This window comes from Cyanistes caeruleus, chromosome 1 (assembly GCF_971803275.1).
Source record: "Cyanistes caeruleus chromosome 1, bCyaCae1.hap1.1, whole genome shotgun sequence".
Lineage (NCBI taxonomy): Eukaryota > Metazoa > Chordata > Aves > Passeriformes > Paridae > Cyanistes > Cyanistes caeruleus.
The window spans coordinates 87,567,852-87,712,030 of NC_141701.1; the positions used below are offsets into that span (position 1 = coordinate 87,567,852).

The 144,179-nt window shown below is 37.0% G+C and overlaps 1 protein-coding gene and 1 long non-coding RNA gene across 7 annotated transcripts; one reads left to right on the forward strand and one right to left on the reverse strand.

Annotated features, from left to right (window-relative positions):
* Positions 1-4,315: 4,315 nt before the first annotated feature.
* On the forward strand, positions 4,316-8,621 carry LOC111943157 (uncharacterized). 2 transcript variants are annotated; one of them, XR_015290310.1, is made up of 5 exons: positions 4,316-4,721; positions 4,817-4,927; positions 5,269-5,370; positions 6,436-6,505; positions 7,008-8,621. It is a non-coding gene; the product is annotated as an uncharacterized LOC111943157 (long non-coding RNA). The 2 variants fall into 2 exon arrangements; XR_015290308.1 differs by lacking the exon at positions 4,817-4,927 and having other exon boundaries at positions 4,341-4,721.
* Positions 8,622-24,068: 15,447 nt separating this feature from the next.
* On the reverse strand, positions 24,069-62,436 carry SLC35B3 (solute carrier family 35 member B3). 5 transcript variants are annotated; one of them, XM_086901433.1, is made up of 12 exons: positions 62,332-62,422; positions 59,607-59,885; positions 58,229-58,350; positions 56,228-56,382; positions 54,667-54,774; positions 52,503-52,600; positions 49,718-49,810; positions 49,189-49,300; positions 46,166-46,235; positions 29,390-29,481; positions 26,832-26,927; positions 24,069-25,949 (listed from the first exon to the last, which is right to left on the reverse strand). In XM_086901433.1, the coding sequence occupies exons 2-12, from the start codon at positions 59,805-59,807 to the stop codon at positions 25,915-25,917; spliced, it is 1,182 nt and encodes a 393-aa protein (XP_086757559.1). In that variant the 5' UTR covers positions 59,808-59,885; positions 62,332-62,422; the 3' UTR covers positions 24,069-25,914. The 5 variants fall into 5 exon arrangements, with proteins under 5 accessions (XP_086757559.1, XP_086757537.1, XP_086757575.1 ...); XM_086901411.1 differs by having other exon boundaries at positions 25,039-25,169; XM_086901449.1 differs by lacking the exon at positions 58,229-58,350 and having other exon boundaries at positions 25,039-25,169; positions 62,332-62,428.
* Between the last annotated feature and the right edge of the window lie 81,743 nt (positions 62,437-144,179).

A 144,179-nucleotide genomic window follows, 5' to 3' on the forward strand; every position in this document is an offset into this window, starting at 1 on the left:
CAACACAAAAATTGAAGGGAAATCTAATAATTAGCCTATTACAGGATAGTCAATCATTTAACTACTGAAAATCAGGGGAGACATATTCTAATCTCATTTCACTTGAGAAATCCTGTTACCTTTATTGGCAGAATTTGTGCCACTGATGGGAAATCTCTCATTCTGACTTCAAGAGCAGTTGTTCTCTGGTGGCCTGATTCATTAAGTTAATGGGACACTTTCTCTTGAGTCCTCTGAGAATAAGATCTGTTCACTGATAAATCTCAGTAGTTTCAAAAGTTCATCTAATCAAAGGTGATCTGAATGTCTTCCATCCAATTACTGTGCCAAAGACAATCAGTTTCATAATACTTCCAGATACTGCTCTTTCAGCTGGGCCCATCAAGCCAGGAAAACCTGTTCCTTGTACTTTGCTGTACACCTGTATCATTGCCTATAGCTCCTGAAAACCCAGAGAGAAAAAGGGAAGGATGGGGGGGAAGGGGAAGAGTGGAACAGTCTCTGTTATGCCTGCACAAAGAAGTAGGATTAAGAGTTTATGAAAGAGTCAGAATCTGATGTCATTATGTTTAAACCAGTACAGTAATTCCAGGATTTTGAACCACAAAGTGCGTAATCCCTTCCTGTGAATATTCCATCTTCTCTTCCATGGCATTTTTGTCCCAGGCACTGGTCTGGTGCTTCTTTGTCACTTTTTCCTCACATTTTTACCTTCCTATCCTTCACGTCCACTTTTTTTTCCTAAATAACTAATATATGGAATTTATTCCAAACAGGTTCTTCTGGTTGTTAATTTTTTCCTATTATCAGGGATGCTTTCTCTTTTGTGCACTTACACTACCCATGACTGCCACATCTAGACAGCTACACATGTCTGAGGCACCCTCTCCTGATTGCAAAAAATGTCAAAGTGATCTTTGCTTGTAATACATAATAATTCATTGTCCTTACATTCCAAACTATGACCAAGATGCTATGTTTTGGTATAACTTTTATGATGTTTAATATACTTACATGATATCCAGGAAAGGTCTTGCAATAAAAGAAGTAATCCCCATTTCACCAATGCACATTCAATCAGGAAATCCCACCTGCTTTGTACTTCCCTAGCATTGGTGATTAGATTATGTTAATGGCAGTGTAGGGGAGAATAGGTTAGCTGAAAGAGATATAAAAGCAATCTCACTGTTTGTAGGAACCCAATGCAGACTTCATGGTTCCTTGTCATGCTGCTTCAGATTGCTTGTCTTTATCTGCAGCAGTGGGCAGCTCTGATTTTCTCAAGAGGCACTGGAAACTAGGCAGCACACATTGGAAATGAGTGTTGCACAAAAACTAAGGGAAGTTTTGCTAGCCAAATTTGGCTGTTCTGATTGCAAAATGTTGGTGGGTGTGAAGAAGGCTTTACAAAAGATGGGTTAAAAAACCACCATACTGTACTAGTCTTCTTCAGCACTGACTGACTGCTAATCTTTCCCATTTCAGTGCATATGATGGAGATGAGAGATGAAACAGCTAAACTACTCTCAGTTACAATGGGTGACCTCACTGGGGTCATGTGTTTGGTCTGAGTAATTGCCTACGTGTTAACAAGACCTGCATTTAAAGGAAGAGAGAACAAAAGGGGTAAATTGCCAAAAATTATCTGCCTATACTATCCATTCTTACTAGGGACCAACTAGAGCAAATGTTCCTAATTCCATCAAGGGCATTTCTTCCATTTAATGAGCACATAGGAAAGAGAGGCATTGTTCAAGTACAAGGGTTCAGTTTGCAGCAAGCCACAAATCACATTTCATTTATCAGGCCTACAGATGACAGGATATCATCAAATCCCCTGAGAGTCATATTCATTAAAAAGAAATCTTAAGTAATTACAACAATTAATTGACTTGAAACAGTTTCGGGTGGAGAAGGTTTACATAATTCATTTGCCAGACAAAACAAGCCTTATGAAGTCAGGGCAACATATTATTTAGAAGCATCCTCCCCTTCCTGTCATCTTGAAAAACACAGGATAGCACCAAACACCTGAAGACAACTGAAATGGGTGAACAAACAAACAAAAGACAGGAAAAGAACCTGAACTTTTATCAGTTTATTGCAGGGATAATGTTTCACAGACCTGCTCAGATTATTACTAGAAACTGGAGAATAAAACATTTCTCCTTGTTTATTCTAAAAAGTCAGAGGATTTCTAAGTATTAATTATGTAATACGAAAATTTGAAAACTGGGCAAACTAAATCACTTCACACAACCTCTGTACAATGCAAACATTGTGTGTGTCTAGTTGCAAATTTATCCTGAAGCTTCCTCCTGGTTGTGAAATGTGCAAACTTACTTTGCTGCTTCCTCATGACTGATTCTGAACTCCTAGATATCAGAATGCCATTCTCATGCCCATGCTATGAATAAAAAGAAGTATTCTTCAGATGAAATCTACTATGCTATCCAATATTTTCTTGTGTCCCCTAACCAGCCTGTTTCCCAGTTTTACTTCTTGCTTTATATTAATTTTACACAGAGGCTTTTCTGTCCCATGTGTGTTTAGTCTCTAATACAGTATGGTATTAATCCATGAGTAGGACTTCTAGGCATTACAGCAAGCAGACATAGTACTGAAATTTCCACAGCATATCCAACTTCTTGAGATAAGTTCTTTAAGTTCTTAGACTGGTTTTAAACATGTAACTATTTCTATTGGTGGCCCCGGTTGGTCTCCACTTCTCTGCACATACATACCAATATCTTTGGGGAAATAAAGAAAAAGAATAGTCATGGTCCACAAAAAGTATTTGCCAGAATAACGGTCACACAAAAACAAATGCCAGAAATACTCTGGGATATTTATGAAAGCTTTTAGATTCAATATGTAGGCATACAATTCATTTATCATACAGCTTCACTTGAAGAATAAGGCAAATATTATTATAAGACTTTAAAAATAGTTTCCTATTTAACTAAGAAAAATTTGCAGCTCTACCTAAAAATAAGGTAATGCTCAATTCAAATGATTAGTGGTATGCAGTGTCAGTGAGCGAGTTGACAAAACTCAGTGCCAGTATTTGACAAGGAACAATGCCATCTTTACAAAATTGACAGTTAAAGATAGTTTCTCTTCATGAGTTTCTGGCCTCTACTATCTGCCTGCTATATCCAGTCACTAACAAAGATTCCTGTCTCATTTCAAAGTTCACCCTATGATGTCTCTGGCAATGAAAAAAATAAAAATTAATCCTTCTAGTAATGCCATACAGTGGGATAATGACTTTCCCATATTTTCTGGCTATCTATAATTTCAAAAGATTAATATCAGATATATTCTAATTTCTAGATATTCTGATTATTTCCAACTCATTGCCTTCCTTTGAAGAATTTGAGCTGCCTGCCATGGTAGAAAGGCCCACACATTTATGAGTTTTAATATGGTATCTTTTCCAATGTACAAACACATAATCCTAAAACCCCTGTTTTATGTGAATTCCATCCCTCTGATAAAATGCAAGAAGGGCAAGTAATTTTGTTTTCCTTAACTTGTTAATCAGTCTATATCCATCAAAAATAAGGTAACATAGAAGGGTTACATTTGCCTCAAATTTCTACATGCTTTGGAGGTTTAATTTGCAATTCACAAAGACTGAGTATGACATTGGTTTTACTGACACAACCGGAGCGTTTTCTATACAAGCATTGTGTTTTCCTCTGATTCTGACCATAGCAGACAGTGTGAAAAAAGGATAGAACATATAAAAGCACTGTACATGTTATTTTATAAAGGACTGAGGCAACCAACTCATCACAAGTAAGACATCATGACTGCAGCGATGATTAATGAGATGCTATGTACAAGTAGAAAACAGTATTTTCTGCCTAAGCATAGAATCAGAACATCCTGCAATTTTTTCATTGCACATGTGCTGGAGCCTACATAGCAGAAGGGATGCATTCAAGTAGCACAGATAATCCACACACCAAATTTCAGAACATTACAAATGTAGACAACATAAAGAAAAATACTACTAAACTGTCGATTAGGCAAGCAAGCAAAGTAAAAACCTTACCAACACAAGAAAACCAGAACTTGACGGCTGATTGCAGATCATGACCAGAGCCGGGGCTGCTCCTGCCACAGTTCCCACCAAGGCAGGTCCCACTGAGAATGCCATGGTGTATCTCAGCACAGGCCATGTCCTGGCAGATCCTGAGCTTTTGCCTGCCAGAACCTACTTAAAAAAAGAAACTGCCCTCTGCCCTTAAACTGTCTCATCTTGGGAGTCTAAATCCAGATACTCCTTGGAGGGGAGAAAAGGCTCAGTAGTTGTGTGTCCCGCTGACCCCGGGCCTGTGACTCTGAGAGACACCTCCACGTTGAGCACCCACCTAAGGGGGCTGCTACATTCCTCACAGGTCCCTGGGAGCCGCCTCTCCCTCGGGCACCTGCGGGAGCAGGAGTGTGTCTCAGGGAGATGTGTCTGCCCCCGGGATATTCCCCCTCACAGATTTGTTTGCCCAGGGCAGCCACAGTAGCCATGGCATTACCCTGCAAGGCCTGGCGGGGCCGACCAGGCAGTGCCACCGAAGCTCTAAGGGGGCTGTGATGGAGATCGAATCCTGCCTGCACCAGTGCCAGAAGAAGAGAACCACAGCACTGCACAACCCTCCTGTCATTTTTTTTTTTTTTTTTTTTTACCTTTTCTTGCTAAGAAACAATTTATCAAGGTGAGTTTAAGCCCCAAGCCCCCTGATACTTTGACTTCTCACCCTGTCCTTACTCCTCTGAGAACCACCTCATGCTGCTGCTGGTTCCCCTGCAGGCCTCCACTGCTGGTACTGACAAGATTCATGGCAGCAGCAGGATTTGGGCTTAGGTGGTGGGACAGGGCTCTTCCTCACAGCCACCGCCATGCTCTGCTCCTCATAAATAGGTATGGGGACCTATGGGGGCAGGCTGCAGATCTCTGATGAGGGGAGCTTCTTTCCAGCACCTTCTCACAGCTCCCACCATCACAGCCACACAGGCCTGTTATACATTTCCTTGTGAGCCTGAGAAAAATTTGAGAGTGAGGCTGTGAGGAAATTAATGGACTAAATGTCCCTTTATTACAGTCTTAGTTTATTCAAATTTCTGTTTTGGGGTTTGTTTTTGTTTGTTTTTTATGTTGTTTTTCCCTCTCAAATTTCTCTCCAAAGCCCAAGGTAAAAGGATCGTTGTTAAAGACCTATACTGATTTTTTAATATGTGCTTTGCTTTGTTTTACGAAATAAGGAGGCAGTGTCCTAACTGGTGTGATCCAGCCTCTACAGTCACACAGGTGCAGATCAAATGAAGCCCAGAGCAGCAAAGGCCTTTGCTTTGTCTAATTGGCTGGTAAGTGTTCATCTACACTGTCTATGAAAGGGATAAAATGCATTTTGTTTCTGTATAATTGTGTTCATCAGGTACTGTTTGACCTCAAGAGACATAGCCTTACATAACCTTCCCTACTTCTTTTTCTTCTCAATTTTTTTAAGACATTCACAAATTAAAATGAAGAAAACCAGAACAGCACATCTTTGGAGGCTTCAGTTTTAAAACAGAACAAAAGAGAAAAAAGATCTTGGAACAGAAAATATATTTATTTTTACTGAGAAAACTCAACGTCAGCAACCATTCTAGAAGGTTTACGGAAAAACACAGCAGTTCTAGACTGTGGGTTCAGAAGTAGTTTAATTCTCACTGAAAGTGTGTGGGGAAAATTCCTCCCTTGTTGAGGAGACAAAGAGGTTTAAGGAATATATGTAAGTCAAAGAACACAGAAAATCAAAGTAATACAAAAAGAGAAAAAGGACTACTTGGTGTAATTCACCTTTGCCAAGTATAACCCTGACAGAAAGGGCAGTTTTTCAAATGGTGTAAATCATTATCACTTTGTTGACATCAGTAAAGTTGCTCTGTAAGGGCATATGACCCTCTTGGTATTTCTCAAGGCACAGGAATAATAACTAAAAATGTAGAAAATTACCTAGAGTTATTCACATTTTTAATATTGTGCTTCATAAATCCGAAATCCATGAACTCAAGACGCGATTTTAATTGAATCTATCGGGTTTGCATTGCCGTGTTCAAGCTAAGCATGAGTCTACAGCCATGTTACAAACCCTAAAAAAATAGTGATTGCAATGGAATTGCTGACAGATCCTTAACCATAGTGGTGCTAGGGAGTCACTATAATATTGTAAATAAGGTGAATAGGCTCTTCTTATCTCATTTCACAGCTGAGCAGTGTATTGCCAGATAAATCAAATCAGGGTAAACGGTTTCATCTAATAAACTGGGTCAACATATAATGTATTTTTCGGGTTTGCACTTTCATTGATTCTCATTTGATTTAAGAAGAGATATTTCAGTTTGTGTTTACAACATTTTAAAATATCTCTTTTGCCCCTTCTCTAGAGAACAAGCAAACAAGAGAGAGACTATGCAAGCTGGTAGCATCACAATAATGTCAAGTTTTCTGTTTTCTGTAAGTTCTGCTTTCCATTTTTATGCATCTGGGAGAGAGTGGGGGTAGGGAATGAGGGAGTTACTATCTCATATCTGCATTTTCTCAATAATGTTTTAGTGATGTTTGCTAATGTATCATTCATTAACCATCAGGCACTATAAAAAACATAATCTATCTCACAAAGTGGACATTATTATCGCATTAAATCATTTCACAATATACCTGAACGGTTCCACATGAGGGGCCTGGCCTGACTGAGCTCAAATGCCTTGGGGGCAAACTCTTCAGTAGTAATGAGATACGAGGTCTGTCTGTGATGAATATGATATTACTCGTGTCAGTGGCTGTGGACTGCACCCAGAATATTTCTTTTTACAGGTTTTTTGTTTTTTTGTTTTTTTTTTTCCCTATTGCAAAGGAACTCAGGCAAAGCACTATTAACCCAGTAAATGAAGCTCTAAAGATCACAGAGTGTGCCCATTAGTCGACAAGATTGTGACTAATCCAATTTTTCTTGCAGGGAGCAATTCTAATGCTTCTGTAACATCTGGGGATGGCACGGCCTGCATTACTGATGAAGCTGGATATTTTTTCTTCTACCTTTTTCTTCATCGAAGAACAATTATTGCACTTGCATATTTCACTGCTTCTGCCCCCTCCCACACATTTTCCTCCTGACTACTTCTGTCCTGATGACCTCTTTGAAGACGGTTAAAATAATATTCCAGGCTGACAGAAGAACCAGAAAGGGAGATTGTGATTGAGGCTAAAAACGATACCCCTTGTGTTTATTGGAGTGTGGGCAGAAAATGTGCTTGTTCAATGAAGAAAAAAAAAAAAATTAGGTTCCCTTAAAAGAAGAAGAAAAAGGACCTAGAACACTTTGTTATTAGTCACCACTAATGGCATGCTGTCTTAAATTGTCCCAGAATTGAAAGAGAATGTCATCTTGCTTCTACTTACTCTGATAAAATAATTGTCTATTACTCTTTGTGTGACAGCATTAAACACCAGAAATAGTGAAATCCTGCTTTTCTGATTTTTTTATTGCCAATTATGGAATTTTATTCTAATATACAGTGCCACTGAGGACAGGCTGGGTCAATTTCATTTAGATATAACCTCAAAGAATGCTTTACAATAATAAAAACCTATTGAATTCTGATGACTAACATATATAGATTTTAAAGGTTGATTTTTCTGTGTTCAGAAATCTTCACCTGTTCAAAGAAGCAAAATATGTTAAATACCAGGAGAGTCCTGTTCTTATGGGTAGGATAGAAGAGGAAGGATGGATTAGGGTCAGTTTGCTTTATTTGCAGAGTTGCAACATGGGGAAGAAATTCAGGGATGGAAAATAAGTCAGGGAATTCTTCACCTAACTTCTTAGATCTCTGACAAAAGTTATTGTTCTCAAAGATCAGCTGCAAGCCTGTGAATTTATATTCAGTGGTTATATTCACTGTTTCATGCTCAATATCTCTTGTGTATCTCCTCTGCAAAACTATTTTGGGTATTACTGGGTTACTGAGAATTAAAAAGTTTGTCCAACATTAAGAGCAGCTGAGCTAGAACTATACCTCTCTCAACAGCTGCTATTCCATTTTTATTATTTTATTCCAGTGTCTCACACTCTGGCTGTATCTCTGCAGGAAATATTGTCTCTTCAGTGTATCACAGGTAGTCCAGATTCTGGAAACAGAAACACATTTTTCACCACATATTTCTTCTTCTAACTGAAACCGGAATCCAGAGTTGTATGTGAACAAGAAAGATAGATATAAAGTTTCAGACTATGGCTTTTCTTCTCTAGAGTCACAGGGTGTGATGAGGACTCTGTCAACTGTCAGTAACAATTCTGCTGTGGCTCACAGCATGAAATATCTGGAGAATATCACCAAATGATTTGAACAAGACTCCTTGAAGAGGTGGTGCTAATGAACATGAGGAGAGTCATAAAGGGAGCAAGAGACTAAGACCAGCATTTGCTAATATTTGTGACAGTGTAAATGTAGCAAACAGAAAAGGGTAGAAGATTTGAAGGTATGCTAACCATCTAGATGTCTGTGCCATTAAATAGAAATTGATGTTAATTTAGAGAAATAGAATAAAGTTGGAGATGCAAACAATCACAGAGAAAGTCAAAGAATCAGATGTGGGAGTAGTTCTTATATAGAATGGTCAAGACAAAGGAAAGGTTCAAGGCATGAAATATCTTTGATGCTATCAGTCCAGCTGAAATGCTAAAACCTGGCAATGCAGACAGTGGCTTTCATCAGGAGGAAATGGAGAGAAAAGCAACACAAAAAGGAAATGCCATTACTGCCTTTAGGAAGCTGTAGTTTAGTTTCACAGAGAAAAGTCATGTTTAATTTGAGGCACTATTTATCATTCAACAAGAAAGCAAACCATGAAGTCTGCAGTGTTTTGTTATGCAGTTAAGAAAGAATGTAGAAAAAATATGCATTTTGTTACAAATCCTCCTGTCAGGGTTTAGCCTAAGTAAATTACATATATTTTGAACTCTTCTTTAATTACCTGTGTAGTCTGGAAAATCTGTTTCTCTGGTTTGAGATTACAGGGAGGTTTAAAATAGGTACTGCTGAGATGCATGCATTATGTATAACCAAAACCAATAGCTGAAGTTAGAGAGTGAAGCCCTCCAAGTCCACTCCAAGCCAGCAACAAAACTTCTCTTGGACCCACTGAGCCAAGATTTCACAGGCAGATTAATTTTGGCATTTGTCAATATGTCCATCTAATTCTGGTGCTCTTGGATGTTCTCAGAAACAACCAAAAGAGAACTCACCCGCTGGTGTCAGGGGATGATATGCAGAATCAGGATATTGCTGTGCCACTGTCCAGAACAGATTAGCCAGGAGCTTGGCCGAACGTGTCTCACACGCCTTTCCTGACAGATGTATGCAGGTAGTATTGAAAAGGAGTCTGCAAGACAAGGAGCACTTGTGCTTGTGACTGAAGTGATTAAGTATGCAGGTGTTTGTTGGATTAGGCTTTTAAAGCGGATCTTGCCTAACGGCCATAACCGTTATGCATGTAATTCATGAATCAAGTGGAATTAGTTGATATATGATAATGTTGCAACACTGGCAGAAGAGAGGTACTTATTTTTGCCTTTGAAGCGATAATAAACACCATAAATTCTGATGTCAACTTTAGCTATTATTATCTCAGCAATTTAATTTTATTTAAATTGGGTTTTTTTGGTTTTTTGTTTGCTGGTTTTTTTTTGTTTGTTTTTTTTTGGTGTTTTGTTTTTTGGGGTTTTTTTTGTTTTTTTTGTTTGGTTTTTTTTTTGTTGGTTATTTGTCAAAAGCTACCTTTGACTTTCTTTGGAATAGCCAAATCTGGTAAGCTGTCAGCTGGCTTGTGTGAGGCCACAGCAAAACTGCCGTTGACTTCAATGGTATCAGGTTTTCACTCACAGCTTTCAGCATGGTTTGAACTGACATGCAAATCCAAATTCAGCTATAAGATGACAGAAATAGGATTTTTTCAGCCTACAGATTGCTAAACTGCCTGAAGCATGCTACTGTCTTACATACATGTCTATAAAAACACTTTGAGAACCTTTGCTGTGCAAGGTAATTCCAGCAGTGACAGAATCAGAGAATAGTCCAATAGTCCTTACAGAAAGTGTGTATTACAATATATGTAATTGAAAATCAAAGCCTTAAAAGCTGCTTTGGTGGTGGATCATCAGAACTTGACCAATGGTACAAGTCAAGAATTGTGAAGTTTATTTTTTCCTCTGCTGTTTATCATCACAATTTAGAATTGATACCTGGTACACTTTTGCTGTATCAAAACCTTTTGAGTTTTCTTTCTTAAATTCCAAGAGAACTGCTGCAATTCACTTTAATATTGACTTCTAATTTTACATTTTGCATGTCCAAGTCTAGAAATACTTTCTTGATAATTAAATTGGCAGTAACTGCAGCCACTGCAGGGTCCTGAACAGAACCTAAAGGGTCAGTGCACTACTAATTATGCTTAGACATTAAACCAGTAGTTATTGAATTGTAGCAATTTTATCACTGGAGAATGTTATTTTAATGCTTCTAAAAAAGCCACAAGTATGTGGGGATAAACTGTGTCTCAGCTATCGAAGTACAAGAGTATTCCTAAAGATGGTTCTTGGGCAAACTTGGTAGCACAGAGCTGGGAATAAAAGCTGGGCAGCACTAAGGCTAAATAGCTCCTCTTCCACCATGTATTTTAAGTAACATTTTTCAGGTGATGCTGCTAGGGCACTCACCCAGGCATAAAGTGATGCACAGGCAATAGGAACTTCTCAGGCTTTTTTGAATTAACCTGGTAACAGTGTAGCTACACTTATTGCTACAGGTAAGTGGGTGTGAAGAATCGCTGTGATTTAGCAGCATAAAGGAATCTATTTCAGAAGCTACTCTTAAGAATAAGCACAAAACGAGGATATTTCCCACTTAACTTCAGTGGAAACAGTTTTTTTCTTCCCCTGAAAAAAAGACACACTGTATTTTGTTAGTTAATATTGAAAAAGGCACTTCACTTCTGTTAGAGGCATTGGAAGTTGGAACAGGAGTCACAGGACAGTGAGAAGAGGGGAATATTTAGGGAGAGCGTTATCCAGAGTTACAGGCAAATGGCTTTTCAGATGTTATGGCATTCAGTATAAAGCAGCAACCCACTTGAAAATAATCATAAAGGAATGATCACAACAGGTATGTAAGAGGAAAGCAGTCAAACTTATGGGATGCAGTTGTGGTAAAACAATGGAAGCTTCATCCCTTTGTTCAGGGATAACTACAGTTCGCTCAGTGTCATCTCGAAAAATGATTGAGTGAAGTTTGTGCCTGATTCTGACAGGGCTAATGGGAAAAAAGGCAAGCAACATATTTTTAAATGATAATGCAGTAAACGGAAGTGGATCTGCTCATGTAGTAATGCTCTATTAATTAAGATCATCAGGAGGCATGAGGAAGGAGAAAAAGAAGAGACGGAAATGTTTAAAAAAATTATTCAAGATATTATTTATGAGCTCTATTTCTAGGACTGCAGCTAGTGTGGTACCTCTCTCAAAAATAAATGATGGAGACTGATTCTGCATAATGGGACAATTTACAAATAGAAATGGAAGAAATGTTTATAATTTTGACCTTAGTGACTCCAGTAAGATCAGTCCTTTGCTGGTTTAATATTGTTTCACAGTTTGTGCTGTTAAATCAAAAGGTTATCTATAATACATCTGGTACTATTAATGCAAAGAATCAGGGGTATTCAACAGACATTTATTCATTATTAATATAGATAATAAAGGATCATTTATGAGGTTACAGATGAGATTTTTATCATCAAAAGCTTAAAAAGGGAAATGTATTTTTGCTCTAGGACAGAGATGAAAGGAGTCAGTAATGGGAAATATAAGAGTCAACATGAAACTGTCAAATTCATTCTTTTCCTGAAGACAACTAGGACTTTATGGCAATGAATGAAAAACAAAATAAAACTAAATGTTTTTGCTGTAAAATTGCTTTATTGACAGGGAGGGGCTTTCAGTAGCAATGTGGTTTGTTATGTTTTTCCTCCTTTAGCAAGACAGTTGCAATGTTTTTCCCCCATACAGCTCAGCTTTCCAGTGCCTCCTTGGAAGACCTAAACTGGGAAAACGTATCTGTGTCTCAAGAGCTTTTGGAAGATGTTTGAAATTGAACTTGACAATAGTGTAAGTCGCAGCTCTAAGGCCTCTTCATTGTTGGGTGCAAACATCTCACTCGTATGTTTTGTGGTGTAGGTGTGTAAATCTGTGCCATTAGGTGGCACAGCTGCAGTGAGTAGTAGAAGGATATGCACATGTGAAACAGGAGTAACAAGAGAAAAATATAAATTTTTTTTGCTGTCTTGTAGTTGCTGGTGTTACAGAGGTAGAACAACCCCCTTGTGCTACTGAGGAGGCTTATGAAGTGACAGAACTTGATTCATTGAGCTGGTGGAGATTTCTTAATATCACAGGACTCATAACATTTGTGGAGACTGCCCCCTGCATTCCCAAGGCTGCAGTTGCCTAGTGAGGCATTGCCTGTATGAATGGCGAATGCCGGGATATTCAGAGTTAAGGCTAAAACTCTCTCCTCGTTTCACCTATCAGGCTTATCTAGGGCAGTTTCTTGAATCAGCTTCTAGGGTTCTCAGAACATTCAATTATCTTGTTTCCCATATGATCTGCAATACCCAAGGGTCGATTTGGAATCTGATGAAGTTGTTTCTGATCTGAGGGTATGGACTGACCAGTCTGCTTGAGATGACCTCAAATCCTCACTAGAAACAGCAGCAATAAAATAGAAATAGTTGCACTGGAAAATTAATTTCATTACTTAGATACTTTGCATTGTCTAGAGTGAACAATTCTGAAAATCCTCATTTGCAATCCTCTTTTCCCTTGTTTGCTTAGACCTTTTTCATGCCAGAAAAAAAAAAAAAAGTCTGCATTACCCTTGATATTTGTGGGATCTTAGAGAAATTGTGTAGCCTTTTCTCAATCAAGGAGATGAACCTTGGCAGGCATTGTAGAAATGAACAAATCTGAGTTATGTGACCCAAAGTGTTTTGTTTGTTTGTTTTTAAGTTTCTTCCTTTTTGCTCATAATCTCACTGAAAAAAAATAAAATTCCAAGGGTGTGGAAAACCAGCTCTTTTTGAAGCTTGATCCAATAGAGAAAAACCCACATCATCATTATCTGGATGTGAAAACTGGATCCACTTTCCCCTTCCTCCAAACCAAATAGGGTTTGAATGTTTTAGACTTGAAACTGTGAATAATGCTTGAGTATAAAATAAATATTTTATAAGCAAACAAATAAATTTTCCTCAAAGTTGGAGACGGGAGAATAATCTCTATGTGAGCTTGAGAACTCAGAATCTTCATCAGTTGTCAGAATTTGTTGCAACATGAGGTATCACAGGGGGTCAATGAGAAATGGAGCAAAACACAATGGGATTTTCCTTGTCAAGCTTTCTTTTAGTTGGCATTCCAGTCTCTAACTCAAGCACAATGACAGGTAAACCCTGACTAATCTAGCAGAACCTTTCCAGTTACCTCCCCAGTTTCCTTTTCAGCCTTCTATAGATATTACTGTTACCACAATGAGTTAGCAAGATTTGATTTGCATGTGTCTCACTCAGCTGCCTTCCCACAAAATCCACTGAACTGTTACTCATCTGAGTTACTGGAAAAGCAGCTGTAGAGTGACCACACCTCAGGCTCTGATGTGGGATTTTTACACAACTTGTAAAACTTTGTAAGATTGGTCTTCCTTGAATATGAAACAAAAGGACTGCGAACAAACATTTGGCTGCAGGACATCCCTGGTATTCCAGATGAGTTTTATCCATCAGTTTAGATAGAAAATGAAGCATTTTGAATAACAAGTTAATTTAGACAGTTCATCAAATTTTATAAGTTCCTTCTCCTTTTTCACCTCAGGAATCTATTAATATATTACAGAAAGGCATTATTAGTCCCAGGTGCAGCATATTCTGTCAAGGAACAGCTACTTATCTAATTTAAAAGATCACCTGATCAGCATCTGTAGTCACTCCTGGATGCTGATGGAGACCTGTGAACATGCACTGATGGCCTCCAAGCTGCAGAAGCCATGAGAAGGCATCTGACAGACAAAGCAAAGCAGCTGGCAAGTTTGAAAACAATGTGGGCTAACAATGTGGCCAGGTTTTACCTGGGCAATGTGCTCGCTGTATTTCAGTCACAAGACTAAATCCTACATGACATGCAATACAGATGCCAAGGTCTTTTCTATCAAAGGAGCTTAAAATTCATGAGAAGCAATCAGAAAGACTTTATATGTGTAGAAGGTGAGGAGAAAGTGATTGATACATCAGGCAAATACATACCTGCCCAAGTCATTAACATGAGGGAGGGAGAAAGGATACCATGGTTCACAGAGAAAATGAAGTTTATAGAAATATCTCTGAAAGCATTCAGCTAATTAAAGGCCTGACACAGGAAAGTATTACTCACATGAATAGTCAAAATGGTAATCAAACCACCACTGTAAGGACAACTCATGAGTAAAGGTTTGCTGTCAAGACCTGAGTGAAACAAATGCATGAGAAGCCTACACTGATGATTAAATCCTGTGCTTGTTAAAATATAATAATTCCTGTGACAGGGAAGAGATTTGATTAGTGTGCTTGGACAGGAAGGCATTATTATGGAGGAGTGATTTATAGTATAGAGAGGTGCAAAATTTGCAGATTTTTTTGTACGTGTTCAAACACAATCCAAAGGTATTCTTTTTCACAAAGTAAGGCCTTGTGCAGTTAAAAGCATTACTTGATTTTAGTGAAGTGGACAGATATTTCTAGTGGTTTCTAGTAAAAAAATATACCTTTCTAATTTGTAAATGTTGGGTTGGTGGTTTGATTGATTTATTTTCCATATTAAACAAAGTTCAGAAGTACTTTGCTCTTGAATAACTGAGACTTTGTGCAGATAGGTGGCATAAGATCTGTGTCAGAGCTACTTCTTGTGCTGTAGTTTATGAGAAATAATAGTACCTGGTAATTGAGTGTACATTTCATGAAAAAGTCAAATATAGCCCACTTAAATCACTGGGAATCTTTCTGCTGGTGTGGTACACTTTTCTCCAAGTCAGCAGGTCTACTAGATCTTCAGAGAGTATTTTTCTTACACATTTAAATGCAAATTAACAAGGGTCTACTCTGTTATGGGGTCACTGAGAAAAATAAATAGTTTCTGTGACTGGCTTTAGAATGCTCCCATGGTCTGGGCAGCACCTCACATTTTCAGCTAATATAAATTTACATGCTTCCATAGCCTTGGATGCATCTGTGATGGTTAATGTTAGATGAGGCTCAGGGGCTGCTGTCTTCTTGGAAACTGGCCTCCAATTAATTCTTCCAGTGAGACAATAACTTTTTCCCAGTGCTCTCATTCCATGCCTCTTCACCAACAACAAATATAAAACCTTTGTCTAGGGGTCTGGTGGCCCTGGGACACTATTTGGAAGTAAAAATATTGAACACGTTCCTACAATTACCCATGAGACTGCATCTTGAGAATGGTGTTCAGTTTTGGTCTTCCCACTATAATGAGAAAAAGGACCTTGTCATACTGACATGAGTTCAGTGCAGAGCCAGACAGGTGGCTGGAGGTGGAAACACAGGATATATGAGGGGTGGCTGAAGAGTTCACTAGGTGATTCCACTTGGAAAGAGGCAGTTTTAGGTGAGATTTTATTTCTGTCTTCTACCATCCAAGAAAGTATAAGGATAGTTCATACTTAAAGGATGATGGGCAGTGGGACCAAACTGCAATAAGAAAATGCTTTTTAGATATTAGGAAACAAATTTTCACAGTGAGAGCAGTTAAATATTGGAACACATTGCCAGAGAGGCTGCACACTCCTCATCTTTGGTGATATTCCAAGCTTGGCAGGCCAAGTCTCTGAGCACCTAGTTGGACCTGCTTTGTGCTGGGGTTAAGCCATTCTACCACATTTGTCCTTTCTAGTCTAAATTATTCTATGGTTCTGTGTAAGTCTTTTTAATCTCACAAACAGAGATTTATTACAACTGAAATACCACTTCCATATATTATCATGCATTAGAAGAACATGATATGTTCATCTCTGGGTTTTCACTAGACTCTAGTTCTGTTGGTACAGAATGAAAGTTAAAACCATAGACAGGTTTGTTCATCTTCCAATACAACAGCTATTGGGTTTTAAAGGAATAAGAACAAATTCAAAACAAAGGAAAGAGGGTTTTTCATAGGAAGGAAAGTACCTTTCAGTACTATGGAAGCTTCAGCTTCATATGGAGTCCAGGAGTGGACAGGCTCATCGAGGAGAAATCTGGTGATGATGTCACAAACAGAAGACTCCAGAAGTCCCAGAGTTGCAAATTTTCAGAAAACTGAAGTATTTTCAAGGCTACTATTGTTTCATACTTTATTCTTATACTTTTCATTATGCATTTATCTACTATTTATCGCCATCAGAAAAAAGGTATTGGATGAGATGATCTTTTGATCTGACTTAATATAGCTGTTCTTTTGGTCTTTTCTCCTTTTCTGGTATGTTGAGATAATTTTTTTTTTCTTCTCCCCTGGAGCTCTTGGCTAAAGAATGCCCAGCCCTCTGGGAGCAGTGCACGTGCACCTTGCTCATTGCATGGGGCTGCTTAATGCAGTCAGGCTCTTCAGAGACTTCAGCTGTCAAAATCTTTCCAGTTCTTGACAGCAGACTTCACAGAGGGTTTATAGAGATTTGAGATTTGATCAAATTTGTGCTAAAGGCATATATCTAGTATGTTCTTCCCACTTTCTAACTTTTGCACTAGAGCATAAAATGTGGGGCATATAATCAACGAGTAACTGAAAGATTCTTTTATTAGAACCAGAAAACCACATTTTCTCTCAAAAATATTTAGCCCTTTTTGCTTTGAAACTATTAGCGAGACATAGATTCTTGCCCTGAAAAATGATTTCACTACAATTACCTAATTAATTAAATGAAAAAAGGCGATGAGCAGATGAAAACTACGGTCTCATACTGAAAGGTGTTGGAGAGGCTTAATATCATATATTACATATACCAATACTTTGAGTTATGTTGGTTTCTAAACCATACAAATTAGTCTGGACTTCCAGGCCTCACAGTGTATAGAACAATGCAGTTTAAATCCCATTTAGTTTAGCTAACAAGATGCAGGACTGGGGTGAAGAAGCTACAGACTGAAAACAAAATAAAATAAGGAGAAGAGACTTATAGGCTTGTGCTCTTCATGACCATCCAATACCTTGAATCGTGTTCAGCTTCAGATTCATCAGGTAGGCTTACAGAGAGTTACTCTCATGTTAATTCAATGTAATGGTTTCTGGGGGCTGAGTTAAGGGAAGAAGAGGAGACCTCATGAACCCTGTGAAGCCATTTTTGGGGACTACATGCTCATGAGGGATTGGACACTTTGCAGGCTACCCAGAGCCAGCAAACACAAACCACTTTTGCTATACAGAATCCCAGGTCTGGCCAGCCAGCCCACAACCCACAGGTTCACAGCTCCCCAGCCTGCTGACCAGGCACCTGGAGGTGGAGCAACAGCGTGATGCAGCTAGGAGAGCCACACTACATGACAGTGCCATAGGAAACCAGGCATTGTCACAGCTGCAGATTGTGAAACTTCTTACTGCTCACATACCTCAGCGGAGTCCTGTAGTCTAGGGTTAAGTCCCCATCTCTTTGGGAGGGATTCTGAGTTTATAACATGTAAGAAGGCTAGCAATGAATTTTTTCTAGTCCTTCTCTTTGTAGTGCCAGCCTAGTTTTTGGTGGGCACTATTTCTTAATGGGTATTAATGGAATGTAAGTCCCATTATGGTTATGATTTCATGTGAGGCCAGAAATGCAAGTAAACTAGCGACTACATGATGCAAGTGATATTTTCTGGGTAGTTGAGAAGAGGGCAAATAAATATCCAGATCTGATATAATTTATTCAAATGTTATTCACTGGAAAATATCTCTTGGTGTGCAGTCACTATATCCTAATCTAGCCTATTTCTTGTGAAATGCTGTTAAAAAAAATGATGGTTCAATCAGGTTCATGTAGGCAAACAGGTGTCAGAACCCAGTGCAGTTATAAACTGTTTATAACAGAAAATAAAATCAGCTATGTGGAGAAAAAACTTAAAAATCTTATTTTAACTGTTTGCTTGTTTGTTTGTTTTTTAATTTATTTTTCTTTATCCTGATATGAGATAAAACGAGAACTTGTTTTGTAAAATACAGTAGTATCCTACTGAGGTATATACAAAATTAAGGGAAAACCAGTCTTTCAGTTAATTGAGTTCTCTTTTCCTTCTAACTCTGGATCTCAGTTTCCAATTTCAAAGAAGCTCATTTTGGTTCACAAACCAAATGGAATTTGGACATTATATCACACTGGACTAAGCCTTTGTGACAAAGAGGTATCAAAGCTCAGTGAAGTGAGAGGTATGTTAAAACTGGTATATCCAACATATCCATGTGCATTCCTGAGCTATATGTCTATATATTTTTATTACTAATACTAATAAAGGCAGGGCACGGGTGCAATAGGCCTTAGTTTCTGTCTTTGGGGACTTTCATCTTTAATATAGTCTCTTAAAAATACATGCATTGCTACATTTTTCATTACCCTTAATTTTTTCATCAATCACGTTAATTTATACAGGGGGCACTTAATAATAGCTAATTAACACTTATGACTTTTTAAATTAAAAGACCTTTGGAGAGATTACTGCTGATTGCGAAAAGGTTTTTGTTCCTCCCATTAAAAAGAGAAAGAAAGAGAGACTGAAGATCTGGCTTGGGCACATGAGGGGAACTTCTCTCTTGCTCAACTGATCAGACAACAGATGAAAACAGCAAAAGCCTGTGCAAAGGCAATACTGCTATTAGCCAGCACTTCTGAAAGGTGCCTTTATTTTAACTGATTATTAAGCAGCATATATATATTATTCAGAGTGACCTTTAAATAGCTGAAAATTAAATTATAATTTACTGGGGAGATATGTAAACCTATGTAGCTATTATTACAAAAAAAACCCCATGATGTCATGCAATGTCCTGAAAATATACTTTTATTATTATCAAATGAAGAGAGAAAAAGCATTAAATTTTGACAGTGAGAAGGCTCTCAAGGATTTAAATAATATTTTTAATAACCCCCCTGTTATTACAGTGAGAAATAGACCATGTTTAGTTTTTGACTGCAATCATTTTTGGATATATCAGGGAGCTGTTGGGATTCACACCACTTTCCTTCTCTAGTAATGACAGTATGATTCCTTCCTTTTAATAAACAAATGTGTCCCTCAAAATTGAGCATATATGCTAAACACTTCCAGTGTTCTCTTAATCTTAATGATCTGGCCATAAAGCTTTGTTTTAAAGCATCAGTGAGGGCCTTTTTTCTTTTTTGTGGTTGCTATTGTCATTGTTATAATAACTATTACTACAATAACAGTGATATTTTTATGATGATGAAGATGATGATGATAATATCCCACCAATTCGTGTCTCCATTCCCGGACAGAGACCTCAGAAATACTCTGTGTTTGGATCATCTGTAAGATTCTACCTCAATTTGGTGATGACAGGAGGGAATCCAGTCTAGAAGGACAATATTCCATCCCTGAGGTAACCTCTGACCAACTCCCTTGCAGTGGGCTCCCTTCAGCTGCCCAGAGCCTGAGGGAAGGCTGTCTAACACGCACAGTGCTTCCTCCTACATTCACCCTTGGTCACAAAGCTTTTACTATTTACAGGTGAGCGTATCTGTCTGCCAGTAGCAACTACTGTTTTATGAATATCTTCTAGATAAGAAAAAATGTGGCTGATGCAGTATAAAAAGACCAACATCATCCCTGTTTGGGAGTTTCACTCATTTTTTTAGGCACAGAGGAAAAAGTGCCACCTTGGTGGTGGCAGCACTCTGTAGGCCACATCTCACAGTAAGGCCTGTGTTTCACATAATCTGCCTATTGTGCATTTAAATCACATGGGATGGTTTGCTGCTTCATCTCAGACACAATAAAAATTGAAGCCAACTGAAATGACCTCAGTTGCTCCTTGTAAGGCTTCCCCTCCGGAACCTTCACCATTTTTGTAGCCTTCCTTTGGACCCTCTCTAATTGCTTTATATCTTTCTTATATTGTGGCACCCAGAGCTGCCCCCAGCACTGGAGGTGAGGCTGCCCCAGCTCAGAGCAGAGCAGGACAATCCCTTCCCTTGCCCAGCTGGCCATGCTGTGCCTGATGTCCCCCAGGACAGGGCTGTCCCTCCTGGCTGCCAGGGCACTGCTGGCTCGTGTTCAACTTGCCATCGACCAGGACCTCCAGGTCCCTTCCCATGGGGCTGCTTTCCAACTTCTCATTCCCCACTCTGTCAATATGTTCAGGGCTGCCCCATCCCAGATGCAGAATCTGTCACCTTCCCTCATGGAATTTCATATAGCTGGGGATTGCCCAGTCCTCTGATTTGTTGAGGGGTCTTAGCAGGACCTCTCTGCCCTTGAGGAAGTTGGTAGCTCCTCCAGTTTAATGTTATCTGCAATCTTAGTTAGTATCAAAGTTATCTGCAATCAAAGTTAGTATTTCTTCAAGTCCTGCATCCAAGTTGTTTATAAAGACATTGAAGAGCACAGGCTGAGGATGGAGCACTGCAGAACCCCACTAGGGACCGTGCTACACAAGGTGAAGTCTCAGCTCTCTCACAGCTCCAAACTGGAGAAAGGAGACAGGGGTGCCAGGTCAGAAGATTGCACTCCTGTTCTCCCCTTTCAGTCAAGATTTTCTTCAGTAAAACATTACTGAGTCACCAAAAAAAACCATGGGAAAATTATTCTCGGATGCCAAGACAGTCTTAGAGCTGGGGCAGCAGGAGTCAGCAGCAGTGTTAGCAGAGGCAACACATACCAGCCTAGCTGAGCAATGGGACTTGAAGTGTGGTGGGGGCATTTGCTCACTTCTCACCCAAGGAAGGATTCCTGTATCAGGAATCAAAGCAATGTAACAGAAGAAACTCCTGCAAGTGGATAGCAAGGCAATGCAGCACGGCTCAGAAATTGCCTAATATTTCAATGAACTGGAGCAGGATTTACATATAAACGATATCAAACAAACATATTCTCCATAATGCTTTGCCAGTAACCACCTCAACATTATTCATTTTGATATCATTCCACGCTGTGAAAACATGTATGAGCCAGAAGAGTTTTACTGTGTTCTACAGGGTAGAAAAAACAATTATAAATAAAACCAAAAAGAAAATAGTCATTATTATATATTGGCAATTTACTTGATAATGGCCCACATAGTTTCAACCAACATCCCTTATGTCAGAATTTCATGCCACAAGTGCCCTCACAGTTTAAAATAGAACTGCTGTGGTATGCTCTGTTGAATCGTCAAATAACTAATTAAATAATAATTAAAAAGGAATTTGAAACAACTAAACTTCAATTTACAATGATTTGCAATTGAAAACTGAGACTTTTAAACCTCTCAGGCTGTTTAATTCACATTTCCAGAAGGTTCCTGATTTTTTCTCTCCCTACAAACAGCCAAATATTTTTGCATCATTACCAGTAAGAGCATCAGTGATTCATACTTACTTTACTCTCTCAGAAAGCCTCAAATGCTTTGCAAATTGAAGTGCATGAGGTTCTGATCCTGAATATAACAACAGGCAGTGGAAACATTGTATGTCAAGATCAGGAAGAGGGACATATGTTTAATCTCTTGATTCTTTGCTGAGAGAAAGGTTATAGCAATTCTTAACACAACTTGAGACAACAAAAATTCAAGGGAAGATGGAATTCATGGTAATTGGTAGTGTGCTCTCAGAGAATGGATTTTTTTTGCCTATACTATCTTCATAAGTAAAGAGCAGAGACACTTTACCAACTAATTAATTTCTCTACTTATCTGTTCAACAATTTAAAATCATCATCCATTGTTTTTTATGACAGCAATAGACATGGCGAAACCCCTGGTGGATTTCATTAAGTCTCTGGCAAATCTTCCCTTTTTGGGATTAAATCTCTTCCTTGTCTCTTTTTGGGAAGTGGGTGGACATTTAAGGTTTACAGTGGGTAGACAGTTATGCTTCAGGGGCTTAAACTACGTGTATGGCTCAAAGTGGAGTTTCTCAGAAGGCTTGGCTGTTTTCCCTAGAGATTTCACATCTGTTTGATCTCTACTGGAAGACTACGCACTGTGAGATCCCCTTAACTGAAGATGTCCCCAGCATTTATATGCTGCTTCTGGGACTCTGTGAACTGCCTTGTCCCCAGGAGGCACTGCTATCATGGCAGTGCATAAATCAGAACTGGAACTTTGATGTAAATGGGGCTGAATCCATTAATTGCTTTAAAAGTCTTTGTGATTTGCATCGTCCCAGAGGACATGCAGTTATAGTGATTCAAAGATCATACCACGCTTTGATGTTGCCAGGGCTGGATTCATTATTGCCTGAAATTGTAAGAACAAAGCTTTACATGGACACTGGAAATTAGCTGGGAGCCAGTGCGAGGATGAGATCCGTGCTATTTCCTTCTGCAGCTTAATGGGCCTTGGAAGATCCCAGCACTTTCTTGGTACAAGGGAGTTTAGTTTCTTTGGATTGCTGTCAGCCTGGTTTGTGAAGTGTCATGAAGGATATATTATGAAGAATAACAGCCTGTGCACGAGTCTGCCTTATTGCAGACATGAGTCTCTCTGAACACCTTTCAGTTGCAGATCACCTTTCAGATCTGTGCTTAGAGTCTCCAAAAGCTGTAAAGATATCTTTGCTCACAGATAGATCCCTGAACTCCAGAGTTCAAGTCCCATTGATCAGATATTTCACTCAGACTTCAGAGCCCAAAGTTATAGTGTATGTGCATATTTTAGTTTAGCTCTGCGTACCAGAAGAACAAGTCTATTACTTTCCCAGGATGAAGTTAATTTGTTTTACTGTGTAGAAAGCTAACACACATGTAAGAAAGAAATAAGATTAATTTTTGTAGACTGCACAAAAATAATTTTAAAATATACACATAGAATGGAAAGATGGGCAACAAAATAAGAGTAATAAAATCAGTAATAATAATAAAAATAGTAATTAGCAATTATTTTCAATTTTCCAGACAGGGCAAGGAAGAGTTAAAACAGTTTGTACCAATTATTGACTACAAGATCTGCAAATGATTGCATAAAATTTCCAAAATATGCCTGCAAGCTTCTATTATTGATGTTGTGCCCCAGGACATGCACATATGGATTTAATTGTCTAAAGTGTTTTATTAATTAAATTGCTATGATTTACCTCTCCCATGTTAGCATTTACAGTTTATGAAACAGCTCGTAATTAGGAAATGACTATACTGATGTTGCTTGTTTACTTTGCAAGCAATACATAATAGTGCCACATTCCTCTTTTTAAACCCACCCTCCCAGGCTACCTTTTTTTCTAGCCCGATTAATAGGCAACCGCTGCTGGTGCGTTAAATTGCTTTTTGGATAGGTTTAGGGGTGGAGATAACTGCCAAGGCTACTGCTGCTGTTGGAGTGCACAGCAGCATCCTTTTTCCTGGACTGGAAGCTTCATACAGAGCTCAGTAAAGCTCTAATGTTGGTCTGTTTTGGATCTGTCCCAACAAACAAAAATTAGTCTTTTTTCCCCCCTAAATACAGTATCATGTTGATTGTAGAACATCCAGAATACTCTAACCAGACACATACTGTTTGATTCTCAGAGACAAGGTTTTGTGTTTTCTTTATTAACTCTCAGAAAGATTTTCTAAAATACTCATGAATAATTGCCCTGAAGTTGTACAATTGAATTTATCCAAATGAAAGAGAGGTTGTAAGTTTAATGTGGAAGAATATTTGCAAATGAGTAGATCAAAGGTGCATCAAAAGGTTACTTAGCAGATGAAATGGATAATCCATCTCTGTCTGAAAGTTACTATCATTAAATTTATAATTAAATTCTATAGTCTCAAATTTTGCACATTTTTTTTGTTTATTTGGAGAATGCAGACACCATATAAATGACCCATAAGCATATATGGAGGAAGAGAGAGAAGAATGGAGTGTTATTATAGCAGGCAGTTAGACTTGATTATTGTTGTGAGTCCCTTCCAAATGAAATTTCTATTCTCTTCTAGTCTAGTCTAGTCTAGTCTAGTTTAGTCTAGTCTATGTGTTAAGACCAGAATGGAAGAGAATTATCTCTTGAGCAAAATTTGCCACAAAATGTCACTTGCTCATTTATATAAATATTTCTACTCTGTTTCCATTCTCCTATTCTTCACATTGGGGTAAGAACTTATATAGGCATGGCCTCTTGTGCTCCCATAAATACCAAAATTCTTTTACAATTCCTTTACAATCCTTGTTGATGCCAAACAACTCAGTACTCCGCTCTCACCAGCCTCCTACTGAGTTCAGGGAGAGTAGGGATAGGCACAATGCAATTGATGGCATTAATTCAACTCAAATGTATGCTGGCTCATTTGTCATGCAAGCTAAAACCCACATGCATCTTTGGTTTAAAGTTGCATTTATAAAAAGATATTTTGCAAAGGAAAGAAGATATGAGGGACGAGAAACAAGACTTGAGCTCTTCATATAAAAGCTGGTGCTTTCCTCTGAAAGTGAATTTAACCCTTCATATAAAACAAAATTCTTGCCCTGCTTAAAATTTCATGTTATTAGTCTAGCAGTGCAGTAGGTATCTGGGTAGTGTTACAGCTTGGATTCCCTTGCCAATGTAAATGTTTAATAGAGGCCTTTCAGCAGACACCAGAGGATAAAGTGATCCTTCAACTAGCTGCTGTCATTGTTCTTAGCAGCCCTGGACTGATTTAGTGGTTTTGGTAAAACATGAGGTTTTCTTAGAAATTTTTGCTTCCCCTGGTGGCTTATTGAGCCTTTGGTGTGTAATGAATTATATTTCAAAGTGGTACATTAATAAAGGAGCTTTTGTGAGAGATCATTAAGTTGGATTTACTGATACCATTGTCTCGACTTTGATTCTGTTTGATGAATGAGTGAGGTCATGTTCATCTTCAGTTGGGCTAATGTTAGCTTCTTCTACCTTCTTTGCTAGCTCTGTAATAAGAATGGAAAATTTCTGTGATAAAGCAGTGGACTAGAAGAGAGTAAAAATCAGATAAAAAGGGAGTTTTCAGGTGGAGCCTTATTTAATGTCTCTCATATAATGTCTCAAAATCTTCATCAAAGTAAGTTTTTCTAAGTCTTATGAAGCCTGCTAGGCAGGCAACATCTTTGAAAACATCATGCTCATTTTAAGTGCAAAAAACCTGAGAATGCTGATCAAAATACCACTGTTCCCTTAGAGGCAAACTCCCATGTGACACAGATATTCTTTATTCCAGGCCAAGTTTTTCAAACATTAACAAATTAGTCTCATGCTGGTTTACTCTTGTAAGTACACTATTACTCTTACTGGTACATTCACAGCTCAGGAAATAGCGATTTCATAGGAGTCAAGATAGATCTTCATGCATTAAACCATTGGCAGAAAAATAGAAAGCCTAATCTTTTTCTGCCATTTCCAGAGTTGTAGTGGACTAAGAATATGGACATAGCCTAGACTTATCTATCCTTAGGAAATGTAACATTGATGATTGCAGGAGTACCCAAGCCACACTGATTCAGCGTTATCTGTTTGGGCCCTTATTTCTCTTTGATTGATGGAGAGTGACAGGAAAGTGATTTGGGTGAGAAGCCTGATCTCAGTCTAGATTATTGCTGTAGAGCCCAGGAGAACTCTCCTGTGTACTGAGCTGGGTAAAGGCCATGTTCTGTGTCAGCTTCTCACTCCATGTGGAAATCAGCCGTGCACATCTACTTGGTACTCCGGTTTTCCTAAGGAAAAACACATGAATGAAAGACAAAAAATCCCATCCCATCCCACAGGGGTCCTTACCTGTAGCCACTACTGCTTCTTGGAGGAATCTCTCTTTTCCCACCCACTGCCAAGAAAGCCTACAAAGATATACTGGAAAGCTCAGCTTCCTGCTCTTGGAGCGGCAAAGTTTGCTTTCCCCACGGCTGGGAAGCTTTGAGTAGACCGTGCCTAAACCATGTCACAGGCTGTTCTCTTTGTGCATGCTAATACACAGAGTCACCTCCTTTGCCATCACGTACATGCTTCAGGCATCCCACACCTTCACAAGGTGATTTCATTAGGATTCCAATTAAAAACCTGCGAAGAAATATCTCTGTTGCTCTTTTCCCTGTAAATATTGTAACTTGGGCTTGCTGCTGGAATTTCAAAGCCTGTATCTGTGCAATTAAAGTGCCAATTAACTGCTTTTCAGTTTCATTTTCTCATTCACTTCTGGGTAAACTCCCTTACTATAGCTAATAATAAAAATGAACTAATCAGAAAAAAAATAAGGGAAGAAATGCATGAAATCCTCAAAGATATGATCTAACCTTTATGGGACTCAGAAAACCACTTAGTACCAGCACTTGTTATAATGTTTAGCTCCATGAGGGCAGCAGCGGTATACCTACTACCACAATGTTTTTGCCTCTTTAGAATATTAATTGATTGAATTTAAAATGGCAACATCAGTGTCAGCATGACATCTTGAAATCCCTGCCACGATTTTCAGTGTGTGTATAGAGAATTTCTGGCTGGAGCAGCATGTGGACAGCCTCTGGCTGGTGCAGAGCTCTGCTTGATCTCTGTGCTTGGCTGCTGGAAGCCCTAAAGTGTTTTCCTCTTATGGAACAACTCACCTTTGCTATAATGGCCAATGTAGCAATCAAGAAGCACTGGATATGGGTAATGCTGCTGTGTGCTCGTGCACCCTGTTGAAGTTGTTTGCTTCTCAGCTAAGAATGACAGAGGAAAATGAATGTAATATGTTTTAACAGAAGACTGTTTTTAAAGGCATACACACATATCTTGCCACCAAACAGATTTTTTTTTCAACAATAAAATGTCATTCCTAACTGAGGGCTTGGTACAAGGCCCTGGTACAAAGCTTTGTACTTGGTACAAAGCTTGGTACAAGAGAATCAAGGAGAGTGGTTTCTGCTTACTTCTTTAAGCTATGGATAAAGCCCTTCAAGCAAATCTTTTTTTCTCTCATCCACACCTCAGGTAATCGACATGTAGAATCCCTGATCCAAAAAAGTATTTTGTAAATTGTGCTTTGTAAGAAATAAGCAGCAGGAATTTTTCCTATGCCTTGTCACATCTAAAATATACCTGAAGTTGTGAAGTACTGCATATTACTGTGGCCATAAATGTAAAAAGATCTCATCTGTTCATATGCAGGGCTAATGTTCAGAAATGCTCATCTTGCACATAAGGACCAAACTACATAGCCAGAGCTATGAGATCAGTCCTCAGATGACAACAGTTGTAGCAGTCCTCTGGTGGCATTAGGGCAGGATATGATGGCTGTGGATCCACCCCATGGCTTCTAGTGGCCATGACCTCATTATTCCATATTGACTATGGTCTCTTTTCTAAACCACAGATAAAGGTTGTCATTTCAGGTGTCCAGAAACAGAAGCTAAACCCTTTTTTTTGAGCCTTCACTTGAAAATTTGGCCTCACGTATGCCTCTGCCAAGTAGCTGTGAATAAATGTTACAGTAACAGGAGGATTCCAATACAAGTGGAAGCCACACTTGGCACCCAGGAAAAGAGAAATCGATGTCATTTTCCTCTTCCTTTTTATTTCCTGCAACAAATTCATTGGTCTCAAGTGACATATTTTATGATGGCCTTTTTTTATTAAGCACTAAGCAAAATCTATATTTCTCCAGAGCACTAAGGGGCCACCAGTGTGAATCTGTCATTAACATGCTAAAGAGTTCTGCTCCAAGAATAGTGTGACCTGTTCGTTTGTATGTTAATAGAGCTCGTGTCTAGAAAGATTGGAAGGCAGTCTTCCACCAGGCACAGGCTGCTCCTGAGAACAATGGACAGGGCTTCTGTGAAATAACAACAATAATAATATACTCAGTATCTTTCCCCCTCTATAGCACCTTTCATTCAAACAACTCCAAGCACCCTGAAAATTAATTAGGCCTGACAGCAGTTCTGGTACTTGGCATTCCCAGCAATCTGTTGTGGGATCTGAGACAGTGTCGGTGGAAAGAGAGTGAGATTTGCCCTAAACTCCAGGAGAAGTCAATGAGAGAACTGTGGATGGAAACTGTAGTCCCCATTCATACTTCCCTGAAGTCAGACTACAAGGCAACTTTGTCTATACAGTGCAAAGAACACAGGGAGTTTAGAAGATGGAGAAAGGAATTTCTCTGAAATAAAATATCCATATCAGTTATTAATTTTCAGTCTGGGTTCCTGGAATCAGCTTCTGTATAAACACATAAATAAAAGTACCCTGATTTTCAGTGACACTGAGCACGCACAGCTAGATCTCAGTTTAAGTCTGGCCATCTCAGTATGAATTTAAACTTCTTGTTGAAAGCATCTGGGATTCAAACTGGTGACAATTCAGCATCACAGGTAATGGAGACTGGGTGTTTTCTTGATGTACAACTGATCTGCCTGTTTGTGTTGTGGTAAAGGTGCAATGTCTGTGTTAGAATAATAGAACCATCTCAGAGGACCAGGTTATGCTGCAAAGACATTTGGCTGACAAGCAGAACCACTCATGAGAGCTCCAGGCCCTGTGCAGCTTCAGTGGCATCACCTGAGTGGTGCAGGAGTGGAAAAAGTCGGTGGAAACGCTGGAAACTTTTCCTCATACCAACCCAGGAACCCAAATCCTTCTATAAATACAAATTCATCCCCATTTCATGCAGTTACCTCTCTCCTGTAGCTTATCCCTTGTAGTATTTAAATGGATATATAAGTGCACTCCTATCAGCAATATTAAATACTTTTGAAATAAACTCTAAAGATCACTATAGAGAATGGAAAAGGTTCTCTCTGCTTCTTACCCCAATTTTTTTGTCACATAGATAGAATTAAGGAGAAGGATCAAATCAACTGCTCTTCCTCACTGGGTCCAGATTTAAAAATATGCCTCCTCAGGAAAGCTGTGAATTGCACATTCCCAGCTCAGTACTTGCTCTAGGCAGTTTTTTGTGTCACACAAACAGTGTAAATGGGCTGACTGAAATTTAGTAGGGCAGAGCAGCAAAGTTCAAAATTCGCTTTGTCCCCAGACTTGCATGTTTTGCGACTCAAGATATCCATGATTTTCCTTATTCATCTTTCATGGGGACTGATAAACAGAACAAAGTAAGTGCTTCTGTGTAGCAGATAAGATTTTATATTTAATCAGAGGGAGATTGTGTGTCTCAGCTCTGTACCTGTGCTCATTGGTGCACTTGCTGTTGTGTTGACAGTGGATGCAGAGCAGACCACGAAACCAGCAGCACCTTTGCCCTGAAGAGCATTTAATCTGAGAGACAAGGAGGAACAAGTCATACATATAATTACTTTGCCATAGGAATAAGGCAGTTTCGTCTGGCCGATTACAAGGACATTGAAATGAAGAATTTAGGGGGAAAAAGTAATTGCTTTACTGAAATAATGGTAGGTACCTGGGAAGAGATGCATAAAAAAGACTAAAAATTATTCATTAGGCAGGAATCAGAAGAGACCTCAAACACACACTAAGGATTTTCTTGCTGCATTCAGATGAAGCCAAAAGTTGGCACTATATAATTACAAGATTTTTTTTTTTTTTCCAGTTCAGGTGGAAAGTGTCAAAAACTGATGCATAATCTGCACTTCTGGCTCTCATCCATGAGATGAGGTCTAGCCACATTGTTTAGAAATTCTTCCTGTTTTTCTTCAAGGATTTCCTATTTTATGCTAAGGATTAATGTTGTCTGTCACTCAACAATATATCAAATGACCTAATTTACACAGCAGGGTAAATGTTAGACAATGATCAGAAATACCACTTAATAAAATAACAGTAGAGTCTAATAACAGGGGGTTTTATTAAAAAAAAAAGGAACACTGGGTAATTTTCAATTGATTCCTTTTCAGGTTGGAATTAATTGAAGTTTACCTGAATTCAAGGAGGTAAAATCAACCAAATCATACTCTGTCTGTGGGAGTTGAAATCCATGATATCTAACAACAAAGGAAAGTTTTGAAAACCCAAGAGATGTGAAAGAAAAAAGAAGCATAATGATTAAAAAAAAAAGCAAAAAAGAAAAACCAAGCAGGACCAAAGAGACCCAGAGTAAGAAAACTGTGAGAGAACACAACATTTTGAAGAGGGCTTTTTGTAAATGAATTTTTTTGGGTGCATCTTTACTTCCATACATGTTCACATCTTACACAGTTCATTCAAGCTAATTGAACCTAGAACATTTTTAAAGGTTATTTTGCTAATTACTATATTCAGAGCTTCCCCATCAGCCATGCAAGGCTATGCCACTTTAGGCCATTTTCTATATCTCAGCCTACTGGTAAAACTAGCAATAAAATTTACTTAACTGATGGAGTCATATCAAAACCAGCAATATACTGCTAATTGCAACAATCCAATTTAGAAGTGACAAATCAGCTAAGGAAAAGTCAGCATCAGCACATGATAGCATTTATGACCTTCTTCCAAAGGGCAACGACAGAGCATTTTGGTGAAAGAATTAATGTGAGTTAGATTAGGGTTACAAGTTTCTCTGGGAATTACCTGTCAGCTAGAAGTAGAAGAAATGACGTCTATTTTACTAAAGTCCAGAGATGTAAATTTTGTTGCAGGTTGTGTGGAACTGTTTCCCTTGGTATTTTTTAACTTGAGAAACAATATTTTTTACATTTTTACATTATTTAAAAAGCATACAATTATGTAGCCAGGTTCCCACCTTGTTTAAAAGGGCAAAACCCCTCCAAAAGCTCCTGCATGAGCTCCAGTCTCAAAGGGTGACACAAGAGCACAGTATGCGGGGTGGAAAAAATAAATGAAAAAACAGAGAATGTTTAACATTCAGAATATGTCCACAGCTGATAATTTATTGGAACTCATCTGTAACAAGGTCTGGCACTGATTTATAAGTTGATTTGAAAAATAAATAAAAGTGATAGAAACCTGCGTTTGGTTTTAATGATAGACTGTTGCAGCATGAAAAGTAAGGATATGAAACATTGCAAGGAAATTAGATATTATGCCCTGAAGACAACTGCAGCTATCAGCCCATTAATTGTTAGATATTTATTATTAAAAATTTCTTTTCATGAGTGACTGCAGAATATTTGCACTCTTAAAGTTGTTGAGTTCTGACATGAACGAAACATATGAAACTCATTTTTTCTTCCCTCCCTGTGTGTCCGTCTGCATGTGTTTGTGGAGCTGTGACCCAAGAATGTGATGAATCTTTCCTGCACAAACCAAGCACACAAGTGCTGCTTCTGAATTGAGACCAAATGGAATAATGAATACTGGGAAATTTGCTACTGTTCTGAATTTCAGTAGCAAGGGGCCTGGCAGTGCCTGGAAAAAAGTCTCTCTGAAAGTAGAGAGGGCCCAACTATGTTTCCAGTGGGACGAACAGCATCTCCCAAAAGCTCTGACAATAAGCATGGATAGTGTGTCATCATCTCCTGTGTGTTTCCAGAGCTGAAGCAATCATACACCAAGTGCTGCAGAAAGGAGGAGACAGGTAATGAGTCAAAACCAGCAGTGTATATTTAAAAAGTCAAAAAGAAGTAGAGTATCTTTTTAAAAAGCCCTCTAAAGCCCTTTGCAAACTGAAGCATTATATCATGCCCTAAAAAAATCCAATGAAATTAAACTCTGAAACAAACTGAGTTAATGGAAAGGCAAGACTTTCTAACACATCATCCTGCTTCTCCAGTGCCACCTTAGAAAACAGCCAGCTCTGATGGCATTGTGACAAAGCAGTACCTAAGGAAAAGAGCATGCACAGGACTCCAGATGTGCCTCCCACGAGGCTCAGAGAGGTGTGTGAGTGCTGATTGCCACACTGACCTGCTGAGTGACCGTGGGTGCTGACCTGCCCATAGGAATACAGATATTATCATGCCCTTTTGTTAAAAGCATTTTGAGGACAACTGAGGAAAATGGGAAAGGCACAGGGAGAGAAAAATATAATGTTCTATTATTACGTGTTTGTTAGATTGTGTTAACATCTATACTCACAAAACATTGCCGAAATACATAAAGTCCCTATTTCAATCTGCCTATAATTTACCTCAGAATTTGCTATGAATTATTAACAGCTGCTATAATAATAAAGTATGATAATAATGTGACCATAGAAGCTTAATAGAGGAAGACAGGATTTAAAATCCTTGTTACTTAGACTGTCTGAGCAAACCATGGTGAGCTCATGTCTCTCTCACTGGGAAGCAATACATGCCTCCTTGTTCCCCTTTTCCCTTCAAGGTTGTATAAACTGTTTATCTCAATTTCTCCATCCTCGTTTCACTTAGAAAACTCTCTCTAAAGTTTCATGCTCTACACAATGGGACTTCCAAAAGCCTAGAATGTGAATGTGTTCAATTCACGGTAAAAGGTATCTGGTACTTCACCCTTGGGATATGAACATTTCTTTCTCCATAATGATATATAACTTACAGTCTACATTACTGTTCTTTCCTTGTTGATATTTCTGAGTTGTTTCTAATGAAGATAAAATCAGGGAGGCCAATACTTCTTCAGAACATGGATTTAAAAACAGAGGAACATATTACACAGTGCAAAAAAAGACAGGCAGCTATTAAAGAAGATTCACAGTTATAGGCAAATATATTAACAGTGGGGTTAGCTCTTGAAATGAAAATTTATAACATGCCTTAACCTAATCCCTCATTAAGATAATTTATTCCCACCCTCAAGGTCTCACATCACAGCTAGCACTAGGCAAATAATTAGTAACAAACAATTCATTTGATCAATTTCAACTCCTCTTTTAAAATGAATTGTCAGCCAGTGCAGTACGATTTTCTCAAATATATTTATAATTCAACATTATTTTCCATTTTTTGTGATGTATTTGTAGCCCTGGTGTTTATCCAGGAGGAGTTGGGTGCTTGATGATAGCTAGTCAAGGCATTTTGAATTTTACTTTCTGAACACTCATGCTTTCAAAATTCAAATATTATTTCCCCTAAATAAAGTCGAATACATGAACCTTTTAATCCAAAACTCACAGATTACAATGGGAGTCCTTTGCTCTGAGGTCACATTGCCCAAAAGACTCACAGCTCCCTTTGTAGCAAGGTGAGAGGAAGACCTATTTCTGTTCTGCTGCTGAGGGAGCAACCTGGCATAGTGAAGGTTGCAAGCCTATGTGCTAATTAAGGTAGCCTTAGGAAGTTACTGCATCAGAAGCATTTCCTGATGAAACTCCATCAAGTATCCAAACACTTGCTGAAGTACTGACTATGCTTCTTGCTCATCTGCCCTTCTGCCTGCTGTGGAGAAACCTGTGGGAGTCTAGTTACTAAACGTGGCATCCAGAGGACTGAAAGGCTGTGAAATGAATTGGGGTCTCTGACACAGCCCTATCTGGGCCACCACAACAGCCCTGGAAGGTATTTTCAAACTACATTTTTTCATGTTATATCAGTCAGAATGAGAGCAGCTATCAAGCTAATGAAATTCTCACATCTCTGTCAGCTGATGGGAATAAAGCCAGGCTGTACAGTTCCCTAAAACAGCAGCATAAGGCCACTGACTGTAAGTGCAACCTATAAAATAGAGGAAGAGCAATACAGAGGTTATGGTACAAAGGCACCGGGCTGGGATGCAGCAGGTCCACATTAGAGTCACTATCTCTTCTTTTCCTCTGAAATGGGGAGAAACAGCTTGTCATTTTTTTCAGGTGTGGCTGTCTATATGTTGGCTTGGCTTGCTTCCCATGACAAAGGGGACTTTGCATCACAGGGCTATTTGCATGGCAGAGCTGGGCATGTGTTACCCCAACACAAATAGCCAAAGCTACGTGGATCAAATAATCTCCCTAAGACAAATACTGGAAATCCAGAAATTCAATTAAAGTTACACTTATGAAACTATGGAGAACAAAGCAGGGAACATATATAAAGCCCTCAGCCCCACCTCAGCCTGCATAGACGTGAAGCTGTAACTACTCAGTGACAGACAGGCATTTTAGATCTTCAAATTAAGGACTTTTAAAACAATGCTATACGTTTTTCCTTCAGTGTTTTATCCTTTGCATGCCTGGATGCAAAGGACAGAAAAGGTGTGGGGTCTTTGGGGTAGGAGGGTGGGTAGAGGTAAAGTGACAAACTAGGCTGTTCTGGTTGGGGATAGTTATAGCCTTCCCAAAAAAATTATATTCTGTGCATTTACGTTATCAAAATGTGAACTTAATTTAGCTCAAGACTCCTTAGGATAAACTATTAAAAACCTGTTACATTAATGCCAATTAAGAAACTCTACTAAGTACTAGCACTCAATATTCTTAATGAAGGAACCATTAAAAAATAAATCCTGTACACTCACACAGACCTCTACTTAAAAAAAAAAAAAATAGAGCAAAATCAAAGGAAAACAAGTACACATTTTGACATTTTTTCCCCATTTATGTGCTGTTTTAGAGGACTTTCAGAGTGACAAGATATTGAAAGGACAGATAGAACAAAACCCCAGTACTTCTCCACACTGAGAATGCACTCTGGACCTCCTGGGTAAACTGCCTCCCCAGCCTTATTTTGGAGAAATAACAGAAATGTGAAGATCAGACTCCCAGGTGCTGATGCTCCAACTACAATGCTAGTGAAATATAAAGAATAAAACTGGAAAGAATAATTTGGGCTGATTCTATTTTGTCCTGTAACACTGGTAAGATACAATGCACCTTTAATATAAAACCTACATAGAAGATCTAATTCTTTTCTTTCACTTCTCTCCTAGCTACAAAACAGCCCAAGTAAATTATGTTCCACAGTGTGGTGGGAAGTGCCCATTGTTTCATCCTCTTATTTAAACCTCCTCTGAACTTGTATCATTACAGCCTTCTCAGGAAAAAGGGACTGAAAGAGACTCCAGGAGCCAAGATGACTGGTGTGGTAGCTCGATTACTGGACAAAGGTCTACTCCAGCACTTAACTAAAAATGTAACACCTTAGATCAAACATTACTTCCAGTAAGAGTGAACTGTTCTTCCTTAGCTTTTGTTTTTCCTACCACCAAAATATTCCCAACACTTTCCCTAAGGATGAAATTTGTTCTCAGCCCAAGCCAAATCATGCACACGATTACTCCAGTTTGGCTGTTGAGTTTGAAGGAGTTTAAACTTCTGGACAGCCCCGGGGAGGAGCTGGTTGTTCTCATTTTATGGTAATCTGTATGTTTTTGCTTTTCTTCAAGCCTCAATTTTTATTCACAGTTCTTTTTAAAATCCTTAATTGTTGTTCATTATTCTGCAAAACCCCACTAATTTCACGCATATTAAACATAGGAGCTCATACAAGTGTGCTGTCCTCCATTTACAAGCCAAAGTCTCAAATACTTTCTTCTTCATCAGGAAAGAAGCCTTTTTGGCAGAAGAACCAACTCCTCTGTTTCAACAGAGGGTCCCAAAGATATGAGATTCTGTTCTCTTCTGAAATGTAAGTAGAAGTTAAAGTCTTGCATTGAAATGACAATAGATCTGCAGTCCATGCTGCTCATATGTGTCAACAGGCTTTATGGTACACTGTACAATGCATGCATTCAACAAAATTTGAACAAATTTGCAGTTGAAGCACTTCTTGCAAACTAACAATACAGATTTTCACAGATAGCTGTGGGGAAACAGGGAGTTGTGTCTGATCAGAACTTTATTAATACATTGTTTAAAAAATCATATGCAGTAGTGCCAGATACAGACTCCTGAGCAACAAATACAAGTAAATCACTTGGTTTGCTTTTGGATACCAGAATTCCAGAGGCAAAGAGATGAAATTAAGTAAGACTCATAAATGTCAGTTATTTCACTGTCAAAACAAATCCACATTTGACTATACAGTAGTTAAGAGAGTCAGGATGTAGCTCATACTTTAACAGAAATTAAATTACACCTGATGGAAAAATGTGTTGATTTTATTTATCAGTAGGATAACAGGTATAAATTCACACTTAATATTAACTGGTTTAGCAGAGAGGGGAAATGTTCATCCCTACAGCAGTGGGCAACTCACAGGCTACTGGTACTGCTGTTTTCATAGCTGGACATTAATAGACCACAAGCAGTGGGGCTTTGCTGTGATTTTTCACCATTTTTTCTGCTAAAGAGGCTGCTGAGGTTATGAGGTTATGAGGCTACACATGCATTCAAGGAAGTATTGGCTGCATCCCCCTGCCAGCTCCCAGATTTTCTCCAGCTTTTTGCAAAATGTCACAGGTACATGAAAGCTGCTGCAAGGTATGGGAGAATGTAATCTTATACCATCAGCTATTCCACATTGACCTCCTATGTGCTCAATACATATGAGATAATTTAAGGGTTTTTTCCACTGAGAAGTGTGCACACATGGACAGCTCCTACTGTATTCTCCAGTTATGACAAAATGAAATGGGTAAGGGGAGAAGAGCAAATATGGAGATAAAGCCACAAGCAATCCAGTGCGGGTTGCACCTCTGACTGAAATAAAACAACGTTCTTCCAAAGGCTTATGTCCCCATGTAGCTACCTCAGCTCTTTTTCTGTTGCTGCCTTACAACATCAAAAGGCAGAAAAATTAAGCTTTTTGTGAAAAATAACAGAGGTAATGGATGTACTGCCAGGCCTTCCTGCTGTGGCAGTTTGGAAAGGATGATGCACTATGCACCATCTTATTTGCTGTTGTGATGAATTTTGGACATGTACCATTATTTACTACATGATGCTGAGAAAATAATACAGGTTACCAATTCTCTTGAAGAGAGATTGCAGTAATAGAAATTAACATGGACAAGAAGAGATACAGATAGTTTTTACTATGAGTCTCAATAAATAAACTAAACAGAGGATAAAAGCCTAATATTGAAAACTACTTATAAATAATCCCCTGCACCATAAAATTCTAATTAGGAAAATAAATTGAAAAGAATCAATCTGAACTCCCTAAACTGTGCAAAACACAAGTACCCGCATTTTCAAAAAAACCCCACATTTTAACACTCTGAGTCATTATCAGATAGAGAACAGTTAATCTGATCAAACAACCAGCTCCAGAAGAAGTCTAACATATTGAATAAATTGCACAATGAATCATATACAGCCCCTTCAGCCACCTGTGTACCTACCAAATATGGTTCAGTCATTTTGAGTTTTGCACAGATATTCTCAGTTTTGAAGGACCTGCAGCAAAGATGACTGAAGAAGCCATCCTTTTTCCAGCCACAGTGTCTCAGCATACCTACATCAAGCAAGACACACATTTAAGATTAATCTGTCATCACAGTGGATCTCCACAGACAGGAAGAGAAGCTTTGCACAGACAGAGGAAGTCTGATGCTCTTCTGTGGTGGTTGAATTTGGTACATTCAGAACAGTAAAGTAATAAAGGCTCACCAGTATTTAAAATGTCTTCAATTCCTTTGAAAAATCCCTGTCCTGAGCCTTAGTTTGATTACCAAAATCTGCTTTGTTTTTGTTGCATCCAATATCATAAAATGTAAAAGTAGGACGGCAAGAATTAATGCTATTGTTCTCCAATACATCTTGATTTTCACTCCTTTCCTTATTTCTTATTTCCTTATTTGCACCACAGTGCAAAGTGCAGAAATATAATCTGGTAAAAGATATCACATTGCACCTTTCTGATACACAGCTACACCTGTTCTCCATACAAATTTAGCTCTCAGTAGGAAGAAAGCTAGCTCTCTTCACTAGTGACATTTTTACTGAGAAGCCAAACTATGTATCATTTGTACACAGCCTGTGCTTCAACTTCTTGGAAAAAAACCTGAGCTCTTATCTATCCAAGAATAGATTCTATTGAAGCTGTGTTTTGATGCAAAATTTACAAAGTCTAAGATGGTCGATTCAAGCAGCCTTTACGTATGTGCCTGGGGATCCAAAAGCTTCCAGCAATAAGTGGTCTCATACCTGGCAAGCATGCAAGCATGATAGCTTAATCTCAGGCTGCTTTAATCCCAGGAAAGATGAAGTCTGCAAGCCAAGCTTGTACAGACGGGCATGAGTGATTAAGGATAAGGAGTCCAGGGAAACCAGGTGAGACTCATAGTCTAAAGGATTAACTACCTTTAAATCAATTCTTATCTACAAAATTACACAGAAATATTTTTCTTTTACATATTTCCCAACAGCAAGAATGCAGTCTTCGTTTGAAGAGGCCAAGCAGTCACTCAGTTTTTGTTTATTAGATGCACAGGATAGTGTAAACTAGGTATACAGCACTACCAGCTGTTAGCTTGAACTGATTGTTAAGGGCAATTTTAGTGTATTTCTCACTAAAAAGATTTTCCAGTACCAATATTTGAATAGTACATAAAATAATCCTAACTTAAGGCTAAATCAACAAAAGATTAAAGGCATGTTAAAGCCTAAAAAGATTAAATTCTGCTTGTCGCTGCCTGCAGCCTATATGAACTCTTCTTTATGCATTAAAGCCTTCCAGGGGCCTCAAATCATCTTTGAGAACAGAGAATAGTTTGGTTTGGAAGGGACCTTTAAAGGTCACCTGGTCTAACCCTTTGCAATGAGCAGGAACACCTGCAATTATATCAGGTGCTTTAGAGTCCCGTCCAACATAACCCTGAATGTTTCCAGGGATGTGGAATTGACTGCATCTCTGGGCAGCTGTTCCACTGGTTTGCCACTCTTGTAAACAGTTAATCCCTTATACCCAACCTAAATCTACCCTCTTTTAGTTTGAAACCATTACCCTATCACAACAGCCCCTGATAAAGAGCTAGTCCATGTTTCTTGCAGACCCCGTTATGTAGTGGACTTCTGCACAGATCTGCTCACATTAATGCTTGCTGCTACAGAACTGCATTTAATGGAGTTTATAATCAGACTCTGAACAAGTGGGAGAGCATCTCCCACAGCTGTCCATGTTCATGCAAAATGCTGACAAGGAGGTAGCAAGCAGTGTAGCAACACTTCCAGCATATCTGCAGATCAGGTGCTGCACTAGAGCAGCAAACAGCGTTGCAAGATCTAAATGTGGAAAATAAAAAGCAATTTTGAACTCCTTCTGTATTGACAGTATCAAGTTCATATATAGGTGTCTTGCATTTGCTCTCAGAGCCCCATACTCTTGTTTTGTACTGAGCAGCTGTTATCAAATGAAAGTGTCTCTCTTCTCACGGGATTGTGGTCAAAAGTACTCCCTGTTCAGCCAGAACCACACTATCAGGTGTTTTCAGCATGGCTTTGCCAGCTCCAGCAGTTACTGTAGCCAACTCAGAGATATTCGTTTTAAGCATATTTATTAACAATTTGTAAACAAGAGAGAAAGTGGAAGACAGACAAAGACAGCAAAATTAAAGATCACAGAGTGACTGAGGTTGGAAGGTGCCTTTGGACATCATATGGACATCCCCTGCTCAAAGCAAAGTCACCCACAGCCAGCTGCCCAGGACCATATCCAGTTTTTGTATATATCAGTGATGGAGACTTATCAACTTCTCTGTGCAATCTTTGCCAGTGCTCAATCACCTTGACAGTAAGAAAGTATTTCCTCCATTCAGAAGGAACCTCCTGTGTTTCAGTGTGTGCCCACTGCCTCAGTGCTTCACTGGGCTCACAGAAAAAAGCCTGGCTCCCCCATTTTTGTGCCCTCCCTTCATGGCACAATTGATGGAATTCCCCCCAGCCTTCTCTTCTCCAGGATGAAAAATCCTAGCTCTCTCAGCCTTTCCTCGCAGGAGAGATGGTCGAGTCCTTCATCATCTTCATGTCATTTTGCTGGACTCTCTCCTCTAGCTCCCATTTCCCTCTTGTGCTGGAGAGCCCAAAACTGGGCACAGCACTACAGGATGAAAAGTACAAAGCAAAACTTTACACTTAAAACATAAGTAATAGAAATAAAAAATATTAAAAAAAAAAAAAGAGGAAGCATGAAACTGAGAAATCTAACAAAGAAAACATCGAAATAACCTAGAGAAAAGCAATACATTACTAACACACCTCAAGAAAACAGCACAATAGCACAATCCAGGTGTAGAGAAGTGTTAAGTCAGCATTGTATTCTGACTATTTGTGCATGAATGTTCTTTATTGCAATAGTCTTTGCTTCTCTACAAGCAAAGCAATACAGACCCGACAAGGCATCACGATGCTTAATTCCTCATGTGATGACAATTCCTCACAGTTTTCCCATGGCAGCAGATTTTAACTAGTAGCAAGGTGAACAAGTCACCTTAAAGTGAAGGATATTATGTTTTTCCTAAAACTGCTACTGTGTCTAGCTTGCTTCCACAGCAGCGCTCACAGAAAACAGAACAAATCAACAAGAAAATAACATTGCAAAAAAAGCTGCAAATAAAATGCAGAAAAGCTATTTTATGGCTGTCTTATTCTCCCTTTAAATTATACTTGTACAGAACAAGGAACAGAAATGACTTAACATCTCTAATGCTTAAAAGAAAACTGGGCTTATATTGCTACCATTTAATTTAAAATACAGATGGGCTCTGCTGGACTTGGGGCACAAAATAAGTGAGGGTATTAACATCTATTCCTTGCTCATCACAGGCTTACCAAGGCAACTTTGGGCAAGATACCATTTATGCTACATCTCTGAAATGGAGATAGGGCTTTTCTGCCTTATAGGCAAGACTGAAATTAATCTCTATAAACTGTCTGAACAGTCAGGAGTTTTATATTAAATATTAAAATTAATATAAAGGCTTTTAAACAGGTAAAATGTAAAAGAAAACCCCTTCCACCAATAAATTCTGAGCTATTAACTAAACCATATATAAAATCCCTCCATAAAAAAGTATTAATCCATTTAATTATTTCCTTAACTTGTGAAGTTTACTTATTATTTCCTGCCCTCCAGAGTATAGATGCAATTTTATATCTCTTTTCAGAACAGTAAACAACTCAAAAAGTTTCCATGATTGAACAAGCTGCAGTCAAACGTGAGAGAGGGGCTTGTTTGTGCCTGGAAGCATGGGAGGCAGAAAGAAAAGAAACAATTAAGACACACCAGGTTAGTGAGGAAGGCACTTATTAAAGAAAAAAAAGAGGATTTTAAATAATTTATTTCCTCTTCCTCTCATTCTCACAGGCAGGAAAGGGAGAAGAGAGATTTTCTTGGAAGATGGAATGAGGTCAAGGAGTTAACTCTCATGTGCACTCATCAAGACCTTTCTAAAAATAATAAGTATGAAAGATTTTTTTCATGGAGAAAATAGGATTTAAAATAATCATCCAGATGGTTATAAATGATATGACAGAAAATCTGGAATGTGACCAACTGCAAAAGTGTAATGTAAGCCCTTAAATGCAGGAATACAAACCTGAAACAATCCACAGTGCATAAACAGAGCATGTTGAAAAAGGAGTTCACATCCAAAAGCAAGACAAGTAGGAATGTCATAAAGCCCAAGCTTAGCTTAAAATGTTTGGTAAGTTCAAAGCACAGGAGTGGTAAAACAAGATTAAAAAAACCCAAAACAACAGTTTAATGCAGGATCAGAAAACACTGTAGGTTTGGAGGGCAGGGCACACACAGGTACATGTGTAATTAGTTCTGATGATACTGATGTACTGAAATACAGAAGCAATCCACTGCACATTCAATTACTTCATTACTGAAGTGTGCCAGACAAATGCAAAAATGTGATATGAAAGCAACTGCAAACACATGCTGATTTAGGAAAACAGAGCTCCCTCAGCTTTCCAAAGCTGAGGCAGAAGCAGGTATCACAGAGGTAGATTGCTGACATCAAAGACGATCCTGGTCAAACTTAAATTTTACTGAGAATTTCAATGCTGTTATAACTGATTTCTACATCATAGATTTTTTTTTTTTATATATATATATATAGAAGAAAAAGATGTGTAGCACAAGAATAAGAAGCAACCAATTCACATTATTATTATATTTAGACAACAAATTTTCTGGTGAGAGAATTGAATGTTTTTTGCCTATAGTTTCACCATGCCTACTGTAGAAGCCCAGGAGACAGTAAGTATAAAATGCAATAGTTAGTATGACCAACCTTCAACATTGGGAGGGGTTAACTGACATCCCATTATAAGTGCTCTTACACAAAAAATAAATAATTTACAGCCAATTTGTGGACAAGCCCTTATTCATATTTCATAGACAACACAAAACCAACACACAAATTACAGTACAGAAGACTCAATCCCAAAATTTTGTAGTAAGGACACCTGCAGCTTTGTAAGGTTTTCTAAACTTGCATGCACTATGAAGCTTATTAAAAAGACCCGGCAACCCCACAAAGAGCAGCTCACTGAAATTAAGGTTTTCTTAATGAAGGCATGAAACTGCACAGACCATGATGTGTGGCAAATTACTCTCACTTGTGTGTGCATTTTCTTTAACACAGATATTGTTGATTGGCAAGTACTAGACTCACACCTATGAAAATAAAGAGCTGACTCTTAAATCTATGCTATTAACAATAAACCTACAATATCCATTTGTATATAAAAATAATTTTAAGGTACACCAGTAAAACAAAACATACACTTCTACAGTTAAGAAAATTTTTAAAAAAATAAATCAAAACTTCCCCTAACAATAACTCATTAACTCAGTCCTGTATACAATAAAGAATAAATTAAAAGGTGAATTATTGTGATTACTATTCTCTCCAAATAGAGAGACAATAGAGACAAAGCTGGATTATATAAACAGTTCTGAAACATACATACTACATTTGAATTCTAGTCAGAAACTTTGTGAGTGAGTTCTCATCTATTTAAATAAAACAGATGCCAAATGAAATATATTTACTATGACTTTCTGCATATATTGTAGTTTTCACATAATTTCTTTTCCTGAAGGTTAATAAAGTTTTTCAACAGGCAGAGTTTACAGATGGCAGAACTAGGACTGTAAAATTATCTAAACCTCGCTGGAAAGACCAACTTAATTTAGTGAAAAGAATGCAAGGGAATGTATGAGTTGATAAATATAACAGGGAAAGAAGTGTATCAATCCCCTTGACTTGATCAAATGCTCTCTTACACCAAATTTGAAATTGGAATGCTTTATCATATTTTACCATAAAACTTTGGCTGCAACATGGACAGCCATGGCAGGCCATCTGTCTCTTTTAAGGTGTATCTGTTCATCAAATTCTCACCTCTCTACCTCATCCAGGACACAACTGATAATGCAGCAGCTGGGAATGTAGAAGCCAAAACTGTCCCATGCAATGAATTCTCCCAACCTGGCAACAGTGGGTTTGTATGTTGAGAGGCTTTGCTGACACCCCAGAGAAGTGTCAGCACTGGGAACAATGGAGTGATGTCAGCACAGCTCTTCTCTTGTTCATCCCATCATGCTCAGACACTGTTATTCCATGCTCTGTTCCATAACACACTTAATATGGCAGATGTGAGCTACCAAATTAATAAGAAAATTTTTAAGGCACATTTTGTGTCTGTGCTTTGATTACAAGTTCCTTTGAACAGCAATTCTTCTTAAGTGTCTGAAAAACATTCTGTACATCTTGAATATTTTCATCAGCTAGTATTTTAGACACAAGGCCATCCTGTGAGATATTTAAATTCCTTGTATGTTCTTTCTGACTATATATTTCTATTATCCAATTAATTTTTGTCTAAGTTGAAAGAACACACACCAAGATGCATCTAAGGAACACAACAAAAAAACCATGACCACATAAGAACAATGATTTATAAGATGATTAGTATTTTTAAAGTGCTGTTAAATATATAAAATGAAAGAGATGGCAAGCAATTCAAAAGCAAGTTGACTGTGAAAGAAAGAGATAAATGGACTTAGTCTTCCTAAATTCACGATGAAAAAGACAGACTGGTAGCACATTGTCTCCTCCTGTCACTGAAGAAAGAAAATTGTAATCTGTACCCTAATCCTCTTAACTTCATCAGAAGACCACACAGACTAACACAATACATATTCCAATCACATTAGCTGATGCTGTTATTATTTACTCCAATATTGAAATTGAAGAATTTTGATTTAATGATAAAAATTTAAGGAGAACTCCCATGTCTCTTTATACCACTATGATAGAGAGGGCCATAGGCTGCTAAAAATTCTGTATTTCACTACAGATTAAGAATATAACAGTTTCTTACACCACTCAATCTCACCCCATTCAGCCCTAAAAGCCCATTTTCCCCTAGCAAAATCATGAGTGTTGACTGCACAAACTCAGACTCAGTTTTGTAACTTGCAAGCAATACCCAAAAAGTAACACTAGGATTTCCATAAAAATTTCAATTATTACAACAAATATCAAGTTCTGTGATGATCTAAACAATAACTTAAAAAAACCCCAACATTTTTATTTAAAATGTGCAAGAGTGACAACATACCGTATTCTAAATTTTCCACCGTTAAATTCACAATTTGGTCAATCAGTTGGTGATTAATACAGTATTACATTTAAATTACCCCACCTAGACAATTAACACAGAACCATTAATCTCAGATCAGTCAAGTGGCCAATATTATTAAAATGCCCAAACTAGTCTTCTACTGTGTCCCACTTGAGTGCAGCTTCTCAGCAGTTTGCCAGGAGCTGCTGTCCTTCATTGCCGATAAAACCGTCTGACAGTGGCCTACAACATCATTTGTGATGAATTCAAGTGCTCTGAAGAAAGGGCTCACAAAAGTGTGCATTTATAGAAATCTGCAAGCAGACAATATGCCTTCAGCTCCTTTGGTTTCAATAACATTCCCTTTGGAAAGTGAATCAGTTGAAGACTTTTCCAATAAAATAGTAAGTCAAAGTCTAGACAAGGCATGAACCACTGTCTATACAGTTTGTGACAACGTCCTTGATTTTCTTTCTTCCACACTTTTTTTCCAAAGACCAAGCAGTGAAGGCAGTTTGATTTTTTCCATATTCTTACTGTAAACATTAAGAAATATACCAAGGACAACCAGTAAGCCTGACCACACGTACCTAGAGGGGATGCAGAGGAGGGGAAAAATGTTACCATTAGCACTTTATCTGTAGCAATTACATACTAATATTTGTGGATTAAACAAACCTTACATTAAGAAGAGTTGAAGAAAAAAAACCCAAAAATCAGTGGGTTCTGAGACAGAATTTCCCTGAATCTTTATTATTATTATCCTTCCACCCTTTTCTTTTCCTGTCCTGGCTGGAGAGCTTATTAAAATGCATTTATAAGTTAAATAATAACTAAACAGTATCTGTTCTTTCTCACGTGAATAAAACAATCCTGAAGGGTTTTAGTATGTTTTTCCTTCCTATGGTTATGAGAGCTATACTGTCTGTTACTGGTCCAAAACGTTTTCTCACTCAATGCCTTATATCCATACTTCCCAAAGTAGGCACATTTTTGTTTCAGCTCTCCATTCTTTTAAGCCTCAATATTTTTAGCTGAGGTAAATTCCATTTGGGATTTGCATGCAAGCTTTTTTATAAATCAATTTGTATATAGAAATAAAATAGAATTTTTTGTTGTTTCAAACCTGGAGTAACTAAAATCAAAGTGGCAACTTAGCTGCATTTTTCAATGTAAGCTCTTTCTTAAAATTTAAAACAAGGGAATAAACCCAAGCCCAAACATTTGGCAATTTCATGTATCAAGATAACACAGTTATTTAAAAGGGCTAGTTAAGAATTCAAATCTGAGCTTATAAAAGCAGGAACAATACCATAATGGAGAAAATCCCTTCCTTTAGCCAAAATTTCCACTAAGAGAAAGTACCCAAATAATTTATTATGTATCATATGTTTTTCTTAAAATTTCTTTGTTGTCTTCCAGACCTTTAGAAAAATGTAAGTTCTTTTCTCTAGCATGATTAGCATCAACAAGCCAGTCAATATTTACAGTAGATCACCAATATTTGTAGAAGATATGAAAAGACAAGCACTGAACCCTGAATATGATTAGTGTTGTTATATTTCCATGATGGAGAACATAATTTTTTTTTATAAAATACTTCGCAATCCACTAAAAGCTATGAATACTTACTGTAACGTGAATGGCTTTGCAAAGAACAAAAAAGAAAGCACAATGGTCATTGCTTTTCTTCCTGTTGTTACTGCAGAGGAAAACAAGTATTAACCTATTTAAGAATTCAGTTACAACAAAAGAACATAACAAAGGCTTAGCAGGTAACCTCATAAAATGTCTCACTAAAATGATGATCACACCCTTGGTGCAAACACAGACTGCAGATGCACCAGCGCAGAGCAAAACAGCACTGGAACCATGTGATTTTTTGTAAACAACTGTGTCTGTAGTGCCATCTCATCACACTACCTTCAGCAAGGAAATTTCCAGAAAAAGACGATTTAATACCTTCATGCTAATGAATCCACAGTCTCTGAGAGCACCATGCAAGTAACTGATGATATAAACTCACCTGTTAAAGCTTGGATGTAGACCAAAGACCAAAGGTTAAATATCTTGCCATTTCCACCTCATGTTATTATAACTCCATGGTGTTTGGGGCTCTATTTGTGCTCTTTTTGGGCTCTATGAGCGGAATGAGATGATCCTCTCATCATTCTTTTGAAGTTACAAAAAATTTCCCTAACATTGCAGGGAATTACAGTTTTGTTTAGAAGCCTAAGAGACCAAGGATGTCTGACTTCAATGACTGGATTAGGAAGTTTTCCTCAAAACCACTAAGAGACATTCTTCTGCATGTGATCTGCTCACTAAAAAGAATCAAAGTAGTAAGCAAGTGGAGAACACAATCCTGTTTCCAAAATAGAGACAAACTCTTTGGTTGTTGTGAAATTAACTATAGCTCCAACAATTATTTGAACAATTTCAATGTTCTCTGCAATGAACAAGGATAAAGCATTACTAGGAAATTGTGTACCAGGAAACCTATGTAGTTTATTGCTGAAACAAAATCAATAAATGAGCGAAAGTTGTAGAAGATGTTTAAAAACAAAGTAAGAATGCAGCCAGGCACACAAGTTTAGTTATGGAGGCTAAGGGCCTGAGGTGATGTTATTCTATATGATGGCACAGGGCTCTCACTTGAGAAAGACCCCAGTACACGGTTTAGTAGGTCTGCACCTAAAGAATATATTTTTTTATTATCAGAAAATATTTTGCTTATCATGAAGTTCCTTTTACAATACCATACTGGAAGGTCATGTTTGTGTAACTACATCCAAATTAGTCTTACACTTGTCTTTGCAACACACTGGCAAAACTACACTACTGATGTATTTTCACGGAGTGTTGGCGAGAAAAACAAGTTCCATTCTTCCCAACTCTACCCCATAAACAAATATTCACTTAAGAGTGTTTTATAGGAGAAGAAACAGCCTTCACCACTGCTTCATCTGCCCCAACTTCAACTTTTTAGTAATAATTTTCTTTTTACATTTTGAGAAATTTATGCACATCAAATAAAATGATTTTCTATTTCATGAAAAATTAAAGGAGAATGAAAAAGAAAATTGAGTTTTAATTAGAAAACAGTTTACAGATGAATAATTTAAAAAATGGTTAAATTACTTCAGTTTTTCTAATTACAATTATTCCTGTTCTTTCAAATCAGTTATTAATTAAAATATTTATGTAACCATTTCCTTCTAAATTAAGTGCCTTTTCTTCTTTTTCCCAATTAAGTCTGATAATTTCTCATTCTGCTAATAGAAATACAATTTTCATTAAACTCTTTCACCCCACTCCCCTCAAGAAGGGGGAGGGTGGATGGGGGAGGTAGGAGGGACAGTAATGAATGTGGTGTTCTTCCAAGGCACAATAAACATTTTCATATTGCTATAGGCAAGACAGAAAGGGCTGAAGTGTTAGGATTGTCAAGGTCAGGCATAAGAAAACCTGGGAAAGGTTTACTATTCTAGGGCATTTTTAAACTTTTTATTTTTTAATACAGTGAGACTTTTTTTTTTTTAAAAAGAGGTATTTTAATGCATGAAACAACCCTCTCCTCTGGGTCAATTTCCAGTCAGGAGAGCTACTGAACTTGGTTAAAAGCAAATACAAAGCTGATATGCTGCAGAGGAAATAACTGATAGGAAATCAGAGCATGCAACCCTCAGGTTGGAGAACAATGATGTATTTTCCCCTCCACTACTGTGAATGAAGTAGAGCATCAACTGACAGAAAGCAGGGTGATCTTTTAGGGGAAGAAGAAAGGAAAGTAGCTACATGACATTTTGCTACACCTTCCCCCCTACCAGGCCCTTGTGACTAACGCTTGTTCTTTCATGTGCTTAGAAACAATGTCACTGCCTATTATGGCTTTCTAGAACATCTTTACTTTCTCTTTTACATTTTAAATGATGCACATCTTTTTGTTTCTGTATTTTCCTATGAAGACAGCCTGAGAGACTCAACCTGGGATTGTTCAACCTGGAGAAAAGAAGGCTCTGGGGAGACCATATAGCACCTCACAGTACCTAAAGTGGGCCTTCATGAGAGCTGGAGAGGAACTCTTTACAAGGGAAGGTAGTGACAGGACAAGGGAGAATGGCTTTAAACTGAAATAGGATTGCTTTAGATTAGATACTAGGAAGAAACTCTTTACTGTCAGAGTGGTGAGACACAAATTGTCCAGAGAAGCTGTGTTTGCCTTATCCCTGAAAGTGTTCAAAGCCAGGTTGGATGGAGCTTTTGAGCAAAGTGGTCTAGTGGAAAATGTCCTTGTGCATAGCAGGGGAGTTGGAACTAGATGGTCTTTGAAGTTCATTCCAACACAAGTGATTCTGTGATTCAGTTTCAACTTCTCCATTTAGAACAGTGTTTGTTTCTGCACTAAACATATCACAGACTATATGCAAAAGTTTACTTAACAGGCTCTTCATGGTTTAAACTGTGTCACAAAAAGAATCAGGAAGCTCTCAAACACATTGTACCATGTGAAGATCCATGCTACACAAATCAGTCAGCATAAAGAACAGAAAAAAAGGCAGAGTAAGGACAATTCTCAAAAGCTCTGTCCTAAACAATAGAATAGGATTACTTTGTCTTTATACAAAGGCAGTAAAAATATAATTTGTTCATACCTGTTACAGCGAGAAGGGCACCAAAGATTTTAATCAAAGCTAGAACAAAGGATATGCCAAAATACCCAGTCAGGGAGAAAAGGAATGCATAACCATAAGTCTGAACTGGATGCTGCAACAATAAAAAAAGCCGGTTAGGAAAATGTAAAATAAACCCTGAGGTATTGCAAAATGACATAAAACTACAGACTTTAATCAACTGCTTGAGCAATAATAAGCTGTTCAACAATGCATTCATGCAAAAATCCTTATTTAATTTTAGTTAAATAATGGAAAAATAATAATGAAATTATAAGCTCATAAGTCTGGTCCTGTGATTTTGTTGCTTTTTAAAACATTACCGTATCTTATACATCAAAGACTGGAAAAACTTGCTTACTGTATGAATAATACAAGTAATACAAACATTAACCTGTTTACATGATGAAAACAAAACTTTAGAGAGAGAAGTGATGAGATTTTCAAAATCATACAGAGCAAGGTTTTCCAGTGAGGTTCTTCAAAGAAAAAGGGAAATCTTTACACCTACCTTTGAGCAAAATGTTACTGCAGGGCTTAATCCACTAGTGCATGTTAATCCAAATAAAATATACACAAAACCTATTGAATAGGAATACAAAACCTAGAATAGTGTAAGAAAAAATAATTACTAGGTGATACTATTCAAAAGGACAAAATCAAATGCTTTCAGATGCTTGGCCCTATTAATATGCTCAGCTTCTCAGAGCTGAATTTGCAGCATTTGGTGACACCTTTACTAGCATTTGTGTAATAGCTGATGTACAGTGAAAAGTCAACAGTAAGTGTTAGACATATTCTTCCTACCTACAACAACATAAAAGAAGTCTGGAAAGCTAGTCAGTTAATAATATCCTGAGGTCAGTGTCAACCACGGTAAATCCTCCAAGTTCAGGATTTCACAGCCTAAATAAAACTTCCCACAACTGTGCAATTTAATAGTCTGAAGAACACATTACACATACATCATTTTCTGCTACTTATCCAGCAGAGTGAAGAACTGTACTACATTAAATGTGCAAAGGGTAGCACAAAATCACCATGGACTGCCAGAAGAGTCATGTAAGCTTCACCTGTGTCACTTTAGTTCACATGCATTGCACACATGCATGATGGTTATGGCATACAGGATTTTCAAATATGACCAGCTCAGTGCTCAGAACACTCAGGAAACAGGTAAGCTCTCTATTTTGTCTGCACCCTTGCTCAATTCATAGCTGCACTGAGCAACAAAACAACCTCCATCTATCCTTTCCCATGCTGAGTCAACAGAAGTAGAAACTGGAACTGTCCATTGATCCATCCATCCATCCATCCATCCATTGGGAGGCATTCAGCTGTTGGGACAACATTTAGTAGCCTTTTCTTGTGAAAAAGGGAATGAGTTAACGGAACTATTCTACACAATACTGCCTTGGACATCCTGATCTACTGCGCTTTCAAAACTCCATGTCTGATTATAATATCTCAGTTTTTGGGAAAAGTCTATTAAAAATTGATAGCAATTCCAGGAGACAACAGAACACTTATCACTGCTCTAGAATAAAGAAGGAAGAATACACATTTAAAGAGCAGACCTGCTTTCAAACACTTAAAAACTGATGACCTAATCCTCAGAGTTTTTCTTGACACTGTTTATACACACAAAAGTCAGTCCCTAGTTCATCACTTGCCTCTGCATGCAGCTTGTCTCCCTAAGTACCCAAGGACTTCACTTTTCACAACCAGGAATAAGCACCACATTTCTCTTTCCTTGTTAGGCAGTGTAATATATGTCACTTCTACCTTCCAGAACAGTGGTTACTATTTCAGCCACAAGACATCTTTCCCCTTCTCACAATTGCTTAAATTCAGGGCAATTTCCAAATTTGACAGAATAAGAGAGACTCTGTGGATAACAGGATCCTTTATTTTTCAATTTTCTTTCCAGTTCACTGTCCATTAAACATGATCACCAATTCAGATTCAATTTTCACTCACAGTCTCAAATATATAAAATTATTGCCAAAATTCTGCTTGAACTTCTGCACCAAATTCTCTGAACAAAATCCTGAAGCGTAATGTCTAAATCATAAACAAACAAAACCTTTATGCTCTAAACCAGTACACTCATCCTCTGCAAGGAGTATACAGCATGAGGACCAACATTTGTCAGACTAATGCAGAATAAAAAGCAAAGTCCTGGAGATAGCAGGAGTTTTGTAGGTAACGCAGCAACAACTGTCACACACAAAGTGGGCAAGGAAACAGCTACAGATTGCACTTTAGTTTGGATTTTGGAAATGACAGCTATAGAAACCTGCACTAGTTCCTCATTAGCTAAATCTCTGCCCCCAGCAGCAGTCAACAGAAAGTCAACCAAAAAAGGTACAAGAATGAAAACAAGAATACAGAATACAGTGACACTTTAAGGTATATAGTCTTTCACTTTCCAGACACTTGTAGCTCAAACTTCTTGAGCCTTCCTAAATTATTTCTATCTTTAAACAAAGGTTCCTTCTAACTTTTTCTCTATTTATGAAGCTATTCTCATGCAAAACTAGATTTTTCTAGTTAAATGTCAAATACATGCCAAATACAGAAAATAAATTTTAGTAACTTTTTATCTGTGGTGTATTCATATCATGCCTTTTACAGTAAAAAAAATTACTGGTATTTACTCAACTTTAAGAGAAAAATATACCAAATTCAAATAAGTTTTGTCTTAAAAGAAAAATAACCTCAGACCATATGGACAGATAATCCACATTCCAAGTAAGTATATTAAAAATACTGAGCAAGACATTTTCAAAATTATGTATTTCATGGAATCAGGAACAAAAATATTCACCCAGAGTTTTAAAGATTTCAAAAGATTTTAAAAAAACTGCCTCCCAAGTGCTACAACACTCTAGAATATGAAGTATATCATGTAAGAAAAGCAACATGTTCCATGTAACACATGCTCAGCTATACCAGAAGAACAGTGTGTATTTTTCAGAGATTAAGTGCATGATCGTACCAAAAACACTACATTGATCTCAGGCCTGCAGGGTAGACAAAGGAACTGTTGATATAAATGAGTGCTTCTGTAGCTGCAAGTATACATTTGAAGTTGTACACAGAAAGCAGCACCCTTGAAAGATTAAAAAAATGAAATAGAAAAATCAGCAGAAGTCCTTAGACAAATAGAAAACCCCAAGAACAGTACACCAAGAGCTTTTCCTTTCATAAGCAGGAGAAAAGTCCCATGCTTTGTCAATGTAGGCCTTGCCTATGATAAAATGTTATTTTAAAATTGCAAATAGGGTATTTACCATTTCTGAATTAGAACCATTGTGCAACTTCATAGCTTTTTCCTGTACATTTCCTATAACTGCATCTGCACAGAGGGCAAGGGATATTAGGACCACACCTATTAAAACAAACAAACAAAAACCTCTTCAGAATATTCATGAGCAAAATAGTGGCAAAAAGTCCAAGGAACATAAAAATAATAACCACCCCTCCCCTCTAACGTATTCTAACCATCAGCAAAAATATTTCATGACACACTTGCAAAGCAGTGCCTACCTCCACTCTCCCTCCACCAATTAACCCCTGAGCACTGTGTGTGTCTCTAAGCTTGATGGGAACATCTGGACATTGCTATAAAGAAGACAGCTGTAGTTTTTGTAGGAACAAGAGTGACAGAGTATCAGTTGCAGTTAGTTAATGAAGATAAATAACCAGAGAAAATACTTTCTTTGAGTAGTTAATCCCACATTATTTTTTTTCCTGACAAAGGCAAATAAAAATGTTAGATGTAAAGGTACAACAAATGCAAGAGGACTCACAGTAGAAATATTTGGTTACTGAAACATTAATTTTTAAAAAAACCTACTGTTCAGGGATGGTTTTAGGTTACCGTTTATGCTCACAATGAAGTCGCTACACAGTCGCTACTGTAAGCATCTTCCTGATAACAAAAAACTGATAACTCTAGTCATGTCAGTCACAGCTCATTTCCCAACCTACAAACTTTCATGACTGTTGTATTTAATGATGGACACAGGTTGAAATACCACTTTTCCTAAGTATACAACACTACAGAAGATACTTATCATCAAAATGCAAATCAAAACCTGCTCTAGTTTTGGCTCCTTAAAGGATTGTGTCAGGGAAGAAACTAGAAAACTAGAAACAAGCAATGTTTTACTTTCTTAATCCTATGTTCTTAGAGTCAGAGGTGGAAGATTTAACATTTTTAAGGCTCATGAAGTTTTGGGTGGTATTTTCTTGGCAAGGACTTCTAAACCAGTGTTTTTACATTTCCTTACCATGGCTAGACTTTCCAGGTCTCTTCATCATTCAAAATTATCAGGTAGTGGAAAAGACATGGTAACATGAATAATATTGGTAATGCCAAAAATATAGATATCTCATCATCATGGATTCATTCTCTGGTCCAAAGATACCATAACCGCTCCAGCTCACCAATTTCACTCTGTAAAGTGATGGATGCATGTCTCCATGGGCATTATCCATCATGATTCATGTTCCAGCTATGCTTAATGGCCCAGGCACACCACTGGACAAATGCATGGTTCAGCACTGGATTGAGATGGAAAGGTTACCTGGAACCTGAAGCATCAGTGCACATAGAGAGTGCATGTGGGGACAAGAAAAATGTTATTCTTATGCCCATTACACAGTTTGGAGTATGAGAATTGTTCCACTCATTGCAGCAATGCTGAGCAGAATCAGCAGCAGCATCAGCAGCAGCAAAGCCATGGATGAGACCAGCAGTGTTGTATTGGATGTAAAGCGTGAGTAAAAACAATTGGAAAAACTGGACTTAAATTAGTTCTGAAAGAAATCTGCATGGAGACAGTTCTACAAAAATCATTGGAATGAACTCAGGAATTTAGTTATCCTTTGTCATTTGAGAAAGAAATTCAACTAAATTTTTAAACCTAAGCAGGTTAAAATTCTTGCTTTGCTTCTGATTTTAGACAGGATTAAAAGGTTAAAATGTGAGAACTCCACCTAAAAACTACAGCAGATCTGACTAAGATCATCAATTAATATAAAGTAAATGGTTCTGAAATGGAAAAATACTTAAAGATTTAACTAGAAAAGACAATCTTCTTAAGTTTTAAAAGGTTCCAACTGAATTTTTGAATATTTATATATTTTATAAAATATATAAATATATAAATATATATTTTTTAAATTTTTTGAATATTTATTTTAATATATATGTACTGGGGTAAGTCTTTCTTGCGAATACATGAGACATTTCAACCAAAAGGGCGCAGTTACAGTTTAAATAAATGTCTTTTCTGCCACAGAGTTCTGCTAGAGCAGATCTACAGTGAAACTTGCATTTTCAGTAGGATATCTGAAGGCACTCCAGCAATAGCTCTGAACTTCTATGCAATGTTTATTGTAGGGAAAAACAAGCATTTTCTTAAACTCTAAAATATAATATGTCTTTACCTGTCAAGTTGAAGTTTGGTGCAACTGTGCTGTCAGCTAAAGTAAACCATATTAATCCAAGGCTCATACATAGGGCAGCAGACACGTCTACAATATTATAACGTTTTCCTACAAAATAAAAAATACAAAGCAAGAATGGACTGTTAATACTATCAGAATTTCATGTTTATCCTGTTTAATAGACTAGAAGGCAAAGGAAACATTGTTCCAATGTCATTCTTCTACTTAAACAGAAGACTTAATGCTCTGGTCTTTCACAACCGGACTTAGTTTCCTCTACAACAGAAATTCCAACCACAGGGGAGGACCCTAATGGGGAATATCTGATTCTTGTGATCAGCTTTGGTTTGATTCCACAGTTACAGCACCAACACAAAGCACATCCTCCCTGACAAAGGATTCTCTTAGCAACTTCAGGACAGCTTAGATGTTTTTTAATACTTTTCCCTCATACAAGACATTTTGGCTGCCTTTACTGATCAGAAAGAAGTCATTTCCAAACACTAACAGATAACTTTGGTACTCTGAGAGCCCTACATTGTCTTACAGTTTTGGAGAGATGGATTGTGGAGGGGAATGGAAAAAAAAAATAAGGGCATGAAAAAGCAGGTGCCAGTAGATCTTGTTCCAAATAACATTCTTTGCTCAGAAGCTGAACTTTGAACATAAACTTCCAAGGGAACTTTGCTGAACTGAATTTTTTTAACAATAATATTAAAAAAAAAAACAGCTTCTGAGCCTACAACACTATTACAACACAAAAAACAAATCACAGAGCTATAGGGAAATACCAGTCACTTTGCATTAAAATGATAAAAAATTACTCTTAATAAAAGGTAAATACTGTGTAGGCATGTACATATGTAAAGTTGAAATCTGAAAATTCAGCTGTTTTTCAACTGGAAGGCCAGAATTACCTCCAGAAACAGAAATACAGCATTCTAGATTTTGTTCCATAATACTTGTCCATGTGGAGTTTTACTGACTAAATTTTTGTGTATCGAACACAAACTTTTATAACATACTTAAGTCTCCCAAATCCAGAGACACTGATGTATATTTATTCACATAACTATAACCTTTATCTGCTTTTCTCCATATTCCATTTTCTTTTCTTGGAATATACACTGTGACTTCAGGACTAGCCAAAGATATGCAAAATCAGGTGTATTTCTGATTAAACATTCAATTCAAAATTTAGGAATTATTCTTTTCAAACAAGAGTAGGGATTTTCTTCACAATTCATGGTTGGATTTTTTTTTTTTTCCATTTCAATACTGAAATTGTTTAATTTATGAAGTGAAAACAAACTTACACTTAAAATTAAGAAAGCTTGCGTAAAAATGAAGTTTTGCAAGTGACCTGTAGAATGTTTTCCCCCACATTCTCTGTTGATCTAATTATATTTGTACATTTTTTTTCGGAAGATGCTTCAGAATTTCTCATGTTCCCTCCTAAAGGAAAAATTCTACCAGCAGAATTAATTAAAGTACAGGATTCCATCTATGACTGCCTCCCAAGGAAACAATTTTTAAAAAATCACCATAGATTAACACTTACCTTGTATAAAAACCCCACCTATCATAACTGGAATCAGCTTACAGCACTTGAAGATGACTTGAGTAGGGTAATTCAGATATCCTAAAGAGGTATTTGACAAACCCATAGTTCCCACTGTCAAAAATGCAATTATCATGTAGGTTTTGCCAGGAATTCTACAAAATATAAACATACAAATCTTGGTATTACAGACTCATCTAGAGGAGCTTAAGCTCAGGAAGTTCAGGTAAATAAATACTTTTGTAATACAACCTCAACATCTTTCTCACTGAATTTCACTCAATAGAAATTTAAAAATGAACATAAATGTCTGATTTCATATTTCATTTCTTTCAATTACTGCAAATAAAAAGCACAAATACAAGACAATAAAAACTTTATGACCCATGAAGTATTCACATAGTAATTCTTTAACTGCCTTCTGAGAAGGTATGTTATTTACACTAGAATCAAGACAATGGTTTCAGGTTATTTGTCAAAAGAAAAACAGAATATTGGCATACCGAGATAACCTGGGTCTTAGTTCTGTCACAGGTCACTGTGACAGTTTAGTTGGTGGAGTTTTCATGTGAAACTTGGTATTTTCAAAACGAAGAAAGTTGAAAAAAGTACCACTGTTTATGAAACTCAACAAAACTAAGAGAGCAGTGATTCAGGTACCATGAACAGAGGGGTTTGTTGAACATTTTCAGACATTTGGTTCACAATTTGATGAAATTATCACCTCATAACAGATGACCAAACAGTTACTTTTGTGCTCACTTTGTGATTTTTTTACAGTTATTGCTGTGCATATGTTCAGCCATTTTTCACAGAACCATGCCAAGAACATAAGGAGCTGTCTTGCTGCAACCCTGTAACTCATTATGTGATGTACACATACTCTGAGGCATGCATGAAAAATTTAAAATTGAAGAAATATATATTTCTGCATATCTACAAGAAGATGCCTAGGTTATAGAAAATAAAATATATTTCAGATCTACATTTCCAACACAACTTAGTTGTAGAGTCATGCTCTGTAAGCATTATTAACTGCTAATAAAACCCCATAAATACTAGTAACCTAAAAGGTAACTGTGTCATATTATCTGCTGTATCTCAAAAAGTCAGATAATTTGAAATATAAGCTGTCAGTGTTTAAAATAAAAGGAATAATTTATCAAAGTTATGTTGTTTGGTTAAAAAATAATTTTATAATCTAAAACCAGTATATGCAAAATCATTCAGTGCTGACTGCAGGTAAGGAAAACTAGTTATGTTCAGCTAGAATATAAGGCAACTTTAGAATTCAAGTATGCCATGATAGCCTGTATTCAAATTTCCAGTGCCTCAATAAACACTTTGCAGAGGCATGGATAGGAGGCTACAGAATGGCTACACTGAGTCAGAAAATATCCCATTTCCATGGGATTCAAGACATCAAAAATCTCCTTGGTCAACTGCAGTGAAAACAAAGAACAGTCTTGTGGCAGAGCGTTATGAGTGCTGTCTTAAATGAAAATTACAACACTTCAGCACATCCTTTGAAGCAAACCCACTCAGCAACACAGCAAGCAGAAAGCAGACCTCTGACACTCTCCAAGATGCAGAGCATATTACAGGAACCTCTTGGTGAGGAGATGCCAGTATTTGAGGAAAACATATTCACTGACAGATGGCTTCAAGTGCTGGGAAGTGCATTGGCTCTATTCTAGATGTGATAATCCCAAGCAACACATATATGAGTCAGTCTCTATCAGCCACCTGAAGGATACAGTATGTTCTGTAAGTGGGACAGTGACAGCAGAGTCAACAAAACTACTTACAGGTCTGAAATCCAAATGGTTGCTTCTAAAATATTCTCTAACATTATCCAGCAAATTCACTTTCTTTTATCTACAGAACTGCTAGCAATGCCTCACAGTACTCACATTCAAAAAACATAAGTTAAATTTACCATAAGTACTGAATACTTTTAATTTCATGGACAGTGGGTAAAATGCTTGGAAAAACACATACCTTCTTCTTTTGTCCTGAATCAACTGCAATTCTATTAGTCCAAAAATGGAATAAAATCCAAATTGCACTAAAGTGAGGTACCAACCAAAAGGTTTAAAACCTTCCACTGAAAATATCAATTCCTACAAAAACAAAAACCCACCAAAGTCATGTACATATTAAATGGACAAAGAAATCAACAGACCTTTTTCCTTCATGTACATGCAAATCTAGCCTTTGCAGATGCTGGTTATTAACTAGATTTATCTGCCATACGTAAATTGCAAAGTATTGAAAAAGAAAAGACAATTTAGGTTCTCCAAAATAAACAAGAAAATTTACTGCTGTAAATACATTAAAATTAATGGATCAATTAATTAGGGGAATACATTTGATCCATTAGTAATTATCTCATATTACAGATGGCTTCCTGCCTGCTTTTTTGCTGCTTTTTGGTTCATTTACTTCAGTAGATTATTTTTATTCAGATTTTATAAATATCTCAGGATAAATTTAATACAAATTTTCTCTAACAAACATGCTTACTGACAATTTTCAGCTCTTAGGAATGCACACCTAATATTCTGAGTGCCTACATTAAATAGCACTCGTGAATTCATAAATTTGTATGCTGTAGGAATATTTTAAACCAGAGAAATTTGTTACTGAAAAATAACATACACTGCATAAAGACTTATGTATATCTTATGTGTATCAGTTATAAAAAGAAAAGGCTACCTAATACTTGCTTTTTTGAGATTCTGCTTTTAATTACTGATCACGTTCTCTTTTTTGAAGTAACTTTATGTTAACAAACTTCTCAGCTACTTTTGAAAACTGCATTAGAAACTTGATTTTTAACTATCAAGTTTTTTAATCACTGCTTTACTGAGAATACTCAGTGAATTTAAAAATAATTTAAAAAGGGGAACAGAAATGTAGCTGCTCAAGATAAGAGAGAAAAGATTAGCAGAATGGTAAATGTTTAACTAAAATGGCATAAACATTATGCTTCTTTTTAACAAACTACCACAGTACATGTTTTAGCTCTTTTCTGATAGCACAGAGTAAAATAAGATGACTGTGAGTGTACAGTACTCATGGAACTTAGGGAGATCTAAAGGTTTCAGCATCAATGAAGACTATGGTGTATCTTGCAAACAGAAGTAAAAGATTAAATTATGAAAGTCCAAGCAATCTAAACTTTACAGGCACATGAACCATAATGGAAACTTAGATTTTATATTACTTGCTTTTCTTGAATACTGAAAGGCTGACTTTGTAATAAATATCTACTTTAAACATCTATACATATTAAAATACACGCTATATTATTATGCTATTGAAAAAGAAAAGGGGTAGGAGGAATTGGCCTAAGACACAATTTCATAATATTTACCTGTAAATAGCCATAGATTAGATAAAACATAAAAACTCCAGAAACACAGATGAAGAATTGAGTAGGTTTGCTAAATTTGCTGAGATTCATGCCAAGAACTACTACATCATCTACTGATTTGATATGAGGAGACATAGCTTGAGATTTGGAAGGTACACTGATGGAAATGTATTTTCTTGATGAAGTGAATTTCAGATCCATGGTTCCTGGTTCGCTGCATTCGGGGCTGTTGTTGTCTTCTGCCTGCTTTTCTCCTTCTGTGTGTTTTCTGTCTGAAAGCTGAAAGAAATGCTAAATTAGATGGGATATAACATACAGACTTCCAACAACAACAGTAAATGAATGTGACATTTATAAGGAAAATGTAAAGGTTTTGGGGTTTTGTTGAATTGTTTTTATTCACAAATTTTACTTATCTTTTCTGATGTCCAAAGTTAACATCAGTTACCTTTGTTAACACCAAAGTTAACACCAGAGGCCATCAAAGCTTTATGAAAGCAGTTTTGCTTCATTCTTGCACTCCACATAGCAAACAAACCAACCAATCAACCCCAAAACATCAACAACAGAAAACCAGTTTGAGTTTCTCAACAGCTCTAACTGGTCCTATCATGTACTCACAGGACTGACTGCTTGGGAGAGAAGTGATCTCCATGACCAACTGACAGTGAAAGAACTGATATTGAAGCACTGTGGTCCTGCCTCCTTTCCTTCAACTTCTCAGCAAAAGTCCAAGACAAGTCCACAATATGGGAAACCTTGCTAAAAACTACAGATTTGAGCCTATGACCAGCTACAAGCATGGAAGTAGAAGCTTACCCCTCATCCTCTATCATTAGTGGCTCAAGAGTCCAAAAACTGGGAGTTTTAGTGATTGATGAGAGAGCTTGCACAGCATCAAGGCCTCTTCTCTTTCTTCCTCTGCCCACCCCTGCAGCGAACATCCCGAGGTTTGGACAGCAGGCTGGGAGGGGGCACAGCCTGACAGATGACCTGAACTAACCAGAGATATTCCATAAAGTGCCATGGACATCATGGACAAAAAGTGAGAGGAGGGGGTTCAGGGAGGCCAGCCAGCTTTTGCTCAGGAACTGGCTGGACATTGATCTACATTGATCTGGACATTGATTTGGGAGGAGTAATCATCTTTACATCACCGGTTTTGGTTTGCTTCTCTTTCTTCATTTTTTTTGTTCAGTTCTTAAAAAATATTTATCTCAACCCATATATTTTTTTTTTTTTACTCTTCCTCTCACCCCATCCTTCTGGGGGTAGTGAGGAATGTGAGCAAGTGGCTTTGTAGTGCTGAGCTGCCTACTGGCATTAAATCACACAATTAACATAATCTTTGATTTTCAACTATTCCTATTAAAAATATTTCCTCAGGAACACCATCAGATTTTACAGTCTCTCCACTTAATTCTTTTGCAGATTACCGGGTCTGTCATGAAAGCAGTAAGAAATACTTATCACTCCAGACACACCCCCATCCATAAAACTATGATACATGGTAATTCTTTCTCTACATCCTTCAGGAAAATTATGTAACCATTAAAGAAACTGTAAATGTATGTATATACTTGAAACAGTCTCCACCAATTTCATTAGCAACAGTGACAGAACTCTTCTGAAATTCACTGACTTCTCAAACTGATATTTTTCTAAGTATGAAAACGGTTATTCCTCCTCCTCTCATCAAAATCCCTCAAGCAATTAATTCACATCTTGAACAATCATACAACAATCTGTTTTATGAAGAGTTGAGAGCTGTCCTAATTTGTGTAAAATACCAATTTCCCTCTTTTCTTTCTCCTCCTAATGTGTAAAAGTGTAAACAGATTCCTTAGATCACAGACTTCATGTTTTTTCCCCTTTAAAAAAGTCCCTTGGAGATCAGTACTTCACCCTCGCACACAAAATAGTGATTATTACACGAAGGAGAAACAAATGAGAAAGTGAGTAGAAATGAAAAATTTCTTCGGCCTCCAAAAAGCTAACAATTTGTAGTAAGCGTGGAATAAGCATCATGAAGGAGCTCGAGCCTTGGTTGGCCAAGTTTTTTTAACACTGAAGAACATCTGTTAAACCCATAATTTTGGCAGAAACAAAAAAGCGTCTTAGTAGGTTCAGAAAAACTGCTCGCCTGAGACACACAAGGCAAAGCCCCACGTTGCCTTTGGCCGTGATCCTCCGGAGACTATGCCAGAAATGCTTGGTGGCAGGACAGCAGCTGGCACCACAACCGGGATGTGCCAGGTGACTGGGACGCCAAAGTCCATCTGACGGGAACCTGAGCAGATACTTTGCTTGACGCTACCTGCGTCCTGCTCCGGAGGCAAAAGAGGCTAGGGGATAGGGTCCAGCGTGATCCCTGAGGCTTCCTGCCTGCCCACTCCCCTGCGCCGGGAGCGATCCCTTCCCGAGTGCCTGCCAGCTGTCCCGGGCAGGGCTGGCACAGGCCGTTCCCACGGCAAAGGGAACGCCTCGCTGCCCACGGGCCCCGCGGGACGCCGCCTCCTCGGGCCGGCCGAAACCCTCCCGACACTCAGTGCCAGCCTCCTCCCGCTCCACATCCTGCCCCCGGCGCCCCTCACCGTCGCGCCCATGGCCCCCCGATGCCGGGCGACGCTTCGCAGGAAGCGACCCCGCCTCCTCCCCTCTCGCCCCCCGTCCCTGAGCGAGGGAGGGAGGGAGGGAGGAGGGGGAAGCGGCCCCGCCCCCGTACCTGTCCGGCGGGCGAGGAGGGGCACGGCGGCTCCGGCCGGCCGCCCCCCGCCAGCGCGTCCCGCCCGCCCGCCGGGATGGCTGCCTCCTGCGGGCCCGCGCCGGCGGAAGTGGCGGCCGGGAGGCGCCAGGGGTCGGCGCGAGCAGCGAGCGCATCGACACAGCGCCGCTAGCTCGCTCGTTCTCTCGGCGTTCCGCTACCCCGCCTGAGGCGGGCGGGGACGGCGCCCTCCACCTCACGCGCGCTGTGGGCGGGGCCTCAGTGCCAGGGACCGCCCACCGCGCCTGAGGGGCGGGACGGGGGCCCGACCCCTCGTTCCCGGCTCCCAGCGGCCGCTCCCCGCTCCCGGCTGCCACAGACGGCTGCCGAGGGCTTCCCCACGTGTCTCTGGGGGACACCGCGGAGATCACAGAATCACAGAATCGTTAGGGTTGGTAGGGACCTCTGGAGATCCAGTCCAACCCCCTTGACAAGTCAGGGTCACCTGGAGCAGGTGATACGGGAACACGTCCAGGAGGGTTTGGAATGCCTCCAAAGAGGGAAACTCCACGACCTCCCTGGGCAGCCTGTTCCAGTGCTCTGCCACCCTCAGAGTAAAAAAGTTCTTCCTCGTGCTGAGGTGGAACTTCTGTTACAGTTTATGGCCACTGCTTCTCCTCTCTCCGAGCACCACTGAAAGAGTCTGGCACCATCCTCTTTGGCATCTGCCTTTGACACATTTACATGCATTGATGAGATCCCCTCTCACTTCTCTTCAGACTAAACAGGCCCAACTCCCTCAGTCTCTTTTCAAAAGAAGCTCCATACCCCAAACCACCTTTGTGTCTCTCCATTGGAACCTCTCCAGGAGCTCCTTGTCTTTCCTGTACCGAGGAGCCCAGAAGTGGACACAGCACTCCGGATGTGGCTTCACCAGGGCCGAGCAGAGGGGCAGGGTCACCTCCCTCCGCCTGCTGGCCACACTCTCCCCGATGATAGTACCTTTGGTCCTGCTGGCAGGGCAATAACTCCGCTGTGTCCCGCCCCCCAGAGAGCAGCCGGGACGTGGGGAAGGAGCCCAGGGTGGCAGGAGCATGGAGATGGGCTCCTGCTTGGGCTCCCTGCAGCTGCCGGGAGTGACAAGGACACCCGTGGGGGTGCCACGTCGCCTCCCAGGTGCGCTTCGGTCAGGGGCTGCGGTAGCTTCCCAGCGACTGGGACTGCCTTAATGCCCTGGAAAAGCACCCCGGAGCTGACGAGCATATTTCACACCACGGTGATATCAAGAGTGTTTGGAATCCTGCAGAAGTTCTTTTTCGAGGTTTTGTTGATGCTGTGCTGTTCTGATGTGAACAATGAATCACCCACACAAAGCTGCTGCTTTCATTAAAAAAAAAAAAAAAGAAAGAAAAAAAAAAAGAGAGAGACAAAAAATACGTTTAGAGAGAGATATTCTTGTGATCATTCCACGTGGGGCTGAAGGAAGGAAAAAATAAAAGTATTTAATAATGACAAGCAAAAAGGTAAATGAGAGCAATAACAGCAGAATGCATAGAGCATAATGACCAAAGGAATCAGGTAAAGAACTTAGAAGAAAGGTAGCTAAAGGCATTTTGGGCAAAATGTGCAAATTAGATGTAGCTTGAAAATACATAAAATCCAGTTATTATTCATATCAGTCTATAAAATGGCTGTGCTGTGTTTTCTGTAATTATGTGCAGAGGTATTTGACATTATACATAATCACTACAGGACAATAGATATATATTTAAGAAATTCAAGCTTTTATGTTTACAGTGTTTTAAAAGTTTGGTTATTTTTTTACCTTATCCAATGTTAGTGTAGTAAATCAGTGTGTATTATAGATAGCAGCAACAAATGCTCCAGCATTTAACATCATATTTTTTAAGGGTATTTAGTAAGTGACAAACACCAAAAAGAAAATATGCTCTACATGATTACTTAAAAACAAATAAATAAACAAAAAATTTGAACCCCCTAAAACCTTTTAGCAACTAGCTATTTCTGAGAAATGGGATTAGTGATTATTGAGAAAAATACTTGCAGCCACTCTGTGAAGTTCCAGTGCGTCTTGGTTTTCCTTGAGTTTCCTTTACCTGATTGAGGGATTTCACATTTAGCAAAAAACTGTGCTTTTTTTGCAACAGTATGGATGGTGCTTTTCACCATCTCTGTGAAAGAAGTAACTACTCCAGTAACTCGAATAAATATATTCAAGCTTGCATATGATCAGCTGGGATTTTCTAGTTTCCTGTAAATAAATTCTCTAGATATGTCAGCTGTAATAAACTTTACTGTTACAGATGTAGGTGGAGTGATTACACAGGAAGTTCCACCTGAACATGAGGAAGAAGTTATTTTCTGTGTGTGTGGCTGAGCTCTGGGACAGATTGACCAGAGAGGCTGTGGATTCTCCCTCACTGGAGATATTCAGGATTCTCCTTCACTGGAGGTATTCAAAAGCCATCTGGACACAATCCTGAGTAATGTGCTCAAAGGGGTCCTGCTTGAACAGAGTGATTTGACTAGAAGACCACCAATGGTCCCTTCTATTCTTATCCATTCTGTGCTTCTCTGAGTGTGCTTTACTGACTCAGTGGAAGCAGGTAGATAGCAGGAAAAATCAAACTGCACCACTAAATTAGACTGATTAAATGTAACTGGGTGGAAGGAACCTGGGTATGTGAGGCTCTTGATTAGGAAGAGTGTTAAGGAGAAACACACTGGCAGATGTGATCTGATATTCCCTAATATCGGCGACTTGTTGATATCCTACTTTATTCTTTTTTAAATTCAGAAATGTAGAAATTAGGCTGCTTGATTTTGGGAGGTCTCCTGCCTGTTGTTAAGAGTATATATTTTGCTGTTTGCAACGTATTTTTTTTTTCTGTTATCCATATTTCATCATTTCAACTGGAAGGTGGCATGTGTGCTGGAGAATGTTCTCTTTAAATAAAGCAGAAGAGTAAATGATGAGTAGGATGTTTATTATTGATCTCACAGATGCTTTTGCAGTCTGCAATATGAACACGTATGGATTACTGGTAAAGCTAGAAAGCAAATTACATTTTCTTTTATCGTTTGTAAAAATGAAGTTAGGGCTTATGAAAGGTACTGGATTCAGGCTCTGGGGACATAACTTCTCTGTTTATCCAGGAAATAGATGTTGTACATCACAAGCAGAGGCAGTGGAAGTATTAAAGATCTCAAAGTTCTCACACTCCCTTTCTGTACTTCTCCTTCTTGACCTACTCAAGGTACCAATAGGAAAGTTTAGTCTGTGCACAAACTTAATCCTAATATTTTATTTTTTTCCTTCTGGAAGGTACACGATAATGCTGTTGGCTGTAGTTTTATTAACAAGAGCTTTTGTCCACTACAGTCTAATTTAGAAATGTCAGCTCCATAATAGGCTTTGTTGCCTTTGTTGTCTAGCCTAGATTGTTTTCACTCCAGTTCAATATGAGCAATTCTAATTTTTCTGCAGTGAAATTGTACCCCTGTACCCACTTCCCATACATCAGGTACAGAATTAATCAGAACAAAGGTGTTAGGCACTTCTTATCTGTGAAGGGAACACAAATATGAAATATTTATAATAGGTGCATATCTTGCATTTTGTCAGTGGGCTTTGGACTGTACTATCTTTGTGGCATAATGTGTGTTGCTATTAAGAATTTTAAGGAGTAAAATATATTTCCTGTGTGTGGCAAAATTATCAAATAATACAGGTATGTTTCCCCATGAAATGTACATAGGTATACCAGGAGTGACACAAGTATCCATGAACAATTTCGCTGGGGCTACAAATAAAATGAAGCTAATGAAGCAGAACAATGTTTCTGTTTTCTATATTTCAGCATGAAAGACAAATTAATACCTCTTTAAAATGCTTGAATCCACCTCTCAGAGGTGTGTGTTATTTGGATAAATGTTTTTAGACTCTTCTATGTTGACTAAAAAAGGGCATAAGCCAATGAGGATGCATTTTGTGAATCTTGATACAGCTATAGCCGATGTCATGTACCGGTTTATCATCTTTAGCAGAAATGGTGGGGAATTACATGCAAAGTGACCAATTTTTCTGTGAATTTTGTTTTAGGATTTTCGTTTGAGAGAAATATTACACAAAAGCATTTTGGTTATATGAAAATGTGTTTTGGCTGTTGTAACTGCTCATCTGCTGAGTTAGTGGGAGTTAGGTAAGCCTAGAAGCTTGACTGTCAGAAAAAGCAGCTGTTTACCTCTGTAGCATAGGGAAAAGGAGGAAGACAATACTGCTGACAGATATAATGATATTTCTGATAATTTAATACAGTAAAAGTTTTTCTGCCAACTTTGTACAGGTTTTGATTGCTGTTACTCTGAGATGCAGTAGAATGCAAACAAAATGAGACACACACAGAAGAAAGACTCAATAGGCTATTTGCTAGGAATATTTTTAAAATTAGAAATAAGTGCCCATCTTTTCCTTCCTGATTTGCCCTAAACTAGGACACCATCAAAACTGAGGATGGCTAGTTATGTATCACAATATCAGTGCAATTAAAAATACATATGTTTTAATATATATATGTTATTAAAATGTTTATGCTGTTTAGGCTTCTGTAATAAATGTTTTCTGAATACTTTCCTATAATTTTCTTTACACAAATTCCAGCTGCAATGATTTTTCTTAGCCTAATTTTAAAAACCTTTTCTAATGTATTTCTTGTACCTAGTGCATTTTACTGCCTCAGAACCTAAATGTGGCTTTAACAGTAACAAAGAGCTCTATGATTATAGAATACGGACTTGAAATGTGTGATACATCACTTCATATTCAAGGGAAAGCTATTGTATCTAGAATTATAATGTTAAATTAAGGTTCTGCCTTCTGACATTACAAAGTACTGTAATACTGATTTTTAAATTTTTAAATTGCACTTAAAACATGAAACGCAGGACCAGACAGATAATCTATCAAGTGTTGATAACAGTCTAGGTACAACTTCATTATTTCTATCTCGTCACTGGTGCATATAAATGCTAGTACTTAGAAATGCAAACAGTAACCAATATGCTCAGAGACAGTGGATGTCCAGATGACTTTTCTACAACTTATTTGGAATAACAATGTAGTGATTTTTGCAATCATAACTGGTTGATATCAGAAAAATTGTGGTTAAACCAGGATGCATTCAAATAGTTTTATACTTTGTGACTGGAGGTGGTTAAAGTAATGTTAACCAGTCAGTTTAGGTCACAAGCAGCCTTCTTTGAAATAGCTCCTTTTTATTCATACACGGTTGTGAATGGGCTTATGACTTGGTATTGACAGCATTACACTGATGACACTCCAGAGCATGGGAGTAAAAGTGGTCTCACTTGTGCCTTCAGGTCTTGTATTATGCTGGGCACAACAGCAGAATAAGTACTAGTGAGGCAGGTTGAGTGATAGAGTGTTTTCTACAAAAAAAAAAATCTCACCATCCCATTGCATTATTTTTGCAATAATTTAGGGCCTTCTAGACTGTAAATAATAGAGTATGTTGTGACTGTGCAAAGTTTGAATTCAGGCCCTGCTTCTGAGAAGTGAAGGTGTGATGGATGTATTTTCTTGAAGTATAAGGTTTGGAAGGTTTGCTGAGTAAAGAGAAAGCTGTTTATATGTCCTGGAGGTATGTAATGTGTTTTGATGAGTGTTGAGAGATACCTGGGTGTGAGAAGTAACCTAAGAACAATTAGGTCAGATCAAAGGTCTGTTTAGTCATTCTCTGTGATGGAGCTTAGAGAACTGAGGATATGTTAAATAGTCCCTCTTTCAGCATGGACCCCTGGCTTGTGCTAGTAATTTGTGTGGAGGTTGTGTGTAGATTGTTTAATGGCCTCTAGTAGACATTTCCTCCTACACTTAGTCTATTGCTTTGAAGCCAATTAAATTTTTGGCCTCTGTAATATTCAGTTAGGAAGCTTTAATGGATTATCAGCCTGGATCTATCTAGGAGTCAGCAGCACTGTGAAGGTCATGGAATTGATAAGTTAAGTTTACTACAGAATAGTTTGTGTTGGAAAAGACCTTAAAGATCATCTAGTTCCAATCACCCTACTGTGTCAGGATCACCTATCTACTTGACCAGGTTGTTCCAAGCCCCATACAGTTTGGTCTTGAATGCTTCCAGGCATAGGGCATCCACAGCTTCTCTGGGAAATATGTTCCAGTGCCTCATCATAAGCACACTAAAGAATTTCTTCCTAATATCTGATGTAAACCTACCCTCCTTCAGTTTAAAGCCATGTCCCCTTGTCCTGTCCCTACATGTCCTTGCAGAAAGTTTCTCTCCAGCTCTCCTGCAGGCCCCTTTTGGGTACTGGAAGGCTGCCCTAAAGCCTCTCCAGAGATTTCTCTTCTCCAGGCTGAACAAACTTAGCGCTCTCATCCTGTCCTCATAGGAGAGGTGCTCCAGCCCCCTGATAATCTTCATGACCCTCCTCTGGACTTTCTCCAACAGATTCATGTCCTGCTTATGATGTGGACCCCAGAGCCCGGACACAGAACGCCAGGTGAGGTTATACAAGACTGGAGTACAGGGTCAGAATCACCTCCCTTGACCTACTGGTCACACTTTTCACATAGCCCAGGTTACAGTTGGCTTTCTGAACAACCTGCTGAGGGTATGCTCAATCCCACTGTCCATATCACTGATGAAAATGTAAAACAGTAACAGGCCCAACACTGACCCTTGAGGAATGCCCTTCATCACTGGTCCCTACTTGGATGTTGAACCATTGACTGCAATTGATGGAGTGCAACCATCCCTCCAATTCCTTATCCATTAAGCAGTCCACCCATAAAAAATTATCTCTCTCCATTTTAGAGACAATGGCATAATGTGGGACAACCTCAGATGCTTTGCACAAACCCAGGCAGATGGCTTCGATCACTTTTCCCGCATTCATCACCACTGTAACCCCGTTATAGAAGGTTATTGAAGCCATGTTGGCTGTCATGAATCCCCTCGTTATTTTCCACATGGCTTAGCATAGTTTCCAGGAGGATATGCTCTATGATCTTGGGTACAGAGGTGAGACTGACTGGCTTGTATGTCCTCAGGTCTTCCCTACCCACCCCTCTCGCCCCATTTTGATAATGGGGTTTATATTCCCCTTTTCCAGTAAGTGTGATCATCATCATACTGCTATAGCTCCTTAAATATGATTCACAAGGGCTCTTCCATCATTATACATATGCATTATATTATATTATATTTCCAGGTACATAAACTTGGCAGGTGGTGTTTGGCAAGAAGGGTATGTTCCTGGAAAACAAAGCAAACAGGTTTTTTGGTGTCAAGTGGATACTGGAAAGGAAAGATTGATATTTCTCAGAAGAAAAGGAGAATGTGAGGGTCTATTTTATACTTGTGATTGGTAGCTTTAGGGAGAGAATAAGTTGGACAAGCTTGGCTGGAGAATGACACTTTTAGATAGGCATAAAAATATTTTATATTCAATTGAAATTAATTTGAAACAAAGCTCCCGAGTTTCCAAAGTTCATTCTTCATTACATCTTAATTCCTCTTAAAAGAGGATTGAAGTAATTTTTATACTACATTGGTTTCTTCTTCTGAATTAGTTTATAAGTTAATAATTGGTGTCAAAGAAGTCTGTGTACTTTGCTGATGTGCTAGAAAATAAAATCAGCTGGGAATTAGTCACAATTGAAGTTAAAAGCAATATACTGTATTTATTACTAAAGACGCGGTGTAATAAATAATGGATTGTATTCTCAAATTTTCTGAGGGCAAGATTGCAAAAAACCTCTGTAGCATAATGTAATCTGAAGTACCTAACATGTTATGCATGGGAAGGTATTGAAATGAATTTTCACATCACTTGTTTTGTACTCATGGGTGTTTTAATGATATTTTATAGTGTCCTAGTAGTATCTTTCAAAACTAAAGCAGCATTCCTCTGAAGTAGTTTTGTCACTACTTTATTTGCATCAGAACTGGTATGCTACAAGATACGATGATACGCTCACACTTAAATGGACCCCAGTGTCTAAGGTAAGAAGGGAATGTAGATCTCCCTCTTGTGTTAACTCTTCCTGGTGTTTTACATGGGTTGGGAACTTGTCCTCTGTGTGCTGAACCATTTTAATAGTAAATTCTGTTAAGGTACCCTAATCTCTACCCTGCAGTTATCTGAGAATGGATCCATATGACACACTACAGCAAAGAATGACCAGTTAAACTGTTTGCAATTGAGTCTATTTCTCCCTGACCCAAATCAGCATAAAATCACACCTTCTGTGTGTGAAAAGACTGCACAGAAATTACCAGAGTAGTCACAGAGCTGACTTTGACAGAAGACAAAGATATCTTCTTGTCATTGGATATATTCTCTTTTGTACTGGCATGTTCCAGGTAGGGCTTTCTCTGGTCCTTTTGGTAAGAAATGTCATTCAGTTTCTGCAAAATTCAAGTGATCAAAGCTGTCAAAGCCAGAACACTTCTGTAAGTGCCAGCTTCACCCTTTGTCATATTCTTTGCTAAAAAGTTCCATTTTGGGTTGGTTTGTATAATTTAGTGTGATTGGGAATGTTTTCTGTTACAGATGTTCTAGAAGACCTCTAAATATTTTCTTTACATCATATTTTACTTTTATAAATAACAATTTAAAAAAAATTAAAAATTACATAATAAGTATCTTGTTTGCCCATTAGTAGTAATGTCTCCTAATTATGCTTGAATCTTTTTTATTACTATGATAACATCTATATTCTTACAGCAAGATGGAGCTCTAGTTGTGGTCAAATTTGCATAAACTTACAGCAAATAATCCTCTCTAACCAGGGGAGTTCATAATATGGCATAATTTAGGAAAAAAATGGAAATATATAAGAAGTCATATGATGCACATTCCATTTGGTGCAGTGCACCTTCTGCATGACCACTTTTTATTTGGGCATCTCTTGCTGGGCCTGGAGACAATGCAAGGTTAACTGGGACTCCATTGTCTTGTCAAAGCTTGACATTTGCCTTATTGGTGTTCTGTTGGTTTCTTTTTATTAGGATTAAGTATACTGATAACTTTTATTTTTGCTTTTTAAAGCATTGGCTTTTCAAAATAGGGTAAGATATGATGTATCCAAAGCCTATCTAAAATGTTTGAACAGAATAATATTTTTTGCAATAATAAATGCAGCTGACAAATATAAATTGATGTCTAGAAAGTTAAATGCAATGCCCTGAGATTTTTCTTGTGTCTTATGTGGCTTCATTGCCTTCATAAAAAATCTACATTGATGCATTCAACATCTAACTAAACATGCCCAAATCTGTGCTCAACTCATTACACAAACATTCAGGACAAGATAGTGTAAGAAGTGTTTTAAGTTCTAGATAATATCAAGGAATTGGAAAAAAACATACTAGAGACCAAAATATTTTTGATATAATTTTAATTAAATTTTGAATTTTATGTAATTTTATTCAGGTTCTATTTTAAAATTTTATTTCCATATTTTTAATAGAAACTAAGTTAATCCTGTAGGTATTAAACAATTATACAGCACTACATTTCTTTGAGTATTTATTGTGTTATCATAGGTACTTAATTTTTATTTCATTTTTATTAACAATCCATGCACTAAATAAAAGGGAGAAGTCTACTGATTTCACATGAAATTGCTAATTCCACAGTCTGTGAGTAACCATTACACCATGAAGCAAATAATATAATTTTTTTTTATTCTTCTATGAAAAATATTACTTTTTTTTTTTTCTTGGAAAAGCACCATTATTTTTTCTCCTCTTTTTTTTCCTGTAAATAATAATTGCAATAAAATGGCATATAATCTCCAAATATGCTGAAAGGTCAGACCATTTACTGCTATAGTAGAGATGTAAAAATAAACTAGTTTTGCTTTACTGAGTAAACAACCAAAAATATGTTGATTATGAATATGTAAGTGTCATTTATATCTGGGGTGGCTGACTTTTTCCCATCTGTCAAATCTACACAGATTAAGAGTCTGATGTAAATGTCAATATGAATCCAAGTATGACAGCTCTATTTATTTCTAAACATGATGTACACTGTGGTGCCTGTTTCTATAACCAAGTGTGCCTGAAAATTAAGTGTGTCATAAGCATTCATTTAAAGAAACAGCCTACAGTCTGCTAAAGACATCATATAAAGAAAAATATCTTTTTCAAGAAGGGAATTTGTTACTTGACTATTTTAATGTGAATTGTTTCTTCTTTGCAGCATGTCTACTATGTCTTTGGAAGCCAACCTGATTACCCCATATCATAAAAATTTAGTACCTTTCTACTGCAGTAGTTACTGGGTTATTGTTCATTTTGAAGGTATAATCAAGTCCATAAATTGCTAACTCTGCTGCTGAACTTAGGCCAATAATCTAAAGTCTTTTTTTCCCTATGGTCCATCTTGCAAGCTTTTTTCCTTTGCTAAGCAGTTTAAACTGATATTTACAAATAAGTGAAGCGGCATTATAACATGCATATTATTTTCAGTTTAATACAGTTATATTCTGATTGCTTGGATATGTTGAAGGTAGCGTATTTTTGCAATTTTTTTTCCCTTTTCCTGAACCTACACAGCATTATTATTTGGGGTTATCTGGCCAATTCAGCCAAAGCCTTCAGCATGTTCTTTATAGACCCAAATCACATTGCAACACGGCTAGGTTGCAGTGTTCTTGGGCTCCATTAATTATATTGTTTAGTGATACCTGGAGCAGTAGCATTATTAATGGTGTGTGAGAAAGATGAAAATTACTTGGGGCACAAAAGCTGGTGGCAGAAAATCCTTCTGGAAGCAAGAATCAGCAGGGTTCACTGTAAAGGAGTAAAGGTAGTGTTAAACAATTTTTGTTTAGGTAGAAACTAGTGGCCGTTAGTTCCTGTGTACCCACTGCATTTAATTTTGAAGATTAATCAATTCTTTTGAAGAAAGAGAAAAATTAATTTTCTAGGTTCGTTAACATAAAACTCTTCTTTTAATGGTAATGTCAATGGCAAATACTTTGACTTTTAAAATTGGTTAGAATTATTCTATTTGTTTGTGTGAGCAATAATCTCAATCAACCATTCCGAAAACATGTTATGCTACAGTTGTATTAGAGGAGAACCTGGTTGTTAGAAAAATTCATTTCATGGTCCTTTGCTTGTAAGATATTACACTTCAACTATCTTAAAGGCCATTTCCTATGAGAAGTATCTATAACTGTGCTAGTTTGAAACCTGATAGTTTGGAACCTCCCTATCAGGAACCTTTTGATAGTTCACTCACCAGAACAACTTTCCAGGGCTCCCTAACCAGGATCATTTTTTGGCTGTGGTGTCTGGACATCTTTCAGTGACTCATCCAAAACATCTATCTATAGTTTCTTAGACTGAAGCAAAGTTCCTTTGTGTAATTTTCAGTGGGATTCTTTAGTCTCTTAATGTTCAGTGTTTTACATGCTAGAGTGTCCACATAGGTGTTTTAAGTTGCTTGACTACAAAACTAACATCTATTCAGCTCAGTTCAAAGTGAGTGTAGTGGTAGGCATGACCTTAAACATTGAACACAGATGTTTCATGACTCACACCATCCACTTTCAACATTTTCTATTACAGAAGAATGAAAACCATTTTGTTTGCTTGTTTCCTGAAGTGAAAAGTCATCTGCATAGATATGTGGCCTTTTAGTCTAACCCTTTATCTGTAATACTTTAATCTAGTACAGTGTCTGATAATTTCTGATGCTAAAGTCTCACAAGTAGCCTTGCAATACCATGCTGTTTTTATTCCAGCTCCTGTTTGTAGGTGAGAAAACGGAAGGAGTGAGGGAAGCATTTATAACGCAGTGGGCAGTAATACTTGTACTGTTAGAGCTCATTAATTCCTTTCACAGCCCAGTGATCATTGTCCCAGAATGCTCCAGCTTTAAGGACAGTTTGACTTTACTTTGCCATTTAAAATGTAGACTGATTCTTATAATATTACTTTTTTAACCTGTTGTTGAAGACAGGCATATTTGTCTTTGTTCTCAAAATTTTGCTGGCTCAGTGCATTTGTCACTTTTTAAAAAAAAATTACTCATACATATATGTTTCTATTCTGTGATTTATTTAAGAAATATTTGTGCATGTAGCACAGTTATGGAAAATGTTTATTTCAACCTGATTTTAGTTGGAGTTAGTCAGGAACAGTAAGGCTTCTCTGATCATAAATGTGAATGGTACTATTGTATAAGTAAATTTTCCTCTTAATTTGTGCCCATTTCATTACTGGAAAATGAAGCCCATGGATTAAGTAATGAATTTTAAGGAATTAAAATGCAACTAAATTACTAGAAAAGCTTTTCATGGAGATTTCAATTTCTGCAATGCTTGTTGAGGAGTAAAGTTTCCCACCATTCTGGAAGAGTCTGAAACTATGATCTTAGGTCTTGCTACATTTGTGGCCATGTACTCCATCGCTATTAGGCTCAGCAAATGTTGGTGAGTTTAATATCCTTTGGCAAAACTATTTTTCATTTCAAGCAATTGGGTAATCAGTGTGAGGTTACTAAAAATGATGAGGTGTTTTCACGTACTACTGAACTGAAAGTCAAAAAACACATAGTTTTCCCTGCCACACACAATACTTGGCAGTCTGTGCCTGGACTTCTACTAGATTTAATTTTGCTGTACTTGAGGCTTGCTTGGTGCTTCCTGCTGCTCTGCAGACCTGGAGAAAGACTTTTTCATTCATCTGTTTTGTTGCAAAAATGTAGGGTTTTTTGTGGTTTTCTTTTGTTTTTGTTTTTGTTTTTTTTTAAAGTGAAAATGCTTTTTAATCTGCTCAGTGAGGCACAGCTTGATTCCATATTTTCTTGGGTAATAGATTTGGGTGAATTATTTGTTCTTCAGAGCTGGAAGTGACTAACCTAATTTCAGCTATGAATGTATGCTCCAGTATTTTTTTCTCACTTAGTTGCTTTGACTTTTTGAACAGAACTGTTGCTTTGGCTGTTTGAACAGAAGGGAAAGGGAGATTATAGAAGTATTTTCCATGCCCTGGAGAGATGTGCCTAGAGGCAGCTTTTCTATAGTTTCTTGTGATAAGCGGATATAATAATGACAGACAACAAGGTATTTTGCTGTATGTTTGTCATGAACATATAAGAGTGAGGACAATCTTGATGGAGCAGAGAAGAGTAACTCAATGGTTGTATTCATAATGTAATCTGTTATATAAGCATGTCCAAAGCTTTCCAAACCCATTCAAGTCCTGCTGTTGTTGATCTGCTGAATAGATTTTGAGGAAGAGAATGCATTCACAATGAGTGGGAACTATTTTGTTTATTACTCTTATTTTTTATATCCCTTTCTAATGGTAATAAATCCTCTGCATAAGTACAAATACACTGTTTCACAAAAGCTTGTCTAAGAAGTAATATTTGCAGAAATGTCAGTTGCAATCTTTGTTTTCTTCATGTCAGTTTGATAAAGGAAAGAATAGCCTGCACTAGTATTTACTCTAGGCCCTCTGAAATAGAAATACAACAGTAGTTCTTAATGAACTATCTTAGTTAAACTAAAACTGTGTTCAGATGCTGAGAGACAGAAGCACTAGGGGCTGGAGTGAGGGGATTTGCCAGTGGAGAACAACCACCAGCTGTAATACCCCAGGACGGTGACTGAACATGAGCTATCATGGGAGATGGCTTACACCACAAGTCCTATGCCTTTTCTCTCATGGCAATGGATCACTAAGAAACATACTCTTTTTTGGCAAATTCTGTTGGCAGTAACAAGGAGACTTTGCATTCTTACATTTCTCAACCTGGCTTTGGTTGCTGGATGAACTACAGTATGCAGAATGGATGATAACTAAAATTTCCTCACAAAGTAAGAATTCTTGGAAACCAATAGTATATTTTAAAATATTTGTTAAACTTGCATATTGATTCTGTAATTCTGCCTACTTCTAATGGTCAGAATAAAAATTTGGAAGACCTTCCCCAGAAGATGCTTTTCTAGTGCTTGCTTTATATAGTGATGCTGCAACTAGATGTTCTTAAGTCTCACTGCACAGTTATATATTCTGCTTTGAGGTAATGGTGAACAATCCTTTCATGAGGAAGGCAGCCTTAGGAATAGAAACATACTTTTAAACATGCAAAACATCAGGTGTGAGCCCACTCTTCATGTCCTTTATCTAGAGTTTTGGGTCACTATAGATATGTGTGTCCATCCAAGATTTTTCTCATACTAGACTTCATTGGTGTCACATCTCGTTGTGAGTTTTGTATATGCAAGAGGTTTGGGCTGAGAAGACATCATTTCCATAATGAGTGGCTGAAGGAAAATTTTTACCTTGTGTAAGAATAGGAAAAAACTTTCTATGCTCCTACAGAGCAGAAGTGTACTTTATGGCTTTCACAGCCTCTTGCTTCACTGACATGTTACTAAAGATATTTTGGTCAAAGCAACCTTGTTAAACTTGGTATGGATTATTTCCTCCTTGGTGGAGTCCTCTCATACGGTTGTCTCAATTCCAACAGTACAAATTTCTGTAGCTTGTTATTTACTGGAAATGCCAGCATTGATTCATAGGGATTTGACACCAAAGAAATCAGATTAAACTGTATAGTGTGATATAAACATATGTATAAATGTAACATGGTATATAAGTCTTTCATGCCTTTTTGAGTATTAATTGCTCCAGAAGACTGTTCCTGTTCTATCACAAGGGTAAAAACAGAAAACATTTTAGAAATTAATGCTTGTGGTTAGCCAGCACCAGGACCCTAAGAACTTTGAAAGTATGAATAAATGTATTCCAATTACTGACTAATGCAGGTAATGGGTTTATGGTACTTAGAGGGCTGGATCTGTTCCCTGACAGCCTGCAGACATTAGGGGCCCCTCATGACCAGCCTGCAATGTAGGCATTATGGAGTGATTTTTACTTTACTGCCTTTTCCATCAGATCATCCCCTTTCTTTCACACACAAGGTTAATTCACTTCTTGATCACATTATTTCCTCACTGCTCTTTGACAATATAAAAATTCTGAGTGGACAGCTCAATCCCTCTTCCATCTCAGATTTGATTGTTATGGTATTGCCTGGCGTCCCTCAGAGGCCTCCAGCAGCCTTTGCTGCACTTTATGACACTTAAATGGCTGGGCTACAATTTCTCCATCTATTCACGAAATGCTGTTAATAACTCATTTTCAAAGAGGCCCTTCTTTATGTCTTGGCATTAAAGGATTTTTTATTAGGTGCCAGGATAGGTGACACACAGCCCCAGTAACCAAAGAGTTAATTAATCTGTTGAAATTTATTGCCTTTTATACTGCACTCAGTGTGACAGTCCCTAAGAGAAACAGATACTATATTTACAACCGAGCTGAAATATTCAGTAATATAGTCTGCATACCGACCCACTCCATCAGTGTATGCCTTTTGCTGGAGTACCCATTAATCAACTAAGATGGATTTGTGTAATCTGTCTTCTTTCTTATTCTGAGATTCCAATAAATATTGAAATAATAATTTATTGATTACTCTGCAATATAAATGTGTAGTAAAGCCACCCAAGATATTTGCATACTAATGCATTTCAAAGCTCTTGGCATTCTGTAGGTATGAGGAAGAGAGAGATTCTAACAGGGGTTCGGATGGAATTCCTCTGGAATGTAGAACACTAAATTCTGTGTTAGCAGGATGTGGTGGTCCTCTAAGGTCATTTTTGAGATTTTATGTTGAAGGAAAAACCTAACTTGTATTACTGGCCTTTCATTTGGGTGACAATAAACACAGGAGTGTTTGTTTTGTTTTGCAAACTAAACTTTTTCAATTCCTTTCAAGTGGGGTGTTTATCAGAAGATTCTGGCTTTGTTCTCTCTAAAAATAAAAGTCTGGGCTGCCCACTATATTGAAGTCCTGCTGTAAAGGATGTGTGTGCCTGTAATATGCATGACTCATTGTGGTAGATTATTTGATGCAGCTCTCCTGAGAGTTGAAATAAAGAAGGTTCTGTCAAGGGAGGGATTATGACAGCTTCTGGCATAAATTAGAGAATTTATGTGGAGTGCTGTAATTCATTGCAGCCTTTCTTCAGCAGTGGGATGCAATATACTGTATATCTGCCGTAGCACTGAGATCCAAGATTTTCACACACCTAATCCTGGTCTGTACTAGGGCCTGGCATGGACTATAAGGCAGTTTTGTTTACTCTGTGCTGCCTTCCTGTGGTAATTTCTCCCTACCTCCTTCTGAATTACTCATTTTTCTTGTTTATCACATTAGCAGTGGTTAATCCAAGCAGCTCTGCTTAACTTTTGAAATATTATGTCTAAGTAGAACAGTTTGCATTAATTTGCAGAGCAAATCTCTTTGTTTATGACCTTGTATGGTACATAGCATTAAACAGGATTCAAACTATTGTAAATTTTAATTTTGTTTTCAAAAAAAACCCTGTTGCATAAAAAAGGTAAGGCTGGACAATCTACTTGGAATATCACCAGAGGAATATTGAAAGATCCTTTTGAGGTAGTAACAACGTCCCTCTTTATACTTTGTCTTCTCTTCCTAATTTCTTTAGGACTATGACAGCTAGAAGCCACCTTGCAGTAGACAGTGAGATTCTGGTGTTTTTGCCAGGGAATGCTGCAAGAGAAAAGCTGAGCAAGGTTTTTTGATCTCTTGGAGATGTACTCTTTTATCAACTTCAAATAGAATGTTTGTCTTTACTTCATAAAGGCTTCTCCCATTGCCAACAATGGAGAAATGATTAGGTAGAAATGATTTTCCTCGCTATCATTTAGAAAAAGCAGATAATTGTGCTTTTTTTGCGAATGCCTCTAAGTATCTTTTTCCTTAAGGAGAACCAGTGAGTATACCTGATGACTTGCACTTCACTTTCTAGCACAGACTAAACTTGTTCTAAAGTTTTGGTGGCCTGTTTAGGAGACTCTGCTGTCTCAAACACTGAGAAAGATCAATTTTCAAGAATGAACAAAAATGCATCCCTCTAGAAAGTAGCTTTCTTAATAAGAGATTACTTACAATTATCTGTGTGACTGTTGTGGTATATGAGATATTTAGTTCTGCTTAACTCTTATGCTACTAATTCAATAATATGAATTATTGAATTCATGTGTATATGGATAATCACTGTGTGAGGCTTTCAATGTAACTGTTGATCTGTAGAGTAAATATGTCCATTTTGCCCTGAAGAATCAAATGTAAAATTTAATTGATGCTTATCTTTTCTAAATTCTAAATAAGTTACTGAGACAGGAATGTTTGTGGGTTTTTGCATATGAAGAACTTTAACCTGCTTCTGGGTACTCTGCTTTTCTACTTTGGTACTGACTGGTATTATCTATTTTATATTATCTATCTACAGCATATTCTCACTCATGAAAACCATGATCATGATCATGAGTGGAGTTTTGGGGGATAATATTTTTCCTTGAATAGTTCAGGAGCCCTTAGTTCAATTCAATCACAAGTGGTTTATGCAGCACATTTCAAGTCTCCATAACAATTTTTCATAGTTTTGGGTAACTGCTTCTGATCACAATAACTGAAGTATAGAAAAATTGTAGTGCACAGGATTTGTTTTCTAGTGTCTTGCTGATAAGGTTAACCAGATGGTGAAGTATAATCATCTAAGCAGTACCATAGATCATCACACACACAAAAAAAATATACAAAGAGGATGATAAATTTTCTGTTAGTTTTATTTGTACATGAATCAAAAAAGACTCAAAACTTATAGAAACCAACCTTTTGAAACTAAAGAAAGCCAATGCCATTAGTTTCTGTACTTCTCTCTATAATACAACATTCTAAACATGTCTAAACCTGTTGGTTGCCCTTTTTTTCTTCAATGAAATTTCATTTATTGTGAATTTTATATCAGTTTTCAGGAATGTGTATTTTCTTTGAAAATTCTTGACATTAAGTATCTTAATAGCAAAAACAAAGGGTTAAAAATAAACAACTTAGTATGGGATTTTTTATGCCGTGTTGCTTTAAGTTATCTGAAGTCAGCTTTGTAGGAAGGTCACAGGATTAGGCTCCTTTCCACCATGATTTGGCTGTTAACTCAAAATTGTGTTAACAATAATAATGTTACAAGTATGCAAATTTGGTGAGGTTTTTTGAGGTTTTTTTCCCTATTTGATCCCTATTCTCAGGAGCAGCAACTTCTAGTGATATCAAACATACTAGAAATGGTTTTAGGGTATCTGGTGAGATTTTGCCTTTTGAGTATTAAATTATCAGTTGTTTCTTTAGTCAATAGCATTCCCCAGGATAGTCTGGTGATTACATGGGCTTGATATAAAAATGATTGCGGCACATAGCATTGCAAGATGCACATCACTCAGTAACTGTGCTTCTTCAGCCACAAATTAAGTTGTATTGAGACTGACTGTACTGATTGGATATGAAAGACTTCAGGTGTCATGAGATATGTTGCTGCTTCTGCTCAGTGTAGTGGGAATTTTGGTTCATTGAAACCCTTTTTGAAATGCAAGATCAGTTCTGGTATCACATACATTTAATTATGTTAAGTATTGTGGGAGTGGGCTTTGCAAGCCTTTCAGGGGTGTACAAATTTGGGTTTTGTGGTGAGTTTGCATGTGAATTATAACACAGTGACTGCTGTTTCAGTGAAAACGATGAACAAAATGAATGAAAACAAACTATAGCAAAGTACTGCTTGTGGGAGAAGTTATCTGAATTGGCTGTTAGGAATGTCCTAGGGTTTGACTGGAAGAGAGGAGTTGGAAAGAGGACTGCTGTAGGGGTAGATGTGAAAATCATGTGGCAATTTATTGTCTTCCATTGAAAGTATTGATTGATATACTACTGTGTCATGATAGTCTGTCATGTAGGAGGAGACCCATTGTTTCAATTTCATGTCTGCTTGTATTTCTGGAAATACTTCTCTAGTTTTATGCAGAACTTTTGTCATTGTTGTTCGTACTCAGATTAAAAATATTATACTTTTTAAGTTCAGAAGTTTATACATTCTCTATTGTTTTCAGCTGTTACTGTGTATTATTCAACTCGGGTGTGAAGAACTATTTTCTAACCTACTATTTTTGCAGAAAATTTATTATTTCTATTTCCAGATGTGTCCCTATATGGGACATTTTTATTTTTATTTACTTTTAGAGAAATTGCAGTGTAGTAAGAATTGTTGTGGGTGAGTGAACCCATCATTTAGGAACTGAAACAGCATATATGTTTTAAAGCGAGAATACTCAGGAAAAAGCTGTTCAGTGGCTTAAAGGTGATTTCTGTTTCACTCTGCTTCAATGATTTTATAAAAAATCTGAAAGAAATAAAGTTCATATATATGTCTGTCTTTACTGTTATGCCTGTTATGATGTGATTAACACAGATTGTGATATTTCTTTCATTGAGAATGGTGTTTCTTTAAATTGAAAGTCACTGGGACCATATACATCTGTGGTGTAAGGAAGTGTTACACCATCCAAAGTCAATGGCAGTTGTGCCCTTATATGCCAGGCCTGTCTATGGCCTCTGTCTCCTTAGCCATACTGTATTAATATCATTTGGATATTCCCAGAGGTTATTTTCTCTTACAAACTACATATTATGGTTGGCAACTTGTGACAGGTGAGTTCTGGTTCCCATATGTCATATGCAAGACTGCAGGAAAACACATCCATGTTCTCCACATCAAACTGCCAAAATGTCAACAGTCACCTCTCAGTGCAAAGACCCTCAGAAATACAAAATAAAAGTGCTTGGCATCATCCCTTGTAAATGCAGGCCTGTCTGAGAAGCTGTCTGTAGAGATAGACCTGTCAGTCTCTGTGGAGTCTCATGTGTGAGGGAACACGACACAATGCTGCGCAGCTTGAGCACTGCACTTTCCTCCTGTGGAGTGACGCATCTGACAGCAAGGCCGGCCGGCCAAAAAGCTGAATGACTCTCAAGGTGCCTCTGTCATTGGCTGCTGGCTTTTATTAAGCCACCTTCTAAAGGAGTAAAATTAAAACTGGGCAATGAATCCCAGAACCATTGGAAACTCTGATTTGGAAGGGACCCACAAGGATTGGTGAATACAACTCTTAAATTTCTCCACAGATTAGGTTTGCCTCTTTAAAATTTTTTAAAGCTTTGATGCATGCATCTGAGCTGTTTTTTTCTGGGCTTTATTCAAGACAAAAACTTTGTAAGTTTGTGTTAAGTAGAGTTATATTAGATCTCTTTCGGAAAAAAACCTTAATCTGTGTGGTAGCTGATCTCTTTATCTTACCCAACTCTGAGCTTCTTTTTTTTGTTAAGTTTCTCCATGGTTGCTACTAATTATGAGTGCTTTATATAACATTACATTTAGAAAGCCAAACTGAAAGACAATAAGATAATATGTGTAATATTTAATTTAAATCTGTTTTGAAAGAAATTAAAATAATAGAATCAAGTTGCAGTCTATATTCATACTGTCAAGAATTAAAAATTAAGTTATACCAAACTCTAGCATCCATAAATTTTACAGAAGGAACAACTCTCATTTACAAGTCAGAGCAAAAACTAATAGTATTATCTAGAGGTCTGATTTTTAGGAGTTCTGGTTTTGGGTCTGTTTATTTGATTGTTTTTCTTTTTTAATACATAATTTCATTTATTCTTAAAAATTATAAGAAACTGCCATATGTAATGTGCATTTTGAGTCTTCTACTATAGAGCTCTGCTTCAAACAACTCTGAAATTGTCACATACTGAAGACTGGCATTTACTTTGTTGAAAAACAAGTAAAAAAATAGAAATACGGCTTGAGGGTGGCATGTGAAAACTTCAGATTGCACACATATGAACCGTTATCTTTTGGATTTGTTCTTATTTTAATAATATTTATAAAATTCCATATTTATTTGGGCAAATGACAATGTCAAATTTAATAAATTCTGGCTGACTATTTTTCCTCCACCAAGAAAATCTTAGAAACAAGGTACAGAAGGCTATAAACCACCTGATACTTTATATAATATTCTTATAGATATGGAGATTGAAAAATTTGGGATTTAGTTTTGACCATACTTAGTCTTGCTATTTATCACTTTCTTGACTTTATATTTTTTGTCAAATAAATGCTTTATTTAATGCTTGTTATCACTGAAGCTGGAGAAAGTTTTCTTAAGTTCCTCTTTGTTCAGCTGGGCTTTGTGTGTGGGGAAAGATTGTATGTCATCTACTAATGTTAGCATTGCTAATGTGAGTGTTGGGGGATTTAAGATTCAGTAAGCAAATCATCTGAGACAAAAGAAATTTACAAAAGCTTGTTTTAATATTCAAAACATTCTGTTTGTCTGTGCTCTATAAAAATGTTCTCTGTCATTCTCTTATACAACAATAGCAAGCAAGGAAGTCAAGCTTGCAGAAAAAGTAAACTAGCATTTTATTTATGGAGCTTTTCTATAATGTTGTATTTTGAAGAGCTTGCCATTATACAAATATTTTGATGCTGTATCAAAGCATATGTTGAAGGAAAACCTTTTAATATCAGGTCATTCTACCATTAACATTCATTGTAATTCAGTGCAAAAAATCCATAAAAGTAAGGATCATTTAAGCCCCATTTTGGCCCATAACATAAATTTCACCAGCAAAATATTTTTTCTTTCTAATGTTTCTGAATATTTTACAACTTTTTGAATGAAAATTAATTTTATTTTTATAAAATTAGTGATTGACTTGAACTTCCAGGACAATATCTTTAGAGGAAGCCAAGTCATTTTTATTTTTTCCTTCTGACTTTATTTTCGTCCAAGGGAAAGAAATAGTAATGCTATTGTTCATATGGAGGCACACATATGGAGTACTTTAATAATCCATAACCAGTTCTAACTAAACTAACTTTTATATAATTTGCTGATATAAAGCTGTTTTCGTTTGCCAATAAATTGGAAGAAATGCCTTTCTCTTGACTTTGAATGTGTGACCATCCTCTTAGGCATTAACTTTCTCCAAAGTTCAGCATGGATAAGGCAGTGTAACAACTCCAGAGAAAATCTGAGTTGCAAGAAAGTAACTAAACTCAGACTGCACCAGACAGGGAAGGTAAAATGGCAGATGGTGGTGAGACAGATGAGCTGGATTTAGATAAAAGTTGCAGGGATTCATGATGAAAACTGATAACATGCAAAAATAGCAAAAAAATGTACTTGGCAGATGGGAGATCAGCACCATCAAAGAGTAACAGAGTAACCAACCTTTCTCCACCAAGCTGATGCCTGCCTGTCTGGAAAATACTAATTTTTACTGAGTGAATGGTGACAATATTAATGCTTAGTGTAGTAACTCATTTGTCCTTGCTGCCTTTTTGGTGTGTGGTAGCCAATAAATGAAATTTACACTCCTGAGTTGCATGTGAACTATACCTGAGCAAAGTGATGCAGAGAGAAATAAAAAGGCAAATTAGTAGCTTCTGTCCTTAAAGTGAAACTCATTCTTACTCCTTCCTTGCCTGCCTTCTCCCAGAAAGAAGCTCTGCCCTTATCCATGTTGTGCACTGAGAGCAAGCCTTGTGCTGTGTTGCACCACAGCTGAAGTCTGGGAATGGTCTTGGAGATTGTTTCTTGGTATGGCATGAAGCCATAGTGGACAACACACAGCAGCCACCTATTAATAGGGTTGGGTTTTTTAATCACAGGTTCTTATGGAACTCTTTCAGTGACAACTTAATTTTTCATGTTATGTTCACACAAGACTGCACCTTGTTCAAAATCATCCTTTTCTCTATCCATGTCGTTTCTTTCTGGTTCTCTGTGCAATGCGGCAGAACCAGAACTGCGTGTTTTGTTTGCTTTTACCTGTGTTGGTTTTGTTGCTGTTTTAATACTAAGATATGATTAACTTTCTATGATTTTCCCTGAACAAAAAATAGTAGGATAAAAACCAGAGGTAATAGTCTCAGTGTCTGAATAATAAAAGAAGCAAAGCAAGCTAAGGAAAAATGAGAGTTATTAAAAGGAATCAGAATTATGTGGCCACATCAGCTTGGTGGAGGGAGAAAGGATCTTTTTATGAAGAAATTTATAAATTTGAGTTCCTCCTAAAATCTAGCAGAGCAGAAGTCTTAAAGTACAAGAAGAGAGAATAAATAATTTTTCATGTTCTCCGCTGTTTACCATCATTAACCAGGTAACTCCTTTGGCTTCAGTGACAAGTGCTGCACAGTGAAACTTATCTGTTGTTTATTTTTTAGCAGATAAGGCTGATATGATTTACAGTGAATGAGAAGCTGAAAGTCTCCTAGAAGAGTCAATATAATGTCCCACAAAAGCATCAGTTTGGAAAGCACATTGTTTCATCTCCAAAACTTAGTGTTGGCTTTTGTCAGGAATGTATTGCAGTAATTGGGACTGTGAAAAAAAAATTTTGATTTCTTGGAATTTCTCCAGGGTGCAATTCAAAAAGAGGAATTAACATGGGAGAAATGGTGCTTAGAAACAAGTGGATGGTGATTGAAGTAGGCAAATAGGTGAACTTCATCTGCTTTTAACAAACTAACATGGAGCAGCAAATATACTGTTCTATGCCAATCGTTATCTCCCTGTGCATTTCAGTAGAAGTATCATCCCCAAGTTCTGCATTATATGTTAAACCTTTAGAATCAGAATAAAACTTTGAGCTTGTGGAAGCAGTGTTCTTCCCATTTTCCCTTCTTTTCATAGGAATTAACTAGGAAGTTTTTGTTGCTGCTTTTCAGTAATTTCTTTCTTGTTTCTTTGTCTACTCTTTAGCTGGACTTTTGTAAATGTACTTTTGCCTCATGGATGAGGTAAAAAATAGTTTCTGAACATATGAGACCGGATATTTATGCATTAAACTTTGAAATTATGTTATCAATGACAATCATTTTTACTGATTGCCCAAGGACTTGCTCTTTCATTTCAGTGTGGTATTGCCTGATTTCTTGGTACAAATTCTTTTTTTTTCTTATTTACCTTGTTTAAAAAAACCATAATATATTCTCTTGAATTAGCACTGGCACTGTTAGGGTTGTACTTTGGTTTTTGGGTGTGATATATTGAAAGGAGATATTCTGATTTGGGGCCTTTCTTTAAAAAAATATCCCTCTTAAGTTTGCATTGTCATAAATACCAACAGGATTTAGGATTTAGGACTGAAGCATTGTTGGAAATTAAAATGTTAGCCAGGGCCAGATGAGGAATGATTTTTTTACTTTTTATTTTTTTTAATATACTATTAAATTAACTTTCAGTTTAGTTTAACTGTTTTGTTGGGTTCTTTTTTTTTAGTTTCATTGTTTTCAAGAATGCATATTTGTTATGTGATTAATGAGTTGGATGCATGATTCTGAGATCTGTGCTAATACTGAGTTATTCAAAACCAGGTATTAGTAGTAGGTATTAGTAAGGTAATCTGTACATGAAGTACCAGATGGCAGATATAATACAATCTTTATTAAAGCTTTTTGTGAAAATTTGTCTTGTCTCAGGACTAATTTTTGAAAATATATGATAAAAATATTTAGATGAATTTGTTTTAAACTAAAATTAGACTGATATATAAAATTTAAATTCTACAAATTATTTGATTTCAATTAAAAAATTGAAATCAGAGTTTCTTTTTCTCCAGCTTTGGCCAGAAGAGGGAACCATCTCACTGCATCAGCCACTTCTGTAATGGCACTTAAAAACTTTTTTTGCTTTTGTTTTTATTCCTGCATTGCAACTAAATGCAAATCTAAGACTGCTGAACCATCTCAGGACTCATTCAGAATTATAATGATATTTCTTTACCTTAGGATTTATTAACACTTTAAAATCACAGTGAGCATATTGTGTTCTGCATTTACAACCTGGGGGGGAAAAAGAGGAAAGAAGTTGCTTAATGCAGACTTGCTAGTTTGATTGCTTTGCCTGTTAAGAGCATACATCTACGTTGTTTATGCACCATTAAAATAATATCATTTTAAATAGTAATGTCTTAGAGAAGTACAGAAAATTGAAAAGAAAAACAAAGGTGATTATGAGGATTTGAGTAATCCAGGGGGTGTATTAGTGAAAGTTTTTTTACACAACTATTCCACACATCCAGAGGATTTCTAGATTGCAGAGAATGTAAAGTACTCAGGAGTGACTGATACAGTTAGGGGTTTTAAGCCTGGAATGTTGCTGCCAGAAACACGTAATTCCTCCTCACTGCATAGAAACCTCCCAGTAGATAATTGCAGACACTAGGTTTCATTGATTGGAAGGAGCAAGAATTGTGTTTTTCCTCAGCACACAAACATTATTTCAAAAATATGTTGTAATCTCATTTACTTTGCTTGGATTTTGGCACTGGAGACCTCTGTCCAGCTCCTGCAATTGTTATGAGACTGGCAGGCAGAAAAACACCAGGTATAATTCTCAGGCATCCTTCAGCTGCCTGACACTGTTATAACTCCTTTTCTGAAAGTAGATGAGAGGAGGGAAAATAAATTCGCAGGTCTGATTTCCTCAGTTGGGAAAGGATGTAACTTTCAGGTAGGCATAGGGATAAAATATTGTTTCCTTACTCTTTTTCCCAACAGCCCAAGAGCTGTGCAAAGTAGTTTTGGCATCTGGGAAGCGAAACATACCATGGTGGAGTATTTTGCAAGCTTTCTATCCTTAATCCGTAACATAAGTAATGCTAGTGCCTAAATACCAAGGTAACTCTGTTAAAAAAATTATCAGTCAGCTTTGAACTGGTCTTTACTTGTTGAGTTTCATTGTGTTGCTGAGATTACTCACTTGTCAGGATGCCACTTTGGTCTGACATGAGTTGCAGAAGCCCTTGTACTTTGTGCCCTCAGGACAGCAAGGCTTTGCGTATTGGATGACACTGGAATGCATTAATGTGTTATGTCAAGGTATCATTTGCTTTTAGTTTTGTTTTTGGGCTTCTGTTTACTAGTTTGGCTCAATGAATATAAAATTGCTGGTAATGGTAAGAGGTAATCAACACTCAAATACATAATTTGACTCATATTCTCTTTCTTAGGGTCAGTGGCTCTGAACTTAAAACAAATAGAGAGGATTGCTGGCTGATGAAATCTTACCATTGCATTAATTGCATCAAAAGATCTCATATTCTGTGAATAAGTATTTTTTTGGACTGAAGTTTTGTCATTCAATTTCAGATATTATTCATAGTATGCCAAAATTATCAAACTTATTTTTAGAGAAATTTAATTTTCTGTTTGTAGTGACTAGATCTCCCATGTATATTTGCTGAAGTCAGCTGGAGTTGTAATACCTCACATTCAGGGGAATAAAACCACTCTGAGGTTTTTAAACATGAGTGTAGAAGTGTTGCTTTAAGCACCTAGTCGTAAAAAAGTAAAACGTACTGATAGACATAACATTAAAATGTGACATAGAAACACTCTTAGGAGCACCATCCACTTTAAAAAAAATGGAGTTAAGAAAAGATTATGACCAACTAAAAATGCTGTACTGAGCATAAGTGGGAGAAGATTTAATTGGCCAATATGTACATTTCCTAGGGCACATGATTAATTGTAGTGGAAATGTTCAATTGCTTGTAATTTTGCAGAAAATTCCCTCCTGGGCTCTGAAACTTTGCATGCTTAGTCATAGCTTAATAGCACTTTCTTAGAAAGTTCAGCTAATTGTTTTTAGTATGGGAATAAAAACAGTTTTGGGGGACTTGGCTAAAAATGGTTCAAGCTGACAATAAAAACTTTAGATTTACATGAGACTAGTAGAGATCAAAATTAAGTTTATCTTGCTTGGGTGATTTTTTAAAATTGATTTTGGCTGAAAGAAATTGATGTCTTTTGATGTAATTTTTGGGAGAAAGAAGCATAATAAATATATTTGTATAAACACACAGTCTGTGCTGTGAAGGTTTGTAGCTCCAGTGACTTCTCACAGCATTAAAATGGCATATGTTCGACTGAGCACTGAAATATGCACTCACTGTCCCATAGAAAAATTTGAAATATTTAGAATATCCTTATTTAAGCAGTATAAGCATGTAGCATTCACAAGATGTTCCTTACTTCAAGAAAATCTTGGGAAGTTTTGCTTGAAAAAAGTTGCTGACTAGAGCAGCACACCTTGTGTGCAATAGGTAGGTTGTTGAAATGTTCAAATGATGGTATTTGTTTATGAGAATACCCTGATGGTGACCTTGCATTGAAGTATGGCCTCTGTCTGTCCTTTCAGTGACCTATGCTCCATTTTCAGTTTATATGGCACTGGAATTAAAGTTGTGGTTATTTCATGATCAATCTTATTTTGTCATTGTTTTCTTTAGCTGGAATTCTGCATATTTAACAAACATTCCTTTCTAGAATTTCTTTGTCACAGAACTACTCAGTCTTCTAAAAAGTATTAGGATTTATGTGTGTGATTTTGAGAATACTGATCAATCTGAGATGTATGTTAGCATGTTATATTTGGATTTTGCAGGATATTTTCAGCACCTAAATTGAAATGTTTCTAGTCTTTGAATGCCGTGTTTAATAAATATTTTTTACTCTTCCATTACAGTTATAACACTTTGCAACATTTTATGTTGTGAATTAAAGTAGATTTTTTTAAAATAAGTTGAGTACTTTTAATGCTGAACTGATCTTTTCTAAGGAGGAAATGATGAAACTAGAGAGCATGATAGTATGTAGAAGTCCCTCTATTTGTGGTGTATTATATCAGTTTATTATTTGGTATTATCTAATTCTTTCTCAGAGAGTATGCCCATATGGAATAACTTATTATCTGCTTTGGAAGTTTTCACAGTAATTTTGCTACTACTTAGTTAAAAATTACCTTGGATGAAGCTAGTTTCTTTTATTTTTTTTGGTGCTCCTGTGGTTACCAAAGGCAAGTTTCATCATGTCTCCTGCATCTCTAGTTAATGGAATAGAGCATTTTGCTCTAAATGCCTGTAATTGTAGTTGTTAAATACACATACGGTATAGTTAGTTTTCTATTTCTCTTTCATGGTTGTAGAACTCTAGTTCCTATACTTTTATTGGGCATTTTTGCAAGTTTAGGTAATGGAAGATTTAGAGTTAGAGTTGTCAGTATTTATTGGAGGAGTTAAAAGAGGCTGGATTTGCACAGAGTTTAGGGATGGAGAGAGTAACTGTGATCCCGGTGGGGGTTATTTTACCTCTCTTTTCAAGCTGCTTTTTTCCCAAGTGGTGAGCTGTAGAATAAATTTTGAGCCCATGAGATGTCTTGATTCATGAAGCTTCTGTAACCATCACTTCCCTTCACCATCTTGTTTGTGCCTCTGCAGCACATTTAGCCATAAATACTCAGAACCACACTGGCTTGAAATAATATTTGCTTAGGTTCTGAAAGTGCAGAAAATATTCTTCACCTGTAGCTAGCATTTGTAGAAGTAAAATATTATATATTTTGGCTTAATTTTTTTCTAAACTTTGCAAAAGTGGTTTTGCTGGTTAGAAAGAAGACTCAACACCTAGATGTAAAGCTGTGTACACTCCGCTTCATCTGGTTTTAAATGGCTATTAAAAGTGTCATTAGAACAAAACAAACTTCTTCCCTCATAGAATGCTTGTTATATACTAACTGCTACTGAGAATGGAATAAATATAGAAGAAAAAAAGAGCTAGTGAACCAGAGTATTTATGGTCATGTGAGTTCTGCTTTTCTGCTCAAAATAAGAAACAGTGACTAATAATGGAATTGGAAACTAACATGCATAAGCAGTTATGCAATATGCAGATGTATGATTTACATGCTTGAACATAGTATTTGCTTCCCTTTCTGTGATACTAATTAATGTTAGAGTGGCTAACTTTTTTTTTATTATTATTACAAGCCAGAAATCCAGCAAAACACGTTCAGAAAGACTCACTATTTTGTGAGCTCTGCTTCTTGTGTGCCTGCTCCTATAGATCTTCAGTGTGATTTTTCACAGGAGGTGAATGATCTCAGCTGGGGTTGAGCTTAGAGCTGTGGGTACTGATTACCTTTCAAAATTATGCTTTGGGAGTCCCAAAATGAGAATCCAGATACTGAATTACTCAAATTTAGCAAATAGTTTTAAATGCATAGACTGTGATATCTGTCTTTTAGTTCCTTCATTTACAAGGAGGCAGAACAGCAATTCCCCTGTCTCATTAGGGTGTTAAAAGGTTTAGCTGAAAGTCTCAAGGATACTTTGAAAAATACTTTGATGAACATCATTAAAGAACAATTTAATATAGCCAGAATCAGTTGGAACCTGCTTGCGGGTGACAGAGAATGAGGGTCTTCTTCCTCTTCTGTGTAAGAGGTAGCAGTTTTGCTAGCTCTGAGGAGAATGGGAATGTGTAATAATGTGCGTCAATCCAGATGCCCATTATTGCCACTGAATGAGGGGAAATCTCTGCAATGATTTCTGGATTGCTTCCCCTCTTCCTTGGAGACACCATTATCTCCAATTACTCTGTATAACAAACTCATCATATAGCTTGTATATTCTTTATTAATTTACATTAGGACTGGGTGAAAGAAAGTATTGACCACAGTCTAAACTTCCTTAAGACCTTAGGGGGGAAGTCATCTTGTCTTTAGAATACAGAGAAGAATGATGAACCCGATCCTGCAACGTCTGCTCTTAGTCAATGCAAAGAAATGGGCATTTAGGACATGATTCATTTTGACCATCTTAGATAAGCGATAGGTTAAACGTAGAACTGCCACTGCTGGGGTCATGAGCAGGCATCTACCATCTGAATGTCTGAAGGTAGAAAAGATGCACCCTGTCATTGCTTTCTGGACAACCCCAGAGGCTGACCACTGGAGAGTTGCCAGATTCACACACCTCAGCTGGGCTCAGGTACAACATGAATGTCACCTCAGACTGACTCATCCATCCGCGAGAGGAGAACTATGCTTGTTCAGAGAATGTCAAAGCCAAGCCCAGAATGGTTTAATGTGTTTGGCTAGTTAACTGGTTGTCTGGGAAGTTATTTCAGCTTAAGTGTTTTTACTGGAGCACCATTGTTCTGTCTGCCTACAGCTTGCACTGGCTTTAGACCACTTTGCTTTACCTTCATATTTATAAGCCAGTAGTTGCGTATCAAAATCTAGAGTCACTTGAAAACTTTCAGCAGCTTTCAACGTGGGCTCTGATCTCTCTCATGGCTTGAGACTATCAAAGAAGAACAGGATTCAGTCTGTGGCAATATTGTTAAGACATACACTAAGAAAAATGCATTAATTTTTGTCTACTAAATAAAATTGCCTACTGAATGTGTTTGGACTTCATTTAATCTTTTTATTTTTTCATTGTTTGACTTAAGAAAACCCACTCACTTGAACTACTAAAAAATCAGCGGAAGAAAGTAAAAATGAAAAAGAGAAAACCATAGGAAGAACTGTTCATTGGACTCCAATATGAGCTTTTCTCCAAAGGTAGGCTCCTAATCAGAGTTTCTGTGAAAATATCCTAACAGTGTGAAAGTTGCCTGAAAGGGCCTTTTATTTAAAAGCTTTTTGTTTAGTACTGAATTAAAAAACAAACAGTCAAACAAACTGTGAGCTCTTCTGAGAAACATATATGTGAACATGTAGTCTCCATGGGTGCTGCTCCAGCATGTACTTGAGAAGATGCCTCTCAAAATGATGCCTGTCATTGAACTAATGGAACAAGTTATTAAAGATATGATACTAAGGTTTTATTTTTCATGTTGTCTTTTAGAAGTAGTCCAGCTAATATCAGTCAGTGTTGTGAGACACTATCCAATATTGTATCCCGCTTGTCTACTTAAGGGCTAGACCCTGCTGCCTTTTTCTGCCCTGCCAGGAATGTGCAGCTGATGGAAGCTGCTGCTCATGACAAGGTGATAGCGGTATTTTCTACCTCAGCAGAAATCTGTTCCTATAAAAGGCACCACGTCCCACACAAAGTCCCTTTTATTTTGATGCAAACATCTTCGAATATGTTGTTATTTAGTGTCACAGAGAAAGAGAGAATCTGGAACCCTTGAAGGGTAAAATAAAAGTAATTTTGATAAATCAGATGAGACTTGATGACAATGAGCTGTGAAAGGCAAAGATAACAGTTAAATGTTTAAATTAAATCAAAAGAGAGAAGTAAAAAGTTTGAAATCATAAAGAATTTTTTTTCACTCCTCTGATACCTTATGTTGAATAGCCAGATCATTTTATTATTGAAAATACTGTGGCAGTAATCTTTTATTGCTTGCAGTATAGGCCTACAGCATTAAGTTAGTATAAAATTACATATAGTTTAATATATTTGTACAACACCTTTAAACAAGCTTCTCTAGGCAGGAAGGCTATCCGTCTTATAAATCTATTATTTCATTGTACATCTCGATAGCCTAGCATTGCTTCTAGCCATGTTTAAGCATTAAATAGTGCATTATTATTTCACATAAATCAACCAGAGATGTGTGAATTCATAAATTTTGCATTTGCACAGACAGTATTTTAAACGTTTTATGGCTTCGTGGGAACTTGGTATAAAAGCCTGTACACAAATCAGTGCCCAAGAAATTTAAGCAAAATTTAATATTGCTATTGCTAGTTTTCAAAGTCATTGCTTGCATATTTTTGAAATGTTTTAACAGGGTCTAAAAATAAAAAAAAAACAAAACAAAATCAAAACCTGAAAACAGGGTGTTCAGTCAGATTTTGCTGGATAGCTCCTTTTCTGCAGTGAAGTAGATGATTATTTTTTTCTGATGTTTGCTCTGTTTGTTCTGATGTTTGCTCTGGTATAATTTGTGTTATTTTTTCTGCTTTATTTGTACGTTGTTTAATGCTCTAACCTTTTGCTGCTTCTTGTCTTTCATCTCAATTCTTCTAGGCCCATAAACTGTAAAGAATCATGCACAAGCTTGATGTTTTATAGAAACTTCACTGATGGAAACTCTAAATATGTATGTGAGGTTTCTCAGGTTTGGGTTACTTTGAATAAAACCTTGAAAATACCTTCTCAAGAGATCTTATTTTCAGAGAATATGTAAATATTCTGCTGCTAAAAAGTATAATGTCAAGAAAGAGAAAACCAGGAAAAACTACTTATCAGGTATTACACCATTATATCACATGATAATGTAGCTTTATGTTTTACAGAGAATAAACAAGAACATTGGGGCAAGATGTCCACAAAAAAGCTGAATTGTTGCTTCTAGTATCTACTGGGTGCCCCATGTCAAGTTTTCAAAATTTGACAATTGTTTTATTTATTCATAGTTAAACTTTGTGAATTGTCTACTGCTGTACAATTGCAAGGCAATTCAGTACCCCTTTCCTTTACAGCTGGGAATCAAAGTCAGGGAAGTTGGAAGTTAGAATGTGTGTTCCCATACCCATTCTGCCATAGGAATTTTACTTTACTTCTTCTGGACAGCCCAAAGAACACCAGGAACTATTTTGTAGGGAATTAAGGCCAGCTGTGTTGGATCTCAAAATGAATGGAGATGGAAGGAACACGGGGAATTACTCACAGTTCTTTTGCACTTTGTGGAGAAATATGGATCTCTGATTCTGCCATTCAGCCTCTTTCTCTTCACCCTTGTATGAAGAAACCTCAGCTCCAGACAGCGCATCAGTGAGCTGAATTAAGTTCTGAGTATTTTACTTGCAGGTTGCACAGATAATTTGTTGCAGGGACAGCAATGGAATCTGAATTTAGTATAACTGAATTCTGTTGTCTCTTCCTTAACACTATCCCATGTCAAGTGAATGGCAATTTTGCCATAAAATTTAATGGTGATAGAGTAAAATCTCATTATTATCTTTTGTGTCTATGCGGAAATTATATTTAATTATTTAACTAAAACCTAAACTAAAAACTTCAAAAACTAAAAAACTTTTAAAAACTAAAAACGTTTTGACTTTTTGTTGTTTTGCTTGTTTTCTTTTGCACTTTGTTCTTCTTTATGGCTTAGAATTCTTCGTATTCTTTGCAAATTATAATTGAGGTAGAAATGCCTATGCATATTTAAATCATACTCTCATGCACTTAAACATTCTCAGCTTCAGTCATTTTAGCTGTGGTTAAAAATATGGGTAGTTTTTCTCTTACCAGTCTACAATACTTTTTGTTTTACTTTCCCACAAATAAGTGTCTGAAGGGAATTTAATCAAATGTTAAAATATTTCAACATTAGGTGAAGACTTAGGATGGAAAATTCTACCCCAAAAAATAGATTATTAGAGAGCATGTTTTTTGGTTTTTGTTGTGGCAGCCATAACTGAATAGCTGGTAGAATATTGACTTATCTTGGAGCTACATATACAGTACAGAATTAGGTTTCTACAGGATGGAGCTCATAGGGAAAATTTGGTACAGATTCTGCTCTTGGATAACTCTGGGCAACTCTTCTGTGTTTTACTGATTAAATGGGCAATAAGAGTGACAAAGAGAAAACCTTGCTCCAACATTTTATCTGGTCTGCATAATTTGGGAAATAGTAATTTTTATTTGTGATACCAACAAAAAATGTCAGGCATGACTCCTAGAAATACTTTCTCTTGAGCTGTTGCACTTTTCACTTTTTCCCAGGTGGTGTGGGGCTGCTGGTGAGGAGAGAAGGAAAAAAATCATCTGCATACATGGGTTTTAATAGCACTGACTTTACCCATAAGTAAAAGAATGTAATATCTGTGTGGGTGGCACACTGAGAACCTACCTGAATGTGAAAGAGTGGATCAAAGTAGGAAGTTCTAAAACTTCCTAGTTGGAAATTTGGAAATTCACATTGGTTGGGAAGAGGGATTGTGAAAGGTGTTCTGAAATTTACTGTTGAAAATGATAACACTTCCCACAAACAAAAATTTTGAAAGGTTTGTTCACTGCATTAAAGTGTTATCGTTTTTGTAACCTCTTTCTTTTTATTTTTTAAATTTTGTGTTTCAATGGATGTACTGAAGAGGATCTGTGCCTATCTGACATATATATTATTAAATCCTTTTCTTCAGTGCTTGGAATTCTAAGGAGCCAAGATATACTGAACAGAAGAACACAGTTCATAGTTTTGTCATGCACAAGCGTAAATACATTAACTCTGTTTCACCAGCAGTTCTGAGGAAGAGAACACTACCTCAGCTCATAGAAAAAGCTTGGATTTGGAAGCCATATAGCTGGCTTTTATCTGAGTGAATAGTCCCCTGCTAGGCATGGGTTAACTGGTGTGAAACAGTATTGCTGTCTGGAGAACTGGATTTTCCAGTAAATTTGGTGTTAATGGAAAATATTCTATATGCAAGAAAGATGAAAAAAAATTGAAAATTAAACTTTCCAATTTTTAGTGTTTAAATTTCTGCTAAGAATAAGATTTATTTTTTTATCTTGGAGGATACAGATGCAAATTACTTGTCAATATTTCTGGAAAAAGGAATATTTTTTTCTTATTTCAAACAAGCATTATTTTAAATGTTTAAATGGGGAAATGAAAGTGTATAAGTGACAAGTTTCATAGAGAAGAGAGTTCTGGAGTTTTTATTGAGGAGGAAATATATGAGCAGCTGAACATTTGAGTAGTGATTTCAGAAAAACTTATTACCCCTTGCCACAGAAAGATTCTCTGTCTTTCTGCAATAGAAAGAAGAGGAATTCATTTGAGGTACAGTGCTGGACTGCAGAGCCATCTGTGTCTTGGGGTGCATGAGAAACCCTGGCACTGTTTTCTACTCTAGCAGCAGCTATAATTATATTAACATAAAGAGATTTGCCTTGGTGCAAAAATGGGGCAGTGATGCGAAGAGTAAGGATGTCTCACCTAGGTTGCCATCTTACACTGATATTGTGCTGCAGTGAAAAATTACTCCAAGTGCAGAGTCCCAACAAATCAAGTCCCTGTTGTTTTTGAAGGAAAGGCATTTTTTGTGTTACTGTTCATTACTGGGCAAGAAAAACAAAGAAGTCCAAGACCAAGATTAATGATATCAGCAGATCATTGTCTAAAGATTAATCTTTTTAAAATGATGAGAAAGGCATAGACACAGTGAGCCTCTAGCTGCCTACAGCTACAAAGAGTAATAATAAACATTACTATGGCAGGGCTGGCTCTGGAATACTAACAGAAGCGTAGCTAGTTATCATCAGTAAACACTAATGGTAGCTTCGTGTTGTTTTTTGGCTACTGATGACTGTTTAAAATGGTGTGGCTTTTCCCTTCTCCTTCCTAAAGCAACAACTGTGTACTTTCTTTCAATGTCTATCTATTTAATATTCATTTGTTTGGAAAAATTTCTCTCTTTCATGGTATTGTCAGTGCACCTCTTTCTCTTACAAAAACTTCTACCTTATTGCCTGGGTCTAAAACTATCAGAAATTATAAAAAAAAGGTTCATTATAGAAATTACATTTGCCCTGTAAACCCAGGAGACATTGTCTTTCTGTTAGCTACCCTGTAACTAATCCTTAGTGTAGAAATGTATATTTCTGTACATGCCTGCTGTTTTTATATTTAGCAGAATATCTATTTATACCTCACAGGAGGTCTGTGTAGCAATTGCATAAATCTGTTTATTTTTCAAGGGCTACATTTCAGCAGCTGATGGTGTAGGAATGGTCTGTGTATGCTAAAATATACTAATATTCTTTCATTTTAATCTCATCACTATTTATGCATCTCTTGCCAATATTACAAACCTTGTAGTTTGAAAAGGAGTTGCAGACTTGTGTTCACAACGTTCTGAGCTGAGCAGTCTGCAAAGTTTGAAATTCATTTATGCCAAGAAATTCTTTTTTCTCATAAGCTTAAAAAGACAAACAGTGATAGAAGCACCCCATTTTCATAGCTGACATCGGCAACAGCAGTGATGATCTAAATGTCCATGAGAATCAGATTCTGTCAGTCTCACCATCAGACAGAGCAGGATTTAAAGCAGAAGCAGCTCCACTGACTTCAACCAAGCTCTTGGGGGAGTAAAATGTTAGGATGACTTGGTGATGGCTGCACTTGGAATCTTTATAATGCTGTGACATGGCCATAGAGATTGTTTTGATAATTTGCTTCTGTGATAAAAGACTTCTGTTCTTGCATTGAGACACAATTTTGATTCAGGTTAAAAATGAGATGTTTATGTATTATGAAGTTTGAGTTTTACCTACATTATGTCCTGAGGGCTTAGTAGTAATCACTAGCCTTCAGATTTAGGTATAGTGTTAGGCTACATAAAGTTTTATCATTACTATCAACTTCAAGCCATTATTATGGTAATAAATGAATGGATATTGTCAGGGGGAAGTAATTAGTGTGGTACCTGTGAATGTATAATCATAGAATCGTCTTTGAAATGACCTTAGAGGTCATGGAAGCCACCTATTACCCCAGAACTGCCATGTGCACTGCTAAACCATGCTCTCCAGTGCCACATTCAAACATGTTTTGAATGCTTCTAGGGATGGTGCTTCCACCACTTCATTTAGCAGGTGTTGCAATGCCTGACAACCCTTCCAAAAAAAATCTTAATATTCAATCTAAACCTCCCCTGGCACAACTTGAGGCTATTTCCTCTCATCCTGCCACTGGTTACTTGGGGGACTGACCTCTGTCTCACTACAACCTCCTTCCAGGCAGTTGTAGGGAGTGATATGGTCTCCTGAGGACCCTTTTTCCAGGTTAAATAACCCCAGCTTCCTCCTTCCTCAGCTGCTCCTCATCACACTTCTGTTCTGATCCTTTCACCAGCTCCACTGCCCTTTTTTGGACACACTGCAACACCTCAATATCTTGTAGGGAAGGGCCCCTGTATCATTGTCATTTGTCAGAGCTTGTGGTTTCCCAAACATCCGTGTACTTCTGATAAGCATGACAAAGTAGAAAAATTTAAATATTTGGTTTTGCAACTCTTTCCCTCTGAACCATTTCTTTTCTTCAGGGCTGGATGAGGGCTCTTGCTCCCTTTGAAATAACCTGAAGGCTAATTTCTCTATCTTTGAGCAAGAAGAGCTAAATTTGAATTGCTACAGCATGGTGAATGCTTAGCAATGCATGACTAAGTCGAACGAGTACGTATATGAAAGTTTATTTTATTTTAAAAGTCTGTAAACTTATTTATGATGGACTTTATGCAATGCATTTCTCTTGTGGCTAAAATTTGATTCAGCAATTCATTGTTGGTATATGTGGCTGTGAATTCAGTATAGGAAATTACCTCAATAAGTAATGAATAAATTTTACTTCGGGGTCTTATCTAGTTTTATTGCAGGTAATCTTAAAACAAAAATCCATGATGCATTCTGTTGTCATTGATGCAGAATTAGGCAAATTAGGTATGCAGCTTAAGTCCTGAGATCTAGATTTATTTTAAATATCATCATGGTGGAGATACCAGCTGGAATAAAAGTCATATTGGGAAGATATATGTAGATCATTCCAAAGGTACTGTAGTGGTCCCCTTGATTAGTGTAAAAATTCAAACCTAATGCTCTTTCAGTGATTTATGAGTTGCATGGTATAAAAAATGGAATGATGCAATACTTGGACAGTACTCTTGTTTAAGAAATGTTTTCTATGTAGAAGAAAAAAACCCAATTTGTTTCTATCTAGAAACAAAAAAAGTTTACCAGAAGCATACAAAAGTGCTTGTAGAGGTCATATCAGTTTTGCTTGACATCTGTCAGGCTTGGTTTATAACCTCTGACTTGGTCAGCCTGGTTCAAATTCCTGCATGCCACTATAGCTCAATGAAGAGCTCTGTGAAATATGTCATTGGCTTCATGGCAACACTTTAATGTTTCCATAATTTTTGTCCTGCAATAACAGATAGAGCTGGACAATCTTAAATTGACAAAAAATGTTGTTGTGGTAAAGCTTTGTCAAAAATTTAGATTGGGAGTAAATCTTTGGGTTAGAAATTCTTTGGATTATCCCATCATCAACTGTAAAAGCTACTTCAGTATGTAAGTGTGCATCACTTTTAGATGCCTGAGACATTGCGCATCACTTTTAAAATATACCGAGCATTTATATTTGGAAAATATCTCTCTAATTGTATATATTGTTCTGGGTCATTATTTTCTCGTTGTTTAAATTGCAGCTCATTTATTTAAAAGAATACTTGTCAAAGGAAAGCTTTAAGTACTGATTTAAGAAAGCAGTGTTAAATAATTGAAATGACTGTGATAAAATTGCCTTAGTTTAAACAGACCAGTTTTATCAGTCTGTTTAATGAATTGTGCTTTTATAGGGTGAGATAAATCTAATGTGAATTCAAGTGGTTGCACTAGAAATACAGCTCTAGGTGTGATCTCTAGTGGGTTTAGCTAGCAGAATTAGAGAAAAAAAAATGGCAGCTCTAGTCCTGAATTTCCTTTCAAAAACACTCTATCTACAATAATAATGCTGATATCTTGCAGATCTTTTTAGTATCTATGTACCTGTAATATCTTGGTATTTACATATGGATTGTGTATTGGTGACAAAGTGTCTTGGTCATAACTTCAAAAATATTTGTGCCTCTTGATGTAGAAATAAATTTAGGGTTTCATTCAGTCCTGGAATCATTAATTTTCACACAGTGGAATAGCGACACAGTCAATTTCTTTGTAGATTGAGGGGACTTGGCAGGCAGGTCTTGCTACTTACTGATAGTTTAGGAGGAGGTTTCTTGAATGAAATCTGTAATATCTGCTTTGGAACCAGGATGAAGACAACCATTGGTTGCTGGCTGACACAGGAGAATCCTGGGATATTTTGGATGCTGTTGTTTATGTTTCTGTACATTGTGAGAACTTGAACTTGCACACAAGAAGAGAAATAATCATTACAAATATGTAATGATTCCTTTAGTACATCATCAGCTCTTCTCTCCACTAATCCATTTAAATAACCTGCACAACAGGACTGGTGCCTAATTTGGGGACATAAGTAAGAGTTTCCTGTAGGACGCAGTCACTTTGCACTTAAAGGGACACTGTTGCTTTGCACTTGTATGCCTTCCCATCCTGTACTTCCATGCATGGTGCCATGAGTTGCCATAGAAGTTCCAGGAATGCAGCATACAGTGTGTGAGACAATGTCACTTTCTGGTCTCAAATGATGACATTCTTGTCTAGGAATATGCAGGTGGTGTTAAGTAACTAAAAGGATATCACTGAACCAGTTACTACTAGCAGTTTTATAGTTGTATTTACCCACATTAAGTGTTTCTTAAATGCTGTTAAGCTGATTTGAGGCACAATTTTCCCTATCAGTAATCATTGTGGAACTAAGGGTATCTCAGGAGACAAAGCAATGCTCTGAGCTGGACAGACACACTCCCTGCAACAGCTTCCAGTCCTTGGTAGTCTGTCTAATGAAAGAAATACAAACTTGCAGTGTGAGCAGAATTTGTCAGACAGTATGTGACTGACTGCCCAGGAAATTTTACACCAGCAACAGTTGAATCCATTTGGATATTTCTTACTCTCAACAAAGCCTTCATCACTAGTCTTGTGTAACCAGTCTATACCGTCAACTTTGCAACTTCACTTGCAGCACTGGAAATTATAAGGATTATTTTGGGGAAAAAAAGAAACAAAAAAGAGGGTGGAATATCACTGCTTTATACAAAATACTTTCCAGGGGTAGGCCGTGTTACAAGACACTCGTATATCATGTCATTTTGCTCCAATCAAACAGGCATGTATATTTCAAAATGATGCATATCTTCATACTTTATATTTTTAGTTTATTATCCTTAGGTTAGCCATTCCCACTCAGGTTTTTTTCTGCAACATTGCTGTGTCTGCTGACTGATACCAGGGTGTTGACAAAAGCCCTAATTCACCTGAAGGAAGTTTATTGAGATTTCCATTGTTTTGCTGTTCTGAAAGGTGAGGGGAAATGTTCTTTATTGCAGAAGTTGTGAAACAGGATATTTCATAAATTGAGCTGGCTATTACGCCTCCTATTCTTCCTCCTCCCCAAAACAAACTATATCCAAGGTGTGTTCTTTCCTGTTCTGTGTCTGCTACTGGCAGAAAATGATCTTGCAATTTTTATTACAGAATATCAGCTTGTCCATATATAGAAAAACAAACAGGATTCTTGTATCACTTAGCAGCTGTCTAGGGAATTCAGCCTAAGTTTTAAGGTTATTGAAATCAAGCTTCTTTGAAGAACAGCTTGATTCTGATGGATTCTAATAAGGGAAAAAAAACAGGTCTACATAGCTGTCTTTCATACTGGTTTTATGAATCAGAAAAGTAGAAAACATGAGTGTATAAAATGGGGGAGGCATTTGAAATACAAGAGGTTAACATTTTTACTGTTCAGAAAGTACTTATATTTTTTATTAGACAGTAGACTTTTCTGTCTTTGTTTTCTAACCATCTCATATTTCTACTACAAAATTTAAATAGTAGAAGGATATATTAAATACCAAGGAAAATTATTTTTAAAAGCTATTTTAAAAATTAATTTAAATGTAGACAGACATAGTATTATGGCATTAAAACACCCCAGGGTCTTTTTTATTGGTCCATTAATACTTGCCTCGAGTGGTAGAACACACCTGAGGCATGATTTAATGAACCAATAAAACATGCCCTAGAGTGCCCTAATGCTATATTGCTAACCATTCCTATTATATAAATGCACTGTATTTATATATGCATACTTCCTTCATGTATTTCAGAAAAATCTTCAATTAAGTGAAGACCATATGACAATTCTTATTCAGAGTTTCCTTCAGCATATTTTGAAGTGATTAAAATGATTATTTGAGATATTCTCAATCAACCAATGCAATATATTGTGCCTAGAACTTTATGGACTGTCCATATGGCAAATACTTAAACGTGGTTATGTGTTAAGTCAGTGTGTTTCCTTTCAGTTTCTGAGAATTTTTAAAAGTCTTCCGAAAAAATTGGAATGGAATGCTGTTCTATTTCTGTTTTTATCTTGAAAATACCCCACTGGTTTGTCTAGAATCCACCCCAAAGAGGGAGAGGAACTGGTCATGTCTCCAGTCCCATTAAAATCCTCAAGGATTTTACTAAAATTACATTGTCCAAACCTGCTGACATTGTTTAGTCAAAGAGTCATTTTAGTTCTTCTTAAGGAGGGAGATTTTTAGTGCTGTAAATCAACTTTAATGGAGTTAAGCTGATTTACATCAGCTGATAGTCCAGTTCTCTTCTTTGCAGCACATTCAGTAGGATTAGAAATGTTGTACTCATATTAAATCTGACAGTCGAGATGGAAAAAAGTATGACAGATGCTTACTGTGTTTTTCAATTGTTAATTTAAAGCCTTTGACTGAAGTTAGTTTTTGCCCTAATAATTTAGAATTCATAACCATGAGCAAAAATTGATAAACATACCTAAGTGTATCTGTACTTAGTAATAGGAAAAAGAAGAAGAAGATTGGTTTTGAATGTCATTGCATAAAAAATAATAACCCTTCATCAGAGAACAGGAGTTTTGTGCATTATTATTTTTGCTTTCCAGCATTGTTTTGGGGCAGGATGATATTATCTAAAGGAAAGCAGACTGAGATTTAAAGATGTAGATTGTAAAAATGGCATATGACTTTTACATAATTGACAACCTAACATGAAATAATTTTTGCCTTAATGTAACTTCATCATAGTCAGATCAAAATTAGATATGACTTAAGAGATATGCATTTAGCAGAATCCTTACTTGAAGGCTTAGGTGTGGTGAAAGAGAATCCCATGTTGTCACATTGATATATAAAAATGGAAGAAATTACCATTTAGACATTTTCAGGGATGGGGAAGCTTTGCAGGCCAGGCTTGATCTTTGCAAGAGTATTTGACAAGTTGAGCATACATGAGGATGTGAGCCACACATACTTGTTAGTCATACACGCATACTTGTTAGGGCAAAAGTAACTTCACTTGTACATCCAGATCCTCAGCTATTGTGAGCTGGCATGGTTCCATGGAAGGCAGTGAAATTATACCAGCTTATACCAGAGGATGAACTGGCCCCTAATCTTTCAAGTAACATGCTCATTAAATGCTTAGGGCCAAATGCTTTCCTGGCATGACTCCATTGCACTTAATGGAATTATGCCAGGAGAGCATTTGGCCATTATTTAATACAGATATTAATCTAAGGGGAACCAGGTTTCTGTCCTTGTTTTTCTTTTGATATGAAGCATTAGCAAACTGTATGTGATCTTTATAAGACATAATGTTTGAAATACTGGCTAAAAGAGTCTGCAAAAAGATCTCACAGGTACACCCCCAGATGTTCTTCATGCGCTGCTTGATTAAGTCAAGTTTAAACCTTTTACTCTCTTCTGGAAATGTACTGTCCAGGCTGTCATCTCTTGTCCCTACTTCTTCTTTTCTCATCGTGTCACTGTACAGTCATCTCAGACATTTAAGCAGGGTTAAGCTTATTGTGGAAGTTAAGACTATCTGAAAAATTATGGTGTTTTAGTTCTAGAACCAAATAACTGATGTACATTTTCCAGAGTCATTACTAGCATACTTTTCTTCCTTTCAAAAGCATAGTGGCACATTCTGTTTTAGATTTTTTGCTGCGTCATCCAGAAGCTAAAAGGCTCGAATGTATTAAGTATAGCATTATTGTTACCAGAAATTGTTTCCTAGAGACAATTTCACTTTTTTAAAGCTTGAGGCATTTGTCCAAATTTTATCTTCACTTCTTTTCTGCAGCCTAGTTATGGTTAGCTAGGCCTTACTCTTTTGGCTCACTGAGTAGATGACCTGAGCTTGTTAATGCTGGACGTGAAATGTGGCTGACCATTAGTCACGAGTATTCAAATGTAGTTTGTTTAGGTTTTCCCCCTTTTTTCTCTCCCTCCCCACCCCCCACCCAGTTACCTCAAACAAGACTTAAGTAGTTTTGCTTTCTTTACTATTGTGACATCTCTTTTTTTATGAGTTGCTCCAAGATGTTACGCACTACTTTCAGCAGCAATTAGGTCTAGACCTTTGGAGGAAAAAAAGCTCTGCTATATTTTTGGAGGACAGTTTTGGAAAGGTGAATGTTACTGCCCATCCTAATCCATAACTGGAATTTACTAAAGAAAACCCTTTTTGAAATAAATACTTACCATTGAAGGGCTTAAGGCCTTGATACAGTGCTTTGCAGCTGAGTTCAGGCATAGCAGGAATCCTGTCTCAGGGAAGATGAACTTCCCATAGAAAGGTTATAAATCCAGTTCAGTGGCTGCTTTTTGACCCACATGCAGCTTTATGGAAACATGAGTAACCCAAACACTAAAATCCAAAACAGAATCACCAGCCCTTTCTAAAGCATTCTTATTAAAGCTAGGCCAAGAGAGATCACTGCAAACTATTTGCAGTTGTGAGTGATGTAACACAGCTCAAGGGCATTCAGTACCTGGCAAGCAGAACTGTCTTTGAATGGACTTAGATAAAGGACCACCACGAAAACACAGAATGAAAAACAGTGGAAGGGAAATCCTTTGCCAGTTAGTACCCAAAACATTCAGATGAACAAGAAGAACTCCTTAAGCAAACCAAGCTGGGGGATGAAGTGTCTGGAAACCAGGTGGTAGGATGAAATGACTCATTTGAAGTTATGCATGAAAACATAATCGAATGTCAAGGAGTCAGTAAAACTTCTGGCTTGCATAAGAAGGCTAATGTTTTCACATATCTTTCATGTTTTGGACTTGACCTAGGGCATGTAAAAGAAGCAGGTATCTTTCCATGGAAGGGGAAGGGCACTATTACTGTTACAAATAGTACCTTAACAGTCTTCTTTAATGGAAGCACCTGCCTTCTCTCTTTTCTCACCATCCTGGTTTGAATTACTCTAAATCAAAATCTAGCCAAATAATTTATGACAAGAAAATGTGATAGAGGGAGAAGAAGCTGTGTGACTGTCCTGATAATGCCAGCCTGCAGAGTTGTTTGCTTGTAGAAATGAGAGTTTTCCAAATCTGTGATGAAGTGATACAGTGGAAGCTACAGAGCACAATAGCACCAGGAGTTCTTATTGGGGCTGGTGAGTGGCTTAATGGCACAGTCTGAATCTGTTTATTTGATTTTTCTTTTTTTTTTTTCAAAGAGGGCATCTGCATGTGTGCGTGTTTTCAGTTCTAATGAGCAGCGGAGTTGTAATCTTGCAATAACAGTCAATGTGTCAACAGTCAATGTGTCAACAGTCAACATGTGCAGGACTGTGTGTTTGCAATGAATATTTATATTTTTATTTTTCTGGGAAAGTCAAGGATAGAGATGTATACAAAGTTTAAATTAATGACTGTGCTTTAACACTGTTTTGGTTTTTTTTCCTCACTGCATGCTTGAGTTGATGGTTACTTTTTCTATTCCTAAACACAACTTATGGGAAAAATATTTGTGTGAGATCGCCCAAGTAATTAGCTGGTTTACTCATGCAAATAAATATTTTTTATTCAACTTGGAACATCTTTTTGGCAACATTGCCTTTAATTACAGAAACATTTAAAGGATGACAAGGATATAGTGCATACTAAAAATGTTCAGTGCAAATAGTGAGAGGATTTAGGTGAGAAGCAGCAGCTCTGTAATTACCTTGCAGCCAGAAAGACCCTCACGTTGTTTGAAGGCTGTTAAAAATAAGGAAAGAAATAATTTTCTTCTCACGGGAAAGGAATTAATTAGCAATGTGCTGAGGGCCTTGGGATTGGTTCTCATCCAAAGGAGATAAATAAACCAAGCATTATTACAGACTACTCAACACTAGCAAATGTTACACTGGGAGAGCACCTTTGTAGGGCTGAACAGAAAATACGGCCCATGAGGGGAATGGCTAAAGGAATTTTAAAGCACCTTTGCACTTTTCCAGTGTGGCTTATTCCAGAGGTCTACTTTACTAAGTAGAGGCAGCCTGAAGGTCTGTCTAAGTAACTCCATCCCTTTGGCTGACCTGCCAACCGACCTGCTCTTCTTTTTTAATCTGTGTTCTGTCAGTTTGGTCTTGCACTGAGCTCTGCAGAAGGCAGCTTCAAAAAAAATAAGTTGGTGAGACATCTGTACTGAAGGGACAATCCTTACCCACATCCTTAGGTGTGGAGCTTGATTTTGTTCCCATGTTTTCAGCTGACCTCAGAGGTCTAGATCTTATGATAGACCTATCCCTAAATACCAGTGTAAGTAAGTCTTTGTAAATGATCTGATATTTATTAATGAAGGAAAACTGCAAAATCTTTGCCTACTATAGCTTAGAATGGCCCTCAAAAGGAAATAAGACTTATCCCTGCAAACATCTGTTTTCCAGGGTTAAATTTTTATCTATTTGCCTGATTTCAACCATGCAATTTGACTAAAACCTAGAGGTGTCAAAGACGATAATTTTGTGGACATGTCTCACAAAGTATCTGGATAGAGAAAAAGCCAAGTACTAATGTCTCCAGGAAAGAATTGATTTTGGAAGCATGTTTATTACCTAAAGTAAATCTGTGCAGGAGGGAGAAATTATAAATGCCCTGTTAGAAGAATTGCAATTGGAAGTCATGTCTAGTTAAGCACTAGAAAATCCCAGTCATAAAATACAGACTCCTGGGAGACCAGGCATTCTTGATTCCGCTGCTCATGGAACTTAAATATTTTTATCTATTTATAGGTTTTTTTCCCCTCTCCATATAATGAAGCCTTACCTTTTGGCCCACTTGCCTCTGTTAAAGTAAAGGATATTCATCAGTATCTCCTTACAATTTTTTCTATCAAGTTGCTTTATCTGGTGGTGGAGTTCTCAGGGTCAGACCACAGATAAAATTTCATACGTAAGCGGTGACAGGTGTCCACCTAATATTTATAGTGTTTTCCATGCATTGTCATTAACTGTTATTCAATTCTGATACTGTAATAGCTGCTAGTAGAGACAATTATAGTCCCACTATACAAGATCCTGTGAAAACACAACACAGGAGTGGCAGATGTTCTGTCTTTAAGCCTGCAACTGATTTCACAGACTTATTTTTTCTGTGATGTAATTTAGTAGCAAATATCCAACAGTCTCTTTTAGTATTAGAATTACTAAGGTGGGGCATTTGGGCAAAGTCTTGTTCTTGTCATAGCTCTTTAGCTATCAAATTAAGAATCTGAAAAATTCTTAGCTGTACAGAAACAAGAAGAGAAAGCTGTTGATAAGATTTTGGATTTATAAGAGAGAAGTGTCAAAGACCTAGTTTAAAAGGAAGAGCCAATTTACAAAACTGTTTTTGATTATTTGCTTTTCTCTTCAGTAGTGATTGCATTTTTAGAAACTTTTATGTAGCTTTGTGCTGCTTTCTTAGCTGCCTAATTTGTGTCAATTGAGTTCACTTTGTATTTTGTTTTGTGTGAGAGAAGCATCCTGCATGTGTAACATGCAAAGAGGAAATAGTTTTCAATGCCAGTTCACAGGAGTCATCTAGAATTCTTGAAAAGACTTAGTATGAAATATTAATTAAATGTTAATGAAATATTAGTGTTAAGATACTAATCTACTGATACATTGCTCCTTGTCAATGAGTCCTGAGTCTCCTCAGGCTCCTTGTCCTGAGTCTCTATAATGTATATTTCTCCATAATTTTTACTACTAGAACTAGCAGACGCATTTGGCATTCGTGCTATGAAATATGATTAAAAATTCTTTGCAAAATAAATGAATTATTAACTTTGCTTATTAAGAATTTTCTCCTATGTTCATGTAAATTTCTCATACGTGGAAATTTGGGTATCTGATGTCTATGTCTAGTCAAGATTCTAGCTTACATTTTATTTGAGAAACCATCAAGACAAAAGGGAATTCATATTTTGAGGATAAATTGCCTTCTTTTTATGGAGAAATAATAAGATTATTTCAGAATTTTGGAAAAAAGGAAAAAACCCCAATCTATTTCTGCATAATGACATGAAAATGTAAAGATATTAAGTATGGATAAGAGATTAAAAAGTTCGATAGACATGTTAACAGAAGATATATGTATAAATGCATTATGATGGATTTTTAAAGATTTTTTAGTCATTAGGGCAATTTAGGTTTTGAGTGGTAAGGACAAGAAGCTTACATATTTCATTGTAAAATACACAAACATAAGAACAGGAACGAGTTGTTTAGTCCAAGAGGGCTTGGTTTTGGTGACAAAAGATATCTCAGTCATTAATTCATTCCTAATAAATTGTGTAAAGCAAACAATATTTTGAAGAGTGTTTTGGTCAAATAGGTGATTGCAAATATTTGGCCAATGCTTTTTACTGGGTTAACTCATGTTATAATAATTCTCAAATACTTTGATTCTTGTGAAGCTGCTTAGTGTCTTAAGAGTTTAGGGTGGAATGTACTCCAAATGTCCTAGTTATTTTGATAGGGTCAGGTTTTCCAGTATAATAGATATTTTTTCTTACATGTGCTTTTCTCTGAACCTTTTAAAATTAAAATTAATTTTATTTGTTCACATGAGCACAAACTCATTCCTAGCCAACCTGATCCAAAGTCTACTGATGTCAAGACTTCTGTTTAACTTTAGGGCAGGATGAAACAAAAGAAATGGTTGGGTTTTTTGCTGTCTTTGCAGGGGAAGGATTAAATTCAGGTAAAAGAGCCTTCTCTGTTGTCTAAACTTGTACTGTCCTGTTCTTCTCTTTGTTCATATATATTCCTGCTGTTATAAACTACATGCTTGTTTGAAACAAAAATTCAAGGCCCCTCTTACTAACTTGGATTGTTTATTGTACCTTCAGGCTATAACTAGTGTGTACACCAGAACTGATGCAGAACTATGAATCCAGAAGATCTATCACAGTGATATGATTTTGGAGGCATCTTTGCACCAAATTACTTGGTATACATTTTCAGAGGCCCAGAAACCTAATCTTGTCTCAGATTTCAACTTAATGGGTAAAGCTTCAACACATAGGAATAAAAGATATTTACTGTATGGGTGTACATATGTAAATATTTAAATCTGGCTTCACTGAAGGCAATGGTGTTTTACCACTGACTGCTTTGTGGGACCAAGCTTTTGTTCATATGCTTATATTGTGTGACAGCAAAAAATACACTCAGACAAATGTCTCTAAATATATAAATAAATAATGTCTTTCAGTTATCCATTCACAATATTAAACAACAATTGCAAATCCCTATGCCCATGACTGTATATTTTCTGTAACTGTGAGTCTGTGGCATGTAGTATAATTACTAGGTCTTTGCATTCTTCCTTTCTTTGTCTAAATGGAAAAGCAGGAACCTGTTAAATATTTTAAAATTGTTTCTCCAATTGATACTAGGAACATCTTGCATTTTTAAGGATTTTGTTTATCCAGGACTTAAATTTTTAACACAATATTGCTCACAGCATTTTCTTTGCTTTGGAGATGACATTAAAAATGGTTTTTCCTTGTCTCTGCTTTCCTAAGATGCACACGGTATCTAATTTCAAACTAATTTTTTAACCTTAAGTTAAAAAGTGATTGGACAATGGCTGGAGGGCTTCAGCAATAACACACAGTTCCTTTTGCCACTGAGATGATTCTAGGCTGAGGAATGTAGCATTTATTAGTAGCAGGAATTGTGATAAGATTAGATGGACAAGGCAGGCTTAGGTAACTCTCTTGTGGGAGATATTGACACACCTTAAAATGACCATGTAAGCATTTAGCAGTCCAGCTAAAGGCAGAATTCTCTCTGGTTGGCAAAAATGGGAAGGAACATGCATTGCCTAGATTTTGCAGACTGCTGAGATGGATCCTTTTTTGGTACTTGAAATGAGATCTAAGATCCATTTCTGCACTGTCAGCCTATTGGTGAAGGAGTATTTGCCCTCTGTGCTTTTTACAGTGCTCTCTTAACAGTGGTGGGCATTTGGAGGGGATATGTGTCTTCTGGAAGAACAGTGAAAACAGTTTCAAAATTTCTTCCAAGCCCTTTGGAGCCTCTTGGCTTTCTTGTGGAGAGGAAGTATTCTCTTGTTCCTTCTTTGGTAAAGGCAATTTTCAGTGTTGGTATTCCTAGAGCATATGATGTTCTCATGCAGATTTACTGTCAGAATGGTCCCTGCCACTCAGAGGAATCTTCACTGACATTAACAGTGAACTTAGGCTCTAGAATGACAGATCTGCATTTGAGATAATGGAAATTCCAGTGGTGGTAAACTGAATTTTGGTCTCCCATTGTTTAGAAGGCGAAAGGAAAAAGAGAGCAAAAGGGCCCCTTAAAAAGATTTTTTTTTTGGATAGGGAAATTACTATGGGAGATTTGATTATATTTGTTAAATTTAGGTATACTAAATACAATGTAATTCAGATTCCTGTTTTTCCTGTGGGAAATGGTAACTAAATTTCTAGAAGTTTCATTGGAAAATCTCATATCTAAAGCCACCTAGGATTTATAAATTTATTTTTTCTCTTTTTTTTTTAAAAAATTAGTGTCTTGCATAACACCATCTCTAAATGTGGCTCATGATGTGATTTAATTTCTTGGTGTTGACTCTTTCCGGGACTGACTTAAAGTCGGGAACTTATGAACTTGCATTATTTTTTCTGGAATTTACATTGACACCCTTTTAAACACAGAGCTCCTGTCTTAAATCCCTTCAAAGGATTTAACCTTCTCCTTTTCCTTTCAAGGCTTCCTCTTCTGGCATTCAGACTACAGCTCTCTCTTTCTTCTCAATCCAAGGAAAAAGTATTTATTTTTTTCTCTCTGGTCTTTCTGGGTAGTCTTTTCTGCAGACAGAGATGGACATAATAATTTAGTGCAAGATGTACTCCTTTTTCCAAGACAGAGTCATCTGATTCTTGCTGTGGTTCTGATTCTCCACTTCTCCTGGGGCAGGTGTTTAACAGAGCCAGGACAGGCCTCTCCATGCTGTGGCTGAGCCAGGAGTTGTGGCTGATGATAGGGAGAACTCAGTCCTCACTCTTGGTGATGCAGTTCCACAGCATGTAGTGCAGAGTGCAGAGGAGAAAGCTGATGGCAAGTGGGATTATCTAACAGTGCACTGATTGTCAGACATGTCCTACTGATGTGCACTTAAGCAGAGCTGGAGCAGAATAGTCTCCCCCTTGAATCTAAGCAGTGCACTGAAAAATAAATCCTATTTGGTGCCTGCCCGGGACTGGAGAGGACCCAAACCCACCCCCAAGGGCTTTGGTTGCCTGTGATTAAGGTCTGCCTCAATGTGATATAGCCTTACAACCTTGTGTCAGACCTGTGAGGAGCCTCCTTGGAATCCCCTAACCTGAGGCTTGAGAGCCTTGTGCCTTGCTGTCCCAGCCTGCTGGCTTGATTTCCCAGCTCGGCTTCAGCCCCAGCTCTAAGTGTTGGGTCTGCTAATTTACAGCCAGCAATTAGCTTTTTATAATGTGAAATTTAATTCTAAGATTAGCCAAGATGTAAATGATTCATTGCTGTTGCTTCATTGCTGAAGTTTGCAGTACCCAAACCTTGGTTTGTGTCATAGTTTTATTTTAGATGACCACACAGATAAGATTCAGTGAAAGCTAGGTTTTGTATCAAATACTCAGAAAATGTTGCCAGAGCTTTAGCAGTGAAAGCAGTGCCATTTGCTTGTGTCTGTCACAGTCCTGGAGAGCTAAGATATTTGTATATACCTGAATAGATTGCCAGAATCAATCCACTTTCCAGAGATGAACATGGACATGTCCTCTTTTCCACAGTAATGTGAATACTCAAATCTTTCCACATAAGAAACTCAAATATATGAGTTTCACAGCACTCCCTAATAAGGTTTTATAGCCATTAGTGTCAGTGCCATATATCACTAAGGCATTGAAAAAGTGGAGTTTCTTTCCCAAACCACCTTTCTAAGCATCCAAGATGAAGTGATTTTATAGGTTACACTTCCACAGATCTTTCAAATCCCACAGCACAACTTGTTTCACCTGAGCCTCTAAGATTTTTGTAAATTATTTCCCAGAAGCTCTTGAGGGGATCTTTTCTCTCTTTCTTTATTTAAATTTATGTTTAAAATATGATTAGATTCTGTTCAACACAAAATTGTTCTAGAATACATTGCAGGAAATGTGTGTACAAAAGGTAATCTACACTATCTAATAAATAAAATCGTGTAACAGTGAAATTTCAAATGTGATCATTTGCTTTAATATTGCGAAGTGTTTGTTAAACCTTTAAGCTTGTGACATTTTTCTACACTGACAGCTAAATAATGAATTAATGGCTTTAAAGTCCATGGCAGCCTGAGGGTTTCAAATACATGTTTAGTCAAAATAATTGGTGCTTTAATCATTCGTTATGAACCAAAATTGTTCCTTAGTTATACAGGAGTGGTGTTAAAGCAAATATCTATGCTGTGAATGTTCTTTTGTATTTCTAAAATTATCTGCTAAGTTGGAAAATGGTGTCTGGAAGCGTTTTATTCTCTGGAGTTTGAGGGTTTTTTAACTTCTGTAATGACCAGCTACATGGCTACAGGCTATGCTGTCCTTTCACTGACAGTGAACAGCTTATTGTTGATTTTGGATGTGTGTGTACAGGGACAACCAAGTTTTGAGAGCAGATTGGAGATGTATAGGGTGGCGAGAATCCTCAGCCCCTGCACTGTCAGATACAGTGGGTAGGATATTGGTAACTAACTAAATTAGAGGATCTGCTTGCAGCAAACTATGCACCCAAACTTTGCACCACACAGTTAAAAGCCTCATCCAGAATACCTTCTGGTAATAATGTGAATAAAAATCTTAAGTTAAACAGGGAATAGAACTCTGTCTTAATTTTTATGATTGTCATCATATTAGTAAACTACAGTGGCAGCACAATGTTTTCTTGAGATGCTTGTTTTGACTTCAGTGGTACATCTGTGCCATATGAGGAGGAGACCCTAACCCAGTGAAGACAGATCAAAATTTGCCACAAGGCCAAAAGGGGTCTAAGAAGATTTCTGTTCCTGGTACATTTGTGACTTAGGATCTATTTTATAACATGAAGACAATTTAACATCTGTCTCAGGGAAGCCTGCAAAACCACAGATAACTATGATATGTAAGGTATACTAGAAAAAATGTTAGTCTATTTGCTATTTCTTTCATAGAATGGCCATTGTGTGTTTGACCAGATACAGGCTCAGATGAGCTGTAGGTGTGACCCAGTTCCTGTGTTACATGATTAACTTCTAGGAAACATTGCTTATCAAGCAACTAAAATGATTTTATTGGAACTTTTGTGATGCTTTTTTAATAGCAGTAGTGGGGGCAGATCACAAATGGAAATGAATTCTCTTCAGGACATGCCTCAGTATGTATTCAGAACAAACTTAGAGTGTACTCTGAGAATTCCCGCTACCTTATGCAGTTTTGAAAACAACGTATTTTAGAAAGCTTTCTGAGTAGCAAAGATACTTCTGGCAGCAGTTCTTCAGCCTTTGTCTACAACCAGTGAATTCCCACATGTTGTCCTCTGTTGTCACAGCTCTGTGTGGATTTGAAACAGCCTTTCTCCAACAGCCAGGTTGGGCTTTTTCTCTGAACTCCTTGTGGGGTTTTGTAACAGCCTAAGTACAAAGCAGTTTGATACAGGAATGAAGAGCTGGCTGCTCCTGGCTTCTCCCCAGTGCTTGTTAGGATTGAACTGGTTACTGTAGTTGGAGTGCAATTCTTTGAGACAGGACTCAAACCTGGCAAAAACCCAAAACCAATAGTGTGAATGGCTGCAAAATACAATTATTCTTCTCTGACTATTAGTGCATGAGGAAAATGGCTAATTTATAGCAAATTTCTTCCTATTTGGATAGCATTACTGTATCTGATTAAAACAGAATACTCTACTGAAGTTTTATTTCCTGCCTTCTAGATCGGTCTAAGCTGGTACATCAGCTTGTTTCCTTTCTGCATGTAAAAGAGGAAGCATGGCCATGATGTTGGGGGTAAATCTGTCAACATCAAGGGGTAAAGTGTCTTGGAAGGGGAGAAAAATATCCTAGCAAGATACAGCAGTCTCTTGTAAATGGTAGATGTTTTTGACAGACTACAAAACTGTTTCTTCATTTCTCTGAAACTTTTTTTTAGTTTAGTCTGTGGCAATTAAAGTGTAGAATTTAATCTGTACCTATTTTTTTGTCTCAATATATCCTTGTTAAGGCAAATCCTCTATTTCCCCTTGCTTGATTTTCCTCCCCACTCTTGTCACAGCTTTAAATAGTGCAATAAAGACTTTCCTACGTATATAAATTACATATTGACATAAATGATAGCTAATTATATAATTAAAACAGTGAGTAATCCTCTCTACTGTAAGTGTAACCATTTCAAAATTGGAGTGCTGCATCTATAGATGAAACTGTTATAGTAACAAATTATTTGACATACAGGCCTGAGATACTGGACAAATTCTATTTTTAGTTTATTGCAACTGCAATAAGTAAATGCTTCTGTGAGGGTGCAGATGGCTTTCTTAAATACAGTGTCTGGATTTAGAGTTGGAATAGAACACAATTATTTACAAGGACAGTACCAAAAAAAAAAAAAGAGAGCGAAAATTTTGTTCTTGGAGAAGTAGGAAGTTCCTGTGGCCAAATGAAGCAAAGGAAATTAAGAATTGCATGGCAGGATTCCTGCTAAAAGAAAGAAACATGCATTCTCAACTATTAAGCTCTGGAAACAGATGTCACCTTTCAGGTGCCCATCCAAATATATAGATTGAGCCTTCATTTACTCTCCAGCATGGGCTCAGTTCTTTTTCTCTTAGAAGTAAACAAAACACATGTTCTTCCACAAGAACTCCTAAAAAAAATGTAGGCTTCTTAAGCTTTTCGGCCTTGAGCCAGTCATAACCAGAAGCTGTCCAAGCTGTTAAAAGCTGCTATTGTTTTATAAATAGGTGTGTTCCAGTTATTGTTTGAATAAACAACCATGAAAATTTGCACTAGGGAAAAACTAGTGAACTTGCTCTGTTTCCTGAGAAGGCAATACTGCAGTTTACTATGTTAATTTCAAAACATATAATAAAATGTTTTAATATCTACCATAGTTAAATCTTTCAATATTTTAACTAATGACTCAGAACAATGTATTTTATTAACTGCTCATGATGGTGCAGTTCTTCTCCTGATGTAATGATATATTTTTCTTCTTTGCTCTTTGACTGTTAATGGTCTCTTTTGATCCTAAGTGTGTTTAAATATAGTCAAACAATCTCATTGTGGTTACTTTACTTCTGTATCTGCTACTTGATTTAATTTTTTTTCCAAATTACCTTTAGTATTGATGAAACTGTTCAGGTAACCAGTAGTACCCTGAAAATATTTACCCCTTGAATTTTTATTGTTTTTTGAGCTGAGAACATAACCATTTAAGTATATTCTCCACAATTACATAAACAGAATTTGAATGAATATCTGGTTGTGATTTTTTTTCTTCAACTAGAATCTATTTCTAATGCAATTTATACATTATAGCAGCTGAAGCACTTTAAAAAAAAAGGTGTATTTTAATACATGAGATAAATATGAGACTTAGCAAAACCGAGCATTCCATTTTTAATCTGGAAATATGCTGAAGTTTGAGTCCACTTTGGTAGTAGGCATAAGAAATCCATGAGGATTACTACTTGTCATTGAGTACACATAAAACTCATGAAAATGCTGTCTGTCTTGATTGTGTCTTCAGCTTCAATATTTGAAGTCTACTTAAACATAAAACTCACAATGGAACATAACTGAAAAGGTGATATGTGTATTGAAATGAGAGAAAATATTTTTTCTGAATATTGAAATTAAATATTCAGATTTCAAAATACTGAAAGCTCTTAAGCTTCACCATTGCATATTCCTTAAAAAAAAAAGTGTATTGCATCTTTTGAGATCATTACTGTGAGTGTCCTAATAGAATCTGACTCCTTTGTCATAATCTCTTCATCTAATAATTCCTGTGTAGCATTTTTTCCCCTTATCATTCACTGTGTGTTAATTTACATTTTGATTTCTGTGTCCTTGACCCAGAACTGTCAGGCCAGGATGAAACCATCATATACAACAGATTGTGAACTATCAATTCTCTCTTCCTCTTTGTGCAGTAGTGTGACATATGCAGATGGGGCTCCTCCCCAGAACTTGTGCTTTCTGGTCTTTGAGGGTCCTTAAGTCTGCCACAGATGTTCTGATCTGAAGCAGGATCTCAGAATGGGGTGGGTTTGTCTGCAGCCTCAGTTTCAGGAAGATAAGTTGCCTCTATGCTGTGTCTCACCCATGAAATGTCTTGGCCTGGTATCTCCTTTTAAACAGTGACCATTACCACACATTCCAGAGGAAAATGCAAGCAGCTTCAAGCACCCTGGAAGTGATGCATCCATGAAGGAATTTTCTTTTTAGTCACCATAATTTGCCAGGCTATTTATTTGCGGAATAACACATCTTTTCCAGGTGTGTATTCATGTCTGGATTTGTATATAAATGTCTATATATATATTTTGTGCCCATGAATACATGATACATGAAGTAATTTACAGTCTGAATGACAGAAGCTCAAATATGTGGGTGGGGGAAAGGAAGGAGTTGAATTTGGAATTTCAGTGGAAACCTAGCTCTGATTTATAACTCCAGTGATTTTTCCCTCTTCATTAGCAATTAAAATATTTTCAAAAGAACATATTAAAACACAATAACAGTTAACAGGAATACAAGATGGTGTAGAAGAGCAGACAGGTCAGAAAAATACCATTACATGGAATCTGTACATGCTCCTTGAGTTGCCTTTATTGTGATATCTACTGACTCACTCAGCCAAGGCTGTATCTGTTTCTGGAGAATGTTGGGGAATTCCAAAAGGGGAATTGAAGTGAGCATATAGGTATGGCATGGACATTGGTAGCTGTCTTGATGGACAGGCTTACTGTCTTTCCCATTTACTGCTTTGACTAGTGCCATCCATGGGGCTCTCAGAATTGTCCTAATTCCTATGAGGCTGCTTTAACTCACTTTCCAAGTCTTTTTCTCCTGCAGTAGTTCCAAACACACAGTGGCTTCATTAAGTAGCTCTGAGTAATATGTATCATCTCACCTTTTGCAAATGGCTTATTCAAATCTCTACTGTGGCCTCAAGAGGATCTGCTTCAGCAGTGCTACCTATCATTTGATAGTGTAAACCCAGAAAGCATTGTTGTGTAGCCTTGCTGCTTAGGAACATGCATTATTAACCACAAATGCCAGACAGATTAACTGGCTATACTGTTGTACAACAATATGGGTCCTCCTTCTCTTTTTTCCAGTTAAAGGGTAGGATAATTAAGTAGAGAGCAGGAATAACTTAAGTGGTGCCATTAGAGATTATTGCTGCATTCCATGTAACCCCCTTTTCCACTAATCTGCTAGAAAGAAACTACCCCTTCAAAATTCAGTACTGAGAGCACTGAGAGTTTTTTTTATGAGATGGAAAACCACCCAGATTCACCATCATTTTCAAATAGCTGTTTTCTTTCCCCTGATTTCAGCTTTGTTTCTGAAGTCCTAAAACTAAGTGGTTATATTCACACCTTTGTGTATCAGTGTTTCTGTACAACACATGCTGTAGTTACTGATAGATGGGGATCAAAACTGGTGTCAGAGTTTGGATTCCTAATACAATTTAGGAATCTGATTTCTTTGCAGCATCATAATTTCTGGAACCTTTTTTAATATCCTGATGATGATCCTGAATGAGGAGATGATATCAACGCTGAACAGTTGCAGTTAACCATTTTTGGTGAAGTATTTTTCTTATTGAACCTACAAATATTCAGTTTCCAACTGTCTGGAAGTTTGTGTTGCCTATAACAGTTCAGAATGGCCAACGTTTTGACTGAGATTGCAGATAATGGATTTTCACTGCACTTCTAATATGGTGGCCATGACAGAGATAACACGAGAGCATCAACAGCTTCTGAAAACAAAATTGACCCTATCTGTCATGAGCATGCAGCCTTCCTGCTATTTGAGAAAATCACATTCCCCTAACCCATAAGATATTCAGTGATATTGATGATCTCTTGAATAAGAAAGCATAGCAAGTACAGACTTTTTATTGCTGTGGAAAAGAAACCAAACCCTCTTTTGTATTATAATGTATGTATTATTTCCTGTGTCCTGTTTATGTAGAAGTGGAAACAATCCTGCAGTTGGTCTGTATATCAGCAAAGTATCACTGGCCATATTAATTTATTGCTGGAAACTCATTTCTTATGGGAAAAATACAAGGAGACACAAAACTTGATGATAGCTTTTCATTGGTTACCTTAGAGTTTAAACATGTATATAGAAGCAGTTTTGTACAGGATTTGTGAAATCAGCTATATTATTTCTTAACTTCCATGCTTCAGTGATAAAATTCAGCTTTACTAGAAGGAAGTCTTATAATCATCTTCACATTTGCTATGCATTACTCTCTTCTTCTCTCCCCCTCTTTCCTTTTCTTAAATAAATAGTACTTTGCAACAAATTGATTTTGCTAGATAGTGCATTGATCATGCACCTTGCCTGGGGACAGAATATAGCTTCAAAAACAATAATAACTAAGACAATCATCTAATTTTACTGAAATAAAACTGAAAATGTACACCCAATGAAATAATCTCTGAGACTACTTTAGGTGCATTTGTGCTTGTACTTTATCCTCAGTGACACAGTAATCTACTAAAGTTCTTCTCTCGATTTTTCTCTTTGCAATCTGGAAGAACAGATTCACCAGTGATTGTACTCATTTATAAAAGCATCCAAAACAAAATTGAACCCCAAGGCTGATAAACTATAAAGATGCTGATCAGATCTGAGCAGAATGGACGGGATGCTTTGGGGCTTGCTCAGCTAAAGACGACTCTGCAAGACTGATGGCTTTATATACACAATTACAAACACCATAGCTTTGTAGAACGAATGGGAAATCATAAAATATGTTGCTTGCCCGTTATTAAGTAAAGAATGGTATTTTGTAAAATGCTTGCAAAGATTTACTAAATTTCTGTAATTTAATTTCTGCTGCTGTATTTTCTTTTCTTTGAAGAAAACTGAAAATATTTGTTTGGAAAGGACAATCCAATAGGCTAAACCTCCTAGTCCTGAAGAGAAAGGGGCTAATTGATCTTGCTTACCAATACATAGCAAGTGGTGCACACTGTCTGCCTCATATAAAACTCATTCATTTTTATTAGCTGTGTCATAACCAATAATGATTTAAAATTTCATTTCTTCTCACAAAAGTTCTTTAAAGGAGACAATGTAAGAGTCCTCTAAAAATTAGGTATTTATTGGACATCATAAGAAGTCATGCAACAGGACAAAGATTAAAAACTTCTGCGGTTCTTCTAAGTGATATTTCTTGTTATAAAATAACTTGTCTTTATGATGACAAAAAAAACCTATGATGTAGTTATTAATAGAGGATATGTAGTAGCTTTTGAAATAAAATCATGCAAGACAGAAAAGCTTTAACATTTTAGCAATAGTTTGGAACAGTCTTTTAAAGCTCATTGATTTCCTAAGGACTGTTACATTTTCTTGCATTTTACTAGTCAATGCATATTTGAGACTCTTGGCAGTCATTAAGAGAAGTCATTAAGAGAAGGACCACACAAACATATACATATATATATATATAAAATCAGGATGGAGGGGTGGGGGGCAGAGGGAAAAAGAAAAGAAAATAAGAAGTTATTAAAAGTTATCCATGTAGACTTTAAAAAGGAAGAGCATCTCCCAAGTGAATAGACATGGAAAAGTCAGAACTATTTATCAATGCAAGGGCCTACCTGTTAGGTCAGCTCAAAATTGCTTTTCAAGTTAGAATTAATATTGTGTTACCCTTGATCTTTAGTGTTTCTAATTACTTGTGATTTTAAAATTAAAATGTATAGTGTGTCAGAAGTCACACACACAAGTCTCTTAGCTTGTAGAAAGTAGTTTGAATGAAGTAGGACCAACTACTTTTTAATTTTTTTAACAAGTATTCCTAGGATCATGTTGATTTACTATAAACTCTAGATTGTACCCATCTTAAGATATCACAGAATCACAGTATGGGTCAGGTTGAAAGGGACCACAGCAGGTCATCTGGTCCACTTTCTCTGCCCAAGCAGAATCCCAGAGCACGTGGCACAGGATTGCATTCAGATTGTTCCTGAATATCTCCAGTGAGGGAGACTCTGCAACATTTCTGGGCAATTTGCTCCAGTGTGCAGTTACCCACACACTAAATAAGCTCTTCCTCCTGTTCAGATGGAACTTCCTGGGCCTCAGTTGCTGCCCATTGTCTGTTGTGCTATCGCTGGGCACCACTGAGGAGAGCCTGGATCTATCTTCTTGACACCCTCCCTTCAGATACTGATAGACATTGATGAGGTGTACTCTCAGTTGTGTCTTCTTGAGGTTGAACAGAACCAACTCCCACAACCTTTCATCATGAGAGAGGTTCTCCATACTCTTGACCAACTTGGTAACTCTCCACTGGACCCACTCCAAGTGCTCCACATCTCTTTTGCACCATGTAAACCAGAGTTGGGCACAGCAGTCCATGTATAGCCTCTCCAGGGCTGAGTATCGGGGTCTCTGAGTACAGGTCACCTCTGTTGACTTGCTGGCAATGCTTTTCCAAATGTATTCCAGGATTCCACTGGCTCTCTTAGTCACAAGGACACACTGCTGGCTCATGGATGGCTTGTTGTCTACCAGGACCCTGAGGTCCTTCTCTGCAGAGCTGCTTTCCAGCATTTCAACTTTCAGCCTGGTACATGGAGTTGTTCCTCCCCAGGTGTAGGACCCTTCATTTGCCTTTGTTGAATTTCAGAAAGTTCTTCTCTGCCCATCTCTCCAACCTGCTGAGGTCCCTCTGAAGGGCAGCACAATCCTCTGAGGTTCTTTGTGTCTTCAGAGAAGTTTCTGAAGAGGCATCTGCCCCCTCATCCCAGTCACTGATGAGCAAGTTAAACATGTGCCTGTGTCAGGTTTAGGCAACAGAGAAAGAAAAGCCCTCAGGTGAATCAGAGCAATGAGGCTGGTCGGAATTATATCCTGGGGAAATTAAACATTTTCCATCAGGCATGCAAGGACTTTCGCCTTATAATTTGTGCACTGGAACTAGATTTTTTGAATCTTCCCCTCTTTCACCTCCACGTTTTGGATAAACTTTCAAATTGTGCTTCAGGTCTTTTGACTGTGACAATTGAGGGCTTATTTCTGTTCATGAAATCCAACTAACAAATCTATCAAAGGAGAAATTTTTTGTGTTTGAATGTTTTTGTAGAACTACTGCTGTAGGATTAAAAAAAGAATCTTTTTAGATGGGTTTCACTTAGACTTTGTTTATAAAATGCTGTCCTCTTTATTTTCTTCCATGAAACACCACTTTAATTTCATTCTTAATGACTTCTTGTAGGATAAGAGATTTGAAAATTTTGAGGTATAAGCTAAAAGCAGTATCTATAATATGTACATAAGGTAATAACAGATTTAATAAGGTTTTTTTTTAATGCCAGACACAATTTTGTCCTTCAGATTGGCATGCATCTTTCTTGCATAACAACAATACACTGAGTAAAAGAAATAACAGACTGGTCAAGAGTATACTTAATGCAGTGAAGCAGATTATTTGGCTCTGATTTTTTTCCGCCTTTTCCAAGTCTGTGATGTCTTGTTTAGGGGTAGTTACATACTTGCAATACAAAGCTAGATTTTTCGTTAAAGTAGTAAATAGTAGTATTTTTTTTTACCGCCTGTTATGAAATTCTGTTGATCTAAAACTGAGTTACTTTTATTTTTAAAAACACGAGCAAAAAAAGCAGGTGGTCATTACTGATTTTTCTCAAATATTTTTTTCTGAATCTGATAAGAGCAATCCATTCCCTTCCACTCCATTTTGTAAATGAAGAGAACTAGTTTTAAATGGCATGAGCTAAAGAATATCTTCATAATGTGTTTGTAATTTTTTTTTTTTACTGTTCTAGCTTTAATTCATAATTACAAGCTTATTCCAATCTCTGCATTATGGAACCACATTTTAGACCAACAGCTGTTATCTACTTTCACTTGTAGCCTTGGGGTATGCATATTTTAATATTCATTTACTATGTGCCGATAAACTAAATACTTCCTACTGGAAGTCTATGAAATTAATCACAGTATCTTAGTTGCTGTTCTGTCTTCCATGTAGCTCATATTTTTTAAACTTACTATGTTATATAAATTCCTCTCCTTCTCCTCCCCTGAATAAAAGGGGAAGAGGAAAGGTTATTACAAAATATACAAACAGAACAAGTTGATTAAATCTGTGATAATTAGAAAATAGAGAGGAATAGAGTGTAGTCATTCAAATGACACAACCTTCTCTCCTGTTCCTGTATCTTGCATAAAACTAGTATAAAACCTTGCCACATTGCCTCCAGCAATATTTTAATAGCTGGCTTTGTATTTGAAGGTTGTGGTTTTAACTGTTATTTAAATAGTATTAGGTCCTCATATGCATATAATATAGCCTAAAGCTACATATTTTCCAATCTTCCAGGCACAAACACAACTCCAAGTGTCTTTGTGTTAAAAATATAAAATATGTGGCAACTTTGGAGATGAAATGCAATGAACAGGGAGGAAATAAAAGTCATGCAGCCCATTAAAGTCTAAGGCTGTTTGTTGTGCCGCAATGGATAAAGGATTGGTGAAAAGCTGTAGAAGGGCATGAAAATAGATTATTTCAAGGATGGGTTTGGTGATACAAAGTAATAACGTCAAGGCTGGAAATGTTTGGATGGATTTCTCATATGTTTATATTTCTGGAGCAATGTTCTCTTCACACAAATTACAGCTCAATGGCAGCACTTAGAGACAATAACAGACAATACGTACCTGCTTCTGCTCACACTACAATGGAGAATTTTACCTACAGAATTTGGTGGGAGCAGTGTTATCCAAAATCTCTTCAGGACATAACACATTCACTACTGCTTTGTGAATACTTAAGCTCTGGGCTGTGCTGTTGTTCACCCTTGTACCTGAATATACCCCAAGAGTGACCACAAGCACACTCTAGGCTAGATTCAGTAATTGAGCTTAGGAGCATGAATAAGACACAGACGTCTGAAACCACAAACTATGCCCCAGAAAATACCTGTTTAGCTATTGGTTAGGGTTGCAGATGTCAACTTCATGAGGTACTTCCCCACAACTGGAGTCCCAAGTGCTATAGTTACTTATAGTTACCTTCCACACTTGAGAACTAGGGATATTTTGATGTTGCCAGTGTATATTCCTCAAAAATTCATTTGGGATGCAGAAACTGGTTCTTCCTTCACAAAGGTCCCTGGAAGAAAAAATTCGAGTAGCCATATTACAAGCTGGCTGGATTCCCTGGCACTTTGCATTGAACTGTGCTTGAGACAATTCCTAGAATTCAGGTCCCTCACTCTCACTTAGGTCCTCTAGCCACTAACTCTCTGATCCAATGGATGTGTTTCTACCTCAGTTTCATAGCCTCAAAGGGAGAGATAAAATCCCTTATTCCAGAACAGGATGTATTTTGGTATTTTGGTGTGGACAGTGCTCTCTGGAGATGGGGGTTTCAACTCCATAAAGTTGATGAAGACACTTTTGGAAAAGGCTTTTCTATTTCCCAAAGGACTCCACTAATCACAAGGCTGTTAATCAAAAGCTAGATGACAGCTCCACCACATTCCACTTCACCAACAGGAGTGGCAGGTTCCTGTCTTCAGAGGTACCCATGCTTTGAAAAGCAGTGGAAAAAATTCCGATACAGCCTCATAATCAGTATATCCTAGTTCCTTGCTGACTGTGAAAGTTCTCTTCAGTTTAATTCTTAATTATTTAACATGAATTTATTCTTTTTGTTCTGGTCCTTGAAATCTTCTGAGGTTCTAAGGCTGGCTTAATTTAGTTTTCTGTTAGCAGAAAAATCAAAGTGAATGAAAAAATATGCTATATTATGTTGGTATTAAATATCTTGAGGAGGAACAGACAATTTTATTTGTAATCATATTAAGATATAAAATTATATCTGATCTGAAATTTGTATCTCTCTTTAATTAATATCATAAAATGTATAATGGCCTACAAACTGCAGTTCACCTTCACAAGCTCACTGATGCCCTTCATACCTCTTATGAAATGCCTAGTGCACTTCTGAAGACTAAAATCTGTAAAGAAAATCGAATATCAGTTTATTAGTTGCATAATTTTTTTTGGTAGTGAAAAAAAATTTTCCTGAGTCATTAAAACACACACACACACACACACACACACACACACACACGCACACAAATAATACTAATACTAATACTAATACTAATACTAATACTAATACTAATACTAATTCTAATTAGAGTCCTAAACATAAATAGAAAGTAATGAATTAAAAAAAGTAAACTAAGTCACAACCTGTATTAAACTATCAAACTTTACTCAAGGTTCACGAAATCAGGAAATTGAAGTGATGGCAGGTCATTGAAGCTTTGCCTCAGCAGAGTCATGAGGAAAGCACAAAAATAAATGATAAATTAATTAGAAGCCTATTTTTTTTTCTCTTACACAAATCTATACAAAGCACTCTTTTCAGCTGAAATATATCAAAACAGTCTTTTTAGTCCCATGTGGAATTAAAAAAGGGGAACGCTTAATGTCCTGTGGGACATTACATTTTGTTTAGAAGTGGTACAAAATTAGCAGAATACTTGGAAGTGAAAAGGTACAGTGCACCCACCTGAAATGCTCTACTGCTGCATGGAAGCTGTCCTGTGGCTGCTGTGCTCTGCATTCGCTTTTGCCCATCAGAGCTTTTGATGATCTTGGTGTGGTTGACCATCATCCTCTAAGGGCTCATGTTGTGTGACCAAAGCATGGGTCCCTCTCTGATGGGAAATACATTCCCATGTACTGCTGCTGAGGCAGCAGCAGGTGTGCTAAACTGTGGGCTTCTGCAGGAGCAGAATGGTAACTAACTAAACCAAAATGTTTTAGTTTGCAATAAAACTAACTTGAAACGCCGCGCTTTGTTGTGATTTCAGGATTGAAAATACCTGTGATAAAATTATGATGATTCTACAGCAAAAAGTGACCTCTCAAGAAACACTCCTTGCAAACAAATGTCCGATACAAGCAAGGAACTTTTCTTTGTATAATTGCATGTCTTGCTTACTGATATTCTGTGAAACTTAGGGACTACTGAAGTGAATGTTGGCATGGTTCTTATATGATTTGAGACAGAAATCAAGTCAATAATGAAGGGAAATTTGCATCAGACTCTGATGTCATTGTCATCTGTGTAACATTATATAGTCCTCAAAGAGGAGACTTTCATCTGCTTTAAGTAATATTGATATTGCTGCACAGTTGCTTTTGAAGTTTCTTGATTTTTCAGATCTCTAAACATTTCCAAGTGAATGTCCAAACCCTTTTATAATTAATTTATAGGTGGATGCTAAGTTCTTGTCATGGTCACCTTAGAATTTGCCTGTGAATCGTGTGTAAAAACTATTGAAGTGAACTGTTTCATTTCCATTAAAAGAAAAGAAAAAATAGGTGGACTTTTTAAGAGAAGCCGTAGTGGAATATAAGAAACTCATTACTTGTTTTGTGATTTTATATGTGTTCCTTTTAAAAGAATTTCACTTAGATTATTTGACCAAAGAAAGAAAGCATATAATTAAAAAATTCAGGTAACTATAGAAGCTTAGCAAAAAAACATTGAAAAGTGCTACAAATGAACCAAAAGAGATGACTAAAAATAACCACTGTGGCCAAAAAAAATCACACCAGCTGTATTAAATGTTCATAATTGTGAAATTTTATTTAGTTTCATATTTACTTTCAGATATTAGGCTTTAGTCTGCTGCAGTAAGTGAACAAAGAGTGAGAGTGGTACCCAATTCAGCTGTTGCATTACAGACTTCAAGGACAGATAAACCCTTTGTGTGTCTGTATGTACAGAATGCTTTCTTATGGTAGCAGAGTAATGTCCTCATGCTAAGTACCTTTACTTCTTTTTGTTGCTAGAAAAATAAATATGTTTGTACGATAATAATAATTTTACATTATATAATATAAATTTGTTTATGTGTCCAATACCTGATAATGTTTCAGATTGCTGCCGTATTTTCTTACTCTTTCACTCAGTGGTCCATGAATGCTGTTTCAACTCTACCAATTTTTCAGTGATTTCAATTGGTTTTACAGTATTTCACCCTTTTACAATCTACCAAAGCTCTTTGCAAAAAATATATGAAACATCTTTTCCAGTTAAATCAAAAAGGCTTTTTTCCCCTTCCCTAGCTGGCATCTCTGTTTTTCTATCTGTTTTTCAGCATTTTATCCTTCAACTCCATGCCAGAGAGGCTAGATAATTCTGAAAGTCAATCTTGGATTATTCTAAGATTGATGTTTATGTGAAGTCTTTAATTTATTTAGGTAATTATTTGTGTCATCAAACCTTAACCATATTGATTGCTTGACAAATGGAATTTGTCATTTGTGTTTTTTTTTATTTTTCTCAGGAGCTGGTTCATCAGTTAGTCTGTTTTGGTTTTTTTGGGTAGATGATACAGAGTTATACAAAAGAAGATGTTTTTTGTTTTTTGAAAGCTTTTAGAAATATAGTTGTTCATCTTTTCCAGTGAATTAATATTTAATATTTTATTATTAAATAATATAATTATATAACTAAACAACAACAACAACAACAACAACAACAACAACAACAACAACAATAATAATAATAATAATAATAATAATAATAATAATAATTTGGGCAAGCCTTTATTCTTCTTAAGCTTTCTGGAAACATTTGTGTGAATAAAATGTTGGTCAGCTGAATTATTATAACAGAAAATGTCAGCAATAAAAGAATTACATGGACCAGAAAGCTTTATTTATGGGGATGCTTGCTATTTTTAAGTTTGTAATAGGATAATTTTTGTGCTTATAATATGCACCTTTCTGATTTCAGCTTGTTTTTTCCCCTGATTTTTCCCCTGACTTTACTCCCACCCACCTCTCTTTCCTGGCTTGGAAATGAAAGAAAAGGAAGGCAAAGTAAACAAAGGAGGAGGAATAAATTTCCCTCAATGAAATCTATTACATTGAGGTCATATTTCAGGATAATGTGGAGAGACATGAGGAATGATGTTTTCCAGTTTCACAAAGATGAAGCATCCTTATTATATGTTAACCATATCCAGTTCTCATTTCTGATGAAGGACAAAGGAATTTAGGAGCCTAATCTTTCAAATTACAAGGATCTGCAGGAAAACTGGGGAAATTCACACATCTGTGTTCTTTCTGAAGAGTGATGGTTTCAGAGAGTAAAACAAACAGTGACTTTGTCTGGAAGTTGTGAATTCTAGCACTTTTTGAATTTGGCTACTAGAGATCCCCTCAGTAGTCTTAATTCCCTGGTGCATGTTCTTTTTTATGAGATTTGTTTCAACTGAAAAGCATTCCTGCAGGAAGGCAGCATGAGTGGCATGTTATTGGAAAAATAAGTATAGAATCTTTTGTCTGTCTGAAGTCATGTGGTTCTGAACTTTCTGTCTATATTTCATTAGCACTGTAGTGTAAAGATCCATAAAACTGTGTGAAAAAATTTAATAAATAATTGAATTTACAAGGAATTATCATAGAAATGGAAAATCAGAGAGAATAAATGTATGAAGGATAAGGTAAGTAAAATAATCTCATCAAGCGGGGTTTAAGAGCTCACATAGATGACCTTCATGTAATTATAGATTATTAGAAAGAAAAATGAGTTGATCAATAAGCATTCAAAGCATTACTGTTATCGTCATTGCAGATATGGCCACAATAGATTCCAGCAGCATTTGTAGAAAGCACATGAAAAACTGCAAACAGAAAAAGTAAAATAATTAAGAAGTGCAGTTCTGTTCAGAAGGTCAGAACAGGACTCTAGTTCGAGTGCTGTGAGACTTCTCTAAAAAGGGCCTTCTGAAGGAATCTCCTGTCTTTCAGGTATGCAGAAGACATGAGAAGATAAACTTCCAAGAGGGGTGTTATGACTGTCTCCCTACTCTCATTCTAACATTTAATATATATTTCAAATGAACGGGACTCTTGACTCTGGGGCATCGGTTTCTATTCATGTTTGAATTCTTAAATCTGCCCAGTTACATTTACAGACTTATTTTTATTCTCTGACTAAATACAGTAAAAGATAGTACGCTTATAGTCAGAAACCTCCATGCACCCAATGTGTTCTTCATGCACACAAGGACATTTCACCAGCTTGTAATTGCAAATATACTCAAGCTTCTTTCTGATTCCAAATTCAACATTAGCAAGGTTTTCCCAGCAAGCTTCTTTATTTTTTGTCAATTTTCAGTCTGGGATATTTGTACTTTCCTAGGTTAGAATATTGTTTTTTCCACAAAGGCATAAATTTCTATTTGCGAGTTGGCTATAATTTCCATGGCAACAATCATAGTATTAGGAAGGTAATCAAAATCCATCTACAGAAGGCTGCCAGTGGTGTGGATGAAAGCTTGAGGAAGAATCATAGGCTAAGTGAAAAGTGCTTTTTAAAATTCACTCTATGTTTGCTCAAGAATAAAAATGTTTTTAAGAAGAGTGTTCCAGAGCTGTTTAAACTGACTTTCTACAGATTTGGACTGGCTCCTGACAGAACTCTGGTAACACTAACTCCTCCATGTCTCTGTCAGGTTCTGAATACCTTATTCAGGCAACATCTTTACTGAATTCTCTGTGAGTTTTCCAATTAAAGGGATTCCTATATCATAGGTTAGTACAGTTACAAAATTTTAACCTGTAATTTAAGTGTAAGGCTTCTACTAATATACCAAATGCTTGCTCAAGGTTTCCAGATTGTTTCATCAAGCATATCTTATACCCATGACTGGTGTGCATGATCTTGCTGGTGATGTTTTAAAGAAGTTTTGCAATAAGTGTTTGTGGTATATTAATGAAGTGTTTAATCTGTACAATGGGACTTTATGCAAATTATATTCAAAAGAAACAAAATTTTTTATGGTCTTTTAAAGATTATTAGATCTGCATTAAGTACGGCAGCAGTTTATTTTCTTCCATATTGATTTTTAATTATGTTAACTGTGTACATTATTTAGGAGAGGGAAGAGGAAGTTAAATCCTAATCTCATTAGTACTGGTATAAAATGCATCAAGTTCAATGGCATTTCAGCTTATCCTGGGTCTGATGTGACTGAGAACAGATGTGAGCCCTCTTGGATAAGTTTTTTGTTCCTATGACACAGTCATTTTGTTCTGGATTAGATTTTTCATTCATATGACATGGATTTGGCACATGTTGAATTGATCAAAGAGTAGGCAAGGCCAAGTCTGATTCTATAATTGCTTCATCTGTTGTACTGTAGTTGCACAGGGCCAAAACCTGAGATGTCCAGTCATTTTGAATCAGTCCTTTTTAAAACACACCTCAGCTGTCTTCTAGGTTTATTAATGCAATGGCACTGAAAACTGCAAACTTGCCTAATAAGAGTGGTTTAAATAGAGAGGTGTAAATCTGTTAGTTCCTTTTAGCTGGTACATTTGTACCCAGGTAATTAAAACCAGAGGCTAACCATGACCAGAGGAGGGAAGTTTCAGCTGTTTGCCTCAATGCTCAGCTTTTCCAAGCATTTCTGTGTAACCTGAGTCAAGGTATGATGTTACTTTGTGCCAATTTTCCACATAAACGTCATTAGTTTCCAGATTTGCTGTAGCCTTTTGGAAACAAAAACCTGAAATGTTTTTTAGGGCCATTAGGAAGTGCTCAATAGAAGAGGAACACAGTCTTAGAGGATACTATGGGATTTGACCTCAGTTCAACTGCAATAGCCTAATAGTTGTGTATGGCAGGAGTTTTCAGTGTATGTATAGCTGTACAGGTACTTCAGGGGAAAAAAGTCGTACTGTGGCTTCTACACCTCCTTTCCAGTAATGGAATGTAATCAGTTTGCCTTGTACATGAGGCTTGTGTGACCTTTAGATGGTACAAAACTGTGTGTTAAAGTCAAAAGCCTCCCTCTATTAAAAGTGAAATATTTGGCTCACTTGCCAGTTTTCTAATACTTTCTGAAATTGTTCTTGTGGACTAGCTCCTTTCTTGTTGGTGCATAAAATAGCTACAGTCACAGCAGATGCTATTGTGCATATTCCTTGAGAAAAATGTCTTTCATTCTTCATTTGTTCTGAAAAAAACAACAGTACTAGAGAGCCCTCAGCCCTGTCTGTAATAATCACATCGTTTCACTCACTCGTAGCTGGTGACTTTTCTAAATATTTTTGATCAATAGAAAGAAATGTAAAAAATCAGTAGATTGCAGCTTGTAGCTGGAATTGATAGATAGTTTAGGTGGCAGGCTTTGAACTCCCTTGGCAATCAGTAGTTGAAAGAAATTACCTTACTTCCATAGCTAGGATCTTCTGCCAAATTTACCCTGTTCACGTCTAAATCTCTTACATATTTTAAAGGATTAAAGTTAAAGATGAGATTAAAAACTTTCCTCTTGGCTTCAAAAAGAGACCAGAATTCTCTATACAAGCATAACTGACAACCTCCCAAGCGAAAAACAAGTAAAACACTGAAGATGTTTCCCCATCTCTTTAACCATTTCTTTTCCTTTATTTTTTTTTTTTTTTTTGTAACTAGATGTCTCACTGAGATGCCTCTTTATAATATGGTGTTGTTAGACCTTATGCAAAGGTTACACTTTATGATTTGACATACAGTATTTTTCTTCCTTTGAACTCTTCTTTGAATCCTTAATTCTTAACAGTGTAGTTAATTCTGCATGTTGTGGCAGAATTAATTGTGTTGCCATAACATCACTTTCCCCTAATAAATTTTCCACTGTGGGGATTTCAGCACTTCAAAGACGATACAACATACCTTTTGCTAACCAGATGATAAGGTTTCGTCTATGCAATGGAGCCAATCATTATTTTTGAACCAACATATAATTATGAAGACACAGTGAGAGAACTTTCAACATGCTCACAAGTGGCAGAACTAAATGCAAGTAGAAATGTCATGTTGGGGTGGAGGTTCAAAGTTAGCATCCAGTCTTCGACTCTGCAGCTGCTATAATTACACAACTCTGTAAATTGGAATCATTTATCCTCTGCCAACTGCAGTAATTAATTTTCTCTTCAGTCAGTGGAGGGGGGATTGATCTTTCCTTTGTGAAAATCTTTCTCACGCAAATACCACTTTGCTCTTCTATGTTTCCAGTTCTGGAAATTTGTCCTTCTATGCAACAGCTATTAAAGAGTGGGGCTGCAGCTTCCTTGCCTGTGTGTTCTTGTCTGTGTAGCAGTGATGAAAATGAAGATCCAAAGTGCAGGATTTCATCATAACACTTAACTGCTACCTGATTGTGGAGTTAGGATGGCTTGGCTAGTAGCAAAGGTGCAAATCTTTAGGTTATTCTAATAATCACTAGAAGACAGATATTTATTCTGTCTAAAGGCCTCTTGAAAATCTATAAAAATTATGCATGATTTACCTCGCATTCATAATGTGAATCTCCACTCTCACACTGCCTTTATTATCTAAATAAGTGGCAATTCAGGAAGAAACCTTGCATAAAAAAAATCCATAATCAGAAATTCAGGGATTTTTCCTTAGAGATCAATTTGTGTCTGGGCTTTAGCTTCTTTATAATTTTTGGCTGCTGCAAAAGAACTATTGGCACAAAATTAACTCCTAATAGATATTGTGCAGGAGAGAAGTCTACACCATGATAGGCTTTGTGTTGTATTATTGTCCTAACTGATCTGGAGTTAGGCAAAGAGGCTGCATGTAGTTGTGAGTGGCAACATGTGTGCCTCTGCAGGATGGTCAGTGCTCCTGATGGCCTCAAAGCACCTCCAGTCAGTGACAGCGAATATATGATGGAAGTTTCTGGTGGTTGTAATTGACTTGATCCCCCACAGAAATAAATCAGCAAGGATGGAGTCACCCTTACTTTCCAAAGGGCTGCTGGTTCCAAATATGTGACTGGGCAGGAGTCATGACTTATAGCCAGGGAGGACAGGGTCTGTTGCCAGCACTGTTGTCGTTCCGGCTCAGGAAGAGGCATTTCAACAATGCAGTATGGGAGACCCCTTTGTTATCATTACCCACGCTCTGCTTGTCTACAAAGAACATGGAAAACTTCTGTCTCATGACTGTGCACAGAACTCTTCTCCTAAACAAGAACTTTCTCAGGTTTTTTTTGGTCTTAAATACTGTATTCATTTGGCCTTTTCATATATTATATCTCACACTTTTGGGGCCAGATCTTCCACTGCAGTAAAGCTGTTGGCATTTTTCTGGTGGATTGCTGGGCTCTGGTGAATTCTGGGGTGTAAGCTGCTCTTAACTACTCTGAAGCTACTTCATCATCCCTGGTGACTTATGCTACTGGACCTCTAGCTGCCACAGATTGATCACCTGTGAAGGCAGGTGAAAACCCAAGGGAAGGTTTTCATCCCTCTTTGTAGCTAAAGTTGTATTTTATTTAGACTAGTGATCCCCCAGACTTCTAGGACCGGATTTGCAGTTTAGTGCAATTCTGAGTGAAGATACAGTGTAGGAATGATTAGAGTCAAGGCAGAATTCTTCACTGTGTTATCAGTATGAGGATGGATCTTTTAAAAGTTTTCTTTCTTCCTTTGCTGGTGCCCTTTCTATAATCCTCTGCAAATGATCTGGTGCTCCTGAAAGATTTTTTTTTTTTTGTGGCAAGTAATAGAAAATAAAACTATAGTAGTTAAAATGCATGTAATGTAAGAAGTAAAAGAAACATTATTTTTGCTTTTTTCTTTCAGCTCCTATATGTCAGATATTTGTTAGTAAAACTACTGTATATACAGTAAAAAAGATGGCCATTTGAGTGGAAATAAAATTATGTTTACCTTTTGATCATAAAGGAGAAACAGGGGATTTCTCTCCAAAAAGAAAGTCATTATATTCCAGTTTGAGATACTTGATAATCCTTTGTATCAGAGTTTACTACACAGTTAAAACACATAAAATATGACCAAGCTGCATTTATCAGCAAAAAACAGCTCAAGTAAAATTATTAAAAATCCTTTGAATTTCAAAGGTAAGAATACAGCTTGCTCCTTTGGTGTTTAACTTCATATGGCGATGCAGAATAATCTGCTTCCAGGCCTTGATCTTTGCATATTTATACTTGATTTATTGGTGTCGAGGGTTTTGTTTGTACTTAATAATAATGCAGCTCAGAGTGGCTGTTGAATACATTTCTGGAAGTTTTGTAAAAATCAGTATCAGTTTGGACAGGCAAAGTCTGCATATTTGACAGTAGACATGCATTTGAAATCAATACATGACTTGGATTTGTGAAGCCTGAAGCAAAATCCTCAGGTGGAGTAAATCACCATAACTCCTTTGACTTCCATGAGATAAAGCTGATTTTCACCAGCTGGGAATCTAGACTTTGTTTTGGTTTCCCATTCGACTAAACTGAGAGAAAAGGAAAAAAAAAAAAATGTTTTATAGCTACTTAGCTTTCCTGAAAAACAAATTAAAAGGGAAAAAATATCTGAGTGGGGATCACAGAAAATGAGCATCTCTGGGTGGAACAAAGGAATAGAAGAGAGGGGCTAATTGTTTAATTAGTAAATGTCTGCTTGGTTAATGACATATTAATGAGTTTTTAAGACAGTCATATCATTTACCATAAAAGACCCATGTGCGTATCCCTGGATGTACTGTATAATTAAGTAATGTGACCCATAGGAGTTCATCATTTAAAAACCTGTCAGCTGTCTCATGTTTGGTAGCAGATGAGTAAGCTCAGGAGGGGCTCACCAGAAGGACTCAGTTAGGTGTCCAAAATATCTCGCTGTAAAACAATCTGTTAATCTGTCAGTGGTGTGGTACCTGTGCATAAAGACAACATAGATTAGGATTTGCCCATCAGTCTATTGAATTTTGTTAAGAGAAAAGTTGTTTCTGTAAGTATGGGTCCCACCAGAGAGACTTCTTCATCTCATCTTAATTTCACTATCTACAGGAACTAAGCGTGTTAGGTGCTTCTTCAAGGTGCTGGGCTCGGGTTGGGAGGTGAATTTTACCTAGTACTGATGGCATTAGTTTTATTCTCTAGCTATTTTATCTCTGCTAGTAAGAACTTACCTTTGGTTGTAGGTCTGATAAAAACATGTCCTGTACTCCTAAAGAGTTCTTCAGACTATGACAACGATGCATACCCATCTAAAAATTTCCTCTCTCCTTCAGCACCCCACTACAGGGCCACAGAAGGCATAGGGGTGTTTTAATCACAAAATGTATTCTTCACCCTTTTCATATCTGAATACTGCCTCATGAAGTGTTGCAGCAAATTCCTGGCTGCTCTCATTCCATTCAATCCTTTAGCATTTAAGATGAAGGTGTACTTTAGGAAAGATGTGGCTACTGGAAACTACCTGCCTTCACCTTCAAAGAGAGGTGTAAATGTCAGTATTATTCATTCTTTCTGTCTCAATGTGTATATATATATATATATATATATATATGTATAATTTCACACAGAAATACATTTCATACTAGATTTGAAAGTTATCAGATTTGGGATGAGCTTCAGACGTAGATATGTGGGCCTAATGTGTATGTTTTCTCTCAAAAGTGTCTTTAGCCATTGAAAGTGCATGGACAAAGTACTGTGTGATATGCAGAGAATGCTAATTGCACACCCAGTTGATTGGAATGTGCAGATCTAACGCTGATCAATTATGCAGCATGTGTGGTAAACCTGATTCACCTGATGTTATAGGCAGAGGTGATGAAAGCCCTTTTAAATCTTGGGTTTTTGGGCTTGGCTTGCAGGTGTATGATATACTGGAAGAACACTCACATTATTTTTGCTTCCTTTCCTCAAAAGTGTTTGGAGGGATTACAAGAGTGTACTGTCTCCAGACTTCCAGGCTTCAATGCAGAGAATACAAAATAGAGTCTGAAAAGAGATGGATAGGTCTAACTCTGCTGTGCTCTTCAATTAGTAATTTGGAGTCTGGCCTAAAGAGACTATGGGGTCATTGAGAGAAGTCTTTGGTTTCCACAATACATGCTTAGCAAATTTAAAAAAATATTTGTATACAGAAAAACATTAAGGAACATTGAAATAGTTTTTAATTTCTTTGTGTTAAATTTGCATGCCTTTTTCTAGTTTATTTTTTTTTAATTGGACACCTATGACAAAATATTGTAGTGTAGTTGCCTAACAAAATATTATAGTTTCAGAAACAGTTTTTTTCCAAAACAACTAAAAGCTTTTCTCCTATTTGCCATTTTAAAAATGCACACATATGACAGAAAAATAATTCCAGGAGATGAAATGAAGAATGAAAATCATGGCTTGTGAGTCACGGTATCTGGGAACTGGACATGTTTTGAGGTTCTCCTTTCTAGGGCATCCCTTCCAGTCTTTTCAGGTTTGGTAATGAAATAGAAGTAGACAAAGGAACTAAACTTCTTTATCATACATGTAAACAAAACAAAAAATGGTGCTACCTTAGCAGTAGGGATGACAAGACAGCAGAAGAAAGTAAGTACATCATTATATCTATGCACAAGCAGAAATAGGAGAGCACTTAGTAAAATACCTGTCTGTAATACCTGGTGTAGAGGTTGCAGACAGAAATTATATAAACCTTATACATTTTAATTTTTTTTTTCCAGTTTGCTATTTTGGCAATGGCAAGTGAAGTACCATTGCTCCTGATAGCTGAAGTTTGAGAGCAAATATTACACACCGACTAAGGGCTTAATTCTGATCTCCCCTCTGCGGGGGTGTATCATTAATGATTCATTGCATATTTTGAATAATAAGCTGTCTGCATAGCAGAGGGCAGGACGTAGTCCTAGGAGACTATTGCATGTGTGATGCATTAAGAATGATATTGAGAATGTGTAGCTTATTAAAGTAGTTGTCTTGGGTTAAGTCACTTTTGGGGGTGTATGTATGTCTATTTATCTGAAAATTAGAGAAAATTAAAAAGTCATCTCAGAAAACATTCTACGGAATGAAGCTGTAGAAATACAATTTTAAAGGAAAGCTATTTTTTCAAAAGGACATGAAGCATGACCTTCACCTCCTGAGTTAATAACATTCGAACAAAACTGACAAAATGTATTTGCCTGTTCTAGTTCATTTAGATTCTTTTATCTGTTTAAAGTGTAATCTCCATCTTGTAAAATGAATGTGAAAATTAAGTGACTTTGGCAACACTCTGCTTTCCTGAAATGATAACTATAATGAAAAATGAATAATATTTTATTTGTCTATAAAATACATTCCTGTGTAAGAGAACAAGCAGAACCTCAGAAAGCTGCTATGACTATGATCTGTTCAGAAACACATACGGACTCAGTTTTCCACGTGTGTGTGTGTGTGTGTAATGTGCACACACATCAGACTATCGAAATGTTTGTCCTCTTATTGTCAAGCAAGTATGGTTACAGAAAAATAAAACTAAAACAAAATCCCCAGACTCTTTTTTTTTTTTTTCCTTTTTATTTGCCCTTTTTTTTTTTTTCTTTTCTTTCTCCTTTTTCTTTTTCTTTTCCTTTCTCCTTTTTCTTTTCCCCTCTGTCTTTCAACAAAGCTAAGTACAGCTGGCTTCTTAGCTTTGGGTTGAATTACATGAGTCTGCCCCAGCTGAGGATCTTCCTCACGGTAAGTATGGTGTGACCAGTTAAAGGATCATCTTAATGCAGCGTTGTTCCACATTCTATTGTACTTTTAATGTATTTCATCACACTGTGATTATGTATATTATATTATGATTATGGTACATGTTATGATTACGCAATACAGATTTTCAAGCATGTAACCCTAGCATGACTGAGGCTAATTCACACTCTCAGGTCAGGACATTAAAACATTGCATCTCTAAAAACAGTATTAATTTCCTGTACTTGCAAGAAAATGCTCTTTCTAAGAAATATCTTCAAATTTTCAACTCTTTCCATAAGAAAAACTTGTCAGCCCACTTTAGGAATGCGGCAGGACAGTTGGGTCCAGATTGGGAGGTGAAAGTTTTTCTGCTTGCTCTTCTGTTGGCTGACACTGAGAATGAAGGAAAACAGAAGAGTGAAACAAATAGAATTGTAAAGTACAGTGGTTGTTACCCTTTTTCCCATGCTTCCCATTCCCTAACATCTCTTCAAGCACAGGCAGAAATATGTTATTTATAAACAAAACTTAGGCATGTGGAAAATTGGGTTTGATCCAACAATTTACATCTACCTTGAAGACCGTGGCTAGCCAGGGGTAGTGGTATTGTAGTTGCATTGTGCAGTTCTAGTAGTTGCTTGAAGAATACATGTGAGGAAATGTTTTGCTTGAAGAAAGTCATGGACCCAGGCTTTGGCATTCTTCCTGACAGGATGAAACCGTGAAAAGTAGTTTGTCTGTAGTAGAGCAGGGATATTTGGTCTATTGATGCTACCATTTTCTAGTTCAATTTCTGTACTGGGAATATTTGGGGGTAAATAGTAGCTACACACTGGTATGTTTGGATTTATTATATTTATTCCCAGAGTATCTTATTGTCTGTTATGTGTACAATATACATAGATAATAGAGTAGAAAGAAATGCAATTGTGTGTACACTGGAGTAGATAGTGCTGTCTGTGCTGGGAGGAAGGAAGGAGGGTTATTTGATCTGTGTTTTAAGAGAGAGTGATACTGTGAAGTTTTTTTAACTTTGTAAGCTTTCCCTTTGAGGGAGATATGTGTGCAATCTGCATGCCTGGCTAGCTCTTTGATGATAAATTTGGACTCAGTTTTTAGTCAACTACAAGAAGGTGCCAAAAGCATTGGCATCTGTTTTAGAAAATTGGCAGACTTTCCTTGGCTGCAAATTTCTTTATCCAGCCTCATTACTTTGCTCCTATCAGCTTTTACCTGCATGAAGAAAGACCAAAAGAAAAAGGCAAGAAAACCCTTTAAAACTTAAGTAGCTATTACAACAACAGAGCCTAAACCACTCAGGGTGAAGATTCTATAATTTCCACTCTTTACACATACTAGGTGCAATCAAACAACTTGAAGCAATAACACAGGGGGAAATATGTTTTACATAACTTGACTTCCAACTAGCGATTATCCCTTCAAGGCTATTTGTTTTCCCAAGAATCCTGCTGATTATAGGCTCTATGTTAAACCTGTTTCAGATGATAACCTAGCTAAACCCTGGCATCCATTACACTAACTGAATTGTGGTTGCTATGAATGAGCAGGAATTATGGGTTTCTTCTGCATGCAGAAATGCTGTCCTAGACAGACTAGTGTGGTGATTTGAGGCAATGATTCCAGGAGATTACAGAAGATGAGATGAAACCTCAGTAGCTGAAGACCAGTAGCAGAAACCTTGTTGACCTCCGTGCAACCAAGCCATTGACACCAGTATTTACAAGTGATTCTTCTAGTTGGCTGCATGTGACTTTCGATCCTAAGAAGGAAACTGGTTTTGTTTTATGGTGAATAGGTTTATGGCTTAGTTGGTCTTCTCATGTTCTGCTTTATTTTTTAAATATTTTTTTTTGTTGCTTTTTCCCCCCAAGATTTCTTAGATTTACTTTGAAAATATGAGGTAGGATCATGTTCTGATCAGAATTAGGTGACAAAATAAATGGAAGATACTGTTCCTAATCTATAATTCACCATATAAGGAGATCCAAAATCATCTAAATAGATCTGAAGCTATGAGATCCTAAAACCTAGCCTCTGTCTTTTGCAGCAATATGTAGTCCCAAGGGAAATCACATCCGCATTTCATGCTCCTTGCTTCTGTCTGGAGCTGGCAGAGACTGGATGTTTCTAGGAGACAAAATATCTCAGCTTTACTTGTAAACTGTTAGTTTTTCTTGTAGGGCTGTCAGTGCAGAGCAACTTAGGCATATAGTGCAAACACCAACCATTACTGATGGTCTTTGTCTGGTTCCCTTTTATTTCAGAGCCCAAATCTTTCTTTACCAGGGTTTCTGAAGCCTATCCTGCATTGAATTTATGATGTTTGAAGGAAATTATTTTGGAAAGAAACTCATAGTGCATTTTAGTTCCTGGAAGCTGCAAATCTCTCCAGCAGCAATTTCTTAGGTATGAGGGTTTTTTCCTAGTCATTCTTCATTCCTTCCTCTTGCTATTTCTACAAGGGAAATTGATTCTCCATATCTCCAGAACAAGTTGCATCTCTATTATCATTTTTTACTGTGAATATTTCAATAAATATGTTATGTGAAAATTGTTTCTACAATTATTTGAAAATTTACAAGGGTAACAATTATATGTAAAGAAAATAATTGATATTTCACACACATATGTTTAATATTAGCAAGGGCTTCATTTATATTAACATGCTGTGTCAGTACTAGGATGTCTCTGTAGCTTTTACTTTCAATATTGCCAATTTAGGTCCTTTTGTAAAATTAATTGTATTTCATAATAGGAAGGCTGAAAAAAAAATTAAAGAATCGTGTTAGATATTTTCTTCCTCACACTTTAAAACACTAGAAGTATTTCTTGCAGTCATTTAAGAATCACTACTACATTCACTCCCCACTGCAAATGCTCTAAAACATCCATCTTGTGGTAGTGCCCAAGATATAAGTCACTGGAGCAGCTCTGCAGTAAGGAAGAAAACATAAAGAGTCAAAGAATCATAATTCACACCTTCTGCAGTACAAATGGCCTGCCAGGTGATTTAAGAACTTAGAGCTCAATAGTTTAACTTGGTCAGGGTACTAAGGTAAAACCCAGACTTCTGCCCATTTGCTGGCATTTGCAGTCACTGACCTTGTAAATGGTATTAGATATACTCAATATTATGTGATAAGTTGTGTACACACCTTTATTGCATCAAAATACCACTGGCTTTTCCAGGAGCATGGATTGATCAAGGCTTAAATAAATTGATTTCCTATGTCTCTTTTTGTTACTAAAGCTGTCAGGGAACTAGTGTTGTTAGCAGGTATATTCATGAGTTTGTAAGTTAAACATTTAAACAGTTTGAAATACACATGTGGGAAGTACTAATGCCTAAATTGCTTCACTCGGGTGACTCATCCAGCTCCATAAGAAATAGAGCTGAGGGACTAGAATAAGAAAGAAAAGATGGTTATAGACATACATATACATATATATATAGTGGTTAAAATCTTAATTCTACTTATTGAATCTTATTTCTTGGTTGAAATTTCTTTATGTTTAGATGGTATAATAATTACTGATAATCTGATACTAGGTAGTTATTTGCATTAAATTCATAAAAGGGATAAAACCATTAAGAATGTGTCCTATTGTGCATGTACTCATCCACTTGTGAGTGGATCATTGAGAAGGGTGCCCCTTAGGTGAGCAAAAGAATCCTTGACTTGCATATATTTACAAATATCTGGAAGAGTGGGGAGGGAAATTTTCTGATGCCTGAGTTCATGGGGCATTGCCAGTATATCAGTCTATAAATTTTATGGTGGTTTTGTTTATTACTTGGTTTTCTGCAAATATAATGTCCTTCCATAACCCTTTTAAACACTATTGAATGCTCCTCAATAGCTTGACTGATCTGCAGCATTGTTCACAGGGATTTTATACAGTCTTTTTAAAGCTGCAGATACATGCACAACTCTGGATCGTAGAACAAGTTCATAATAGGTGGTGGGCTTTCTGATGGTTGATTTTTTTGGGGAGGAGGGGCGGGGGAGTGAAGCAGGATTTGTTTGTTTCTAGGAGTGTTTCTGGTTTTTGTTTGTTTGTTTAGGGAAGCACACCTGAGTAGATTGAGTACTGCCTTTCCAGACAGTGTTGGCAGGCAGCACACAAGTACCAAGTGCTTAAAAAAGTGTTATATCCTCATTTTTGTTCATCCCAGCTGCAATGCAGACTTGAGGAAAGAAATAGAAACTTTACACTCTTTTCCCAGATTCAATAAAGTGACATTTAATGCTTAGTACAATTCCCTCTTGCTTCTTTTTTGTCTGGTCTCTTTCATCTGTGGGTCTCTTAAGACAGAATTCCTAGGAAGTGAGTTTTGTGTCAGGAAGGTCAAAGCATTGAACTTTAAGGGATATCAATTGCAATTGGATGGCAGCCCAGTAGGAGGATCTCTTAATGGGGTAGAATAAAAAAACTTACTTTTTTAGTCTTTTAACAGGTAATACTTCAAAATATGTGCTCCAAGGAAACAGTCTTTGATTTAGCATATTTTGTGTCCTGCTTTTCAGAATATGCAGGCCTTAGATCTTTGAATGATTAAACTATTTTTAGTAGACAAGAATTCTTCTGAATTTGATTATGGTTTCTTTTGCATTTAACCTAACCTGAAGAGGGATGCAGCTGGGGATTTTTCTTCTGTCAGTTTTTTGGTGTGTTTGCTGGAACCGTGTCACCTTCTCCTTCATTCCTCTTAATTTCTAGCTATTCATAATAATTTCTACCTATCAGTAAGTATGACAGTCTCTGAAAGCCAAAAACATGGAAATGGTTCTCATTCACTTGATTAGCCAGGCTGGGTAGCTGATGAAGTAGGAACTCCTCAGTCACAGCTGAACTGAGCAATAGAAAAGTGAAATTGTTCATCTCTTGTAAGAAAAAAACAAACAAGTTTTCTTATGAAAATTTTCTCCTTTGCTTTCTTCTCTCATACAGACATTTTTATCTGTTAGTTTCCTCTTTAAATGTTCTGTGATCACATGGACACTAATATTTTCTTGTATAAATTTATCTCTTGTTGCCTCTAGAAACTCCCAAAGCAGCAAAATAAAAAGAATGTGAAGCTAGTAAGATTTAAAGGAATATAGCCAATATAAAATGTAACATCTTTAGACAAGGACTGATTTGTATTTTGTATATAACTAAGTTGGCTTATTGAAGCTGGCACACCACCACCCTAAGCAAAGATGAACAATTCAGCAGTGGATGTGTCTTCTGCTGCTCAGCTCTAGACTTTACTGCACAATTACCCTTTTATGCCTAAAGCTCTGGGGGGAGATATCACTGCTGTCTTTATATGTCAGGAGATAAAAGCAGGAAGGAGGAATGAGCAACACTGGCAGAAGAATAAATGGATATAAACCAGCCATAAATTAATTAGAATGGAAATTAGAAAGATGTTTCTGCTCTATTTGAGAACTTAGGTTCTGGAACCTCACCCTGATAGGAAGAGTGTGAGTGAAAAAAACCGAAACCAACATAAATACCACAACAACAACAAACCCAAAACCTTCAACTTCTTTAGAAGTAAGAATGGAAAAACATGATAGTAGTAATACAATGCCCATGCTTGGGCTTCAGTTGTCTGACTTGGCAGCTGGGATAGCCTTGGTGGCCTGGAAAATGTCATCCAACCCAGTGCTCCTACAGCTCATTCCAGTGAAATCCCTGACAATGTTGACATTCACTGGATCTCCACCCCTCAGTGAGAGGTAAGCATTGTAAAGCATCTAGAACCTGGCTTGTTGAAGACCATTATGTAGATTGAATTATAAAAACAAATATAAAAAATTTTCTTATTTCAAGGCTTACAAATCACATGGTGCTTTTTTCACGTTTCTCTCCAGAACTCAGAACAGTCCAGGGCAAGCAGAGTGGGGAACACAAGCCCTGAAGCTGTATATGCATATATGTGTGATTGCTAATACAATACTAAGATATCAGTCATGAAAAGGTGATTATCTTCTTTCCATCTATTAATTTAAAGGAATATAAAATGCTGTAATTTGAGTGACAGCTCTTATCCATAAAGCATTTTTCTCTCTCTTAAGCTTTGATACATCATGTGCCATTAGATTCCACTACATTACATTTAATTTCTCTTCTACAAAGTAATAATGCCATATATTAAAGTTATACCTTAAGATACTTTGACCTGCATTCAGAGCTATTTAGCTATCCATAGCTTTTCCTTCCCCTAAAGATAAATACCCAGACA

Bases quoted from the DNA above. Each gene is read 5' to 3' on its own strand.
- SLC35B3 (XM_086901411.1), bottom strand. From the start codon at position 59,807: ATGGATCTGAAATTCACTTCATCAAGAAAATACATTTCCATCAGTGTA. The intron at 54,775-56,227 runs GTAAGTGTTAAT...TTTATTTTGTAG, and splicing joins AGGTGGGGTTTTTATACAAG to GAAAACGTTATAATATTGTA. The intron at 49,301-49,717 runs GTAGGTGTAAAG...TTATTGTTGCAG, and splicing joins CAGTAACATTTTGCTCAAAG to CATCCAGTTCAGACTTATGG.